Raw genomic sequence first — 135,211 nt, 5'->3', positions numbered from 1 at the left:
CTGCCCTGGCAGAGGCGGACGCAGAGTGCCTTGTGCAAGATCCCGTCTTTCCCTTGAACTGCAGAAAGGAGAGGGTCGGGCAGTCAGGCGCTGCCCACAGGAACTGGCTCCTGGGGGTTGAGCAATAGTCAGGACTGGGGTCTGGCTTTGTGATTCGGGGAGGGGTGGCGGGATAGAGGAGGAGAGGAGAGAAGAGGAGAAGCTGCTGTGCAGACCTCTGTCTATGCCAGCCCTCCGTCTATGCCAGCCAGGGTCACCGATGGCTGGGGCTGGGCAGGGTCAGAGGCTGCAGAGCCTCACCGGTGGTCGCTGTCCCGTCCTCAGCTGGGTTCAGGCCCTCCTCCAGGGTCACTGCCTGCATCCTCTGGGTTCAGCCTTGCCAGGGGTGGAGATGTGTCTCCTCTTGGAAGAAGCCAGGGCCCGCCCCAGCCCCTCTAGTCCTTCCCGCTGGCTGGCATCCCCGCAGTGTGGAGCGTGAAGAACGCAGGCTGGAGCCGGACTTGGTGGCTTTAGGTCACTCCTTACCTCCTGTGTGTGCAATCACAGCCTCTGCAGTCACAGCCCCTGTCTCAGTTCCTGTAAAATGAGAATAATAACCGCCTACAGGGTTACTGGGAGAGTCACATGGATTTCCACAGGCGAAGTGCTTTAGAACAGGGCCTGACACACAACAAACATGCAACACAATTAAACTAGTACTGTTACCCTAGTTAGCAGGACACACTTCAAGAACTCAACACAAGTAACTAGTACTGTTATCCTAGTTAGCAGAACACACAGCAAGCACTCAGCACAATTAGCTAGTACCATTATCCTAGTTAGCAGGACACACAGCAAGCACTCAGCACAATTAGCTAGTACCGTTACATAGTTGTCAGGGGAAGAGACAATGGGCTGTCTGTGGGAGGGAGAATTTTCTCTGCCACCTGGACTCTCCTGCCCAAGTTTGGCCTCCTTAGCACAGCCGGCGCCTCATGCTCACATGACCAGTACTTTGTGTGCACACACATACCTTGAACTCCCTACCATCCTATGGGGGCAAAACAGCAGGTGACATTTTCTGGATATCTGGGGGTGGGGGTGTGCTTTTTCCACGAGTTCAGATCCTCTGAAGGGTGATCCAGGCGAGACAGCTGTGTGAGTCAGGATGGGGTCGGGGTATCAAAGTACTCCCAGAGGCAGGAAGCTGAGTCATGCGGGCGGAGGTAGCAGGAGAGACTGGGAGCCCAGTATTGCCCTCCATCTTCAGGGTCTACTTGGGTTTCCTGCAAGCACTCTGATTTGTTCTCATTCATTGATTTGCCCATATTTACTGTGCAGATAGCATATGGACAGGGAATGTGCGTGGAAATGGGTAGTTAATGGTGAACATAAGGTAGTCCTTCACTTAGAGAGTCAACCACCCAGCCTTGACCTAAGGGTCTAGGGGATGAGGGCCTGAGGTCACATGAAGATTACTGTATAAGGCCTTTCAGCATTATTGGCATATAACTTAATACACAAAAATTCAGCCCATCAGGGTGTCCAGTTCAATGAATTCTGACAACCTCATACATCTTTGTATCAACCCCCATAATCAGAATGTAGGCATGTCTGTCAGCCAAAAAACATCCCGTCATCCCCCTTCAGCCAGTTCCTTCCTCTCCAATCCGGCCTAGCAGCTACTGATCTGACTTCTGTCCCTAGAGCATCCTGCCCCTGCTAGAACATCACACAAACGAAATGACAGTGCATGTCGCCTTTGAGTGTAGCCTTTTTCACTTGTGGTGAGGTATTCAATGAAATACCTCAGAGTGCACCAAAATCGCACTCTCAGGAGTTCATTCATTATGTTGTTGAATAACATCTCGGTGTGCCTGACCCTCAGGTGCTTTATCCATTCACCAGCTGATGAACATGTGAGTTGTTTTCAGTTTGGATCAACTGTGAATAAAGCCATTGAGCACATTTATGTACACACTAGAGGCCTAGTGCACAAAATTCGTGCACAGTTAGGGTCCCTGGGCCTGGCTGGTGATCAGGGTTGATAAGGGCCTTCTGACTGCTGGCTGGGACCTTCATTCCCCCAGCTGCCAGCTGGGGCCTTCCTTCCCCCAGCTTCCAGCTGCTGGCTGCCAACTGGGGCCTTCCTTCATTCCATGCCACCCCCTAGTGGTCAATGCACATCATAGTAAGCGGTCAAACTCCCAGTCAATTGAACTCCCGAGGGGAAAATTTGCACATTAGCCTTTTATAATATAGGACTAAAGGCTCAGTGCACAAAATTCATGCACTGGGAAAGGGAGGATCCCTCAGCCTGGCCTGCAACCTCTCCAATCTGAGACCCCTCGGGGGATAACTGGCAGTAGGACATTCCTCTCACAATCCAGAACTGCTGGCTCCTAACCACTCACCTGCCTTCTTAATTGCCTATAATTGGTTCTGCCTGCCAGCCTGATCATCCCTAACTACTCCCTTGCTAGCTTGATTGCCCCTAACCACCTCTGCCTCGGCCCTGCACCCAGGACCCAGGATTCCTTCCTTCAGCCAACCACAGGCATCCAGGATCCAGGCTTCCCTCCCTCTGGTTATCCATAGGTGCCCAGGCCAACTGCAACCACAGGGGATGGTGGGCAGATGGCTTCACCTGGGCTGCAGCTGCAAGTGCTGGCACCTGGGACCACGGGTGGGCAGCATTTCCATCTCCCTGGGCCACAGCCAGCAGCAGGTGCTGGTGCCTGGACCACAGGCAGGCAACTTCTCTGTCTTCCCTAGGATGCAGCATGGGCAACTTCTCCAGCTGGCTGCAGCCTGGGGTCACAGGGCAGGTGGCTTCTTCATCTCCTGGGCTGCAGCCAGCCTCAGGTACTGGGGTCTAGTTTCTCCATCTCCCCCAGGATATGAAGTGGGTGGACATGGGGTAGGTGGCTTCTGGGGCCTGGGATCACGGGGCAGGTGGCTTCTTGATCTTGCTGGCCACAGCCAGCCTCAAGCACTGGTGCCTGACTTCTCAGACTCCCACAGGCTTGGAGCAGCTGGGCGGGTGGGGCTGCCACCATCTTTTCAGGTTAATTTGCAAACTCACTCCTGACTGGCTGGTGGGCATAGCAGAGGTATGGCCAATTTGCATCTTTCTCTTTTATTAATGTAGGTATTTGATGTGGGTATTTGTTTTCATTTCCCTCAGATAAAATCCTGGCAGTGGGAGTGCTAGGTCATGTGGTGAGTGTGTGTTTAACTTTATGGAAGCATTGCACTATTTTTGCAAAGTGGTTGTACCATTTTTGCATCCTGGTCAAGACTTGACATTGTTGCTGAAACCGGTTTGGCTCAGTGGATAGAATGTCGGTCAAGGGCATGTTCATTGGTTGTGGGCACATCCCCAGAAGGGGGAGTGCAGGAGGCAGCTGGCCGATGTTTCTCTCCCATTTATGTTTCTAGCTCTCTATCCCTCTCCTTCCTCTCTGTAAAAAATTAATAAAATATATTTTAAAAAAAGACGACATTGTCAGGGTGCTTTTTAAGTCATTTTAATAGATTTATGGTGATATAATATCATGGTTTTAATCTGTATTTTCCTTATGCCTAATGATGTTGAACATCTTTCATTGTGTATATCTCCTTTGGCAAACTATTAATTCAAATCTTATGTCCGTTTTTAATTATCATTATTTTTAAGTTGTGAAAATTTTTTATATATTCTGTATATAAGTCATTTGTCAGATTTGTGGTTTGCCAGTATTTTTCCAGCCTCTAGCTTGATGGATCACTTCCAAAGGGTAGAAAATTTAATGTTAATAAAGTCTCATTTATTGATTTTTTTTGTTTGTTTAGAATTTGTGCTTTTTGTGTCCTACTAAGAAAATTTTTCCTACCTAAAAGTCACATTTTCTCCTGTTTTCTGTTAGAAGTTATAGTTTTAGGTTTTATATTTTGGTCAGTGAACCATTTCAAGTTAATTTGCATGTGGTACAAAAAAAGGATTTGTTGTGGTAGTTGTTTTTTAGTTCGTTTGTTTGTTTTGCCTATAGATATCCAATTTACCAGCATAATTTGTTGAGAAGGTTATCTTTTCTCCCTTGAATTTTCTTAGTATCTTTGTCACAAATGGACTGGTGTTCCATTGATCTATGTGTCTATCTTTTCACTAATATATCACCATCTGCATTACTCACTGTAGTTTTATGACAAATCTTTAAATCTTGTGTTGTGGGTAATCCAACTACATTGTTCTTTTTCAAAATGATTTTGAATGTTCTATACATTGCTTTGCCATGTAAATTTTAGAACCAGCTTGTCAATTTCTTCCTCCCCTCCTCACCCCCCCCCACACACACACACACATACACACTGAAAAGAGAGCCTGCTGGATTTTAGTTTGGGATTATTGGGTCTTCAGTGCAGTTTGGGAGGAGGGGGAGACTAGACATCTTGACACCACTGAGTCTTCCAATCCGTGCACACAGCTTAGCTCTTCATGTATTCATTTCTTCTCTGCTTTCTCTCACCAGTGTTCTATAGTTGTCAGCAGACAAATCTTGCACATATTTTGTTACATTTCTACCTAAGTATTTCATGACTTTGCTGTTATTTTAAGTGTTTCTAGATTCCTACACCTTATGCAAAAACAGAACTCAAAACTCCCATAAATCTTACCTAGGCTGGTGTGGCTCAGTTGATTGGAGTATTGTTCTGTACACCAAAAGGTATGATCAGGGGATATAACTAGGTTGTGGGTTTGATCCCCAGTCAGAGCACATATGAGAAGCTACTGATGGATCTTTCTGTTGCTTTGATCTCTCTCTCTCTCTCTCTCTCTCTCTCTCTCTCTCTCTCTCTCTCTCTCCTTCCCTCTTCCCCTCCCTCCCTCCTCTCTCTAAATCTATTTTTAAAATATATTCTCAGATGAGGATTTTTTTTTAAGTCCCATGTATCTTCATTTTACTTTCTCGCCCATTTATGCTCCCTTTTGACCCCTTTTTCTCACTTCCTTTCGACCTGAAGAAAGGGTTCTTTTTCTTACTTTAAACCTTACATCAAAGGGCAGGCACGAATAAATCCTTACTAATTCTTCTCAGCACATACATATCAAATGTCCTCATCTTTTAGCTTGCGCTGATGTGTGGTTCAAGTTCCTGTCCTGCCGGGGCTGACCGGCAGTCCCTGAGCGACAGATGAACAGATTGCTCTGACACACGTTTCTGTGAAAGAGAGCGCTAAGGGACTCTTCTACTTTAGAAGTAAAAAGCAGTCCTGTTCACCTGCCTTCTTAGGCTTTTATTGTCACAACAGCTTGACCTTAAATTAACCTTTAGATACAATTAGCAGGGCAGGTATCCTTGATAAAGTATATGCTTCTAGAAGGTCAGGTCTTTAAAGACTAACCATGGAGATCTAGCAAAACACCCCGGGGGATCGGGCTTGTTTGAAAAATTCAAGGTAGGGGCTGCCACCTTCAGCAGGGTCCCCTCAGAGGCCCCCGACCTTTCAGAGAATCCTCCTGACAGACATGCCAACCACGTCCCGTGCTTCTCCACACTGTTCCTCACATCTGAGCACGAGAATATTTGTGCACCACCCCATCCCAAGCAAGGGTCCTTCCTTTCTCTTTGCTAAATCTGAGTTCCAAGATACCTGCCACCTCTTCCCCTCTGTCATTATATCTGAGCATAATCATTCACCAATGCATGCATTTAACCACGGTGAGTGTGCCAGTCACGGTGCTAAGGAACTCTCTCTCTCGGAGACCCAGTATTCCCAGAAATGATGATGACCACTGCAGAAGCCTCAGAACCAAGAGCTCAACTGGACACGTGAAGTGGTCCTCATGTCTAACTTTGGCTGAAATTTCACAGCTGCCTTTTCAGAATGCCTGGATGTTGCCTGGTAAACCCCCAATGACAGCTGTTGCAAATTGTCATCCTCCTAAGCACGCACTTCTATCCACACCCCTCTTTCTTCCCTAAGAAAATCCATCATAGGTGAACATCCTCACCCTCTTTCAGATCCTCCATTATCCCCTCACCCCCAATCTAGCCAACCTCAGCAGCCAGAGAAGAACCAGAATCTGGTCAGGACCATGGCCAGCACCCATCCTGCGTGAGCCTCAGGAAGGGTGCCGCTGGAGCAGTTGGCATAGGGACCATTCAAACTACCAGGGAGTGCTGTCAGCCCAACCCTGGAAAACCCCTCCATCCCTGCTGAGAGGTGGGCTCGAGAGAGTAATTAGTGGTGTCCACCCACCCTTGGCCACCAACCTCAAATAGCAGAGCTCACAGCTGTCATTTTCTGATGAGCAGCCCTTTAAGACTTTCCCTCTTGATTTTATTTGATCACACCTTCCTGGATCCAAATTCCTGCCGTCAAGCTCCAACCTCTTTCTTACCTCTGACTCCTTGCAGACATGACCTTCTCTCACCCTCTCTCTTTATTTGTGCCGTCACTGTCACTGCCAGTCAAGGCAGTTCCCCATTCTAAGTGAGAACCTGAGCTCTTGTCTGAGGCCAATGAATCCTCTGTTCAAGGCAGGACATCTCTGAGGCAGTGCGTGGTAGAGGCAAGAACCCAGGCAGGAACAAGGCGTCATAGGCACCACAGGGGTGAGACAAAGCGTAGGGACTCTCACCGGCCGCCTGCTTGGGTCAGGACTGGTCCAGATTCTGGTTGGAGGAAATGTCTAACTTGGGGTCACCGTGTGGGGACTAGAAGGCTGAGTGGGACAGAAACTGGAGCTACAGAGTAGGGGTTAGGCACCCAGACTTTGGGTTATTCTGCTATTCACTAGCTCATTGACCTTGGGCAAGTTTCCTAACTCAGTCTCTGGGTGTGTAAAGTTATGGCACACTGTTAAGTGCTCAAAAAAGTAGTTATATTACTTTCTTTCCTCTTAATATATTTTTAAGTCTATCTTCCTCCTACATATCTTCATCCCCAAATTTCATTTCCTTTTCCAAGATGACCTCCTCTCTCTCCTCTCTCCTCTCTTCTCTCTCTTTCTCTCCTTTCTCTCTCTCTCTCTCTCTCTCTCTCTCTCTCTCTCTCTCTCTCTCTCTCTCTCTCTCTCTCTCTCTCTCTCTCTCTCATCCCTAGGAACTTGCTTTCTCACCTACAGCCTCTCGTCCTCTTTAACAACACCCCCCAGCACCTGGGCACAGTCTCACTTGCTCTGAAGACCCCTCACTTGTCTCTGAGTCCCCTTCCATTGCTGTGCTTGCATTACCAAGTACTGTGTTTTGCTCTTCACGCTCTTCAACTGCTCCTTTGAGTCTGCCCCCTAGAAGTTACCCGTGGCCTCCTTCCAGCCCTCCTCTCCCCGGCTTTCCTGCTGCCTGGGACATTCTTGACAACTGTGCTCGCCATCCTCAACTCCTGTCCTGCCCCCGACCCATGCCCTGCCTGCTCAGTCCTGCTCTGCCCCCAGGAGAATCTCCTCTGGACCCCATGACCCAGGCTTCCAGCCCATTGGCTTACCGCTCGGTCCAAGCAGAGGGGAAGGTTGGCGAGTTCAGACAGGGCTGCTCCTCTGTAGCCACAGCTCTTGCAGACGCCCCTCTTCCACAGCTGCAGAGCCACCGTTCTCTCCCTGTTTTTCCAGGTCTGGGTGTTAGCAGCTCTTGTCTTTAGGCATCACCACCTCCTGGTGACTCCCTGTCCTGCCCATGCTCTGTAAAGACCCAGTCAAAACCGATGGGCACTTGGACCCTTCTGTGTATACACCTGTTCCCGGAAGGGGACCTGGCCTCCCATACCTTCCTTGTCGGTATTCATTCTACTCTAGGAGAACAGAAAGTCTGGAGCACTCTTCCCAGGAGAACATTCATTTACTCCACACATCTTTGCCGAACACTCACCATGCCCAGGCACCATGCAGGGTCCTGGAAAGCTCAGTAAACAGAAGAAGTACTTCCTCTTGTCATTGGACCTGGCAGGGGTGTTGTGATTGTAAATCTGTAGCAGCCGGATTCTCAGAAGTCAATAGTGTGGGTTTTAGGAAGTAAAGTGAAAACCTCAAATGCGTCATCAGAGAGAGCTTGGGACATATTTGACCACCTCGGCCAAAAAGGTGCATTCCAGCATCTAATCTGGGTGTGAGTTGGAAATCAGGATGCCCACAAGAGTAGAAATGGGGACCCTGGCTTTGACATCAGAGGTTGTCATGAAGATTGCTCTGCTATGGCAGGGAGCACAGTGTCTTAAAAATGAAAGAGGGCTGTTAGAGAAATGCAGTTTTTCTGAAGAGGAAGAAAACAAATTTCTCCGGGGAGAGGCTGATTCCTGTGCCAGCACCATGTGGACCCCACATGGTGGCACTGTTTCCCCGTAATGCCCGTGCCTGAGTGACCTCACCAGTTCCTTCCCACACCCCATCCACCAGGAAGTAAATCCTGAGGCCAATGTGCGTCATGACCGCCCTTCCAAACAGCCTCTGCCCACAAAACCCTTTTGAAGCTTCTGAGACATCAGCAGGAGCACGGGGGTCATCATTTCTGCCCGGATTGGGGAAGAAAGCAAGAATAGTCCTAGAGACAAACCACTGGCTTCAAGATTGGATCAATTTCCCCAAAAATTGTAAGTAGAGACTTAAAAATTACAATTTAGAAACATCAGACAGTTTTTACAGACCTAGTGTTGACATTGTAAATATCTAGCTCTACCAATGCTTCATTGATTAGATGACATACATCAAGGTTATCAGGAGTCCCTCAGCAGCTGACATGTTCTACCTTCAAGCCACAGGTAGCCAATCACCTGCCACACTGAAAGGGGCACCACTGAGAGGGAGATGATGTTCGTTATAAGAATAACTATGTTAAATGTGTTCAGTGTTTTAAAAATCTTTTTAAAAACTACATTGAATTCATTTTTACTTGAAAAATATATGAAAATTTACTCTTAAAAGGTGAAAGTTGTCCATAAGTCAACCACTTAAAACACACAAGTATTTATTGAGTGCTTACTATGTGCTAGACCTTGTCCTAAACACTCGAAATGCGTTACATCATATGTATAAGGTAATACTGTGGCTAGGATCCAGAGAAATGAAATATCTTTCTCAGGATCAAACAGCCAGTGCCAGGTGGAAGTTAGGTTTAGATCTGGGTAGTCTGGCTCCAGAGCCAATCCTGTCAACAATTTCTTTGAGTGAGATTTCTTCCCCAGGGAAAATTGCTAGTACTGTTTTGCTTTATGTTCATTTAGTTTTTCTTTTTTCCTATGGTCACACACAGAGACACAAACACAAACAAGCTCATGCTAGATATCTTATTTTGTGGGTTGTATTTTTTTCATTTAATATATCCAGGTCATCTTTCCATTTCAACAGAATTAGTTCTATTTCACTTTTGTAATGTCTACATAATATTTCTTTATGTGGATATTGCCTAATATATTTAATCAGCCTCCTATCTCTATTTATATATAGAAAAGTCTAAGCGACCGAATGACTGAACAACTGAATGACGAGTTGACTGGTTGCTATGACACTCACTGACCACCAGGGGGCAGACGCTTAACCAGGAGCTTCCCCCTGGTGGTCAGTGTACTCCCACAGCAGTTGCAGTGGGGCTGGGATGAGTGGAAGCGGCCGGCAGGAGTGGCAGGTGGTGTTGGACAGTCAATTTCCGCCCAATCCCCACAGGCCACACAAAGGACCCCAGTGGTGCACAAATCTGTGCACTGGGCCTCTAGTGTATATATAAAAGCCTAAGCAACTCGCTGACCATTCAGTAGCTATGACACTCACTGACACCAGGAGGCAGATGCTCAATGCAGGAGTGGCAATCACAGGCATGGAAACATGAAACAGACTGATGAATCTCAGAGATAAGGGGAAAGGGGGAGGGGGCAGGAAGAGATTAACCAAAGATCTTACATGCATACTAGTCAACTCTTTTAATATCAATTGACTAGAGGCCCAGATTCGTACACTGGTGGGGTGCCTTGGCTTGGCCTGCAGGGATCAGACTGAAACCGGCTCTCTGATATCTCCCAGGGGTCCTGGGTTGTGAGAGGGCACAGAGCAGGCCAAGGGACCCCATTAGTGCACGGATCTGAGCCTCTAGTTAATAGATATTAAGAGAGTTGACTCCTGCAAATTGTAATAAGCATAACTTATATTTCCTTATGTTCAAATATTTGGAGAAAATATATTAATACCATTGGTTATTTTCTTTCCTTTTTTAAAGACAAGCTTATTGATTTTTAGAGAGAGAGGAAAGGGGAGGGAGAGAGAGAAACATCCATGTGAGACATCAATCAGCTACCTCCTGCATGCCCCCCACCGGGGACTGAACCCGCAACCCAGGCCTGTGCCTGACCAGGAATCAAACTGGTAACTTCCTGGTGCAGGGGGCAATGCTCCGCCAACTGAGCCACACTGGCCAGGGCTGGCATGGCTTATTTTCACATGACATTTATTAGTATCTCTTAAAATGCTAATGTTTTGCGGAGCATTGGGAAGCAAATCGAAATACTTTAAAAGCTGTAATAAGCTTCAGTTTGTGTCAATCACACCCCTTTTGTATCACAAGGCCATGGTCATGCAGCAGAACCACCTGTAGCCAAGTCTCCTGCCCCACATCCCCAGCCCATTCCCACACGCTCAAACATCACAACTCCTGGAAGACAAGACTAAGGTAGCATGCAGCAGTGAGGCAGAGGACCCACACTCTCCAGCCCCAGGCCCAGCGTGTTGATCTCTACATTTTGGCCCGAGGGGATAAGAATTCAGTGGGTGAGCAAAGGATTGATGAGCCAGGAAAATTGGCTCAGGAGATGTGAGGAGATAGCTACCAGATGTTTGCAGCAAGATACATGGGGACTTTGAAAATGTGCCCATCAGTCAGCTTTGTCAAATCTAAATATTTTGCAGTATTGAAAAATGAAGAAAAGAAAAAGAGGAAAAGAGGAAAACTGGTTTGGCTCAGTGGATAGAACGTTTGTCTGTGGACTGAAAGGTCCCAGGTTTGATTCCGGTCAAGGGCATGTACCTTGGTTGCGGGCGCATCCCCCATAAGGGCTGTGTAGGAGGCAGCTAGCCAATGTTCCTCTCTCATCGATGTTTCTAGTTCTCTATCCCTCTCCCTTCCTCTCTGTAAAAAGCCAATAAAATATATTTTAAAAAAAGAAAAAGAGGAAAAAATAGTTCAGATTTGAGGTGTATGTGTGGGGTAGAGAGCTTGTTATCTCTTACATTTTGTTAGATGGAAGTTTACTAGTAAAGCATACTATGTAACAGCAAAATTTACATATAATGCCATGTGTTAGTTTTCTTCTGTTGGCCCTTCTATGTTACATAAATCTCTAAGTGATAGAAACCTAGTGTTTTTATGTGCATTTTTAGCCGGAGGAGGGGGGGGGTGAGCCTTTGAAGTGCCTAAATTCATATATAGAGCTAGATTTTTTTCCTGTGATTTTTTTTTAAAAGAATAGTTTATTGATTTTGAGAGAGAGAGGAAGGGAGAGGGAGAGTAAGATAGAAACATCAATACAAGAGTGGAATATCAATTGGCTGCTTCCTGCATGTCCTTACCAGAGATCAAGGGCTCTGTGGTTATTATTATAAATTCTCAAAATTAGAAAATGTTAGGTTACCTATCTATGAAATATATATATGCTTAACCAACCATCCAACCGTTTGACCTTGCAAACTGTACCTAGGACATCTGCTGACCACCAGGGGGCAGATGCTCAGCACAGGAGCTGTCAATCTGCAGTGACTTGGCAGCTGTGGTTCTCGGGTGACACACCTTGAACCAGAGAGGAGAGAGCCTGATTCCAGGTGTGTCACCTGAGAACCGCCCTGTCACAATCTGGGACTGCTCAGGGGATGTCAGAGAGCTGATTTCGGCCCCATCCCTGAAGGCCAGGCCGAGAGACCCACCTGTGCACAAATCTGTGCACTGGACCTCTAGTTTAAATAAAACATTGCAGACATATCTGAAGCCCCTTACCAGTATACTAGGCATGAATGCATTTGGTTGAGATTTGCATTCCTTTGAACACTAGTGAAGTTGAACATTATGTGCCATTGGTTTTTTAAATTTTATTGTTTGTGAATTTCTTAACTATAACTTGCCAATTAAAAATGGTTTGGCCTTTTAATGATTTATCAATTCTGGCTACTAAACCTTTACCCGTTATATGCATTGCCAATGCCATCTCCCTGTCTGTGCCTCATCCTTCCCTTTATTCCTGGTGTCTTCTTTGTACTCAAGTTTTTCATATGAACAAGAGTCAAATATCTTACATCCCTCCTTTACCGTGTGTGCTTGTGATGCCTTGCTGACAGTCTTCCTGCACCCTGAAGTCATAAAAACGCTTACATTTTTGTCTGAACATTTTATTGTTTGGCAAATGACATTGGGTTTAGAATTGATTTTTGTGTAAGCCATAGGTAGGAATCTCATTTTCTCCCCACCCCCCACTCCCCGGGATAGATAGCTGTGCCCTCTCCCTGGGGCAGGGGAGCAGGAGAAAGCCAAGCTCTCTTATCTGAGGCCACTGGTTCACTGGGAATCTCTCCTCTTGACTCCCAGCTGAGTCAACCACACCCCTACATCCGCTCTGGGATCCTGGAAGCGCCTTTCAGACAAAGCTATGCTGCCCCTTCCCCTCCCAGCACCTTTACCATTCCTCCAGCTGTAGCCATGATTGTTTTGTATTGTCATTCTTTTTTTCATTCATCTATCTACTATGTACATGAGTGGGAACACACACACACACACACACTGCAATGAATCCTTACAGGACCAGAGAGCTAGAAGCATTGTGGCTACTAAAACTTCAGGATCTACCATTCACTAGCTGGGTGACTTTGGGAAGTTACCTAATCTCTCTGTGCCTCAACTTCTCCATCTGTAAAATGGGGGGAAGTACTGATCTAAGAGGGATGCTTAAGCCACTAGAGCAGGTGGAGGGATGCCGCCCATAAGAAGCACTCCATAAATGCTGGCTTATTAGAGGGAGTCTCTGTATCCCCAATCCTGAGCAATGTCTGGCAGTTGGCAGGGACCCATGAGAACTTGTCCAGTGAATACAATTATAGGAGCTCTAGCCTGAGCACATCCTTTGGGTTTTGTTAGTTTGTGAGGAACAGGACCCCTGGGTGGCTACTGAGGCTGCGGCCAGAGCAATGCCAGCAAGAAGCCCATGTCGGGGAGATGGTGGTGAAGAGGGGTTTGTAGACTGCAATACAGACCAAGACAGAGCGCTACCAGGGACCCGGAGCTATGAAGGAACAGAGGTCAGTGAGGTGTAATTAATGCCAATGACCTTTTCAAAGCCCCGTCAGGCAGGTGGGAGAACGGGTACAGCAATGGCCCTACCTCCAGCAGGCAGACCTGGTTGCAGAGGAGGACTCGGTGGGAAGGGCGGTGGGTAGGGCAGCGATGAACTCTGAGGAGCCAAGGTGATGCTCAGAGTATCTGCACCCACCATGCTCTCTGCCTCCCTCACCCCTTGGCCCTCAGGTCTGCATGATCACACTCCCCTGGTCCCTCAGACTGGGACAGACCGCGTCCTCCAGGCCGGGAACCTGGGAGAAGGTGATGTCAGCAGGGATGTCACAAGTGACAGGCACTTAGCCCACCTCATCCAAGAACAGACCTCCTCCTTCCACACCAGCCTGAGGACCTCAAACCCTTCCTCCCTTTCTTCTCTCCCCTCCCTCCCTTTCTGGTCCTCAGGTTCCATCCTGAGGGCAAGGCTGAGGTCTCATCATGACTAAAGGCAAGCAAGGTAGTGATGGAAAATACCCAAACCAGCCACCTGAGCAGGAGGCAGCCAGCTCCCAGTCCTGGGAGACACAGGAGCAGAGACCACCCCTTCTGCCCACAGGGCCTGGACTTCCCGGGGCTCAGGGTCCCCCTTCAGGGCCTGCCTCCAGAGGGCCCTGTGTGCGTGGACTTCAGGGAAGCAGGCGCCAGGCTCACCGCTCTGTCTGCCTGAGACACAGTGGACAGAGGGGTTGTGGTTTCTGGGGAGGGCAGAGGTGCCCTGGGCAGTTCTGATGAAGCTGTGTGGGCCGCAATAGGAAGGGACGCTCCCCTACCTGGCGCCTGGCAAGGCCAAGGCTGAGGGGGACCCCCTGAGGGGTGCGTGAGGATGGATTAGAATCAGGAGGCCAAGAAGGAGGAGAGGAGCTGGCGTGGCAGATAGAACTTTGCAGCCTGGCCTGGAGGGCCTGAGAGGACAGTTAAGGGAGGGGTGCTCATGGGGACGGTCACCCGCAGAGGAACTTTCCTAACCGTCAGGATTTCACAGCCTGGTCAGGGAGGAAGTGAGACCAGAGAGGGAGGCGAAGACTGGGTTACTCAGAAGCACTGGGTCCCAGACCCTCTCCGGTCAGAGGGGAGTGGGCCGGGATCCAGAAACCCCACAGTCTGCCCGCAACCCTCAGACTCAAACCTTCTCTCCTCTGGGTGATGAGGCTTTCCTTCCCTTGCTCCTCCCTCCTCATCTCTGCTCCAGAAAGGGATGGTCTTTGCCAGTTTGGGACGGTCTCGGCCACAAGAAGTCACCCGTCCCTGGTCACCCCTCACTCAGCTGCTCACTTCGGAGTGACTTCTGCCTTCAGATCCCGGGCTCCTCCTGGGCAGCCGGCCAGGTGCAGGGCTCAGTTTTTAGTGATGCTGGCATATTCCACATCCAGAAATGGGTCATGTATGGGCTTCGGGCCAGGGCGGGTATTGATGTAGACGGGGTTCTCCAGGCCTAAGGGCTCCAGGTGGGTGAATGAGGCATAGTGGATGTCCCCAGTGTCCTTGCCAGAGCCTATCTGCTGATCAGAGCCCTGGGAATCAAAGACAGACAGAAGTCCATTGGATGGATTACAGCTGGGAAGTGGTCCGTGGCCCCTGGGTGTCCAGTGCTGAGGATAGGGACGGGGATAAGGTATGGGACAGGGTGTGGATTCTGTAGGAACTCTGGGGATGGCAGAAGGCAACCAGGGCACCATCATGAACATGACTAAGAATGAGGAAGGTGAAGAACCAAGATGCCAGCATAGGCAAGCATGGTACTTGCAGCCTCCCACAACCACATCAAAATTATAACTAACATAGAGAGCAACCATCATTCAGAACCGCCAGAAAGCTGGCTGATGGAAGTCCTACAATCAGAGAAGTAAAGGAGAAAGCACATTGAGACTGGTAGGGGGCAGAGGTGTGGAACAATCTGGTCCAACATACTCGTGTGGCGTGTTTCTAATTGGGAGGGATATCTTGGCTGTGAAGGCTTCTCGTGAGGAGAAGCCTCACACCAAACCCTTCAGCTCATGTTTCCAGTGCAGGGAGGAGAAGTCTCCTTAAATTTGGGCTATAAAAACCAATGGGGATTGTGGCTGAGTGACAAGGAGGCTGCTGGAGTTCCTCTTAAAGAGCCAGTGCATGAACTTCCTCGGATTTGCTCCCTCTGAGCTTCCTCAGTGCTTGGGTAATGGCTTAGGGGGATCCATGAACATACAGAGAGGAACTGGATTGTCTGGCATTGGAGCAAGAACTTGGGAGTGGCTTTCTCCCAGATAGGGGTGCTCACAAGGTTCATGGTTGCTATGCTGAGACCTCCACAGTCACAGAGCTGATTAGCAACCACATCTGAGTCTCCATCTACCTGGTTCACACTCTTTGCTCAGGTGATTCCATGAGACCTTGCCTCATCCAATTTGCAATCTTACTCAAGGTATTTGCAGCACTTTTTACATACAATTGACCTGTCCTGGCTCAGGCTTTCCTCAAACAATCAGTAGCTGGGGTCAGCATGCCCCATATTTATCAATCAGTGGCCCAAGACCAGGCACTAGCAGCAGCTTGCCTTGCTTCACAGCTTGGCCCCTCCTGGCTACTTTCAAGCCCAACACAAGTAGCAGCCATCTGCAGATTACTCTGTAGTTCAGGGAGGATGGCCCCAGGTAGTGACTGATTTTGCACCTCCTGTGAAGCCCCAGAGCCAGTGCACTCGGTGGACAGCTTCAGACCACACCAGATTACCACTCTACACATCCACGAGTGACGCACTCAAGGGGCAGACTCAGTGTCCACCAAAGCCCCACTGAATCAAGTTGTGCTCCACAGGGTGTCTCCTGCACTGTAGCTCTTCTGCTGTAGTCACAGCTGGGCCTGGAAGTCAATTTATCCCAGTGATACCAATAGTAATCAAGGCTCAACGATAACAAGACTATGCACACAGCCCACACAGGGATGCCCGTAGAGTGCCTAGCTCAGATGACTTGGAAAGCTAAGCCACTGGGCCCTATAGGATACCTACTACACAAGGCCACTCTACCAATTCCAGGAGACATACATAGTAGCTCTATCTAATACATAGGACAAACACAGAGAAGCAGCCAAAATGCAGAAACAAAGAAACATGTCACAAAAAAAAGAACAAAAGAAATCTCCAGGAAAAACACACACAAAACAACACTAAATGAAATGAAAGCAAACAAACTACTAGATACAGAGTTCAAAATAATGGTTATAAAGATGCTCAAGGATCTCGTTGACAGCTTCAAGAAGCTTAATGAAAATTTCAAGAATCTAAATGAGAATTTCAAGAACCTTAGTGAGAACATAAAAAATAAAAAAAACATGAAAAAGAACCAGTCAGAAATTAAGCCTACACTAACTAAAATAAATAATAATTTACACGGGTTCAACAATAAAGTAGAGGACACTGAGAATCAAATCAGTGGGTTGGAATATCAAGAAGCAAAAAATATTCAGTCAGAAGAGCAAAAAGAAAAAAGAACCCAAAAATATGCAGGTAGTGTAAGGAGCCTTTGGACAACTTCAGCATGACAATATCCTTAGTATGGGGCTGCTAGAAGGAGAAGAGAGAAAGCAAGATTTTGAAAAACTATCTGAAGAAATAATGACAAAAAACTTCCCCTGGTTGGTGAAAGAAATAGACTTACAAGTCCAGGAAGTGCAGAGTCTTAAATAAGAGGAACCAAAAGAGGCCCACACCAAGACACATCATAATTAAAATGCTAAAGATTAAAGACAAAGAGAATTTTTAAAGCAGATAGTTACCTACAAGGGAGTGCCCATATGACTGTCATCTTATTTCTCAACAGAAACTTTGCAGACAAGAAAAATTCAAAGTGATGAATAGTAAGGACTTACAACCAAGATTACTCTACCAGCAAAGTTGTCATTTAGAATTGAGAGTGAGATAAAGAGCTTCACAGACAAGAAAAAGTTAAAGGAATTAATCACCAACAAACCAGTATTACATGAAATGTGGATGGGTATTCTTTAAGAAGAGGAGAAGGAGGAGTAAGAAGAAGAAATATGAACAAAAAATTGCAATAAATACATATCTGTCAACAACTGAATGTAAAAATCAAAACAAACAAGTAGTCTAATGAACAAAATAAACTGATGAATAAGATAGAACCAGAGCCATGGTATAGTCTCACAAATCTCAGAGGGAAGGGGAGTGGTGGGGAGAGATTAACTAAAAAATGTACATGCGATATGTGTTATCTATGGACACAGACAATAGGGTGGCGAAGGCCTGGGGCAGGGTAGGAACAGGTGGAGGGGAGCATTGGGTGGAAAAAGGGGGACATCTGTAATTCTCTCAACAATACATATATAAAATAAAATAAAAGGATGCACAGAGTGCAGTAAGGTCAGAGGGCTAGCAGCACCATCTCAGTCTCCACCCCAGATCTATTAGCCCAAAGTCTCTGGGTGTTGGACCCAGAGTGGCTGAACCACTGACCATCATGACCTAGCAGATGAGTTGTCATTAAAATATGTCTCCCACAGAAGGAAGGTCAAAAGCTTGGTCAGTCAGCTTCTCCCTCCCTCTCTGAGGAATTTGAATTGGGAAATATGGGAAAAGGACGTGCATAGACAAAGCATTAGGGGCATGACCAGTCACAAGTGAGCTCAGGTTCAGAGTATTATAAATAGAAACTGTAAGTAAACAGAAGCCAGGAAGTTGGAAGAAGAAGAAAGAGGAAGAGGAGAAGGAGGAAATGGAGGAGATGAGGAGTAGGAGGAGGAGGAGGAAGAGAAGGAGGAGGAGGAGGAGGTGGAGAAGGAGGAGGAGGAGGAGTGGCAGCATCTTGGCCGATGTGGCTCATTGATTGAACGTCAACCCATGAACCAAGAGGTCACTAATTCTATTCCTGGTCAGGGTACATGCCCGGGTGTGGGCTCAATCCCCAGTAAAGAACATGCAGGAGACAGCCGATGTTTTTCTCCATCGATGTTTCTGTCTCTCTATCCTTCTCCCTTCTTCTCTCTCTAAGATCAATAAAAACATATTTTTTTTAAAAAGAATAATAATGAAAACAAAGATACCCAGGAAAGCCGAGAATCCCTCTGATGTGCGGGGGGATCCGTCCGAAGCACAGTTTCAGCCTCATGGGTGGAAATGTCATGGATGTGGTGGGCTTTGCCCTCACCTGTGAACAAACAGGTTTAAAGGAGAGACCCCTGCCTGCCTCTCTCCTGGCAATTCAGGTGATGCTGGGGGAACTGGCTGGGCAGAAGGGATCCTGCCTGACGGGGGAGAGGCTGGGCTTGGCTGGGTGGTGCCATCCTGCGGGAGGTCCAGCACCGATCAGTGCCCGAAAGCAGATGTTAGTGCCAAACGAAGGAGCAAGTCTGATTGGCTGCCTGCATCTAATTTGCATCAAACCAGTAAACTTGATCAATTCTAGGTCCAGGGACCCATTGCTGGTATGTGGTTAATAAACACAGCGCGAATGTCCTGTACAAACCAACACAAAACAAGGTAGGAATCATCAAGAGGCACGGGTACAATCATCTTGCACAACATGCCGTAGACTTCACCCGTGCTCAGTGCCAAAACTTAGAACTTGGGAGATTAAAAAGCACTCCCCGTGCTCTTAGGAAGGCGGTGTTTAAATGTGATAGCAACGATTAAAAACACCGTGCCACACCCCAGGAAGGCCTTCGGATCCATTTGTTTTAAAATCCTCAACTACAAAACAGCGATAAAATATCTGGTCTCAATCGGACACTAGAATACCCAGCGCTAGGCAAGTTGGCGCTGGCCTGTGAGCCTGCTTCCTGGTTGGTAACCAGCATAACCCTGTCTCACTGCTCCAGGCTCTTCACATGGCGTGCTCAGGACCGGGCGGCTTTACCTGCCCTGGCTTGGCGCCGCTGCCGGGCTTTGATGGCGAAGTACAGGATCACCAGGAGGGTGAGTGCCAGCAGCAGCGGGAGCACCACCATCGCGCTGAGGATGACCTTCGAGTGGTCTGGGGAGCTGTGGAACGAGGACCAGGTGAGGAGAGAAGGAGCCAGGCTTCTGCGGAAAACTCATCCCTTCCTGTGGTCTGCACGTCTCATCCCATTGCCTGGGAAGCTCGGTTCTCACCACCAGAGGCAGCCTCGACTTGGGCTGCCTGACCCCCGCCCCTGCCTGCACCCCTGCCCTGGGTCTGCTGGAACCTGGCCCCCGGAGCTCAGGGACAAGGGTGGGAGAGGACACGGTGGTGAGATGCTGGCATTCGGGGATTTGGGGGAGGATGTTCCCGGGGCCGAGTGTGCACCGCCTCTAGGTGCTGTGTCCTTCCGTGCCGAGGGTCATGTGGGAGCGGGCTCTATGGAGGGGCGGTGTGCGCGGGTCTGCCTGGCCCAGGGGCCCCTGATCCTGGGCAAGCAGGGACAGTGGGCACCTGCCTGACACAGGGCACACCCTGGCCTCTGCCTGGGTCCTGCACCCACCACCTAGAGGCCAAGTGTCCGCACCTGTCCCACCTCTGGGAGTGTTTCCTTCCTCCTCTGAAAGCAGGGATGCTGACTGTGTCTCCAGGTTTGCTCTGACTGCTTGCTGTCCCCTCTCTGGCCTTTGGGCCCCTGTTTTGGGATCTGTGCTCACCTCTCCGGCAGCTTCCCTCAACTTGGTCCCCGCCCCTCACCCTCAGCCTTGGCTGAGAGGTGCAGTCAGCTCTAGGAGAATACCCGTGTCCTTTGACAAAGAGCTCTGTACTCAATAAGCACCTTCTGACAGTCCCCGTCTTCAGTCAAAGGAAGAAAAGGTGGACTTTCCCACCTCGCAGCAGGCCCCTGGGGCACCCATCTGGGGTGTCAGGTATCAGAGGGCCAGGCAGCAGCTCTGGGGACACTGACTACTCAGCTGCACTGACAGCACCCTTAGTGCCTGCTGTAACACCTAGAGAGGGAACAGGAGTTTGCAGGAGCTCAGGATTTGCAGTGACAGAGGGCGGAGAGAGGGTGGGAGGGCAGAGGTGGGAAGAAAACCAGCCCTCAGGCCAGTCACAGGGCTGGGGGCCTGGGAACCACGCAGCAGAGGTAGAGGAGTCAGGCCATGGGCAGAGGCCACTGCGATGAGCCTTTCCCCGGACCCCATGGCTCTCCTGAACGGAGGAGACGGGCTGGAGCAGGGAAAGGGAAAGGAGCAGGCGAGGCATTGGGTCCTTTGTGTCCCCAGAGGCAAACTTGGCACCGTCTGGAGACATTTTCGGTTGCCTGGGTACCTGGCACAATGGGTGCCCGGGGGAGATGTGCGCTATTACGGGCTGGTGGGTAGAGGCCAGGGATGCACAGGACAACTCCTCACAACAAAGAATTGTCTGGTCCCCAATGTCAATAGTGCCAAAGGGAGCAAACCCTGGAGTACGGGGTGCCGGGAAAGTCAGTGACTCCATTTTGCAGATGAGAAAACTGAGGCTCGAAGAGGTAAAGTGACCTGGAAAAGACCCCATTTCATCCCCTGAGGGCCAGGTGCCATGGGAACATGTAGTTGGAGGTATCCGGCACGGCTGGTGATGGAGGCGGAAGAGGACAGGGAGGGGGACAGTACCTGTCACTGTCACTGACAGGGCTGTTGGTAAAGGTCCCGGTGGTCCCGATGGTCCTGATGGTGGGCTGGGTTGGAGCTGTGAGAGACAACAGTGAGGGGAGCACTCTGTTTGCCCCACACACCAGGGCTCGGCCTCCTAGCCCAGCCCCGGGTGGGAGGAGCCCACACATGGCCTGGACCACACGAGGCCTGAGAAGCTCCACCTGCCCCTCGAAGGCATGCAGGCGGGCATGCCCTCGGGGCAAGCGGTTTTGGAGGAACCGTCACGCTGTCACTTGTATGCTGGCCGAATGCTCCGGTCTCCTCTGTCTCCATTGCTTTTTAACACGTCGGGCACGGTCCACCTGTACTGCCGCCCTCCTCCCCTCCAAACCCTTTTGCCTCCCCTGGATAAATTCCTGCTCGCCCAACCAGGCCCCTGCAGTGTCACCTCCCCTGCGGAGTCCTGCAGGCAGGTCCGTGCTCCTGGCCTTCACCGGCAACCTGGCCTCTCCCTCCGCTGGGCCTCCATCCCACATGCCTCCACTATGCCACCCACCACCTGCATCATAGCCTTTTAGTTATGTCTCAGGGTTCCCTTTCCCTCCCAGGGCCTGGCCCGGTGCCCTACACGGAGTGGGCAGTGAGCCCAGGCTTGGGCAGAGGATGACCGAGCAGCTGATGTGGGTGCGCCAGGCCCCCAGCTGACCACACAGCTGGGCAGGCTCGGCAGTAGGGCAGGGGTCTTCGAAGGTACTGTCTCCCCGTGACCATCACGGGGACATGTAGGGGGGCTTTGCAACTCTGAAGTTTTCAGGAGGCATATGGGGGAGGGGGGACGCTCAGGATTAGGAGGAGCCTCAAGCTTCCCAGGCTGAGGCTGAAGATCACTCAAAAATCTGGGGCCGGTGCAGGGTGGGACCCAGGCCCCTTAAGCCCTCGGGTCCTACAGGTCCCAGCCTCACCCTACAGTCCCCGCCTCCTGTGGCTGTTTCCTGCCTGTCCGCATTCTTTGAGCCCAACACAGTCACCTCAAGGTCAGCCCTTTGAGAGAAGGTCAGAGAGAAGGTCAGGAGAGAAGGCTGGGGGAGGGTGCCCCGGATGGATCGATAAGACAGGCTTGCTCAAGCCCAAGTCGAGTGAGCAACAAGTGTTTGGAGAAGTGTGTGCTGGGGAAGGAAGAACTGCCCCAACCCGGCAGTCCGAGTTCTGGTGCTGGTTCTGCCCATAACCAGCGGCGACCTTGGGAAGGGGCCTGGAGTTCAGCCACGGGGGTTGGGGGCCTGGCTTAGGTCCTTCCCGGCATCCGCCTGCTGCGGTTCAGGGAACCTGGGAAGCACATACAGAGGGAAAGGACTCACCCGGAGATACCACCAGACGGATGGCTCTGAGAGGAGTGACTATGGAAGATTCTAAGATTCCACACCAATACAAACCCGAGTCCTTCTCTCTGAGCACAGCCTTGGTGACGGTGAAGTACCTCTGTTGGGGGTAATCCATGATGACGTATCTCGGGTCTCCAGGCTGGCCCCGGAGCCTGGGGTGGGTGACTAATAAGACACAAGTTTCTGCTGATATTATTCTGCACCAGGTTTTCGTCTTGGAACTTCTCTGGGGTGGGTACTGGCACGTTACGAAGAGTTCCTCCCCTTCCAGTTTCTGCACCTGCTGCTCCCAGGAGCCTGAGAATAAACCCTGGGGTCAGGGAGCCGCTGCTTGTCCCAGAGCTGAGAGGGGCCCCTCCTCAGGAAGTCCTCCATGCACTACACTCAGTGCCCCCACACACACACCTCACCCTCCTCCCCATGCCCCTCACGCCACCTCACTAGCATCCCTCCTCCTCTCCCCCACGCCTCTGCCCTCACCTGAGGCCAGGAGCACCAGCAGGACAAGGGGCAGCAGGCACGTGGCCTCCCAGGCCATGGCCCTCTGCGGGAGCTGGGGAGGCAGCGGCCGCCCTGAGGAGCCGGTGCCAGAGCTGGCGGGTTCAGCAGCCGCTCCTCCTGTCTGGGAAGAAGGGCTGAGGAAGCTAAGACTGCAGGTGGGGAGGGGGGCAGCGAGGAGGGGAGGCCTAGGCCTACGGGGGACCTTCCCCTGCCCCGCTGCCTCTGGGATGGCTGGGGGCTCTCTGGGCCAAGCCTGCCCCCTGCCTCCCTCCCATGGGCATGGGGAAATCGGTGAAAGCCCCGGGAGGAAACGATGGTGAAATAAGAAGCCATTCCTTCCCCCTCTGTCTCCCCTCGGTCCTTCCACTTCCTTCTCCGCCTCAGCTTTCTCCTCGCCACCATGAAAAACAGGGCTGAGGGTGAGTGACAGAGGCAGGGGGACCCTCTGGAAGCCCCAGTGGTCAGAGGCCGCCTGCCCAGATCTGCTGGGAATTGGGGTGTCGTGTGGGGACCGGAGGAGCAGGAGGAGGTGGGGAGTCATTCTCAGAGGAGGAGGTGCAGGGAAGGTCCCTGGCAAGGGTGGGAGAGCAAAGCAGACCTTGTGGGAGGAGGGGGCGGGAAGAAGGTGGGGAAGGAGGGCATGTGGGAAGAATGGGGGTCTCTGCCCTCTGTGTCCCCAGCTCCCCGCTTGCCACTGTCATCACTCCTTAAGCATTTGCTGGAAGGCCATGCTAACCAAGCTCATTTAGAAAATAATTTGTACTTTGCATCCCCGTGACTATTAGTGCCAACAATAACTCCGTGTGGTTCTGGGATGGGGGGGGGGGGGGGGGGGGAGAACCGCTTTGTAAAGTGTGTGACTGTCCACCTCTATGCTCTACACCTGAAAACAACATAAAATCACCCTGAATGCAAGCTGTAACTGAAAATAAAAATTGAACTGTAAAAGAAAAGAATCTGTCAGTAGAGGAGCTACAGGAAAACAATTGTCACGGCTGCTTACAGTCACTAGACAGACAACCAGGTCAGAGAGCCCTGCACACGCGCGGGACAGACTCTCAAGGCAGAGACTAGCGGGGGCGGGGGAGGGGAAGGAGGAGGGGAACCGGGGTGAGGGGGGGGGGGTGTCACGGTGCTGGGACCAGGCCAGGAGGCAAGGGCAGGAGCAACCCTCGGCTACCAGGAAGCTCCAGCCACCCTCTGGGGACAGGCTGCCTGCCCCTTGGGACCTTAGTCCCCTGCGTAGGCTGCCCTGGGAGGGTCGCCTTCCACCCTCACTGCTCCCAGCACTGGGGCGAGTCCTTCAGCCCTGCAGGAGGAGGGGGAGGCTGGCTGAACGGCCACCGACTGCCTGACCCGGAGCGAACCACGGTGTGCAGCATTTGCCAGAGCCGGGAGCCTGGGCTCGCTGGCCAGCCTCACGGTGGCAGGTGGCAGGCCTGCCCGCCGGCTCCTCAGTTCAGACATCTGAACGTGCCAGAGGCGCTGGGGCCTCCCCGTCCATCCTTCCCCGGGCCACCACCAGTCACCTTCCAAGGGGTACCCCGTCTCATCCCATTGCCTGGGAAGCTCGGTTCTCACCGCCTGAGGCAGCCGGGCTTGGGCTGCCTGACACCCGCCCCTGCCTGCACCCCTGCCCTGGGTCTGCTGGGACCTGGTCCCCCGGAGCTCAGGGACAAGGGTGGGAGAGGACGACGGAGGTGAGATGCTGGCATTCGGGGGAGGATGTCCCAGAGGCCTGGCAGCTGGGCGGCCGGGGCCGGGTGTGCACCGCCTCTAGGTGCTGAGTCCTTCCGGGTCGAGGGTCGTGGGGGAGCGGGCTCTATGGAGGGGCAGCGTGCGCGGGTCTGCCTGGCCCAGGGGCCCCTGATCCTGGGCAAGCAGGGACGGTGGCCACCTGCCTGACACAGGGCACACCCACCACCTAGGGACCAAGTCTCCCCCCCCTCCCCCGCCCACCTTCCCTTTCTGCTTACAACCGAGGACAAAACAGAGAAATGGGGTCCAGAAGGCTTTAAAAACATAGAAGATGACACACACTATTAAACTTGAAAAGGACTTGAGGACCAGCAATCACAACGCATGTGCTCAGTTGCATCAAGTTCACATCCCTTCCGTTTTTATTCTGAAAAGTCTTGAGGTAGGAATGAATGTCCCCTTCCAAAGGAGAAGAAAATTGAGGCCCGGGAGGGTTGGTGACGTGTGCAGGGTCCCCCGGGACAGGTGGCAACCCTGGTCCCTGGTCCCGGTCCTGAGGCCTGGGCAGCGCTCTCCGCGGGACAGTCTGGTCTCCTAGGTGACAGGGCCGTCCAGCTGCTGTCAGGCCTCCATGGAGGGGGCTCCCGGGGACCCGTTTCCCCAGGTGACTTAAACTCCCTCCAAGTTGTACAGCAGGCGGTAGCCACCCCTTCCTGGTGGGGAGGACAGATGTCGTGTGTGTGTGTGTGTGTGTGTGTGTGTGTGTGTGTGTGTGTGTGTGTGTGTCAGCACCAGGCCAGCCAGTTCCAGTTGAGCCTCCCCTCTGGCGCCCTCTCCAGGACACAGGGAAGAAATGCCTCCTTCCGATGGTCCCATAGGATCACCCCCAGCCCCCTTCTCTCCCCATTTCCATCTTGGAGTGGCCCCACTAAGGCCCTGGCTGTGTCCGTCTCCTGACCATGACATTTGCTCTCCCACCGGGGGGGCCCCTGTCCCAGGGCCGAGTAGAGATGCCACATCTAGACCCACGTGCTTCTCCAGTCAGTCCAGGCTGCAGACGCCTCTTCAGGGGACAAATGCAGCCGGATGTCCAGCTTTCCCTGCAGGAGGGGCCAGGCATGAGCCAGGAGCCTGTGAGGCAGGGGCACTTGCCTCCTGCCACCTGCCAGCCCCTCATGGGACATGGCAAGCCACTGGGCCAGGCTCCTGGGCTGCATCCACCCCATTGGTCCTGCCCACTGCAGTCCTGGGCTGTGGGAGCTCTGAGCTGTCTCCCTGTGTCACAGTGGCTCCTCTCTCCCCAGGGGAGGACGCCCTGGAAGGAGGGGTGTGTGGGGGGTGGCAGTCCCCCCTCCCTGAGCTGTGGCCCCCTCCTACAGGGGACCCTCCAAGAGCCCAGATCTGGAAGCCAGGTAGGGACTGGGGGAGACAGTCCTGAGTTCAACCTCTGCACCCCAGTCTGGGGTCAGGCTGGTCCTGCCATGAGGGGCTGCTGGTCACAGCTGTCCCAGGAGGGGCTGGCCGGCAGGTGGCAGCGTTGAGCGGGTGGGCCCTGCTGGCTCTCAGGACTTGAGGGAGAAGCAGCCTGGCCATCGGAGGTCGGTCGGAGGGAACATGGCCGCAGGGCCGGGCTGGACAGCTCTGGGGACCCTGCTGCCAGTGGCTCCGGGACCCCCAGCTCTTAGTCACCTTCTCCTCCTCCAGGACAGGCCACTGGACCTCTGGGACTTTCTTCCCCAAGTTCACGGGGAAGCTGGAGGGGAGCAGAGGGCAGCTGAGGACACAAGGTCCTGGTGGGGAGAGAGCAGCTGGCCACCCCGCCCCGCTCCCCTCCGCTGGGTGGCAGGTGTTTGAGGCCTTGGGAGCTGAGGCTCTGTCTGTAAACAGCAACAGGCCGCTGGGCCAGGCTCTGAGCAGATTCCCTCAGGGCTTCCTGGGCTTCCTGCGGAGTCCCCTCCGGGGCCCTCCCCAGGCTCCTGCAGCTGGGCCTGGGCGGGTGAGGTGCAGCCGGGTTAGGGAGGCCTGAGCCCATCCGTGCACAATCCTCACCCCCCAACCTGGCTCCAATCCAGACAGGTCCCCGTCTTCACTTCTGTGACCTCCTGGAGTCCCTCGGGGAAAAGCTCCCCCACTCCGTAAGTGGCCTTAAACCACGCAGGCTTCCACGGAGGCTCCGGCCTTCCAAGCGGGTCCCTCCAGGGCCTGGCAGGGCTCCGGCAAATGCTGTAGCCTGTGAGGATGGAGAGGGATGAGGGGCGGCTCCTGGGCTGGACCCCCCCTCCTGAACCTCCTCCCAGGTCAGCCAGAGTGGGTGCTGCGCTGGCCCCGCCTGCCCACCCTCCTCCCTCACCTGGGGCCTCGCAGCCCTCCTGTGACTCAGGTGAGGACGCACCGGGGGACCCACCACCCTCAGGAGGCCGGGAGGGGGCTGTACTCACTGCCCACGTGTCTCTTCTTCCAGAAGCCATAGACCGCCATCATCACCACAGGCACCGACAGCAAGGACAGCACGCCCGCCAGCACAGTGGGGTTAGCATCCCGGGGCCTGAGGAGACGGGAGGGAGCAGATGTGAGCACCAAGTCCCCCACCCCCTCCCTCATCTCCAGCCACATCTTTACACACCATACACACACAAACACACCACACACACATACACACACACACCACACACACACACACACACACACACACAGATAAACCACACATACCACACATACATACACACACAGCACACCACACACACACAGTGATAAACCACACACACCACACATACATACACACACAGCACACCACACACACACACACACACACACACACACACACACACACAGAGAAACCACACACACATACACACACACATAAATACACCACACCACACACACACACACACACACACAGAGGAGAGGAGTCAGGAGAGGAGAACCCTGACAGCCGGAGAGAAGGCAGTGAGGCAGGGGGGCGGGGGAGAGGGGTGGGTGGGGGAGGGAGGGAGGACGTCCCCAGGTGGAGGGGAGCATCTCTCCTCTTTAGCACTCCTCCTCCATTTCCCTCAATCTGCTCGCGGGTGAGAACAGGACTCTAAGAGAGCCCACTGGTGACAGAGGAGACCAGGGTTCTTACTCTCCTCATAGTACCAGGGGTGCTGGTCCCACCCCGTCCTCTGTGTCAGGGGCCGCAGGGGCTCGGCCTGCATTCCTGGCTGCGTCACTTCCACGTACACACGCCCATTTACTTTTTTCTTTTCTAGCCGGAGAAGTTTCTCTTGCCAGTGGCTCCTCCATGCCACACATGGCCGCAGCCCTCTACCGATGGCCAACAGGAGCGGAATATAAACACATCAGCAGCCTGGCGCCCCGGCGGCTGCTGGACCCGGCGCCCAGAGTCCCCGGTGGGGCCGAGCTCCGCTGCCCACAGAGGCCGCCCTGGCTCAGCACCCTGTAGCCGCCTCCCTCTGCCTCACTTCCCCATGCTCTCCCCCTGTCCTGGTCTCAAAGTCTGCTTCTGGGGAGCCCAAATTAAACCACCCCATTTCCCACTCCCCAAGCCACCTCCTTGCCCTGTCCCCACCCTCTGCATCCACAGAGCCCCGTGCTGACCCCTCCCCCGCCCTCATTCCCCACTGCCCTGCTTTATGTCCTGGGTGCCCCTTCTCTGTATCAGCTCCCAGCCTTCAACAAGCCAGCCCAAACTTCAGCAAGGAGTGGAGGTCGGCTGTGACATGGGCACCGTGAGGTCTGTTCAGGCGCCAAGAAGTGTTGCCATCCCTGGGAGCACGTCACTTGACCCCCTGGCCCATGGGTACCTGATGGGGGGTAATTTGTTGAGGAGCGACCGGCTGGTGTGGCACATTCTCATGGTGGGTGGCATGGGGCGCAGTGGCCCGGCCTTGGTGGAGACGGATGCCGGGGCCGCCGAGGAGGCTCTGGCATGGCTGGGAGACGCAGTCACCGTCTGGGCCGTGATCCTCGTGGGCTTTGGGGTGGAGGGGCTGTAGCCCGACATGGAGCTCAGCCTGATGGTCCCCGAGGCAGTAGAGGGCAAGAGTCTGGTCAAGGTGAGGACTCCGGGTGTGAGCATCCTGACGCTGGTGGTGAAGGGGGCCCCTGGGCCTGAGGTGGGGGCGTGGCCTGTTGTGACGACCACTCCACTCTTGAGGATGCCGGCCAGCTGTGTGCGAGGAGTGTTTCTCTCAGCTGTGGGGACTGAAGGCCAGACAGGGAGGAACGTTAGAGGAGTTAGGGGCTGGAGCTGCGAGCAGATCCTGCAGCCCAGATGGCTGCCTGGATGCCTTGGTGGGGCGTGTCCTGTCTCCCCTCCTGACCTGGGGCCTAGAATCTGCTCTGCTGAGTGACCAGGTGTGTTTCCTCGGAGGGTGATGTGAGGAGGAAGTAGACCCAGTAAAGAAGGAGGAGACTTTTAGTCTCCTCAGCCTCCCCGCCAGGCCTCCGGGGCCCAGAGGACTCGCCTCTCCCCACACGACTCTGTCTTGTCACTTCTGGACCCTCCTTATTTCTGTGGGTCAAAGAGATTCCTCTGCTGTGATGCTGGACAGGGTCTGTCCAGCTGCTCCATCATTGGTGATGGGATCAGAGGTGAGGACAAGGAAGCATTGGGGGCCTAGATTCCAAAGGATGATGCAAGCAGCAGTTCAGACACCTCCCTTGGGGCTTTCTAAAGACATCAGCTGTGCTACCCTCATCCACCAACCCAGTCCCTTCCCCACCCCGTTTTCTAGAGGGAGGTGGGGGAGAAGGGACTTGTAATGCTGCAGTGCAATTCTAGGGGGCAGTGTTGGGTCTTTCTCTTCAGGGAACAAGAAACTTGGAGAGAGATGGCAGGGGATAGAAAGGGCTGCGGCATCCCACAGTTGTGCTTGACAAGGTTCCTGAGGGCCAGGCGGTCAGCACAGAAGATGCCCTTTTTTCTGGGCAAGGAAACCCCGAGCAAGTAGCATTGGTGAGGACAGGCTTAGAGGAGGGGCTGACCTGGAGCCATCTCTCCCACATCATCCTGCTCAGCAGTGGGCAGACCCTCAAAGGACCTGCAAAGAACTCACAGGTAGGTGCCCTGGGAGAGCCAGCATGTGGACACTCACTTCATAAAGGCTCTCAAAGGTTGGGCAGAAAAGGAGTGGCATCCAACACTAACAGGGTCAGTGGAGTCAGCCTTCTTTCCTGCTCCAAGGAGTTGGCAGGGGGGAGACAAGGAAAAGATGACACAGAGGAACCCTCCCTTCCCCCACTTCCAGAGAGGAAGGAGAGAGTTAGACTTCCCCCATTTCAGGTGCCCTGGCCCATGAAGCCTGTCTTCAAAGGGGAGCAGAAGAACGCATATATTGCTAAAAGATTCTGGTTATAATTGGGCTGAGGATTTTTTTATTTGCTAATGACTGAAAAGAAATACATAGCTTCACTCTCCTGAAAGTGTCATTAAGAGATGCCGGTTGAGATTTGACATAGTACAATGGTGGGGGAGGGAGGGAGGGATATGCTGAGAAAAACAAAACTATTTCGTGTTTGTATCCCTATAAATTGAGACTTCAGTAAACTGGTTTCAGCTACTTCCCTGGGTCCAAGTCGGAACTAGAGAGAGGAGGAGTGAGATGGGGCTCCACACCTGAGAGACAGTAGGGTCCCCAGTTCAGACTCAACAGAAGATGGGGATGCAGGTGGGCCAGGGACCAGCGAAGGATGGGTAATGAATTCCATCCTCGTTGGCTACTTTTTCAGGCTCTTTCTCTGGCCCCTCGCCGTCTCCTATGTACAAATGGGGGAGGGCCTTGGGGCTAGGTTCTTGGCCCTCCTTCTTCGTTTTCTACATTCAAGGGCGAGCTTTTATATCTCCTTGAATGTCTAAGAACTTTATTGAGATATAATTTACATCTCATGTAATAAATTCCACTTAGTGTCAATTTCCATGATTTTGGTATACGCACAGTCATGCATGTGGTTATATTTTTGTATAACCACAGGCAATTTTAAAAGTTTCATCATCTCAAAAAGAACCTCCTCACCCTGTAGCCATTATCCCTCAGCCCTAAGCATCCACCAACCTACTTTCTGTCTCTATAGATTCCTCTAATCCCCTTGACTTTAAACTGTCTTTGCAAAGACACTTCCCAGCCTCTCACCTGAGCTTCAGGCAGATACATCACCTGCCTGCTTCATTTCTCCATGTGAGGTTCCGGGAGGTATCTTAATGGTCATGGGACACAATAGAGTGCTTCACTTTTCTCCTCCAAACTAGCTCCCCTACCCAGTAGTCAATCCCGCCATCCACCTTCCTGAGGAAATGGACCAAGGGACCATCCTTCGCTGATCCCTTGGAGTCGTCCTTGATTTTTCACTTTTGCTCACCTCCCACATGAGCAAATCCTATCTTGCCTCAAAAAACGTGCAGGGTGGGCAGGAGTCTGACCATCGTCGATGTGAGCCCCTCCTCTTTTGTCCATCTCCAGGGACCACATCCTACTCCAAGACACTGTCATTTCCAGCCGGGACCCCCACATGCTCTTACCCTCCCCAGTCCCTCCTCCACACAGCAGCCAGCATTGTCTTAAAGACACACACAGCACACCCACTAAGCTCTCCTGTGGCCATTATACTTAGAATAAAACTCAAACTCCCTCATCATGGACTTCAGGGCTTCTGTTTGACTCTCCAGCCTCATTACCCATCATTCTGCCCCACACTCAATATGGTCCTGCCTCTAAGGCGGGCCTGCCTTATACAGCCCTCATGTCTTCTCACCTTGGGGCATTTGCACCTGCACTGCCCCCAAGTAAAGACCTTTGGAGCACCCCCATTTCAACAGTTAGAAAGCTCTCATCATTTAGAGCTCTGCTGGATGCCATCTGCTCAAGGAGGTCAAGGCTGGGACTTCAGCAGCTCCCCCACCACTGAGTTACTTTCTGGTTTATCGCATTCTTTCATTTTCTTAAGAGCTTCTATTGTTATCTGCAATTATTGTCTGATGGTATTCTATTGCCTGTTATCTCCCACAGGGCAGAATTTTTTTTTAATATTTTTAAAATTGATTTCAGAGAGAAAGGGAAAGGAAGAGAGAGGTAGAAACAGCAATGATGAGAGAATCATTAATTGCCTGTCTCCCGCATCCCCCCTTATTGGGGACTGAGTCCGAAACCTGAGCATGTGCCCTGACTGGAAATCGCACAATGATCTCCTGTTTTATAGGTCGATGCTTAACCATTGAGCCATGCCTGCTGAGCGAGTTGTGTCTGTTTTTGCTCATGATTGTATATTCAGAGCCTAGAATAGCAGCCAGCATATAATTAGGATTCAATGAATATACACTAAACTGAACAAAACAAAGCACAGAGAGTCCTGAGTTTGAATCTCTGCCACTAGCTGGCTGTGTTGTCTTAGACAAGGTCAGAGCCACATAGGAATTTTTAGATCTCATTTTCTTTGTCTATAAAATGGTGACAATAATGTTCATGAAGATGTGTGAAAAACTGTGAGAGCCCTACTGTGCAGCATACCCACTGATGGATTGTTATTCTAGGTACAACCGATGTTAGTGCAGGGCAGAGCAAGGGGGACACTCCCACCCTCCCAGTGCCCCAGCAGGCCTGCTCACCTGGAGACACTTCCAGCTGGAATCCCATCAGAGGGTAGAGGGTCCCGGAGCTGTTACGCATGCACCAGTACCGGCCTGAGTCCTGGCGCCTGAGGGCCACCATAGTGATGTTGACCACCTTGGCCTGGGTATCGTCCTGTAGCAGGTAGCGTGGCCCTGGTGCCCAGACCCGGGTAAACCCAGGCTCACACTTCTTCCTCCTGATTTTGCACCAAACCTTGCCCTCCACGTGTTTCTTGCGGTTCTTGTAGGAGCACTGCACAGACAGAGTCTCCCCTTCAAAGTGTTGCACTTTGGAGTACACGTTCTCGGTGGGGACACCTGGGGAGACATGGCATGTTGAGCAAGGCCCAGCAAGGAGAGGGGTGACATCGTGAAACTTGGAGGGAGAGGAGATGGGTATGTCCTGTCTACGTAGGACTCATGGTCCCAGGGAGAAGCAACCCTTCTCTGAGGGAGCTTCCCAGTCTGAGGGGGCAGATACAAGCCTTGCCTTTAGGGAGCCCCCATCAGAGCCCCTTCTTCATGGTATTTTTCCAGTCTGAAGGAAACATGGCAAGCCTCATGTCCAGAGTCTTGTGGGAAAGACCCAGGGTGTATCCTCAATAAGAGACATGCAGATGCAAACACAAGTCATCAGGTTATGACATTCCAGAGCACAATAACTTAAGTAGAAAGAAGATCCAACCTTAAGTTGTAAAAACATTAAGAGTGGTTATTTATTTTATAAACTAGAGGTCCGGTGCACAAATTTGTGCACATTGAAAGGCAATTAATTAGAAGAACTATTTTAATATCTCTATTCGCTCTTTCTCTTTAATAGAAGTGTCAACCAAATTCACAATTAACAATGACAGGTGGAAACACACACATGCAATTGGTGCCAGTGAGAGTTTTACATATATAGATAAACTTGCTTAATTAGATCTGCTTTCTGATTTGACTAAACTTTTTCCAGCCCAGTGAAGTCCTCCAACTTCTCTTTCAGGTAATTGTCAGCAACACAGCAGTAAATATCAACATGAAGCAGATGATTATTGTAGACCATGCAGGGAGAACAAAGGATGAAATGTTTAACTGTAGCAGTGTTTAACTATATTCTGAGCAGTGAGAAAACCTTCATTTTCAAGTTCTATTTTTTACTTCTTTTCAGTCAGGTCAAGTTTCTAAACTTTTTCATCTCCATTTCCTGGCTAATGAAAAGAAAATAGGATTCTACTGAGTCTCTTACCTACCTACTCCAGGACTTCTGTGAGGATCAAATGAGATGAGGCACATGAAAATGCTTCACAGACATTTGGTTAAAGTGCAAAATGTTTGCACCTGGCTATAAAGAAAGTCGTATTCCTGGGCTGAAGAAACTCCAAGGAGGCTAGTCACTAGGGAGAGGAAGCTGGGTATTGCTACATGACGTCATTATCCAGCACCCACAGCCACTATTTTTGGTTTGGCCTGTGGGCGACATTTTGCGCCATGAGGTCTTGGCAGTGTTGGCTGCAATTTGGTGAGTTGTCCCTCTGGGGTGATGGCAGGGCCTGTGTCCCACTTGGGGGAAGCTGAGTGTTGCTTTGTTGGCATCAAGCCCACGGTGCCATTTCTATGTAAATGGCCAGTGGTGTCACAGCAGCTCTTGTGTTGAGCATTTACCCTGTGGTGGTCAGTGCACATCATAGTGACTGGATGGATGGTCAGAGGGACACTTAGCATATTAGCCATATATATATATATATATATATATATATATATATATAGAGAGAGAGAGAGAGAGAGAGAGAGAGAGAGAGATGATATAGATATAGATATAGATATAGATATAGATATAGATATAGATATAGATATAGATATAGATATAGATATAGATAGATAGGTTCACTATAGATATCTTTTAAATAGCAAGGTGTCTTGGTTCATTCTAGGTGGTGTTTAATTTTAAAATATCCTAGCTACATAAAACCAATATAATAAATATACCCCAAAGTGCATAGAGCTCTGGCCAGTGTGGCTCAGTTGTTTGCACATCATCCATGCAACAAGTGGTTGCAACTTCGATTCCCGGTCAGGGCAGATACCAGGGTTATGGGCTTGATCCCCAGTAGGGGACATACAGGAGGCAATTACCGTATTTTTCGGACCATAACACGCACTTTTTTCCCCCCAGAAGTGGGGGGGGAAAGTCCCTGCGTCTTATGGTCCAAATATAGCCTACACATATACTTTAAAAAAAAAAGTTTTTTTACTTGCCCGGCTCTGTGTGGTCTCTGTGTGCTTGCCCGGCTCTAAAATGGTTCTAAATGCTGCTGTTTACTTTACAGGGTTGATTACATGTGTTTATGACTGTGATGTTGGGTTTTAATGCACATAAAATATTTTAGGACACTATTTGTTTCAGAATCTTTTTTCTTCATTTCCCTTCTCTAAAAACTGGTGCGTTTTATGGTCCAGAGCGTCTTATGGTCTGAAAAATACGGTAATCAATGTTTCTCTCTCATTGATGTTTTTTTTTCTTTCTCCCTTCCTCTCTCCCTCAGGTATAAATAAATAAATAAATAAATAAATAAATAAATAAATAAAGCATAGAAACTCCCACCAGAGTGCAAGCCAGAGAATTCTACAGTATCCTCTCTTCACTCCCAGCACGTCACACACTGCACCTAGGGATGAGATGTGGTCTTTATGATCCACGGTCCGGTGGGGAGAGAATAGGTCGAGCCAGGGGACAGGAAAGAGAGCGAGCTGGGGTGGGGTCCCTCCACCCCTCTGCCTGCTGTAAGCTCAGCACTTGCCCCTTAACACCCCCAGAGCCTTCTGCAAAGAAGCACAAATACACAAGTTACTCCCTTGTGTTACACAAGTAGAACAGAACAGAGCACACATTTGGAGTCTAAATACACATGGTTAAAACTCTGATTCTACCACGTGAGCAGATCAGGTTGGTTATGAGAACTATGCCCTAGGACAGTGCCTTGAATACAGTAGGTGCTCAATGAATGCTTCCTTGAGTTGCTCCAGATTTCTCTAGGGCTATGATAACCAAGGGCTGGCACCCAAAGCATCTGCCTCAGTTTCCTCCCCAGCTGCCACAGCGGTTAAGGCTGGGAGTAAGGTAGCACACACCATCCCTGAGCATCACTTTGTCCCATGCAAATTAACACAGTGACCCAACTCAATTATATGGTAGGTGGGAGGTTTGGGGGCCCCAGGCTGGCTCAGCCCAGGAGACACTCTTCTGCCCTGGCAGAAGGGGGCCTTCCTGGGGGAGGTGCCTGGATGGGGTGACCTTGGAAGGGGTCTCCAGGGTACTGGGTTCTTTGGTATCCACCTTCCAGTCCTCTCACAGAGGGTGAGGGGTGGGTTTTGTCAACCCCCTCCATTCCCAGAACTGAGCGGGAAGTGGTAACTTGGTTGCCATGGAAACAAGGGAGGCAGGATTGGGTGAGCGCCCACCTTAAGGAGCATTGGTGCCTGTGGGTGGGGAAGCCCTCAGGGATTGCTTTCCCTCGGGACAGGGGGCAGTGGCATCAGCATTCTGAGAAAAAGCGAGTTCAAAGCACACAGGCATGATGCAATGATTCCCGTAACAGCCAACAAGGCTTTCCTGACCGAGGCCAGGGGCGCGGCTTTCTGAGAGAGGAACTAGAGTGTCCCTGGTCAGAGGTCCCGAGGGAGCCCTGCAGAGCGGGTCTGAGCTCAGCAGACCTGGGGCAGCTCTGCCTGAAGCCAGTATTAGGGTGGAACCTTCTTGTTGGTCTCTAGTAAGGAGCTCCTTAGGCTAGCCCAACCTCCCCCTCTCCTCCTCCAACTCCACACGATAGTATCCAAGGTCATTGGGCAAGAAAAAGCCAGGTGGGAGGGTCCAGCAGAAGGCCGTTCCCCCACCCTGGCGCCCCCACCTTCTCACCTGAGGTGCAGCCCTGGAGCCACAGCAGGAGCAGCAGCAGGAGCAGCGTGGGAGCCATGGCTCCATCCAGCTGCCGGCAGGCACAGGCCAGAGGGGCCGACACCTGGGGCCCAAGATCAGGGTCCCCGGAAGGTGCAGGATAGACCCCTTGGGTCAGCCAGGGGAGAACCTGGGCTTCTCAACGTGAACCTGCCCATTTAGGGAAGTGAGGAAGTCACGGGACCGCTGTGACCAGCAGACCGCAGGAGCCCGCAGAGCCTGGAAGGGCGGGGCCGCAGCTGTTTCCGCCCCTCTTCCTCGAAACTTCAGGCGGCTGTGGCTGCACCACCCAGCCTGGGCCCCCAGCCCAGGGAGGACTCACGCTCTCTGGATTCCATCCTGGAAACTGGTCCAGTAGCCATGCTTCCTATTCTGAGACCAGAGGCTGGTGTGAAGTTTCTAGAACCTCAGGTACAGACTTCCCTGGGACGCTCTGGGCTAACACCCAGGGGTAGGGCTTATGTGGCCAGGCCCAGGCATCAGGCATCTTGGACATCGCATTTTTCACAAACACACACTCAAAGGAGGCTCTTATAAACTCACATTCATTCATTCATCCCTGCTGGATGCTTTCATTCTGGCGTGTTCTCTCTTTCTCTCTCTCTGATTCCTGGCTGGTCAGATCAGAACTGTCACTCCCGCTTACACTTACAAATAACCTACATGCTCAAAAGCAGTCTTATTTTTGTCACGGTTCAAGTGACAGGAAAAAAAATTCTAAAACTCAGAGCCTAAGCTTTGGGTTCAGGGAGGGGCCTCTGTGCCCTCACACGTGGGGGCACATGCACACACACACTCACACATACACACACTCACAATCATATACACACACTCTCACGTACACAGCACGAACACACAAGCAAGCGGCCTTTCCTTTTCGCTACACGTCTCCCTGGCCCTACCCTCCTCTCCAGCTGTCCTGCCCTCCTGCCTACTCACCCACCAGCTCTCAGGAGATTCCTGCTCCCTCTTGCAGGCCTCCTAAAGCAGCCCTCCCCCACCGCCTCCCAGAAGCCACACCCCCTGCCCCTTCTCCCCCAGCTCTGGCCCCAGCCAGCACACAGGCAAGCCCACTCTACTTCCTCCGCCAACCCTATCTCACCGGGACAGCCACCCAGCGCCAGCTATAATGACCCAGCACTTGGCCAAGACCCCGCCCTTCACCTAGTCCCCAGGGCTGAGAATCCAAGCCGCACTGCGGACAGCCAGGCGCTGTGTCATCTGCTCCTTCGGGTGTGCGCCCAGGACGACGCGTGCTCCCCCACTCACCTGTGCCCACGTCCTTCCCCTTGGATGGGGTCAGAGCAGGAAGCCTCCAGTTTGCATGGCCAGACCCAGTCTGGAACTGAGTTTGAGCCTCCAAGTCCCAAACCAAGGAATTTCTCATCTTTGCTGACCCTAAACTTTTAGTCTCTTAACTTACTCGTGGGTTCATTCCTTCATTTGTCTGTGCTAACAGTCTGACCTGCAGTGGTGGTGCCAGGCGTGGGGAAGAGGAAGGGGACCCCGTTCAGCTCCCAGAACACCTGTTGTGCTTTCCTCAGCCGCCCTTCCTTTCAGCATTCTGCCCCAAGCCCACGATCCCCAGATCCCCACTGGGAGGCTATCTCACCTCCCAACACACGCGCTGTCTATCTCCCTCCCTCCTTCCCTCCCTCCGTCCTTTCTTTCCTTCCTTCCTTATTTCCTCCCTCCCTTCCTTCCTTCCTTCCTTCCCTCCATCAGCACAGTCAACACTTCAGGGTGGGATCATTTATCCCTGCTGGGAACCTATGGTTCTGCAGTTGGCATTGCTACAAACCTCTGCCATGTGCCCCTGTGCCCACCCGGAGTGAGGCACTGTGAGAGGTGCCAGCACAGCGGTGTTGAGGAGGGACTAAGAACCCAGACACTCATTCCTGACAGGTGGTGCAAACTGGATTATATGTTCTTTAAGGGAAATTTGGAAAAATCTCTAAAAATGTGTATACTTCATTCAGGCTTTTACTACAAAATAAAATTTTGAAATATATTTTTATTGATTTCAGAGAGAAAGGAAGAGGAGAGAGAGAGAGAGAGAGAGAGAGAACAAAGAGAGTCATTGATTGGCTGCCTCCTGTATGCCCCCTACAGGAGATCAAGCCTGCAACCAGGGCATGTGCCCTGACCTGGAATCGAACCGTGACCTCCTGGTTCATAGTTGATGCTCAACCACTGAGCCACACCAGCTGATCATACAAAATAATTTATACAGCATTATACTTACCTGTTTCTTTCTTCAAGGTGTAGCAAAAGTTGGTTTACTATTGTGAGTATGTAAAACAGAGTTTATTCTTATGTTATTACTAGAGGCCAATATATGAAATTCATGCAAGGATAGCCTTCCTCCCCCGGCTACTGGCCCCAGCTTCCCTCCAGCACCCGGGACCCAGGCTTCCCTCGCAGCACTGGTTCCATCCAGAAGGACGGCCAGTCTAATTAGCATATTACACTTTTATTATTATATACTAGTGGCCCAGTGAACAAAATTCATGCACCTTAAAAAGGAATTAATTAGAGGAAATATTTTAATATTGCTATTTGCCCTTTCTCTATAATAGAAGTGTCAGAGATGAAAGAAAATTAGTAAAATGTGTATGAAAATCTTCCTCCTGTCAGAGTCTGGGGTGCACCACAGGAACCAGGGTCAAATCCCTGCCCACCCGCACACCTTGAAATTGTGCTAGACCCAGACCAGGCCACCTTGGGCAAAATCCAGACCTGGCCAGCCCACCCCCGTTAAGCCCTGGGCGTGAGCACAGCCTCAGGTCCCCCAGTGCACCCTCAGGTCCCCTGGCCCGGTGTCATGGCAGGGGCCACTGCCTGAAGTCCCCCATCAAACTCTGCAGGGCAGAGGATGCAGCCTCAAATCCCTCTCCCCGGCCGGACACCACACAGCCTCAGGGCCCTGCTGATCGCTCCTTAAGGCTTGTTACAGGAGGTCTGTCTGTGGGCGCAGACCTCTGTGACAGCATGGGAGTTACTTTGCATATTACCTTTTTATTATTTATATAGGATGTATTACTTATTGTTTTCCGTACTAACAGGTGTAAACCTACTTTTGCCCCAGCCTGTATTTCCATTATAAAAAATCTCTTTTGCATAGAGTAAAATTCACTCTTTCCGGTTGGAAGTGCTGGGAGATTGGCATATCTGCAGGATGGGTAACCACCACCATAATCAAGATATGGAAACATTCTGCACTCCCTAAAGTTTCCTTGGTAGTCATCCCTTCACCCCTCCCTCAGTTCCCAGCAAACACTGACCTGTTTCGGTTTTTCCCCCTCTATAGTTTGCCCTTTTAAGAACGTTATGAAAATGGATGATACAGCCCTGCCCAGTTGGTTGGAGTGCCATCCCGTGCACTAAAAGTCTGTGGGTTCTGTTCCCAGTCAGGGCACATACCTACTTATCAGGTTTACCCCCTTAGGTTGGGGCAGGTAAAGAGGCAACCAATGATGTATCTCTCTCACACTGATGTCTCTCTCTCTCCCCTGCCTCTCCTTCTCTCCTTCTCTCTAAAATCAATAAAAGCACATCTTCAGGTGAGGATTTTTTTAAAAATGAATATTCTGGACAGCATGCTCAGTGATTAGATCATTGCCCTGCATACTGGAGAGTGGGGGGTTTGAATCTCCATCCAGGTCATGGGCAAAGGCAAGTAGCTGGGTTGCAGGTCCAATCCCCACCCCCATCAGAGGTGCATGTGGGAGGCAACCAGTCAATGTGCCTCTGTCACATCGATGACTATCTATCATCTCCCTCTCCCTCCCTTCACCTTTCTCCCCCTCTCCCCTCTGTTCCACTCTCTCTAAAAGCAACGGAAAAAATATCCTAACTCCTTGAGTGAGGAGTAATTAAAAAAAAAAAGAATACCATATGGCTCCTTTCACGTAGTATAATGCATTTGAGATGTGCGATGGGTGTTTTAGTAGTTCGTTCCTTTTTATTATGAAGTAGGATCCCATTGTATGGATGTACCACAATTTGTTTATTCATACCCCAGTTGAGAGACATTCAGGTTGGTGTCTAACTTTGGATTATTCCAGGTTAAACCACTATAAATATTTTTAACCAGGTCTACATAGGTTTACATTTCACCTGGGTAAATAGCTAGAGTGGAATTACTAGATTGTATGGCTATTATTAAAGTTTGAGTGCTCTTTGTATATTCTTTAATTGAATATGGTTTTTTGCAAATATTTTTTCAAATTTATTGCTTGTCCTTTTATTTATTTTTTTTAATATCATACTCAGTATACTTCAGGAGCATACTTTTAATTTCGATGAAGTTCAATATGTCATTTTTTGACTCATGCTTTTCATGTCATCTATATATATATAAAAGTCTAAGAGACCATTACAATTGAACTATTGGAATGACCGAGTGATTGGTCAGCCAGTCGCTATGACACAAACTGACCACTAAGGGGCAGACACTCAATACAGGAGCTTCCCCCTGGTGATCAGTGTGGTCCCACAGCCAACCACCTGAGGTTCCTCCCCTAGTCAGCCAGCCCCCATCGGCCCCTGGTGCTAAACCATTTGTAGAGACCTGCTTCTGAGTCAGGGTTTCATATGTAGCAGAGAAGCTCCCTCACTGCCATTTATTGAAAGTCAGCCTGTGATCCAAAGGTTTGTCTCAATCCTGTCCTCTCCCTTACCTGAGGGCTGCCCATCCACTGCGGTGGTGGCACTGTGGCGAGGGAAGGAGGAGGGGAGGAGGAGGTGGTTCTTTCTATGCCCAGCGACTCTTGCCTTCTCTCCCGATCCCACCAGAGCCTTCAGGCTGGGCTGGGACATGGAACTAAGGTTTGGTGGCCCCCTTTCCTAGGGGTCCCAAAGGCTGGCTCCCTCCTTGGGATGGGTGGCCAACCTCCCACCGTTCCTCTCCCTGCCTCTGCATGAATTTGTGCACCAGGCCTCTAGTATCTAATAAATCTTTGCTTAACCCACAGTCAGAAATATTTATTTAACAGCCTTACAGAGACATAATTAGCATAATATAAAATTGACTCATTTAAAGTGTACAATTCAGTGGGTTTCAGTATAGTCACTGAGTTGCGCAGCTATCACCACAATCCAAATTTAGAATATTTTGCTGGCGTGGCTCAGTGGTTGAGCATTGATCTATGAACCAGGAGGTCATGGTTCAATTCCTGGTCAGGACACATGCTGGGGTTGCAGGCCCAATCCCAGTGCAGGAGGCAGCTGATCAATGATGCTCTCTCATCACTGATGTTTCTATCTCTCTGTCTCCTTTCCTCTCTGAAATCAATAAAACTATATATTTTAAAAAAATAAATTTACATGTTCACCACCAAAATGAAACTCCATATCCAGTAGCTGTTGCACCCTGTATTGTTTTCCCATTACTGCACACTTAGGGACTTAAAACAAGATAAATTCATTTTTTCACAATTCTGAGGTCAGATGTTTGAAACAGTATCGCTGGGCCAGCATCACAGTGCTGTTGGGGCTGTGGTTATTCTGGAGACTCTAGGGAAGAACCAACTCTTTGCCTCTTCCATCTTACAGAGGGGCAACATTCCTTGGCTTGTGGCTTTGTCACTCCAACCTTCAAGGCTACATCTCCAAACTCTCCCTGCTCCGTCTTCACATCACCATCTCTTCTATGCCTTCAATCCCCCTCAGGCTTTGTCTTATAAGGGAACATGTGATTGCATTCATGCCCAGACTCATAATCTAAAATAATCTCCCCATCTCAAAATCCTTAGCTTAATCTCATCTGCGAAGGCCCATTTAAAAAAAAAAAAAAAAAATATATATATATATATATATATATATATATATATATATATATGTGTGTGTGTGTGTGTGTGTGTGTGTGTGTGTGTGTGTGTGTGTATATATATATATATTATTGATTTCAGAGAGGAAGAGGAAGGGAGAGAGATAGAAACATCAATGATGAGAAAGAATCATTGATCGGCTGCCTTCCTAAGCCCCCTATAGAGGATCCAGCCTGCAACCGGGCATGTGACCTCCTGGTTCATAGGCCAGTGCTCAACCACTGAGCCACACCAGCTCAGCTGCAAAGACCCACTCTTTATTTCACTAGAGTGGAATCTAAAGAACAAAATAAATCAAGTAGAAACAAACTCATAGATACAGAGAGTGGACTGACAGTTGTTGGGGAGAAGGAAGTTGAGGAGATGGGTGGAAAAGCTGAAGGGATTAAGCCGTACAAATTGGTAGTTTCGGAATCACAGAGCTATAATTACAGCATAGGGAATATAGTCAATAATATGGTGATAACTATGGTTGGGGCCAGGTAGGTACTTGAAGCATACGGGGGACAATTCTGTACAGTGCACGATTTTCTAACCACTGTGCTCCACATCTGAAACTAATATAGAATCAAACTGAATGTAAACCATAAGTGGTCTAGTTGGCTTATCGTGTTGTTAAGTCTTCTATCTCATTGTTGATCTTCTGTCTAGGTGTTCTATCAGTTATTAAAAGTGGGGTATTAATTCTCCAATTAATATTGTCTATTTCCCCTTTCATTTTTATTAGTTTTTAATTCATGTATTTTTGGAGGACTGTACATATCTTTGAATCTAAAATGTGTCTCTTGTAAACAGTATATAGTTGGTTCATGTCCTATTTTCCATTCTTCCAATCTCTACTTTTTGATAGGAGAACTCAATACACTTACATTTAATGTAATTACTGATAAAGTAGGCTCTGGGTCTTCCATTTTTCTATTTCTTTTCTACCTGTCTTATGTAATTTTTGCTCCTGTATTCTTCCATTACTATCTTCTCCTGTGTTAAATTGCTACTTATTGGGTACTATGTTGATGCTCTTATTGTTTTTATCCCATTATTAAAAACAAATATTTTTTATTTTTTATATTTTTGTTACTCCTCACCCAAGGATATTTTTCCATTGATCTTTCAGGGAGAGTGGAAAGGATGGGGAGAGACAGAGAGAGAGAAACATTGATGTGAGAGAGACACATCAATTTGTTGCCTCCTGCCCCAATTAGGGCCAGAGATTGAGGTATGAGCCCTTGACCCAAATAGGACCCAGGACCCTTCAATCCACAGAGTCCACAAACTCTTTAGCCCTAGCCAGTTGGACTCATTGGATAGAGCATTGGCCCATGGACTGCAGGGTCCTAGGTTCGATTCCAACCAAGGGCATGTACCTCAGTTGGGGCGCATTGGGGAGGCAACCGTGTCTCTCACATTGCTGTTTCTGTCTCTTCCTCTCCCTTTCACTCTCTCTAAAAATCAATTGAAAAATACCCTCAAGTGAGGATTAATAAAACAAACAAACAAAACAAAACAAACAATTTTTTAATGGTTGTCCTGAGGATTTCATTTATGTTCCACTATAGCTTCATTTCCTCCCCCACTTATTTTTGCTATTAATGACATGTAAGTTGCATCTATTGTATAAACATCATAAGCCCACACAGTTTTATGGTTATTGCTGTATGCAGTTGTCTTTTAATCAAATAGACAGGCATTATAAACAAATAGAATATTTAAGAGTGTCTATTATATTTGCCTATAACTTCATATGGATTCAAGTTACTGTTCTTTCATTTCAGCCCAATCGATTTATTTAGTATTTCTTCATTTAGTCTCCTGGAAAGGAAATCCCTCAGCTCTCTTTTAATTTCACCTTCATTTTAGAGAGATAATTTTTAGTTACAAATCCTCAGTTTACAGTCTCTTCCTGCTGGAATAACAAATTCCTAAGCATAACTGGAATTATTTAACACTCCTTTATTGATTATGAGCAAAATACATAAACCAAAAAAAAAATCAGTAGAGATATAAAATGTTTGAACTAAACTATCAATCAACTTGACTTAATTGACATTTATGCAGTTAATAACTAAAAAATGCATTCTTTTCAAGTACATATTTTATAACATATGCTGGACCACAGTATACAACTCAATAAATTGAAAAATATTGAAGTTAGATAGAGTATGTTCTATGATCATACTGAATTAAATTAAAAATAAAAAGGGATACAGTATTTAAATACTTAAATAATTGGGAATTAATCAACACATTTATCTCCAAATAAACTCAGGGATCAAAGAAGAAATTATGGGAGCAACTAAAATGTATTTTGAACTTAAAAACACTATATGAAAAATTTTAGTTACTAGGTAAAGCTGTCCTTCTACAGAAACATGAAGTTTAAATGCTTATATCAGAAAAACAGGTGTTCTTTTGGGTAGTATGCTAAGTGAAATAAGTCAGAAAGAGAAAGACAAATACAGTATGCTATCACTTATATATGAAATTTTAAAAAGCCAAACTCAGAGAAACAAAGAGTGGCAGTTACCAGGAGGTGGTGGGGAGTGGGGAGATACTGGTCAAAAGGTACAAACTTTCAGTTATAAGATTAACAAATTCTGCGGATATAATATACAGCATGGTTACTATAGCTAATAATACTGTGTCATAAATGAAAGATGATAAAAAGAAATGGCTGCATGTGGTGGGATGAAGGTGCTGGCTAATGCTTGGTGGTGCTCATATTGCAATGTATAAGTGTGTGAAATCAGCAGGACGAACACTCTAAACCTACACGTTATCTGTTAAGTATATCTCAATACAGCTGGGGGAAAGAAGAATAGAAAGGTTTAAAATCAGTGCTCTAAACTTTCACATTAAAACTCTTCAAAAGCAGAACAAATTTTAAATAAAAGTATATAAAAATGAAGTAAAAAATGAGTGGAGATCAATGAAATACAAGTAATAGAGAAAACTAACAAGCTAAAGGTCTTTGAAAAAGTAATACATTTGTTAAACTCTAGCTAGGCTGATTAAGAAAAAAGAAAGAAACAAAAATGATAAAGGGACATTTCTACAGATCCCTACAGCTATTAAAAGAATGTAATGGTATGAAGTTCTTTATGCAGATTAATTTAACAAATGGACTAATTAATTGAAACATACAACTTATCCAAAACTAACACAAAAGAAATTTAAAATCTGGATAACCTCGTATTAATTTTATACAGTTCTTTTTATTCTTTCATATGTTCTTGTGTAATATTTATCTCTATAATCCATTTAGAATTTATTTTAGATTACAATGTGAAGAGAAGATTAAATATAATTTTTTCTAGATAGTTAAATATGCTCCAATTCCATTTGTTAGATAAACACACTAATGTGGCTCTAGCTGGTTTGGCTCAGGGATAGAGCCTCGGCGTGGGGACCAAAGAGTCCCGGGTTTGATTCCGGTCAAGAGCACATACCTTGGTTGCAGGCTCCTCCCTGGCCTGGGCCCTAGTTGGGGCTTGTGCAGGAGGCAACCAATTGATGTGTCTCTTTCACATCCTTGCTTCTCTCTCTCTTCCACTCTTCTTCAAAATCAATGGAAAAAATAACCTCAGGCGAGGATTAACAAAACAAAAACCAATAAACACACTGATGTGGATGGCTCTTTGTGAGATAGGATATGTGCTTTCTACACATTTGGACTGTTTCTGGTTACCCATTCCCTCTTTTCTCCTCTGAGGCTGCCTTAAACTGTGGAATTTATAGAGATTCACTAACCTCCAAAAGCAAAGAGTGCTACATGGGGATGCTGAGAAGCAGTGTGCTGTGCACCCAGCAACGGGTGAAGCAAGCGCAGGAGAAAAGCATGTCACAATTTCTTTTACAAAAATGAAAAGTACAATCATAGGAACAATACCAGAGGTTTTACAAGCATACATTCAAATTCAAGGTTAAATGTCAAATGCATTAGAGTGGTTGCCTCAGAGCCGTAGGCAAGTGGGGAGAGGGACAGGGGATAAAAAACAGAGTGAAGAAAAGAAGCCAAAGCGGTGCCTCACAGACAGGTGATGGCCATGTGCTGAGCAGGAAGGCACAGAACGGGTGTGATCACAACTCCATGCTCTGCGAGGGGTCCTCCCTCCAGCTGGTGCTCAGTAGGCTGCCCTGGGACCACCACGTCCGAGGTTCATGGGGTCTCGAATCGATTCTGAGTGGGCAATGCCAGGCCTGACTGGATGTTAAATGCTCAGAATATGACGCTGGCTTTTCTTGTTTTACGGGTGTGAGTTCCTCAACTTGCTCTTCTCTTTTAGGCTGTGAATTTCCTCATATATAGAGCATAATATGTTCCATCTTTTTTTTTTTTTTTTTAGTTTATTGGGTCAGCAAACTGCGGCTCGCGAGCCACGTGCAGCTCTTTGGCCCCTTGAGTGTGGCTCTTCCACAAAATACCACGGCCTGGGCGAGTCTATTTTGAAGAAGTGGAGTTAGAAGAAGTTTAAGTTTAAAAAATGTGGCTCTCAAAAGAAATTTCAGTCATTGTCCTGTTGATAGTTGGCTCTGTTGACTAATGAGTTTGCCGACCACTGACATAGGCTAATAAAATTTTATAGGTTTCAGCTGTACCACTCTATAATAAGTCATTTGCATATTGTATTCTGTGTTCATCTCCCCACGTTAAGTCACCATTGATCCCCCTTCTTCTACTTTCCCCACCCCCTTTTCCCTCAGGTAATCGCCTTGCTGTTGTTTGTGTCAATGAGGTTTTTTGTTTTTGCTTAATTCTTTCACCTTTTCACCCAGCCCTGCAGCGCCCCTCCTCTCTGACAGCTGTCAATCTGTTCTCTGCATCTGTGACTCTGTTTCTCCTTTGTTTCCTAGTTTATTTTGTTCATGAGATTCCACACTGAGTGAAGTCATACGGTGCTTGTCTGTCACTGACTGGCCTGTTTCCCTCAGCCCGGTGCTCTCCTGGTCCATTATTGTCCCATCTTCTTTGTGGACAAAAAGTTTTGCGGTAATTGTCTTCTGCTCGCTTTGAGCTGCTGAGTCATCTGTTCTTGATGTTTTCATTGCATCTGACTTTCCCCCAGGAATTCCTCAGCTTCTGGTCTGCTGGTTGCAGCCTTTCTTATTTTTGATTTTAGGGTTTATTTTTGAGTCATTTTGATCTCACTTTAAGATGTCCAGAGTGGGAGGAGGAAGGCCGGGATTCCTCAGCCATCTTGCTCAGTTTCCCCCACACATTTCAGTCCAAGGGCTTGGATTTGGGCACAAAAGGAAATGCATAGAGACTAGTAGGCAGTGCAGAGGCCAGAAGAGGAAACTGTGAGGAATCGAGGTGTCCAGCTGAGGTGGGGTGAGAGAGCCCGGGAACCCCTAGAGGAGCCGGGCAGAGGAGCGGGCAGGTTCTGAGCAGGGCTTTGGCCCACAGCGTGGAGGTGTTGAGCAGATGCAGGTAAACCTGCCAGCAGAGTCGGGGAGGTCGGTTTGTGGGAAGATTAGGGCTGGGGAAGCAGACCTCAGGTACTCAGTACCTGGACGAAGGGTTACCATGGTGATCTAGGAGCTGCAGACGTCCCCAACACCTTGGGCTGCACAGTGGTTAGGGCGTCTCTCGGTAGCTGGGCAGGGGAAGGAGAAGGGGAGTGCATCCTGAATCCATGGATGAGGCCAAATGCACCCAAGAGACCTGAGGCCTGGGCTGGGTGGGCTCAATCAGAACTCTCCATCGCTGCTGTCCCCACCGAGTCCTCGTGACCCTGAGAAGGGAGGAAGAGGAGGAAATTAACAAATGAAAGTGAATCTTCTCCCCTCCATCTTTCCCGGCCCTTTCCCTGACATCCAGCCATGCCCCTTCATCCGCTAAAACCTTCTCCCCAACTCTCTGCTTTCTCCTCCTGCCCTCCTCCCTCCTCCGACAGAGAATGAGGCAGAGCCTGGCCTGGGGGCTCTGGGAATGCTTCTGTCTCCAAGGTTTGTTCCATTTGAGTGGGAGCAGTAAGCCGGAATTGTGAGAAATAAGGAACATTTCTATTAGACGCAGTTATAGATTCCCCTGCCTCTGTGATCTCTGGTTCCTGGCCATCTTTCCTGAGACAGAAGCTGTCCCAGCTCCGTTGCCCTGCACCCCAGGCAAACCCCACCCACTCACCCTGCGCCCAGCGCCTGCAGCTCAGGAGGACACACAGGACTGCTAGCACCAGGCCCTTGGCCGCGAAGAGTCCACACAGCACAGCCACCAGGATGCAGGAGGCAGCCCAACCAGGGGCCAGGGGGGCACTTGACTTCCTGGTGGGAGGGGGGAGAGAGAATGGACCTGGGATGGGACGTCAGCTGATCCTACAGCATCCCGGGGCCAGGACCCTGTGGCTGGAGTGGCTGGTATGTATCAGGACCCCCTGGACGGACTGTGCAGGGGCAACGCACCAGGAGAAGGGGACAGGGTTCCCGGGTGTCTCTGAGCCCGTGAGACCGGTCCTAGGAAAGCCAGCAGTCTAGGGTGGAGGAAAAGCCTGGCTCCTGGTGGAGATAGGGATCCCAGCTCAGTGGGTGGGAAGGATACAGCCTGAGGAGTAGGAAGCAACCAACCAGCTCAGCAGGGCTGTGAGGCTGGACCATCAGCAGGAGGCTCTTGAGGCCAGAACAGAGAGGCAGATTTGGGGGGTACGGGGTGTGGGAGAAGGCTCCAGAATCAGGGCAAAGAAGATCAGGTGTGGGACCTACGCAGAGGGAGCCTGGGTCTGTGTTGCTGAGCGGTTGGGGGACAGTTTGGGACCTCTGGGCCTCATCCGCCTGTGATGGCTTGGTTGGTCCCTCCGATGCTTTGGGAATGCTGAGCGCCCCCTCCTCAGTCTGTGGGGCGGCCAGGGAGGGAGGAAGGACTGTGCCCTCCCTCTGCACTTGCATCGCCCTTCCTGTGTGCAGTGTCCGCACTATCCTGGGTGAAAGATGTAAACAGACACTTGGTGGTTGTTTTAATTGCTGTTTCTCTGATTTTTAATAAGTGTGAATATCACTTGGGTGCCTTCTGGATTTCCTCTTCTGTAAACTGCCTGTCATGTGCTTTACCCATTCCCAGGAGGACGCCTGTCTTCCTCTTGTTGCTTAGCAGAGCTCCTTGTGTATTACAGAATGCATTGCCATGGCAGTTGCAGGCATTCTCAGTTCATTTTTCCTGGCTTGTCATCTGCTTAAGAGCTTTTCCCACAGTGATATTCACTGAATAGAATCCTTCAAGCCTGATGGAATCATTTAAATTCTTTTTTCCCCCCCTTATGATTTATGCTTTTGAACTTTGTCTAAGAAATCCTTCCTCATCTCTAGGTCACATCTGCAATTTCTTTGTTCTATTAACTCAATAATTTTATTTTTCATGTGTATATCTTGAATTCATTTAGAGTTCATCTTTGTATTTAGTGTTAAGTAGGGATCATGGTTTTTTGGGGTGTTTTTTTTTTGGTTGATTATTTCATTTTTAATTGATTTTAGAGAAAGGAAGGGAGAGAGAGAGAGAGAGAGAGAGAGAGAGAGAGAGAGAGAGAGAGAGAGAGAGAGAGAGAGAGAGGAGAGAGAGAGGCATTGATATGATAGAGACACATCAATTGGTTGCCTCCCACATGTGCCCCTGATCGAGGCCAAGGATCAAACCCACATGTGCCCCTGATTGAGGCCAAGGATCAAACCTTGCCTGAGTTGAACCCTCAGCCCTTCACTGTGCAAGCTAACTCTGTAACCATTGAGCAACAATCAGCCAGGCAATCATACCTTACTTTGATTAGATTTTCTGTTATTATTTCTAGTGTAGATAAATTACTTTTGGTTTATTGATTTATGTAATTTGATCTTGTATTTAGAAGCCTTGTTGACGTCTCTCGAGAGATTAATGTTTATGGATCCTGCTCATTTTTTTCTAGGTGGATGACACTTCTGTTTAATCTTCTTTCCCCGTACCTGTTTTCCTTTTCCTATACAATAGCTGGGACCTCTACTACTATCTTAAGCATTAATGGTAACTGTGAAAATCCATTATTTGAATTTACACTTTTTCTATTATGTAATATTTACAGTGGTCATGGCTTTACAGTCTTTACCAAGCTATTTCTTATTATTTCTAGTTTATTAAGGGTTTTTTCTTATCATGATAAATGTGTTAAACTTTTCCAAATGCTACTTCTGCACCCATTGGCTTTTTTTCTTGTAGTTGATTAATTTGGTTCTTTCACCGGTAGATTTTCTGAAGTGGAACAATCCTCTTTTGGCCCTGGGACAAACCCCCATAATCATAATACATCCTTTTTAAACACACTCTTGACTTCAGTAGCTGATACTTATTTTCATCTTTTACTCCATGTTAATCAGATAAATTACCCATAATTTAATTTAATTTTCTTCTCCAGTGGCTTTGAGGCTAAGAGAACATTGGCCAATTAAAACGAGCCAGGCAGCTTTTGCTTCATTGTTATTTTCTGCAACATATATTACAGGACCTATAACATATAAACCAAATGGGAGCGTGCTGGTTGGTGAACACGGAGTGCTGAGGTGGTGTCACCGGAGAGGGTGTGGAGGCTGGGCCCGCCCGCGCCCACGGCTCCCTATGCCTTGCTTTCACTGGGCTCTTCCCGAAGTGCATCCTTTAGAATAAACTTTGAAACGAACTTACAGACTTTCCCTGCTAAGACCTCAGGCTGGCCTTTAGAAAAGCAGAAACACTGTGAAAGATTGAAGTAGCCCAAGGCATACACAATGAAACAACTTTTGGTGTTGCATAGGACAAACACGTGATCTTGTAGACATTGGAAAGTCAGGATTTGAAGCAGTTAGGACTGCCTCTGCCAAGTAGACAAACAGGTGCTACTGTTAGCCCCCCGCCAGCAGGGAATACGTATAAGAGAAACAGGGATTGGCAAGTCAACTCAGTGTCTACAACAGGCTGTCCCAAAGGCTCTGTGGAAGCATCGTTTTTCCTGGCCTTTTCAGCAGTCCGTGGATGCCGTGGACCTAAAGCTGCCTGGCTGTTGTACCCTCATGAGAAGCCCAGTGGATGTCAGTGCAAGTAAGAGGCGCTTCAGGAAGTATAGAAGGAAGACTTCAATACAACGTTCTCAAATTATTTATACCGCAAGCCTGGAGATGGCACAGTTCTTACAACACAAGCCCTACGGAGGTTGTTTACACAGAAATATTAAAGAATAACATTAGGAACGAATAAAGAAAGGTACTCAGCACAAGGTAACAGTTTCTTCTGTTAAAGAAAAAGTGTCCCAAAGTGTTAGAAAAGGCACTTAAGCAGCATGTGGGTCCCTCTGTGTTTCCTGAAACACCTATTTCTCCTTTAACGATGGCACAAGGTGCTCCACCCAACGCTTCCTCACAAATAGCAGCCGGGGTTACAAGGGGTGTTCAGAGGAAATCAGATACAACTCCCACAACTTCAGTAGGTAAAGCAAGTGGTGAGTTGTCCCCAGCATTTATGGGGTGTGGGGGCACAGAAAAACCTCCTATAAAAGAAACTGCTGAAGAATGTATTGCCTGATTGTCAGCAACAAACTTAAGTTGCAAAGAATGTTAAAGTAACTGAACAATGAAGGCACTGTAGTGAGATTCTTAAAGATGTGCTTGCAAAGAAGGACTTTTCAGCTCTAGCTGGTTTGGCTCAGTGGATAGAGCGTCAGCCTGAAGACTGAAGGGTCCCAGGTTTGATTCCTTGGTTGTGGGCACATCCCCAGTTGGGGGTGTGCAGGAAGCAGCTAATTGATGTTTCTCTCTCATCGATCTTTCTAACTTTCTATCCCTCTCCTTCCCTGTCTTTAAAAATCAATAAAATACATTTTAAAATATATATATATGTTATTAATTTTTTATAGAGAGGAAAGGAGAGAGATAGAGAGTTAGAAGCATTGATGAGAGAGAAACATCCACCAGCTGCCTCCTGCACACCCCCTATCGGGGATGTGCCTACAACCAATGTACATGCCCTCGATCGGAATCGAACCCAAGACCTTTCAGTCCACAGGTCGACACTCTATCCATTGAGCCAAACCTTTCAGTCCACAGGCCGACGCTCTATCCATTGGCAAAATATATATTAAAAAAAAAAAAAAAGCACTTTCACATGCCTGGCCCTTGATGTTAATGTGTCGAGACTCCATAACTACCATGATATTGTAAAAAAATCCAACAGCTCTTGGAACTATCAAGAGAAAAAAATGGACAACCGAGTGTGTAAGGATGCAAGTGAATCTGCCACAGATGCCAGATTAATGTTTATGAATCGCTTGCTACGGATGCAATCCTCCGGATCATGAGGTAGTGACAATGGCAAGAGTGCTCCAGAGTGTTTCTGAAATGAATTTTCAAAGATCCCAGATGCACGTGCCTGTATGTCACATCAAAACAACACCACGAAATCCCCCGGTGGGGAAGGCGGTGCGATGCTCCCTCTGAAGCGGACTCTTCTGTGAGTCTGAAGGTGCATTTGGTCATCACCTTGCAAAGCTCCAGGAGCAGCTTGGAGCTTTTTGCCAGCACATACAGGTTCTGCCTCACATACCTTTCCATACACTGAAGCAAAGGAATGAGACGTCTGAAATGGAAAAGAACAGGCTAATAGCAGAGATGAAAATCCAAGAGGACAAGTTTAAGCAAATGAAATGAAAGGAAAAGCAATGAGCCAAAGAGAAGACAGCCAGGGTTGGCACTGAACTCTGATGAAGATTATGATACTGAACCTCTGAGCTATGGTGAGAAAAGGCGGTGAAGTCTGGACATAAGCAAACGCCCTGGAGATGAGCTTGGGAAAGCTGTTCATATCATACAATCAATAGAGCTTTCACTGAGTCCTTCCATTCCTGGATGAGGTAGAGACAGGCTTTGAGATCCTGAACACAAAGCTGAGAAAACTGGAAAACAGGTTGCTGTGTGTCTGAGAAAAAGACCATGAAAACCTCGTGGTGAGGAAATAATGATGTCCAAGAACTTCATTCACAGGAAAATACAGGGGTTGGAAAAGTGATGGCTGGATATCAATAATCAGTTCAATTCCAGAAAACATGAACCCAGATCTGAAACAGCTCTGTCCTCTCGGGTTGGAGGTGGCTTTTGACTGAGTGGCACATGGCGGCAGGTCCTCAGAGTCTGAAAGCAGCAGGCTGAGTCAGGGCTCCAAACACAGTGGTGCCCTATCAGGTCGCATCCCTTAACTGCACTTCTGGCTGTGGGGAAATTTTTTTCTTGTAATATTGAGACGTATTTTGAAGAAATGTTTGTTATGTCCACAGGACATATGGCTTGGGTGCCACACTTATTATTTAATTGCATGTTGATGATCTGGCTATTTTCCTTAAGAGATGTAAAATGAAACTTCATACCATATGTACATGACTTGTTGGTTTGTAATCCTATATGATAAAAGCCTAATATGCTAAGTGTCCGGTCGTCCAGCATTTTCTATTGTTTTAGAATGTGTCCACTCCTGGGATTTCCAAGAGTATTCATTCAGGATTTATTTATTTAAAAATCTTTGTAGAATATGTGGCTATTTTCTTCAATTTAATGTTTATTTGTATCTTACATGTTCATCAATCTTGTCAGAAGTAGGCCTACCTTATTAAACTTTTCAAAGAACAAATTATAAGTTTTTTTCATCTCCACGTTTTAAATCCCTTTAGTAGATTTTGGGCCCTCACCATTATTATTTTTCTTCAGGCTTGTTCTGCTGCTCACTTTCCATCTTTTTAAGTTAAGTGCTTAGCTCATCTATTTACATCCTTTTATGTTTCTGACAAAATGTATTTAAAGTTGTTAATTTTACCTCTAAATATTAGTTCTGCCTCATAATTTTTATATGTAATGTTCATACTATCATGATATATTACTATACACTTATTTATATATAACATATCAATAACTATTACTTTGTTTCAGAGCATGCTATTTTAGCTTCAGTTCTATGCATTCTCAATTTTATTGCATTATGTTTGAAGAATTTATTCCATATCATTTTAATTCTTTAGAATTTATTAAAGCTTCTTTTACTTCCTCATACAAAGTCCACTTTTGTAAATGGTCTCTCTGTATCTAAGAATGTTTATTATCCACTTTTATTTACATAGAGTGTTTTATATATGTGTGTACACATGCATATTTATAAATAATATATTTTATTAAATACTCATAATACATTTATAAGTTGAAAACATTTTAAACATTTAAATAGATATTTTAATATTTGAAAATAGTATTTATTTTAAGATATAGTTTATTATATATTATAAATGTATGTTATAATAAATATAACACTTATCAGTATTATATAAATATGTATGATACCCAAAGTTCTGGTTTAGAACTTCAGTTCCTGTTTATTTTTTGCTTCTTTGATCTATATACTCTTTTGAGGGGGATGTGACTCTCCAACTACAGTTATTCACTTTCCTTGCAGGTGTGATAGTGCAGCCTCGTATACTTTATGGCCATACATGTAGGTACATACATACTTATGATGGATCTCTTTTCTTAGTGAGGTGCGCCTCTTATCAGTACTTACAATAAATCTCTGCCTCATAATATTTTTTCTTAAATTCTATCATTTTGTTCAATATTACAATATAACTATTACAGTTTGTTTTGTTTTATATTAGCCAGGTATGTTTTTCTAACTTTTTATTTTTAACCCTTTAAAATCTTTTGGGGTTTTTTTTAGTGTATCTCTTATAGACAAATTTTTTAAAATTCAACTGACAGTTTATTCTTTTTTTTTTTTTACAACTACACGTCATTTTTACAAGAAACTGCACTTCTGTTTCCAATGGCTTCTGTTCCTTTGTGTGATGTCATTCTCTTAAAGTGCAGTTCTCCCAGATGCAGTGCTGTTTTGGCTGGTAAATCCAGTTTTCCCCGGAGTTAGCTATACACCAGTGTGGTCACAGGTGAAGGGAAAGAATGGAAGGGTAAACCTTCTATCTAGGGAGTAATAAAAGTGGAGAGGATAGGCCCCAGAACACATGGGCACCCCTTGGGTACCCACGTTGCTGCTATTCCCATCTTCTAGTCCAGATTAAGCTCTCTGGGAAATACTCCTCTGGTTCCTAACCCACCTGCCTTGGAGTTTGGAGAAGAAAGGAATTAGGGAGCAAATATCCATGGGCAATGTATATTCATCAGTGCTCCGCTGCTTTTGCTGTGCCTCACGTGCCTTCTTCTCCCCCCTCCCCCCCCCCCAGACCCCTCCTCCCTCAGTGCCCCTGTGACCTGGGCTGCTGCAGCCTAATTCTATGAGAGGACATGACAGTCTCAAGGTGCATGACCGCCAGAGTCAAGAGCAGAAATCAAGTTTCCTCTCGCCTGTTTCTTGCTATGGCTCCAGCCACTGTCTGCCCCAGACATACCCACCATTAAACATACCAACACAGCCTCCAGCTCCCAAATTGTTTTAGTTCCATTTGGTCTCATTTCAGAAATCCATGGCTAGCTTTTCCATAGCTCCTCCCAAGTTCATGACCCGTATCGTCCTCCCCATTTCTCTCTCCCCAACTTTGTACCTGAGCCCCTGCGGCTCCTCTGCAGCACCCTGGGCCTCCATCGTCTTGGAAGAATCTTGGGTTTCCTCTTCGTGATTCTGAGGCTGCATGAGCTACCTGGCCATCCCTTCCAGACCCTCCCTCCTGGTGAGACTCCCGACCTACCTGAGTTCAGATCCATTGAGGGAAGGTGGACCAGAGGTCCCCTCTGGAGAAGTGATCCGAACTGGAAGGACATAAAGAAAACCATGGCTGCTCAGGAGACCAGAATATAGCATAGGATTAACCTCCAAACCCTTGGAAGGAAGTTCAGAGGAGACAGTCCCTCAGGGCCCGGTAGGCCAGGGTTAACTGGGGCTTGGGATCATTACAAGCAATTGAAGCCAGGCTGGCACTGGACCCAAGGAGAGGAGTTTCTCCCTGAGCTGGAGGTAAGCAAGGGGCAGAGCTGGGACAAGCAGGTACGAGGTCTTTTAGGACAGACTTGCCTCTCGGGATACCCCACCATCCATGGCTGTCTTCCTGGTCAGATCAGATGGGGCACGTTTTCCTCCCTGGGTCTTAAGCCCTGGATCCAGCTCCCCACCAGCCCAGGCCCAGGGGCTTCACCCCCAGAAGCAGGCCTCCATGGTGCCCCTTCCCTGAGTCTGAGGTTCCCAGGCTACCTGGCCACCCTTTCCTCTCCTTGCACTGAGACCTTTGACCTACCTGTACTTTCCAAGGGCCAGGCGGTGGTCCACGGAGAAGGGGTCAGGGCTAAAGAGACAAGAAAGTAGGCAATGACTTTCCGGAGGCCAGAGACAGAATGGGGTCTGGTCCCAACGCTGTGAGAGGAAGTAGATGACCCAGAGATAGTCCCTCGGGGTCCCTCAGGCCAGGGGTGACTTGTGACTAAGGGCTGTACACCAGAGGTGTTGGTGTGTGTGTAAGAAAAAGAGAGTCATAGAGAGACTCCTGTCCAGTGAGTTCTGAGCATCAGCGGGAGCCAGAATGGGCAGAATGGAACGAAGATGGCAGCCCTTCTCTGGAGACAGGGGGCTCAAGCCCCTTGGGCATCTAGAGCGGTGTTGTGCCCAGGCCCTGGGAGGGAGGGGCCATTTCCTCAAGAAAGGAGCTTACCTGGAGACACCAGCAGGCTGATGTTTCTGGAAATAGTGACCATGTTTCTGGAAGAGTTGTAGATTCCACACCAGTAGGGCCCGGAGTCCTTCTCAGTCAGCTGAGCCATGCTGATGTTGAAGAAACCAGCATCGGGCACGTCCCAGATCACATACCGAGAATCCTGAGTCTGGGGCCCAGAGCTGGTGACTAACCTGGTACAGAAATTTGGAGATGTCTGCCGACACCAGGTTTTCTGCCTGTAGGATCCTCCCTCGGGAAAGTACTGGCATCGCACGGAGAGGGTCTGCCCCGCCACATAATGGAGCTCCTCAGACACAACTTGTCCCCGGGAACCTGGAGAACAAGCCCTCATGTCAGGGTCCTAGCTGGACCCAGCCACCCCTGTCACAGGGTGTGGAAGGACAGAAGGACCAACTTCGGATGCCCACACCCAGAAAATGGTACCCAAAGCCAGCCCTCGGGTCACAGAGCCGCCCTACCCCCTGCCCCAGCTCTCTTCTTTACTTCCTGCGTCTCACCTGAGGCCAGGAACACCAGCAGGACAGGTGGCAGAAGGAGGCATGGGGCTCCCCAGGCCATACTACCCCCAACCTGTGTCTGACCGTGGCAGGCAGAGAGAAAGGGGAGGCCTCTGGGGAGAGGGAACCAGAAGCTGGACCTAATTCTGCCCCAGCTTCCCAGCATCTCCGAAATGGGAGAATTGAGAAAGCCCAGCACCTTTGTTGGGGAAGTGGTTGGCCCGAGAGGGAGGCTCTGTGGGCAAGGGGTGGGGGGAGCAGCCAGGCCTGGTTGGGGGGGCGGGGCACCAGCTGAGGGTCTGTCTCTGGCCTGGAGACCTCAGCTCTGACTCAGTCGCTTCTTTTTGCCTAACTTCTCCCCATCTTTATCTCTCCACACCTACTACCTATCACACTCCTTCATTGTTGCTGGTGGGACCTCTGAGAACGTCCGAGAAGAAACCATGGTGCAAAAGAGGCGGTTCCTCTTTTCTGGCTCTCTGTGCAGCCTGTGAACGGTTGGGGGCCCTTGGTGCCTGACCACAGTCCTGAATCCCTCTGGGGCCCAGGGTGAGACAGGGACCCCACTCCCAGGCCTGGTAGGTCTGTAATGTGCTTTTACTCTAGGAGGTTGGGGAAGGCGGCGTTTCAATTTCAGAAACTGTAAGGATGGCCCCTGAGAAAGGTGGGGTCCAGGGGAGGTGGGAGGGAGGAAAGAGAACCCTAAATGGGGACTCTCAGAGAGGAGGGGATGGGAGGGGAGGAGGCAGTGGGTCAGTTGAGTTGGAGGAGGAGAAGGCAGGGAAGGGGGCTCAACGTCATGTTCATATCTTCAGTTCTCATTCCCTAGTGGTGTTCAATCAATTTAGTGCTGATTAAAGGAATTTGTGAGTGGGTGAAAAGAGGAAACATCTTTTTGTTTTAATAATGTGTATGTAGCTCTAGTCAGTTTGGCTCAGTGGATAGGCATCGGCCTACAGACTGAAGGGTCCCAGGTTCGATTCCAGTCAAGGGCATGTACCTTTGTTGTGATCACATCCCCAGTAGGGGGTGTGCAGGAGGCAGCTGATGAATGTTTCTAACTCTCTATCCCTCTCCCTTCCTCTCTGTTAAAAAAAAAAAAAATCAATAAAATATATTTTTAAAATAAATAAACATTTAAAAATACACAGCTATTTCTTTTTTAAAAAATAATGTGTGTAAAAATGTATGGAGGGAAAAAATGGCCAATGTTGGAACAGCCTGAGCAACAAAATAAAGTGGCGTTGAATTATAACCCAAGAAATAAAATAAATATACACGAGTTTGTACTAATATAAGTAAATGGTTGAATAAATAAGTGGGGAGAATAGGCAGATCTCCCATACAGAAGAATCCCCATAATTTATGTAGACACTTAGCCCTTAAAGAGGGGCAGCATAACTCCCCATCCCTGAAGTCTGGGCTGTCCTTAGTGAATTCCCTCCAAAGAACACGGAGTGGAAGTGGGGGGAAGAGTAGCTTCCAGTGGAAAAACATGGCACCAGTTCAGCCTGGTGACCAAGGGTAAGAACAACAGTGATTATTGTGTTGATAGCATGTACCCTTGCTATGATGTGATAAGAAAGGCAGTTTACTCTATGATCATCCTCCCCCAAACCCTTAACCCTAAAAGAAAAAAACATCAAACAACTCTCAAATGAGGTACATTACAAAATACCTGATCAGTACTCCTCAAAACTGTCCAAGTCATAAAAAATAAGGAAATTCGCCCAGCTGGTGTGGCTCAGTGGTTGAGCATGCAACCAGGAACCAGGGGGTCAAGGTTTGATTCCTGGTCAGGGCAAATGCATGGGTTGTGGGCTCGATTCCCCAGTAGGGGGCATGCAGAAGGTAGCTGGTCAATGATTCTCTTTCATTGGTGTTTCTATCCCTGTCTCCCTCTCCCTTCCTCTCTCTGACATTAAAAAATAAATAAATACTAGTAAATAAAAAGGAAATTCTGAGAAACTGGTTTAGCCATGACGACCAAATGTCACACAGGTATCTGGAACAGAAAAGACATTAGGTAAACGTTAAGGAAATCTGAATGAGGTCTATGTCATGATGGACTGATTGATTGATTATGACAATATGCCATGTTCATGTAAGGTATTACTGATAGTGGAAACTGGGTGTCTGGAAACTCCCTTAATAACCTCGAAACTTTTCTGAAATCTAAACCTATTCTAAAAAATTTTTAAATGTAGACAGACGATTTGTATAAAACCTGTTTGTAAATACTTGATTACTAACAACAACAACAACAACAACAAAAGAAAGTATTATTTAAGAACAGAGTTTGGTCAGGCATAAAAAATATTGATTGGGGGAAGGTCAATGGGGGAAGGTCAATGGGGGGGTAAGGAGACATATATACTAGTATTTGTAATACTTTAAACAATAAAGCAAAGGAGGAGGGGGAGGAGGAGGAGTAGGAGAAAGAGAAGAAGAAGAAGGAAACTGATTGCAGCCCTGTCCAGTTTGGTTCACTGGTTGGAGCATCGGCCTGCCTACCTAAGGGTTGCAGGTTTGATTCCCGATCAAAGGCCCATAAATACCTCACTTACAGGTTCCCCAGCCCTGGTCTGCTCGTACAGGAGACAACCAGTGTCTCCCTCTCTCTATCTGTCCCCCCCCCCCCGCCCCCGCCCCATCTCTTCTACTCCCTCTAGAAATCGATGAAAAAATATATATATATCCTCGGGTGAAGATTAAAAACAAAACAACAAGACAGAACCCAAACTGAGCCATGTAAGGGATGAGCTAGAGAAGGTCCACTGGCCGCACTGCACACGGACTCCAGGTGTGTCTCCGCTGGTGTGGAACTCAGCCGCTTGTTTCCCAGCTGGTTGCACCTCCCTCTGCTTTGCGTGATCAGTCTTCAGAGCACCCTGTTCGGGCAGGGATTGCTCCCTAAAATGAACGGACACTGCCCTCTGCTCAGGAGCCCACCTGTCCCGGAACCTCCTGCCGCACACCTGGGCCCTGGGAGCCCCAGGGAGGAGGGTGGTCACAGGAGACAGGAGGTGGGGAGCTGGAGCTCCTGAGGCCAATGACCAGAAGGTCTGGAGCCCAAGCTGCCAAAGGCACCAGGACGCTGAGGGTTAGAGGGGAACTGGGGGGGAGGGGAACCTGCAGTTACTGCCTGTCTATGACCATGTGACCTCGCATCGAGCTCAGGCGAGTGCTCAGCTACCCTGACCTACCTGGACGTCTTGGCTGGGTCAGAGGCCCCGGCCTGAGCTCAGACCCCACCATCTGTATCCACCCAATGTGCCCAGTCCCCACATGGCCCCACCCTGACTGCCACTGTGATTCTGCCTCAGACTGCACTGGGGCTTGTCCCTCCCCCAGCCTCTGGAATGCCTCCAGGCCCGCTCCCCAGCGAGTCTCACGGTGAGGAGCCACAAGGGGGGCTCCTCAAGAAGTGGGTGCAGAGGACTGGAGGGTGCAGCCACCCCCCTCCACCCTCCCACCCCCGTTACAACCCCCGCCACCACCCCGTCATGGGTGCGCAGCAGGGCCTGGCTGTACCCTAAGGCCCTAATCTTGCGCTGTTTTGTCACTACCCTCTTGTGGACACTCTTTGTTCCTCTCCGGATAGACTGGGAGAGCCAGCACAGCTGCTCTCATTTAGAGTGTGAGCCCTGTCTTGTCCCTGTCTGCGCATGCTCCTCAGTGTGATGGGAGCGAGCTCCAGAGTGCATCCCCAGCCTCTAGCGTTTTTTCCTGTGGAGGCTGAGCTATGGTGAAGGCTGGGGCCTTCCCGGGGTTACACAGAGATGTCATAGCTGATGGGCATTTGAATTCTGCCTTCAGCACTCCTCCAGGCTTTGCCCACTTTGAACTCCCAGCCACCCCAGCTCCCTCAGAGCGTCCCATCATCCATCCTATGGGCCGAACTTGCCCTTGCTGAGGCCCAAGGACAAGGCAGCTGCAGAGGAGACTCCAGGAAAAAGGAAAAAGGACTGAGGCACCAAAATAACCAAGCCCTTTTTCTTTGCTCTTTTAAAAGTGTATTTTTATTGATTTCAGAGAGGACGGGAAAGGGAGAGAGAGAAAAACATCAATGATGAGAGAGAATCATTGGTTGGCTGCCTCCTGCACAGTCTCACTGGGGATCAAGCCCACAAACGGTGCATGTACCCTGACCGGGAATCGAACCGTGACTTCCAGGTTCATAGGTTGACCACTGAGCCACACCGGCCAGGCATCAACCCTTTCTTTGAGAAAGGAATATTTAAAAATCAGAAGGTGATTTTCTCATTTGAGAGGAAAACCTGCTTTCATTAAATGGGAACTACAAGTCGAACTACCCAGGGGTAAAAGTACCACGTGCTCTAAAGTTTTCATCCGTGTTGAGAATCTAAGTTTATCACCAGGAACTGAAAGCTTTGCAAGCTGACCAGGTAATGTGTGAGAATGCCTTCGTGCACTGGCGAAAGGACAACATTCAGAACAGGGCTGCCGAACGCTGGCAGCCTCCTGCTAGGAGAAAGCTCCGCTTCTGACATTGGGGAAGCCAGCGTCCGACAATGTAGGTAAACCCGCCCTGTGTGACTTACGTTTTGGGATGTTTTTAAAGTGTCCTTCCCAATCTGAAGCACAATCATGTTTTGAATATTGTACTTTATTTTTTTTTGTCTGTGTGATTTAGCATTTATTTTATTTTATTTTTATTATGGTCTCACATAATTGTCCTTATTCCCCCATTCCCATCCCAAACCCCTCCCTAGATATGCCCTCCCATCCCCCCTCTCCCTCCCCACCCACACACACACACCTCCGCCTCGTTGTCCATGGCCACTGGCTAGGCCCATATGTATGCACACAAGTCCTTTGGTTGATCTCTTCCCCTTACCCCCATCCTCCCTTACTTTCCCTCTGAGGTTTGCGAGTCTGATCACTGGTTCTCTTTCTCTGGGTCTGTTTGTGTTGTTCATTATTTCCGAATATTGTACTTTAGACAACGTACAGAGATGCGGTTTTGACATTCACAAACACAACATGGAAATCTGCATGCTCTGAGGGGGAGGAGTTTTGTTCAAGTTCACCTCCGTCATCTAGAGCTGCGTCATCTGATAGGGGAGCCCAGGGGTCGGCAAACTCATTAGTCAATAGAGCCAATGATCAACAGGACAACAATTGAAATTTCTTTTGAGAGATGAATTTTTTAAACTTAAACTTCTTCTAACGCCACTTCTTCAAAATAGACTCGCCCAGGGTGTGGTATTTTGTGGAAGAGCCAAAGAGATGCAAGGGGCCAAAGAGACACATGTGGCTCGCGAGCTACAGTTTGCCGACCACTGGGTTAGCCATTAACCTCATGGGCCTATTTACATTATAGTCTATTAAGATTCCTGAGAAGGATTCAGTTCATCTCGGTCAGATGCTCACAGCCTCTTGAGGCGGGTGGCTGCCGTGTTGAATGGGACGATGCGGGACACTGCCGTCTTCCCAGGAAATTCTGTCTGGAGGCTCTGCTTTCTAGATTGTGGTTTCAACACAGCTGGTCGGCTAGCACAGCTTTCAGTTCCTTGTTATAAAGTTATCCTGAGAATGTAGCCTCCTTAAGAATACACCTGGACACTTCGTATATGGAGTAAAGGAATGTTGAAATGAATTGCATGGGGAGACTCACCAGTGTGGAGTTTTCATCCCTCCCACAATAGAGGAAGAAAGACAGAATGTGTATGTCTAACAATTACCTATGATCTGCAGAATCCTATATAATAAAACCCTAATATGCAAATCAACCAAACAGCGGAAGGACTGGTTGCTATGATGCCCACTGCCCCCTGAGAGGGAGGTGACCTGTGGCAGCAATCAGGGGGTGGGGCCAGCCAGCAGGCAGTGCCAGGCTACCAGCCAAGGTGGGTGCCAGCGGGGCGGGGCCCTGATCAACCTGCTCACTGGTCGCCCCACAGATGGCCCTGATTTCTGGCCAGGCCAAGGGGCCCTACCCTAAATATTGGGAACAGTCCCTTAGATTTAAAAATTAAAACCTGGCAAGGCTGCTCTAACACTGAAAAAAAACAGGATGATGCAGCGATGACATGCATGGACTCCGGCTTGCACATTTTGTGGTCAGCCCTGATTCTGACACTTATAACTGTGTGACAAAGCCAATTACTTAACTTCTCTGCTTCAGTTTTTCCACCCATAAGATGGGAAAATGGTACTACTGCCTCAGAAGGATCTTGTTATGTTTTACTTTTATAATCAGGGCAAACAATGTAGCTCCCTTTACAACAGCAAGATGCCTCTCACCGGTATGAAAAGTATGGTCACTGGTTCATGCAGTTGCCTGGATTGCCAGAGGGATGTCCGACTGCCAGTTTAGGCCCAACATTGCCCGAGGGGTCCCAGATTCAGAGAGGACATAGGCCGGGCTGAGGGGACCCCACCCCATGCATGAATTTCATGCACCAGGCCTCCAGTTATAAACTAGTTCTCATTGAATTAGAATCAGAGAACCCAGGAAGAATGCGCTAGAAACAATGCAGTTTTTCATGGGAGTGCACATTTTTCATGGAAAAGTGTGGCTTTGAGAGTCATTCTCAGAAGCACAGAGGGAAATTCGTATAAAGTACATGAATCACTTCTATGTGTTTTCAAGGATCTACACAAATGTAATACATGTATGGAAAGTAGATTAAGAGGACATATGCATTAAATATATTAAGGGGATACCTATGGGGCAATGGATAGGGCGTGTAGCGAGGGGATGGAGGTGAAAAAAATAAAAATAAAATCTATAAAACCAGATGAACGGTGAAGTTTGCCCATGGATGACTATGTGCGTGGACTGGGATGCTGATAGTGGGGAGGCTGTGCATGTGTGGGGACAGGGCTATTTGGGAACTGTACTGTATCCTTCATTTTGCTGGGAACCTAAAACTGCTATAAAAATTAGTCTATTTTTTAAATGAGCTAGAAAATGAAACCTACATAAATTATTATTATTATTATTATTAACCAATGTCATCCCAATAAATTTAATTTAAAAATAATTATAAAAAAATGAACAGGAGAGTGATGCGTCTTGCCCTAGGTTTCACCAGAGAGCCAGAGACGCCCCAGCAGAGTGGGACTGAACAGCAGCAAGGGAACACACACAGGTTCAATTGTGTGCTTCTCTGAGTCCCGGTTATTGTATTTAATTTTATAAAAAGATAGTTTGCGCCAAAACCAGTTTGGCTCAGTGGATAGAGCTTAGGCCTGCAGACTGAAAGGTCCCAGTTTCGATTCCAGTCAAGGGCATGTACTTTGGTTGCGGGCACATCCCCAATAGGGGGTGTGCAAGAGGCAGCTGATGATTCTCTCTCATCGATGTTTCTAACTTTCTATCCCTCTCTCTTACTCTCTGTAAAAAATCAATAAAATATAATTTTTAAAAAAGATAGTTTGCCATTTTCTTGGCCTCTGATTAGTTCAGTGGGCCTCCTTCCTCCCCATTCCCCATGCTTTCTGCTCAGTACCTCCCTCTAAATGAGAAAAGGGCTGGGTGGAGACCTCACGAAAGGAGTTTAGGGAGCCTTTTACTTCCCTGAGAGAGAAGTTTATTGGTTTGTTCATCAGCTCCTGGAAGGGTGACTTTGCTGCTCCCCTGGGTCTGGCTCGCCTGAGGAGTGAGAGAAGCAGACAGCATTTGCCAGTGGTCCATCCATGCCAGTCCCAGCTGCAGTCTCCCGCCCTCCTCTGAAGAAAAGACTGGATTGCCAAGCAGCAAAAACATTCTGGCCCCTCCCAACCCCAGGTCTTTCTGTCCCGGTGAGACCAGCCTATCACCATTCATAGGTTCCCAGGGCTGAGACTGCCTCCTAGGCAAAGAAGTGGGGAAAGTCAGGAGGCAAGCTCTGGGGAACCCCAGGGACATGGCCCCTCTGAGTTCTTGTCTGCAGATACCATCTGGGTCCCCTCATTCATTTCCACCCACTCACCTGAGGCCCTGGCTCTCCGGAGAAGGACAAACAGGACTGAGAACACCAGGCCCTTGTTCAGGACAAATCCGCAGGTCAGAACGATAGCCAGCAGCTGCACCTCAGGAAGGGCAGGGGCAGGCGGCACACCTGGAAGGTCCAAGAACAAGCGTTGGTGTCCCAGGTTTGACCCCCCTGAGTCCGAAAGGGTGGGTGTCTGCCAGGGGGGTTCTTCTCTGAAGCCCAGCCTGCTCCCTGCCTCCTGTCCATCACACTAGCCAAGCAGGGACTTTGAGGCTGGGCCTTACCTTTCCCATAATGCTCTGCAATGGCTCTCACCCTCAAGGGATCTACTGGTCTCCTGCCCCTAATACTTCCTTTCTGCATGCCTCCTGCCCATAGCTCCAGCATGAGCCCTCACTCGCCCATTCAAGGTGTCAGGGAAAGCCCTTTGTGCCCCCACTGCCTGCAGAGCAAAGTGTGCAGGCTGCCGGCGCCCAAGGCTCTCTCGGTCTGAATCCACAGCTAATTCTGCTTTAGCCTTCCCCATATCCTCTCCACTCAGCCAAACTGTCTCCCTGAGCAGCTGACCCTGTGAGTGCATGTCACCACCTGCTCCTGGCATGGTGGCCACCCCCGTTCTGCATGTGTTACTCCTCTGCTACCGTCAAAGCTTCTCTTCCTCTCTGTAATGGTCTCTACACCCCTCCAAGCCCCGAGCCCCAGCAACTCTGTGCATCCCATTCCTTTAACTCCAAGGAAGATTGCTCAAACTCCATTCTCCCCTGGGCCACTTTTTCTAGGTGATGCTCTGTCATCAGGGGTACAAAACACCTTTGTAATCATAGCTCCCCAACCCCAGCTCCTTTCTGCTGTGGCTGGTTGATGGGACTTGTGCTCCCTTGAGGCAGTAACAGTCAAGGCTTGTATGAGGGTGAGGGCTTTGGAAGAGAAATAGAAGTGAAGGTCCTTCTGCTTGTGGGGGCTCAGGACTCCCTCGTCTGCCTGGAGCTGGAGACAGGCCTCCATGCGGTCTAGCCTGGCTCTCTGGAGCCCACCTGTGAGGCCTGAGCGGAGGACCCAGCTAATGATCCCAAAGTGTCATTCTACCTTGCTGTGGCCTCTGGGCAGCGACCCTCATTCAGACACAACTGACACTGAATGCAGGTTACCCTTTAGGGTTTGTTCTCTTTGACACTGGGCCCCTACCAGGTCCAGAAAATGCTTCATGAAGATGGGACTGCATACCCTGAGCCTGCCAGGCTGGCACAACTTGACTGACTTAACCTGACCCTGAAAGGGACCTCCAAAATATTTGGAACAATTTTTCTCCCACAGGCTATGCAACTATGTCCCAAGTTCATTACTATGGGACTGTACTGTATTTGGGGGATAAATATTCACAGAGTCCTACAAGGTCAAAGGTGAAGGCAAGCATTCAATCCCATCCAATCTAAGCCCTAAGGAACAGAGGGGACAGGGAGTGTCCAAGGCCACTCAGAGTAGACCTCAGCAGAGCCAGCACTGGGACCCATGTATTCCTGTGACATTTGCTGCTCTCAATCTTCAGAGTTCTTGTCCAGTGAGCCTGGCCTCATTTTTTTAGCTCTTGGCTCCCAGGTCCACTCAGGCCTTCACCATCAAGTGGCCTGCTCACCAGGCCACAAGTCCTGCTCTCACTTCCGACCCTTCTCCTACCTCCCATACCCACCTTCTCTCCTAAGTTCTCATTTCAGGCCTCTCTTCCGATTGCAGCATTGGGTGGACACATCCATCACCTCCGAATAGCATGACATTATGTAAGTGGCTTTCTGTGGGCATCTGCTGCCATGCCCTCCCCCACCTGGAAACGTGGAGACAAATGCAGAAGTGTTCCCCACAATTCATTTATGCGGGCAGGCCTAACACTGTTCCAGAAAGAAGTCCCCATTCATTTGTGTTAACCTAACTAAAGACGGTGCCTGCCTGCCATCCGCTCCCCAGGCCACCTCATGTTTACCGCAGATGTCCTTTTCAGAGGATTGTGTTCTTGTTTCCCTGGGAGACCAGTGAGTCCTTCAGGCAGGGACAAGCTGTACTAGACTCGGTTTCCTTAGCCACCTCAGCCTAAAGTTTTCTCCAATTACTGAAGAAAAGAAATAGGAAACTGCTAATCCACTGTCTGCTATTTGTGACTTGATGAAAACAATTATGTTTACATTTATCCTGTATTAAACTTGATATCATTCTCATTCAATTATATGGGTTCAGTCATTCACAGTAATTTCCCTCATTGTCTTTATTAAGATTTGCCTTAAAGAACAAGGCAGCTATTCATTGATTGAGTCAAACGTGGTGGGCCCCACGCTGTCTACTGAAGTGGGCAAGCATTGCCAAAGGTGTAATATAAAGCCTATTTCTCTGAAATGAAACACGGAGAACTCCAGAGAACTGGAGCCATTGAATATCACAATGGAGCAAGCCTAGAGGAGGAAAAGTAACATTCTCAAGGTCCCTGAGTAGGTTCTGGGTTGAGGAGGAATGGAAACCAAGTCCGTGCATCTGTTATTATCCTGTGACGGCCTCACTTACCTTTGCAACTAGCAAACCATTTCAGCACTTCCGCGTGTACAGGTACTGAGACCAAATTACTAATTTGCTCTTGTGTAGAGAGGATGTGGAACTGCTTCACCGACTACATAAAGTATTTGTAACCAGTCTCTCAATTCCTGGGCATCACTTGTGGGCTCAGTAGCTTCCCTTCACTCTTGCCTATAGCTCCTTCCTTTTGCTTGGTCAACTCTTTATTTCCAAATATTATTATGAAGTTCAACTCTACCCTGGCCTAATCTATATATACTAGGACCTGGTGCATGAAATTAGTGCATGGGTATTTGTGTGGGGGAATCTCTTAGCCCGACCTGCACCTTCTCCAATCTGGGAACCCTCTGGGGATGTCCTACTGATGTATGGGGAATGGGTGTAAGCAGCAGTCTGGCCTCCCTCTGCAGGAGGCGACCAGGCTGATTACTCTGCTGCTGCAGCCACTGCCGGCCACCACAGCCACCAAGATGTTTTAATCAACACAGACTCCAGTCCCTTCACCATGAAGAAATGACAACTTTCTTTAGGCATTTTCAAGATGTCTCTTTCATAGGATATGACATTTCTTTCTTCCTTCCTTCCTTTTTTTTAATCCTCACTTGAGGATATTTTTCCATTGATTTTTAGAGTGTGGAAGAGAGAGGGAAAGACAGAGAGAAACATCAATGTGAGAGGGATACTTTGATTGGTTGCCTCCTGCATGAGCCCTGATCTGGCCCCTGGCCAGGGAGGAGCCTGCAATCTAGGTTCATGTCCTTGACCAGAATCAAACCCAGCCTGAGGCTCTATCCACTGAGCCAAACCAGTTAGGGCAGGATATGACATTTCTTAGCCCGTCCAGCAGCAGACCTTCATTTTCCCCTCCAGGAGTGAGGTGGAAAGACCCTAGATCACCTTCTTGGGTTCTTATTATTCAAGTGACCAAGAACACTGAGCATGGCATACGGGGAGCTTACCCAACGAGTAGTCAGAAAAAATGTTTCCTCTGCAGTTCACACACAGAGGCAGGACTGCCAGTGCACTGTGGCTGGCAAGCCCTGTTCTCTGTGGGCCTGTGCCATCTGTGGCTTACCTCACTGCACACACATTCCCCTCCCACCCACCTGCATACATAGCCTCCTCCTGAGTGGTTGTGATGTTACGGTGTCCTGGCTCATTTGCATGTTACCACTCTATATCCTATCTAATAAAGAGGGAATATGCTAATTGTCTCGCATGCCCTAGCAAAGATGGCAGCTCCCACATCTAATAAGAAGGGAATATGCTAATTGACTGCCCCACCCTCAAAGATGGCATCACCCACAGCCAATAAGGAGGGAATATGCTAATTGACTGCCCTGTCCTAAAGATGGTGGTGCCCACAGCCAATAAGGAGGGCATGTGCAAATTGGCTGCCATGCCCTCAAAGATGGTAGCACCCACAGCCACAAGATGGCACCTCCCAGTCCTCTTATCCCACCAAGCCAGCAGGTGGGCCTGGCCGCTCTGCCCACCTGCCTCCAGAGTCCCCCAGTCCCCTCAACCCCCCAGCTTCCTAGGGCCAGCCTGAGGCTCAGGTAACCAGGACAGGCCAAGGTTTGCGCTACCAGCAGTAGAGGCAGCAGAGGTGTCATGGGGCATCACCTTCCCCTGATTGCCGGGTTGCCTCTCACCCCTGAGGGCTCCTGGACTATGACAGGGAGCAGGCTGGGCTGAGGGAACCCCCCTCCAGTGCATGAATTTTCACGCACCAGGCCTCTAGTATATATATAAAAGGCTAAGCCACCAGCCACCCAGACTGTAGGTATGACACGCACCAACCACCAGGGGGTAGACACTTAATGCAGGAACTACCAAGCAACAGCAATTTTTCTGGGTGCCCTTTCACACTCCAGGACTGCTTGAAGGATGTCAGACTGTTGGTTTCAGCCTGATCCCTGCAAGGCAGGCTGAGGCACCCCATTCACTCCTATACAGACACTCTTTGAGCCCCTTTGAGCCCTTTGCCCCATGTGGAGGGACTGTGGGAGATTGGCTCCAGGGCATGCCATGTCCATCTCTCCCAGTCCTTCCCCGCCAGCCACCTTCTAATTAATTTCCTTTCAATATGCATGAATCCAGTATTTACATATTGGGATATGCAGGAAGTGGAGAGCAGGGTTCTGTGTGGTGGAGGCCTCTCCAACTCTCTGGTTCAAAAGGAGAAAGTTTATTGGGCAGTTCGGGCAGAAGTATTGGGCCAGGTGGGTAGACGGGCTTTCTGATTGAGGAGGGCCCATGCCTTGCACTCCTTTACATCCCCCAGGCTGTCAGCACAGCAAGGAGGGGTTGTTTAGTGACTTCGCACATTTTCTCAACTTGGAGGTGCCCAGAGGGACCCTCCAGCATCCATTCGTCACCCAGCCCTGCTGGGTCAGGGTCAGCAGCACAGCCTGCTTTCATTTCCTTCCTTCCCCCATTCCTGACTCTAGCACGTACCGGGATCCCATCCCAGTCCTCCTGAAGGAGTGAGAGATCCCTCTCAGTAGGCACCTCCTCTGGGCCACCTCCGTCCCTCACCCTTCCTCTCCTCACCTGAGACCCAGAGCAGCAGCAGCAGCAGCAGCAGCCACCACCGTGGCCGCCCCCAGAGCCCCGTCCTGTCCATTCTATCCTTCAGGTGTTGGCCATCCCAGGGGCTGTAGCCATTGCTGGGGGGTGTTGCCCCATGTGGGTATTGTCCACCTCCTCGGAGAGAGGTAGCTGTTACTGTGCAGTTGAGAAATGCTGAGGGAACTGCAGTGACAGGTACCAGTGCAGGAAAATGCAGAAGGAGGAAAGAGATCACTGTCCTTGTGACACCTTCCTTCCTGCTGTCATTGTGCCACAGCCTATGGGGCAACACCCCGTTCCCCGCCACAGCGAGCCCCGACCGCCATCGGACCTCCCACCTCTGCTCAACTCACTTCCTCAGGGCACCGAGACAGCCTCGTCACCAGGCACCGGCCACTGCCTCCCGAGCCGCTCCGGGACATCCACATCCGGTTACCCTTCAAGGTCCGGTTCACACCTTCCTGATGGCGTGCCTCGTTTAAGCTCACTCCACACCATGCTCCTCAAGTATGAGCATGTGGCTCCATCACTTGGGAAGCCCGGCAAACTTACACACGTGTGGGCTCCACTCCCTAGACCCCGGTTTAGGAAGTCTAGAGCGGGCCCAGCATCTGCACTTGAACAAGCAGCACAGGTGATGGTGAGGCAAGTGGTCCAAATGGATGATGCCTGGCAAAGCTCCTCATGAGGTCAGAGGGGCGCCGAGGCTTTCCGGGTCCTCAGCCTGTGGCTGAGGTGAGCGCTTCCAGGAGTCCCAGTTAGACAGAGGCACGGAGACCACCATTGTAATGCTCCTGGGAGTGACTAACTGCCGTGGATTGAAGGCCCTGGTGCCCCAGGAGCTTTACGCAGATGATCTCACTTAACCCTACCAGCTTCGGAGGATATGTAGTGAATATTTGTCATCTTTTGAGACTCCAGCCCCCAATGCCTCTTCCACTTGGGGGATATGCCCCAATGTGTGGGTCTCACTAGGACGCAAAGCTCCCCTTCTGTTGAGATGGAGGCAGATTCCTCCTGCCATCTCTCCCTGGGCCCTACGGCAAAGGCTTGGAACATGACCTAAGCCTGACCAAACGTATGGTCCTATGATGAAAGATGTGGGGCCAGTTGGAGATAGTGCACGTAGAAAGCCCGTGAACAGTATGGTGGTGGGTTTGAGTGGCTTCCAGTGTGCAGGGGAGGGACTGTAGCATCAATGGCTCGTTCACCACTAGACGACCTCCTGGCTGTTTTCTTCTCTTGGGCTTATCCTGCAGGAAAGGGACTTTTCAATTTTTGTTCCCGCCAACAAAGGATGTGTCCAGGCTTGTTCTGAGGGTGCAGGGATGATGCACACAGTAGACCAATAATGCTCTGTCAGCGATACTCTCTACCAGTTTCACCCTTCCAAGCCTGTCCCATCTTCCCAGTATTGTTCCGGGATGCTGCCTTCTGATTCACTCGGTGTCTCTGCCCCTAAGGGGACTTCTCCCCATGGCATTGTGTCTTCTCTTCACTCCATGGCTTCCAACATCCTTTCCTGGGAGTGTTGGAAAGGACTGCAATGGAAGCATCTGATTCTAGAAGAAAGGAAGGCCCCCGAGGCCAGGAGAGCAGGAGGCTTCTGTGGTGCAGCTCTGCCAGGGTCCGGCCCCAGTGCTCTGGTCCAGGGCAAGGACCAAGGCAGATTTACTAGTAGCAGCTGTGACCTCTGTACCTCATGACCCCACAGGACAGCGAGTGACAGTGAAAAGCATTGGGGCATTTGCAGCTGCCCTTTGTTTACTAAGGCCTGCCCAGCCTCCAGCCAAAGGAGAAGGGGGGTAAGTAAGGAGGTCTCCATACCATGGCTCCTACAAAGCAAACTGCCCGCAAATCCATGGGGGTAAAGCTCCAAAGAGGCAACTGGCTACCAAAGCCACTCAAAAGAGTGCGCCCTCTACTGGATGGGTGGAGAAACCTCATTGTTAAATGCCTGGCACCTTGGCACTTCCTGAAATTAGAAGTTAGCAGAAGTCCAATGAACTTCCTATTCACAGACTTCCCTTCCAGCGTCTGGTGCGAGATATTGCTCAACACTTCAAAACACACCTGCGCTTCCACAGTGAAGCCATTGGTGCTTTGCTTAGGCCAGTGAGGCCGATCTGGGTGGCATTTTTGAAGACACCAACCTACGTGCTATCCATGCCAAACATGTAACAATTATGCCAGGGGACATCAGCCAGCATGCCACATACGTGGAGAACGTGCTTCAGAATCCACTATGATGCAAAACATTTCATTCTTTAAAAAAAAAAATTCTCTTCTTCCTGTTTTTGGTAGTTCTGAACATCAGGGGTTTTTTTTCATGTGGTCAAAGGTATCTAAGTATATGACTGCAAGTTGAAAATAGGGCACAGAAATAAGTATTGACAAGTCTTTCCATTTTCATTTGTGTGTGCTTTTTTTAATTATAAATGTGGGGACATAAAGCATTGATGCAAGTCAAATGTTTCAGTGAACAAATTTCACAAGTTAAACTTTATAACAATATAAATAAACCTGTTAAGTTTTTCTAGACAATGCCAGAATTTGGATTTAAAAAAAAAAAAAAAAAAAAAAAAAAGTAAATTTCTTATTGATGGCAACTAAATGGTATTTGTAACATTTTTATCCAATGGTACATTCCATCCATTCATTATACTCTTCTAACTTAGTTGTCCTACAGGCTAATACATGTTTTTAATGTTGTCTGTCTTCTGTGCTATTCCTGTAACTTTGCTGTTAAAATACATTAAACAAACAAACAAAAAAAGCACTGGATCCGTCTTTATTTAATACAAACCCTAGGCCGCTGGGGAATGGAGGCCCAGGGCACATTAGGGGCTGTATCTTCACTAACACTCAAGGTTGTTAGTGAAATGAGGGGAGTCAGCAGGGCCAGCAAGGTAGACCCTGCGCCTTAGAAATAACCCGTGTTACAGATCAACTCAGTCATTGCCCTCCCCACCCACCCACCCCCTTGCCTCCCATTTCACAGCCTTCTTCTCGAACAACTGCCAGATGGACGTGGATGGAGGTCGCAGGGCATTCTGGGTTCATGGCCCTAGCTGCCAAATGACCTCTGAGTGGCAATCAACAGGAGCGTGAAGACCAGGCTCTTACTGAGGATTCCACACACCACGATGGTGATGATGCTGGTCGTAGAGATCCTGCGGGGAGAGAAGAGGTAACGCTGCTGCTGGCAATGACACTCCTCATCCTTTAGCTTTCCTCCACAAAGCTGCCCTCACCACTATTTATTGGCGGGGCTTCTTCCAGAGCCTCTCCCCACACTGACTGCCTGCCTCTGTGCATTTGGTTAGTCCCATTGCCTAAAAGTGCTGAAGCAGGTGTAGTAGAGAACGGGGGACCAGGAGAGGCAGCGAGGGGAAGGGGCAGGATGAGCAAGCTCCTCTTCCTCCACTGTGATGACTGGAGAGAGTGGGCCCAGAGCCAGGAAGCCTGGTTTCCATTCTCAGCATCAGACCCTGCTTCCAGGAAAGGGCCCTCTCGTCTTTGGCCTCCGTTTCCTCCTCTATCAGCCGAGAGGAACCCAATCCTTATCCAAATCCCATCAGGAATTTTTATAGATTTTTAGCAAAAATGATTCTCAATGTCCTGGGTAACTATCATTCGATCAATAAGAAAGGCATAGAAATGAGTGAGGAGACTTGGCCTGCTTACACTCAGAGACATGGAAATAGGTTACAGCACAAGCGGCCTGCGTGATAAGACACGGAACCAAGGGAGAAAAGGTGGCAGTGAACCACATTGAAATCCAGAGGCAGATCTAATGTTACATAAGAATCCAAAATTTAAATTTAAAGTTGACATTTTTAGATAATTGAAAAGTCACCAGGAAGTAGAATCAAGCACATGGAAGGAATAAAACAACAGTGACTTTAGAATTGGTGTTTCCTACACAAAACTAAAAACCAAATGTACAAACAGGCAAAGTGCCCAACGACATAATGGCTCTAGAAAGTGGGAAGCAAACCTGTGGCCTCCGTCCACCCCCTGGCTGAGAAACGGTCCTGAGTCACCGGAAAGGAGATGTGGCAGGTGGCCTGGTCAAGGTCAGACACCAGTGGTGCTGCAGGCTGGCGGGGCATGGGGTGGGGCCAGCCAGCCCAGGGCCTCTCTGGCCCTCCTCCCTGTGGCCTGCGCCTGGGTGTGAGCCTGCTGCAGAAAGTCCCCAGAGGGCTGCCTGCAGCAACCCCGCCCTCATGTGCCTTATGGGTCACACCGCTCCCTGTCTTTGGAGGGACGTTTGGTATACAGAACAGTGCACACGTTCTATGGTGCACTTCTATTTGAATGAATTATTTAAAGGAAAAGACATCTGCAAAAATATGCCCATCTCAGAGTTTATAGTATGAAAAAGAGGAAACAATCTCAACATCTTAAAACAGGCCAATGGTTACCTCCATTATGGTTTCCCCATTGATACAAAAGTAGACATTTGTTGACATTATAATTAGGAAGACTGGGTAGCACATGAAAGAAGAAGTTTTGCAAGGAAAATTAATGAAAATATTTAGAGCTTTCACTGTGTTAAAACGTGTACAAACAGAAATAAGCATGGGACAACGTAAACTGATGAACAGAAACAGACCCAGAGACAGAGAAGCATGGATCAGACTCTCAAACCTCAGAGGGAGGGTGGGTGTAAGGGGAAGAGATCAACCAAAGGTCTTGTGTGCTTGCATATGGACCTAGCCAATGGCCATGGACAACGGGGGGGGGGGGGGGGGGGGGGGGGGGGGGGGCGGGGGGGGGGCGGCTGTGTGCATATGTAGGGAGGGGTTGGGATGGGAATGGGGGGATAAGGACAATTATGTGAGACCATAATCAATAAAATAAATTAATTTTTTAAAAAAGAAAGAAAGAAGCATGGGAATTCAGCTCAGATGCCACTTCCCCCTCCTCTGGCACCCCAGGAGAGAGGGTGAAATGGGGAGAGGGCAGCCTGGCCAGAGCCTCCTCCCCCTTCTAGCTTCACCCCCTCCACCCTGGGAAGTCCTAGCAGATGGAAGTGACTCAAGTCTGCTCCTGGGCTTCTCCCTCCCCATCCCTCACCCCCACATCCTCTCAGGACCAGGACTGGGAATCAAAGGGTCCAAACCCACCACCCAGCCCCCACGGAGAGACCTGGGCACTGTACTGAGAGCATCCGTCCCGTGTGTGGAGTTGACTCCGGGGCCAGGGGAGGAGAGGCTGGCAGTTGACATGAGCTGAGTCACATGACGGGGCCTGGTACGGGTCATGGTGGTCACAGGAAAAAGAGTAGGAACTGCAAGAAGACACATTAGATGGATGGATGGATTCATAGGGTAAATGGATCTGAGGAGGGAAATAAACTTTGACATTCATGACACAGGTTTCCTTTGGCAAAGTTTTTTTTTGTTTTTTGTTTTGTTTGTTTGTTTGTTTGTTTTTTATGTGTAGGGTCAGCCTGGGCCAGAGACAGGAAAAAAGAAAAGAAGGAAGGGAGGAAGAAAGAGAAGGAGGAAGAAATTTTCTGTTCATGTCCTTGGAAATGCACTTGCCTGCTATTCTTCACCAATCCATATGCCCCCACCTTCTCAAGAATAATCTTCGATTCCTCCAGCTCTCACCATCCCCTCTGCCTTGCACTCACCTATACCTGTGGCATATTGCTTCACACATCATTTTTTATTAATATACTATTGGCCTCGTGCACGGGGATGTCCAACTGACAATTTAGGCCGGATCCCTGTGGGATCTGGGGACACAGAGGGCAGAGACCCCTCTCAGCCGAGACCCTAGCTTTCCTGCTGGCTTGCTAGCCTCCAATTGCCCCCCACTGCCTGCTGCAGTGTCACCTCCTCTGGGGAGTCCTGCAGGCAGGTCCATACTCCTGGCCTTCACTGGCAACCTGGCCCCTCCCTCCGCTGAGCCTCCATCCACTATGCCTCCAACCACCACCTGCATCATAGCCTTTTAGTTATGTCTCAGGGTTCCCTTCCTCTCCCAGGGCATTGCCCAGTGCCCTACATGGAGTGGGCAGTGAGCCCAGGCTTGGGCAGAGGATGACAGAGCAGCTGATGTGGGTTCACCAGACCCCCAGCTGACCATACAGCTGGGCAGACTCGGAAGCAAGGTGGGGGTCTTCGAAGATACTGTTTTGCAACTCTGAAGTTTTCAGGAGGCATATGGGGGAGGGGGGACGCTCAGGATTAGGAGGAGCCTCAAGCTTCCCAGGCTGAGACTGAAGATCATTCAAGGATCAGGGGCCGGTGCAGGGTGGGACCCAGGCCCCCTGAGCCATCAGTCTCACCCCGCAGTCCCCGTCCACCCCTTGTGGCTGTCCCCTGCTTGTCCACATTCCTTGAGCCCAACACAGTCACCTGTGACTGCCTCAAGGTCAGCCCTTCGAGAGAAGGTCAGGAGAGAAGGTCAGGAGGGAAGGCCGGGGGAGGGTACCCCAGATGGACCGATAAGACAGGCTTGCTCAAGGCCAAGTCTACGGGGAGTCGACTGAGTAACAAGTGTTTGGAGAAGTGTGTGCTGGGGAAGGAAGAACTGCCCCAAGCCGGCAGTCTGAGTTCTGGTGCTGGCTCTGCCCATAACCAGCGGCGACCTTGGGAAGGGGCCTGGGGTTCAGCCACGGGGGTTGGGGGCCTGGCTTAGGTCCTTCCCGGCATCCGCCTGCTGCGGTTCAGGGAACCTGGGAAGCACACACAGAGGGAAAGGACTCACCCGGAGATACCAACAGAAGGATGGTTCTGAGAGGAATGACTATGGAAGATTCCAAGGTTCCACACTCATACAAACCCGAGTCCTTCTCTCTGAGCGCAGCCATGGTGACGGTGAAGTACCTCTGTTGGGGGTAATCCATGATGAGGTATCTTGGGTCTCCAGGCTGGCCCCGGAGCCTGGGGTGGGTGACTAATGAGTCACAAGTTCCTGCTGGTATTATTCTGCACCAGGTTTTCGTCTTGGAACTTTTCTGGGGTCGATACTGGCACGTTACGAAGAGTTCCTCCCCTTCCAGTTTCTGCACCTGCTGCTCCCAGGAGCCTGAGAATAAACCCTGGGGTCAGGGAGCCGCTCCTTGTCCCAGAGCTGAGAGGGGCCCCTCCTCAGGAAGTCCTCCATGCACTACACTCAGTGCCCCCCCCACACCTCACCCTCCTCCCCATGCCCCTCTTACCTCCTCACTAGCATCCCTCCTCCTCTCCCCCACGCCTCTACCCTCACCTGAGGCCAGGAGCACCAGCAGGACAAGGGGCAGCAGGCGCGTGGCCTCCCAGGCCATGGCCCTCTGCGGGAGCTGGGGAGGCAGCAGCCGCCCTGAGGAGCCTCTGCGGGAGCTGGCGGGTTCAGCAGCCGCTCCTCCTGTCTGGGAAGAAGGGCTGAGGAAAGCTAAGACTGCAGGTGGGGAGCATGGCAGAGAGGAGGGGAGGCCTGGGCCTACGCGGGACCCTCCCCTGCCCCGCTGCCTCTGGGGTGGCTGGGGCTCTCTGGGCCAAGCCTGCCCACTGCCTCCCTCCCATGGGCGTGGGGAAATCGGTGAAAGACCCAGAAGGAAATGATGTTGAGATAAGAAGCCATTCCTCCTCCCACTGTCTCCCCTCGGTCCTTCCACTTCCTTCTCCGCCTCAGCTTTCTCCTCGCCACCATGAAAGCAGGGCTGAGGGTGAGTGACAGAGGCAGGGGGACCCTCTGGAAGCCCCAGTGGTCAGAGGCCGCCTGCCCAGATCTGCTGGGAATTGGGGTGTCCTGTGGGGACCAGAGGAGCAGGAGGAGGTGGGGAGTCATTCTCAGAGGAGGAGGTGCAGGGAAGGTCCCTGGCAAGGGTGGGAGAGCAAAGCAGACCTTGTGGGAGGAGGGGGCGGGAAGAAGGTGTGGAAGGAGGGCGTGTGGGAAGAATGGGGGTCTCTGCCCTCTGTGTCTCCAGCTCCCCGCTTGCCACTGTCATCGCTCCTTAAGCATTTGCTGGAAGGCCATGCTAACCAAGCTCATTTAGAAAATAATTTGTACTTTGCATCCCCGTGACTATTAGTGCCAACAACAACTCCGTGTGGTTCTGGGGTGGGGGTGGGGGCCTCTTTGTAAAGTGTGTAAATCTATGCTCTACACCTGAAAGCAACACAAAATCACCCTGAATGCAAACTAACTGAAAATAAAAATCTGTACTATTAAGAGGATAATATGCAAATTGGTCAGGACACTCTCCCAGTAACAATGGAACAGCAGGCTGCATGGGGAACCAGGCCAGCAGACAGGGGCAGTGAGGGTGACCAGGCTGGCAGACAGGGGCAGTAAGGGGCAACCAGGCCAGCAAAGGGGCAGTTGTGGGTGACCAAGCTGGCAGGGGGGGGAGGACAGTTAAGGGTTTCCAGGCCAGCAGAGGGGGCAGTTAAGGGTGACCAGGCTGGCAGGGGGGCAGTTGGGGGTGACCAGGCCAGCGGGGGGACCAGGCCAGTGGGGGGGGGGCAGTTAGGGGTGACCAGGCCAGTCAGAAGGGCAATTAGGGGCAATCAGGCAGGCAGTCAGGTGAACAGTTAGGATCCAGCAGTCCCAGATTGTGAGAGGGATGTCCTAGGGGACCCAGATTGAAGAGAATGCAGACTGGGCTGAGGGGATTCCCCCACCATGCATGAATTTAATGCACTGGGCCTCTCGTATAAAAGAAAAGAATCTTGTCAAAACCAGTTTGGCTCAGTGGATAGAGCATCGATCTGCAGACTGAAAGGTCCCAGGTTCAATTCTGGTCAAGGGCATGTACATTGGTTGCGGGCATATCCCCAGTAGGGGGTGTGCAGGAGGCAGCTGGTCAATGTTCCTCTCTCATCGACGTTTCTAACTCTCTATCCCTCTACCTTCTTCTCTGTGGAAAATCAATAAAATATATTTTTTTTTAAAGAAAGAAAGAAAAGAAAAGAATCTATCATTAGAGGAGTTGCAGGAAAACAATTGTAATGGCTGCTTACACTGACTTGTCAGATTATTATGATCTCTGAACAACACACACACACACACACACACACACACACACACACACACACAGTGGCCAGATTATGGCCACCTGACATTTGTAGTCACATTAGCCATACACTGCATCCTGGGATATGGAAGCCAAAGGCCTGTTAGAACACCTTTGCTGTCTGCAGTTACCAAGATAAACCATCTCCAATTCATACAGGAACACAAGGATTGGACAGTCTAGCATTGGAAAAAAGGCATGTGGTCTGATGAATCATGTTTCCAGTTGCATTATGCAGGTGGCAGAGTGAGAATTTTGTAGAAACAGCATGAAAGCATGCACCCCACATGCATGAGTACAACCCTTCAAACCGGTGGGGGCAGTATTATTGTTTGAGGCATGTTTTCCTGGCATGATTTGGGCCCTTGAATTCATCTAAATAGCACAACACACTTAAATAAATTTGCTGATCATGTTCATCCTATCATGTTGATGGCGTATCCCAGTGGAGATGGCTTCTTCCAACAAGACAATGTGACATGCCATGGTGCTCATATTGTGCAGGAGTGGTTTCAAGAACATGAGGGAGATCTTACCTTGCTTGAGTGACCCCAAAATCACCAGATCTCAATCCAATTGAGCATTTGTGGGATGAAGTTAAAAGAGCCATCAGGCAGCTGGTTCCACAACCATCAAATCTCACAGAACTGGACATGCTATTCATCAGGCATGGTGTCAGATTCCTCGCATCACCTTTCCACATCTCTTGGAGTCAATGCCAAGAAGAATCACTGCAGTATTGAAGGCAAAAGGTGACCCAATGGAGAACTGATGGGCTGGTCATAATAATCTGACCACTCAGTGTATGTTAGAGGCCCGGTGTGTGAATTCATGCATGGGTGGGGTCTGGCCAGCCTGGCCAGGGGGAGGGGATATGGGCGGTTGGCCAGCCTGCCTGCTGGTCAAGCACCTGGTTGAGGGCACAATTTGCATATTAACCTTTTATTATATAGGATATGCACTGAGTGGCCAGATTATTTGCGTTCAAATATCATCGTAATCTGGCCACTCAGTGTATATTGGACTTAAACACTATGTAACCTATCTTTACATTAAGCACACAAACGCACGCACTCCTGCAGCAGGTTATGAACGTGTCCAGGTGTTTGGTAAGAAGCTTGATGACTTCTTGGATCTCTACCTCCCAAACAAGCTTGAGAGCCACCAAGAGCGTAGCACGCACTGGGATATGGCACCGCGCACTCGGAGGGGCCTTGGAATCTGCTTTGTAAACAAATGTTCCAGGAGCCCCGGAGGCAGGAGCCCCGGAGTTGGAGAAATGCTGCACTAAAGTGTTCTGCTTCTCCTAGGCAACACTCAGAATGTCACCGCCCTTGTCCCTTCGTGAACAGGGACAGCACTGGACCTGCTGGCCCGCAGGTCCCAGACAGGCAATCTCAGAAAGCAAACACCGCGTGTCCTGTGGTTACTGCGCTGAGCTGCTCGGCCCCCTGAGGGAGGAAAACAGATGCCCCGAGATGAACAGTTGCTGGGAGGAGGGCTTCTCAGGAGACAAGACTTCCCTGTGCGCTTCTTCTAATGGCCTCAGATCGGGGGGTGAGAGGGCGTCTCTGGGGTCAGTGCCATCCTCCTGAGGCTGCAGCCAGAGCATTGAGTGCACTGCTCTCAGGTTGATGAGGAAGTCCTTGTATGGTGGCCGTGTGATCAGGACGGGAGGGCTGGGGGACTGCACCTCAGCACTCAGCCTTCTTTTTCCCACAGCAGCGGGGGAAAGTCATGCTGATGGTAGGAATGTGTTTTCCTAACACGCGCTGGATTGTGTGCTGGAAGGTGTGCTTGTTCTTGGGGAAATGAGATATGAAATTAGCCTTGGCCATTGCTGCATTGGAGAAGGAGGACCATCATTTTTCCCCACTGATGGGGGACCCTTCCCCCTTTAGAGCCAAAAGAGGTAAGAAATTGGCAAGCCCTGATTTAAATCTGGTGGATTTTGCCAGACATAGGTGGGCCTGGACTCCCACTGCATGGGTGAACATGGGAGCTGAAGGGGACTGTCAGGGGCAGACCTAGAGAGGAAGAGGAATGCCCATACGGGAGAGATCTTGTCCTGCCACCGTCCCTGCCCCTGGTGTGATTCCAGGGAAAGTGGCATGTGGAGGCATCAGAGGAAGAGCTCCTGGCTGTTCTCTTCTCTGTGGGCTTAGCCTTCAGGAAAGGGACTCCTTCATTTTGTTCCCGCCAACAAGGGAGGACTTTCTACTCTTGTGGCCTCATTCTAGCCACTCTGCTCTCCTCCCCAGGCTTGTTCTGAGGGCGCAGGGATGATGCACACAATAGACCAATGATGCTCTGTCAGCAATACTCTCTACCAGTCTCACCCTTGGAAGCCTGTCTCATCCTTTCAGTATTGTCCTGGGATGCTGCCTTCTGGTTCACACGGTGTCTCTGCCCCTAAAGGGACTTCTCCATGTGGCGTCATGTCTTCCCCTCATTCCATGGCTTCCAACACCCGTTCCTGGGAGTGTGGGAAAGGACTGCAATGGAAGGGAGGGACCCAAGCATCTGATTCTAGAAGAAAGGAAGGCCCCGAGGCCAGGAGAACAGGAGGCTTCTGTGGTGCAGCTCAGTGCAGTGGTCCAGGGCAAGAACCAAGGCAGATTTACTAGTAGCAGCTGTGGCTTCTGTACCTCATGACCCCACGGGACAGTGAGTGACAGTGAAAAGCATTGGGGCGTTCACAGCTGCCTTTTGCTCTCTAAGCCCTGCGCAGCCTCAGGCAGAAGGAGAAGAGGGGTAAGTAACTAGGTCTCCATACCATGGCTCCAACAAAGCAGACTGCCCGCAAATCCATGGGGGTAAAGCACCAAAGAGGCAACTGGCTACCAAAGCCACTCAAAAGAGTGCGCCCTCTACTGGATGGGTGGAGAAACCTCATTGTTACATGCCTGGCACCTTAGCACTTTCTGAAATTAGAAGTTAGCAGAAGTCCAATGAACTTCCTATTCACAGACTTCCCTTCCAGTGTCTGGTGTGAGAAATTGCTCAGGACTTCAAAACACACCTGCGCTTCCAAAGTGCGGCAATTGGTGCTTTGCTTAGGCCAGTGAGGCCGATCTGGGTGGCATTTTTGAAGACACCAACCTACGTGCTATCCATGCCAAACATGTAACAATTATGCCAGGGGACATCAGCCAGCATGCCGCATACGTGGAGAACGTGCTTCAGAATCCACTATGATGCAAAACATTTCATTCTTTAAAAAAAAAATTCTCTTCTTCCTGTTTTTGGTAGTTCTGAACATCAGGGTTTTTTTTTTCATGGGGTCAAAGGTACCTAAGTATATGACTGCAAGTTGAAAATAGGGCACAGAAATAAGTATTGACAAGTCTTTCCATTTTCATTTGTGTATGCATTTCTTTATTATAAATGTGGGGACATAAAGCATTGATGCAAGTCAAATGTTTCAGTGAACAAATTCCACAAGTTAAACTTTATAATAATATAAATAAACCTGTTAAGTTTTTCTAGACAATGCCAGCATTTGGGGGGGGGAAAAAAGTAAATTTCTTATTGATGGCAACTAAATGGTATTTGTAACATTTTTATCCAATGGTACATTCCATCCATTCATTATACTCTTCTAACTTAATTGTTCTACAGGCTAATACATGTTTTTAATGTTGTCTGTCTTCTGTGCTATTCCTGTAACTGCTGTTAAAATACATTAAACAAACAAACAAAAAAAGCACTGGATCCATCTTTATTTAATGCAAACCCTAGGCCACTGGGGAATGGAGGCCCAGGGCACATTAGGGGCTGTATCTTCACTAACACTCAAGGTTGTTAGTGAAATGAGGTGAGTCAGCAGGGCCAGCAAGGTGGACCCTGACCCTTAGAAATAACCTGTGTTACAGATCAACTCAGTCATTGCCTCCCCACCCACCCACCCCCTTGCCTCCCGTTTCACAGCCTTCTTCTCGCACAACTGCCAGATGGACGTGGATGGAGGTCGCGGGGCATTCTGGGTTCATGGCCCTAGCTGCCAAATGACCTCTGAGTGGCGATCAACAGGAGCGTGAAGACCAGGCTCTTACTGAGGATTCCACACACCACGATGGTGATGATGCTGGTCGTAGAGATCCTTCGGGGAGAGAAGAGGTAACGCTGCTGTTGGCAATGACACTCCTCATCCTTGAGCTTTCCTCCACAAAGCTGCCCTCACCACTATTTATCAGTGGGGCTTCTTCCAGAGCCTCTCCCCACACTGACTGCCTGCCTCTGTGCATTTGGTTAGTCCCATTGCCTAAAACTGCCAAAGAAAGTGTAGTAGAGAACAGGGGGCCAGGAGAGGCAGCAAGGGGAAGGGGCAGGATGAGCAAGCTCCTCTTCCTCCACTGTGATGACTGGAGAGAGTGGGCCCAGAGCCAGGAAGCCTGGTTTCCATTCTCAGCATCAGGACCTGCTTCCGGGAAAGGGCCCTCACCTCTTGGGCCTGCGTTTCCTCCTCTATCAGCCGAGAGGAACCCAATCCTTATCCAAATCCCATCAGGAATTTTTATAGATTTTTAGCAAAAATGATTCTCAATATCCTAGGTAATTGTCATTCAATCGATAGGAAAAGCATAGAAATGAGTGAGGAGACTTGGCCTGCCTACACTCAGAGACATGAAAATAGGTTACAGCACAAGCGGCCCGCTTGATAAGACACGGAACCAAGGGAGAAAAGGTGGCAGTGAAACACATTGAAATCCAGAGGCAGATCTAATGTTACATAAGAATCCAAAATTTAAATTTAAAGTTGACATTTTTAGATAATTGAAAAGTCACCAGGAAGTAGAATCAAGCACATGGAAGGAATAAAACAACAGTGACTTTAGAATTGGCTTTTGCCTACACAAAACTAAAAACCAAATGTACAAACAGGCAAAGTGCCCAACGACATAATGGCTCTAGAAAGTGGGAAGCAAACCTGTGGCCTCCGTCCACCCCCTGGCTGAGAAACTGTCCTGAGTCACCGGAAAGGAGATGTGCCAGGTGGCCTGGTCAAGGTCAGACACCAGTGGTGCTGCAGGCTGGCGGGGCATGGGGTGGGGCCAGCCAGCCCAGGGCCTCTCTGGCCCTCCTCCCTGTGGCCTGCACCTGGGTGTGAGCCTGCTGCAGAAAGTCCCCAGAGGGCTGCCTGCAGCAACCCCGCCCTCATGTGCCTTATGGGTCACACCGCTCCCTGTCTTTGGAGGGACGTTTGGTATACGGAGCAGTGCACACGTTCTATGGTTCCTCACTGCACTTCTGTTTGAATAAATGATTTAAAGGAAAAGACATCTGCAAAAATATGCCCATCTCAGAGTTTATAGTATGAAAAAGAGGAAACAATTTCAACATCTAAAAACAGGCCAAGGATTACCTAAGTTATGGTTTCCCCATGGATACAAAAGTAGACATTCATTGAAATTATAATTAGGAAGACTAGGTAGCACATGAAAGAAGAGTTTTAGCACAGAAAATTAATGAAAATATTTAGAACTATCACTGTGTTAAAACGTGTACAAACAGAAATAAGCATGGGAATTTAGCAAAGATGCCACTTCGCCCTCCTCTGGCACCCCAGGAGAGAGGGTGAACTGGGGAGATGGCAGCCTGGCCAGAGCCTACTCCCCCCTCCAGCTCCACCCCCTGCGCCCTGGGAAGTCCTAGCAGATGGAAGTGACTCAAGTCTGCTCCTGGGCTTCTCCCTCCCCATCCCTCACCCCCCACATCCTCTCAGGACCAGGACTGGGAATCAAAGGGTCCAAACCCACCACCCAGCCCCCACGGAGAGACCTGGGGGTGTCCGTCTTGTGTGTGGGGTTGACTCCGAGGCTGGCAGTTGACATGGGCTGAGTCACAGGACGGGTGCTGGCTCGGGTCCTGCCCTGGGTCGTGGTGGTCACAGGAGGAAGGGTGGTCACAGGAGGAAGAGTGGAACTCTGAGCCAGATTCTGGATAGAATCAACGTGTGAGGCAGGATCTGTGAGAAAACACATTGGATGTATGGATGGGTCATAGGGTAAATGGATCTGAGGAGGGAAATGAACTTTGACATTCATGATACAAGGTTTCCTTTGGCTAAGATTTTTTTTTCTTTTTCTTTTTCTTTTTCTTTTTCTTTTTTTTTTTTTTTTTTTTTTATGAAAGAGAAGGAGGGAGGAATTTTCTGTTCATGTCCTTGGAAATGCCCTTGCCTGCTATTCTTCACCAATCCATATGCCCCACCTTCTCAAGAATAATCCTCGATTCCTCCAGCTCTCACCATCCCCTCTGCCTTGCACTCACCTATACCTGTGGCATATTGCTTAACCAGTCATTTTTTATTAACATATTGCATAGGTTACCTAGGAACTTGAACCTGTCTCTCTTTCCTCTGCCTTTCTGAATTCATCAGACCAACATCTATTGCAGACCTACTCTATGTCCCGCACTGCATTAATCATACTATAATACATTATTTGCTGGGGATACAGACCTAAGCTGGGCATAGGCTCCTCCCTCAATGTGCTCAGAGAGAAATAAGGGGGACAGATAAGTTAGAGGTGTTTTCTGTGAACGGGGATACAAAGTGAGCTCGGGAGCCTTGCTACTCCATTTGGGAGCCATGGGCCACAGCATCAGCATCATCTCTAAGCAAATCAGAGATACTGAATCTAGGTCCCACCCTAGGCTCATCAAATCCATCTGTATTTGAAATATTTGAAAGATCCCAGGTAATCTGTGCCCACAGGGAGGTCTAAGAAGCACTGCTTTGTAAGCACATAGGAGGGCCATCAAATGCACCTTTGGGAAGGCGAGAGCAGGTCCCAGAGGCCTCCTGACTATATCCATTCTACCTAGAACCCTGCAAAATAAGACAAAATTATCCCAGGTCTACCATTCACCTCTCACTGTACCCCTTTTCCTATAAGAGCACCCCACATCAGACTCTGCAGCCCAAGAGGACTCATACATAGAAACCCTTTCTCACTATTGGACCAAATGCCTCTCGGGGACCTCAAATGACAGACCTGGAGCTTCTGGGAGAAAGACAGGCTGCTGGAAACCCTGGGCCACAGCCCTGCCCCCACCCACCCCGGCTCTCCCGCTTCACCTCCCAGCCCAGGCCACTCACCCCTTGTCACCACCAGGCGTATGGGCTGGTGCAGCGGGATGGGGGCTTTGGGAGGCTGGTAGATCACACACCGATACAGTCCCGAGTCCTCCAGGCGCAGGTCGGACATGTGAATGTACATTATGCCCTCCCTGGGCATGTCGTCTAGGATGTACCTGCCCATCTGGACTTTGGAGTTCATTCCTGAGGTCAACTCTGTATTGACTAATGTCTGGATCTCCCCTCTGTCTCCCAGCCTCTGCCATGCCTTCCGGTAGTAGAGGTATTTGTTCACACTGACAGGACATTTCTCCATCAGGTGCGTCCCCTCGGTCAGCGTACGCTTGGTCTCTGATGTGGGCGCACCTTGGAGTTCTGTAAGCAGGGAAGCAGAGGTGGCTCTGTACATTTTCCTCTTTGGAAAGAAAGAGAGATACCACCTCTTCTTCTTGTCCAACCACCCATTTTTTTTTTCAGACAAGATCCTTATGGTCTCCAGGAAAGAGGCAACTTTCACTGTGAGTAGTTTTTGTTTCATTGCTTGTTTTTAATAACACCGGCTAGACTGCACATGGTTCTTGCAAATTGTTTTTTATAAATGAGTGGAGGCCTGAAGCAAAAAATTCATGCAAAGGCTTTGGCCCCTGCCCCTGCCCGCTGCTATAGCAGCCGGGAAGTGGGTCGGGGGTCTCTGCCTCTGCCGCCTCTGCCTCAAACCCCCTCCCCCCGCCCAGGCTGTGGCTTTGTCCAGAAGGAAGAAAGTCCAGAAGGACGTCCAGTCTGATTAGCATATTACACTTTTATGATTATAGTTTGGTTTTGAAAGGAAGAAAGTACCAGATTAGAGACAGAACATGAGACGTGTGCTAAGACCATGCATGACGAGGGCATGATGGGAAGGAAAGATTATAGAGAAAGGCACACAGAGTGGGGAGTGGATGCGTGGACACTATACTAGCAGAGATCAACTCCTCCCAACAGCTGGAGGCACTTCATCTGAGTCAGGAAAAGAGATCAGTTCAAGACACTATTGAATAAACAGCGAGGAAACCATCTTGAGGAGTGGCGGACACAGATCTCTGACTCCCTGGTATTCCAAAGCACCTCCGTCTCAGGGGTCCAATCCTATGTGGCTTTACTCCTGGGGCTGCCCACATTCTCAAGGATGGAACATGACACAGGCTTAGCCAATCAAAGAACCTCATCGCTCTGGTCACTCTCATCGGTTTAAGAATGGGCACAGGACTGGGGCTGAGCCAACTAGAATTCTCCCTGAGACTACCACTGTAACTGTTGAGAAGAATGCTCTTTCTCGCTAAAGTTGATAGGTCAGTGGGATATGGAACTTCAATTGCTGTATTTCTACCGAGGGCACTTTTGCCTTCCTGGGGGCATTGGGCAATACCTGGAGACATTTTGGTAAGGGCCAGAGAAATTGCTAAACATCCTACAATGCACAAAACTGTCCCGTGAATAAAGAACCATCCTACCCAAAATGTCAATAATACCAAGGTTGAGATCCCTTGGGTTATACCGACACCAGTTCCAATCAGCAGGCCCAGCCCAAGTATGAACGGATGCCTAGTGACTCTACTTCCCAGAAGCTAGAAGGAGCTTTTCGATAACCCCAAGCCTTCCCCACAGGACACGGCAAGTACACAACCCTCCACCCTCGCTCTTGTCCCAGTTCTCCTTTTGAAAAACACGAAAGGCACCGGTTCATGAAAGCCAACCTCCATCTGCCCACCTGGATTATCACCCCCGATGCTGCTAAATTTGCGCAGTCAGAGCCAGCCCGACAAAACTGTTGGTCCCCTGTCACTTAGGCAGTCAGAGCTCCTGGAGCTTTCAGAGAAAAGGAAAACCTTTCTCATGGTGGGATCACCCAGGGCTCCTGGCAGGGGCCTCACCCACTCCCTCCTCTTCCTCACCTTACCTAGGATGAAGGACGTCCACAGCAGCCCCCAGAACCTGGCCTTCCTCATCCTTCATGGGCACCAACTCCAACTGCCGCCGTGGCCCCTGGGACAGCTACTAGGTGACACTCTGACCTAATGGCTTCTGAAAGTTGCACAACAGGATATGATACTGCTGCTGGGAAGCCCTGTGTCTGTAGTTGTTTCTGTCACTGGTTGCCTCAGCTCCAGACGTCAAAGACAATGCACAAATCCAGAACCAGGGCTCCGTCTTTTTTTTAATTATTATTACTGATTTTTTTATAGAGAGGAAGGGAGAGGAATAGAGAGTTAGAAACGTCGATGAGAAAGACACCGATTCAGCTGCCTCCTGCACACCTCCTACTGGGGATGTGCCCGCAATCAAGGAACCTGCCCTTGACCAGAATGGAACCTGAGATCCTTCAGTCTGAAGGCAGATGCTGTATCCACTGAGCCAAACCCGTTAGGGCAGGGCTCCCCTCTTAACTGAGCTTATCCAAATCCTGGCTTCCTGTTCTCTGGGAATAATGACAATGACCTTTCCAACTCTCTCATGAAAGTGTCATGAGAATAATATTTTTGTGTAAACAAAAATTAGCTGTGAACATTATCAGAGGACTAGAGAGCCCCCTTGCTCTCTGAGGCCCACTCTCCATCCCCTCCAGTCAGCAGAAGTGAGAGAGGGCCAGGCACACTGCCAACCAGTTGAGTATTGAGACCATATTGCTAGGAGCTTTGTGAGGACTAAATGAGGTCCATAGAGAAAGTGCTCAGTGAGGTGCCTCACACACAGAGTGTCTACGTCCTGTCCCTACTCACCCCAACCTGTTTCCCTTGGCTTTTTCTGAGATGAGGCCCACCCTCCCTCACCACTAGGATGGGCCATGCCAGGTACTTGCTCTCAGCATTCTGTATCAAACATGGCCATGGTATAGAAACACGTTGAGAGGATATAGCCACCATCGAACAAGAATAGACTTAGATTTCAGAAAGTAAGAAAGAAAGGAAACAGGGTGCTCTGTTATTATAGCACAGTGATAGAAAAAGGAGGGAAAACTCGGTAGGTTCCATTTAGAAGCAATAGACCACAGCTTTGATGGTGTGAAAAGTCTAATGAGTAGTGCTGAGAACCAAGATCAACAGTAATTAATATAAATGTGAGAAGTCTGGGTCAGAGGCTGAATTGGGCTCTTTGATATTCACAGGGTGAATATTTGCATTTTATTACCTACAGCTGACTCAATGGCCTAAGCAAACTCCCCAACCTGATAATCTGACTGTTTACTAAATGTGACCATTGATATGTCTGTTTGCATTCCTAAAAGCAATTGTATTGTATATTCTAGTAAATAAAAGCAGACCTGAACAGAAACTCAGTGAAACTTGGCTACTACAGCTAAGCTTTCCCTGGCTTCCCCCATAATTTCCAAATTTATTTTTCTTGTCTTGTGTATTAATTTGTGTCAGCCCTTTCTCCGAGCCTTTGAATCCGAGGCCATGCTGGCCATGGCTTCAAATAGAGAGAAGATCCACATCAAAAATACTTCCAAATGTAAAATGAATACAGACATTTTGAAGAGCTCAGAAGTGTAGTGAAGGACAAGTCATAGAAATCCAGCCTACAAATAATCTAGAAATAAGAGATGTTCTTTTCTCTTTCTTAAATTTTTAAAAATTGATTTCAGAGAGGAAGGGAGAGGGACAGAGATAGAAACATCAATGATTAGAGAGAATCATTGATCTACTGCTTCCTGCATCCTCCTATTGGGGATAGAACCCACAACCTGAGCATGTACCCTGACAGGGAATATAACTGTGACCTCCTGGTTCATACATAGGTCAACGCTCAACTACTGAGCCACACCTGGATGAAATGAGAGATGTTCTTGAAGTATAACATAGAATAATGGGACATAAATGAGGACAAAATGTATATATTTTTAAAAACTTTCAGTACACCATGGCAACTCTAGATAACAATGTTTGAAAGTTGCTAAGATCTATCCAGCTTGTGTGGCTCAGTGGTTGAGCATCAACCTATGAACCAGGGGTCACCGTTCCATTCCCAGTCAGGGCATATGCCCCAGTTCCAGATTTAATACCCAAAGGGGGGCATGCTGAAGGCAGCCAATCAATGATTCTCTCTCATCATGGATGTTTCTATCTCTCTCTACTCTCTCTTCCTCTATGAAATCACTATATATATTTGAAAAAAATATTTAAAGATATTTATTGCTCTAGTATTGTATTTTTCTAAAGTTTATTAATAATCTTATAAAATATGACTAGATCATGATCAATAATCAACTCAGTTATAGTAATAATTATTATAGAAATATTATACTTGAAAAAAATCTACCAAAATATCCAAGTAGAATGTTAACACCGATTTTCAATTTTAGATGGATTACAAAAACCAATTAATATAGACACCAATTACTTATATAATAAACACACAATTTTCATTTTTATATGAATTACAAAAGACAATTTATGTAGACATCATTTATACAAGGACAACTTTTAAATTTTTTATAAAATAATTATAGCAGAAACCATTAGCCTTATATTAAAGAATTGCCATTCCAAGAAATATTCAAGGTGATGAATAGTAAGAACCTACAGCCAAAGATAATCTATCTGGCAAAGCTATCACTCAGAATCAAAGGTCAGATAAAGAGCTTCACTAATAAAAAAAAAAGCTAAAGGAGTTCATCAACACCAAACCAGAATTATATGAATTGCTGAAGGGGGTTCTTTCAGAAGAGAAAGTAAATAAAGATAAAAATTATGAACAACAAATACGTAACTATCAACAAGTGAATCTAAAAACCAAGGAAATTTTTTTAAAAATCTGATGAACAATATTAACTGTTGAATATAATAGAATCAGAGGTATGGAAGGGGAGTGAACTGACGATTCTTGGGGAAAAGGGGAGAGGGGGATGTGGGAAGGGACTGAACATAAACTGTGCACCTATGGATGAGGACAATGGGGAGTGGGGAAAGGGCAGAGGGTGGGGTGGGAACCTGGTGGAGGAGAGCAATGGGGGGGGGGAAGGAACATTTGTAATAATATGAACAATAAATATTTATTTTAAAAATAATAAAATAAAATAATAATTTAAAAAATTTTTTAAAAGCTAACTATCTAAAACAAAAATAATGAAAATATGTTGTATTTGTGTATATGTAAAGACAAAACACATGACATTAACAAATACATTAGATAATCAACTGTAGTAATGTACACAATGGAATATTACTCAGAAATAAAAATTAATGAACTATTGCTTCATGTAACAACATACAGGGATTTTTAAAATTCTAATTAGGCCTGTGGAGATCAGGCTGAAACCAGCTCTCTGACATCCCCTGAGGGGTCCCAGATTGTGAGAGGACTCAGGCTAGGCTAAGGGACCTCACTGGTACACAAATCCATGCACTGGGCCTCTAGTTATGAAAAATGTTGCTATGAACATTCATATGCAAATTTTTGGATGAACACCTGTTTTCAGTTGTCTTAGGTATATAACTACCGTGTTTCCCCGAAAATAAGACATCCTCCAAAAATAAGACCTACTTACAGGTTTCCTTCTGAGTGAAATATAAGGCATCTCCCTGAAAATAAGGCCCCCCTAGGCTAAACATGAGAGATTTGGTCCACTGATTTTGAAAGAAATGGAGTCACAAGAAATCCACCAGGAAATTCAGGAATTGGATTGTTATGATGATGTTCCAGAAGATGATGACATGATTGTCATTGAATAAATGAGTAAATTCTTGATACTGTAGGATTCACAGTTTTTCTGGTTTGTGTTGACAACTACTGTACTACCATACTATATACAGGTAATAAATTTCCTTTATTTTCATTTAACAAAAAAACAAAAAAACAAAAGAAAAAGAAAAAAATTCTACAGTAACTGCACTATTATCAAATAGAAGGAACACAAGGTCACTTTTTAAACAAAAATAGTTTTAAAAATCAGTTATAAATTTCCAAACTCAGTCTTTTGCTGTTTTTTTTTTTTCTTTTTTGTTGGTTTTTTTATTTGTTTTTTGTCCCAAAGGAAAAGCAGAACCCTCAGGTCTCTAAACTCACCACTAGAGGGAGCAAGTTACCTGCTTTATCTTTGGATGAGCTTCTGTCACTTCATATGTCCTAAACAAGTTGGGGTGTGGGGTGTGGCATTCTAAGAGGCCATTAGTTTTTAGACTCCTTATCCTCACCCCTTAGATACTCGAAAGGTTATATCTTTCATCCTACTAATATCTTTCACACTAAAGTAATTTTAGCCTAGAATAAATTTTGAATTTTATAGCAGTTGTTATTTTTCAAAGAGGATCTACCCATGGAAGCACAAGGTTGCCTTTGGGTCCAGCTGACTTTTGGTTTATGTTCTAGGAAGGTCCCAGGGACAAGAGGATCCTCTATAAGTGAGTGTATGCCTAGTTCTGATTCAATTAGAATTAGTTGGCTAAATATAACAAAAACCAGAGTGGCTTAAGCAAAGTAGTAGTTTATTACCTCTCACTGAAAGAGTTCAGAGATTGGCATTTCAGGGCTGGTATGGCTCATCGTCGGGACTTGCTTCCTATTTCCCATCCCACCATCCCAGTTCATGGCTTCCAACTTCTGTCATCGTGTGGCCAGAATGACTGCTGGAGCGCCGGCCATCACACTGGTGTTCCAGGCAGCTAGAGAGCTTTTTCATAGACACTACCTTAGCTTCAGTGGTCCTCACCTCCGCCCTGGGGTATCCGGGCTTATTGTCCCTCTCCCCGTGGCTCGATGGATTGTTCTACAGAGGATAACGGCTTTTTCCCACTTCCTTTCTCCAGGCTCTCATGGGGGTGAACACTCCTCTGTGTCACCTCGGGAATTTTGTGCTGTGGTGCAGCCTGCATTGACCTTTGACAATTTGTAAAAATCTTAGTTGAATGGTTCACGACAACTTGCTTGGCATTCTGCGTCTCTTCCTTTCTGTGAAGAGGTGAGCTGGTGCTCATATCGCACGTGCACTTGGATTTTAGCTCCCTTGGTTGCCTTATAACACATGTGTCAAACACAAGGCCCGCGGGCCAAATCCGTCCCGCCAGGCCTTGCAATGTGGCCCGCACCGCGCTGTCATCACTGCACTCCGCTGCGTTTCCATCACAATGACAGTTTATGACTGTTCAGTAAACCATTCGGCCCGCGATTTAGGCTGGATTTTAGATTTTGGCCCCTTCTCTGATTGAGTTCGACACCCCTACATAAGTTCAACTCTCTTGTAGGTTCAGGAAAAGTTTGGCTGGCTTTTTTTTCTCTTGGTCAGATGAGAGCAGAACTCACTTGAGCTTTCAAAATCCTAGGCATGAACTGAATGTGAGAGGCCATGGGTAAAGAATGGCTGAGAATTTTTCAGGACAATGAAAAGTCATTAAAGCCACAAATGCAGGTTATCAGAAGCCCACCAACAGAAAGAGAAAGAAACCCTCGTCTCAAACATCTTGAAAAGAAATTGCAGAACAGACAGGAAGCAGCCATCACTTACTGAAGATCATTAAACAGCAGACTTTTCAACTGCAACAGGGCAACCTGGAAGGTAGTAGAATAATATCACCAAAATGCTTAGGAAAATTAACTGTTAGCCTAAAATGGTAAACCCAACAAAACTCTTAATAGTGAGATCTGTGTTCCTTATGATTAGGCTCAGCTCTAAAGAGTAGAAAAACTATGAGTAACAGCGCTTACCGTAGCTGGAAGTTTATTTCCATCTTGAGTGAAACCCAGAGCTAGACTGTCTAAGGGGTGGGTGGGTCTGTGCTCCACAAAGCTCTCTGTCTCGGGCTTCCTCCAGCTCAGTATGCTGCCATCACCCAATTGTTCTTATGTTCACAATCCAAGATAACGCTCACAACTTTAAAATCCTTTTTCTTAGATACTCAACTTCACTAGCTATTAGGAAACAGCAAATCAAAACTTACAATGAGATACCACCTCACGCGTGTGGTAGGTATTAGAATGGCTATTATCAATAAGACAGGCAATAACAGGTGCTGGAGAGGTTGTGGAGAGAAAAGAACCCTCATTCTCTACTGGTGGGAGTGTGAACATGAGGGAAAACAGTACGCAGGCTCCTCAAAAACTTAAGAATAGAGTTACCATATGACCCAGCAACCCCTCTGCTCGGTATCTAATGGAAAAACTTGAAAACATCTATTCACAGAGATATGTGCACCCCATATTCATTGCAGCATTATTCACAGTGGCCAAGACATGGAAACAACCAAAGGGTCTTCAATAGATGATCAGAAGAAGATGTGGTATAGATACAATGGAACACTACTCAGCCATAACAAAGGATGAAATACTGCATTTGCAACAACATGAATATCAAGTTGAGTGAAATAAGTCAGAAAAAGCTAAGAATCACGATTTCACTCATATGTGGGATATAAAACTGAAAGCAACAAGTGAACAAACAAGAAAAACAAACAAAAGCTCATATACACAGACGACAGTATGGTGGTTTCCAGAGGGAATGGCAGAGGGAGGTAGTAAAGGATAAAGGGGGTCTATTATATGCTGACAGAAGATTTGACTTGATTGGTGGACACACAACAGGTGCAGCCCTAGCTGGTTTGGCTCAGTGGATAGAGCATCAGTCTGCAGACTGAAGGATCCCAGGTTCATTTCCAGTCAAAGGCACATGCCTTGGTTGCAGGTTTGACCCCCAGTAGGGGACATGCAGGAGGCAGCCAATCAATAATTCTCTCTCATCATTGACGTTTCTACCTCTCTTTCCCTCTCCCTCTGAAATCAATAAAGATATAGCTTTTCTTTTAAATAATTATAATAACAGGTGCAAAAATGGTCCCTTTCCTTTCATGAAAATGATGGTCGAGCCACATGCTGCCCTTGGGCCCCTTGAGTGTGGCTCTTCCACAAAATACCACGGCCTGGGTGAGTCTATTTTGAAGAAGTGGCGTTAGAAGAAGTTTAAGTTTAAAAACTTTGGCTCTCAAAAGAAATGTCAATCGTTGTACTGTTACTATTTGGCTCTGTTGACTAATGAGTTTGCCGCAACTTAAAAATAAAAATCCAAACACATCGTTATCACGGGATCTGGGGAGGGAGAGGCAACCCCAGGCCCAAAAGAATCTTCAAAGTGCACATAGTTCCGGATTTCTACCACTTAGACCAGGAAGGGAAAAACAGAGTCAGTCTGCCCTTGACCTGTCTGTGGCCCACACGGCACTGACTCCAGCCCCACGAAGAACCAAAGCCACAAGGCTAGGAGCCCGTCCATCTATGACCGCAGGCCCAGGGGCCTGCACCCAACGTGCTGACGCCCCAGTGAGGACGGCAGACGGGACACACCCTTACTTTTGCTCTCCGCTGCAGCCCACAGAATGGGAACAACGCGGGGATGAGGAGAACTAGAAGATAAAAGAGAGAGAAAATGGAGGGGCTGAAAAGGATACAAACAAGTGGGAAATGACTTAGCAGAACTGAGAAAACCCGCTCCTTCATGGGAACTGAGGAAAGCAGGGATGAGAGGAATTTAGTCTGCAGGATGTCCAGCGGAGGCAGCGGAGGGGCCATGGAGGACATATCCCAGAAATAAGAGTGAGAGAGAGAGGAGGGAGAGAGGGAGAAAGAATGGAAACAGCAGAGAAATGAAAGACATAAATAAATAATAAACAGACAGACAGCTAGTCTAAGAGGTTCATGTCTGAATAAGAGAAGTTCTAGAAAGATGGAACAGAGAAAACAGAGAGGGGGAAGCCATCCGTGAACTAACTGCAGGAATTTTCCTGTGAATTTCTAGGTGGGAAAGCTTGCTCAGTGTGCGGAGCAAATGGGTGGGGACAGACCTCGCTGTGGCCTTCCTGGACGCGGCAATGGAGAGGACACCAATAAAGTGGAAGTAACAGGTCGCATGTCACACGGCTGTCACAGTGGCTTCAGACTTTTTTTGTGGTTTTTTTGTTGTTGTTTTGTTAATCTTCCCTGGAGGAAATGTTTCCCATTGATTTTGAGAGAAGGAGGGAAGGAGGAGGGAAGGAAGGATGAGAGATGAGCAGCAATGTGAGATACACATTGCGCGGTTAGGTTGCCTCCCACATGCACCCCAGCAACTGAACCTGCAGCCCAGGTACGTGCCCTTGGTTGAGAATTGAACCCATGACCCTGGGGTTCATGGACCAACAACACAGGCCAGAATGGCTTCTGACTTTCCAACAATGGCAGAAGCTTAAAGGAACCAGAACAGCGCCTTCCAAAGCCTGAGGACAAGTGATTTCCAACTCAAAATGCTGCGTCCATCCAACTGCTGGTGTCGGGGTGAACAGAGACCGTGTGAGGCGCACATGGCTTTGGATTGTGTTTTCCATCCCCCTTTCTCCAGGCATTGCTGGGGGATGTGTTCCACCAGCACAAAGAAGTAAACAAAGGGAAGAGGCCCCGGAGGAGTGCTGTGCAGCAGGGACGGGGACAGCGGGCCCACGCGGGACAACAGGAGGCGGCAGGAGTGGCTTCTTTTTTTAAGTGGCAGAGGAATGGGCAGCCAGCCTCTTTCTTCTAGTCTGGGAGCAGCGCATTGTACACGAAATCCCTGGTGGAGACGGGTGTGTTGCCTTCAAATTCAGGAACAAGACTGAATACGCATTGTCTCTGCTCGTCATCACTGTCGTGAAAAGCCAAGGCAATGCCTAAGACAGGCAAAAAGGGAGCAAGCGAGGATCTGGAGGCGGCGCTCAAACTAACAGGGTTTGCAGGTGGTAAGATTCTCTCTGTACAAATTCCAAAAACACATGCAACGAGTCATTGGAAATAGGATCATTGTCAAGTCACCAAATATAAGGTCAAAACTCAATTACGTTTCTAGGCGCTAGCAACAATTACAAACAAGTTTAGTTTACCTTTAACACAGAATTACGGCCAGGGTTTGAGCTTATCTGTAGTTGGGCTGGTTTCTGATTGCCTCTGTGCTTTTGTGTGGTGTGTTTTTGTAGGTTTTCATTTCTCTTGAGGGAATAAAATTTATTTTTTAATTCTTTATTGTTGAAAGTTTTACATTGCTTCTGTGTTTTTATTAATCCCCAATTGAAGATATGTTTCCACTGATTTTTAGAGCGAGTGAAAGGGAGAGGGAGAGACAGAGAGAGAAAAACATTGATGTGCTAGAAATCCATCCATTGGTGCCTCCCACACGGCCCCCCGACCAGGACTGAGGATGGAGCCTGCAACCAAGACATGTGCCCTTGACTGGAAAGGAACTGCAGGCCCTCCAGTCTGCAGGCTGATGCTCTAGCCACATGAGCAAACCAGCTAGGGCTAACTTTGTGTTTTTAAACCACAGCTTTGTCATTTTTTTTATTTTTTTTTACTTCACCTCAGTGAATCGAAGTGAATTTTCAATCTATATTTTTACAGAAATATAGGTTCTTTGGCTTGTCTTTATAAAATTAGGACAATTTAATTAGGCGGAAAGTTACTGAATCAAAATATCTTCATCTCTCACCCCCCACCCCCTTCTCAAGAGAGGCTAATTTGTTGTCCTCTAAGGGTTAGTGCAGCAGCAGAAAACGTTGAAGCCACTGAAATGAAGATTCCTGTTTTATTAAGGCCTCTGGAGGGAACCCCTCCCGCTGCTGTGGAAGCACTTGGTGGCTGGAGAGGCCGTGAGAGTGAGGGCCACCCTCGGAGGACAGCGCCCTGCGTGTCTGCTGGGCCTGGGCCCACAGCGCCAGAGAGAAGTAGACTCTTGTCCTCCTGTTGCTGAAGTCACCCAGCCACTCCCCATAGGATACAGACCTCTCCCCTGGCTCCATCTGGGATGCAGTCAGTTCCTTCCATCAGCGCACCCTCCATCAGCGCACACAGTTTTCTTCCCTCCAAAGGCGTTTCCTCCTCTGCCACCCAGTCATTCAGTCTTTTCTCACGCCTCTGGCCTGCCCTTCAGGAATGACACGGATGCGTTTGCTGCCTCCTTACTCCTCACTGTTTTGTAGATCAATTTTAACCTAAATTACTCTTCTCTCTGCATTCTGGGAGATTTTCTAAAGTTGTTGTTCATGCCAAGGATTACTTACCACAGCAGCAACTGGGACTCAAGCATATTAGCAGTTAGGCTCAGGCCCTCTCCCTATGCTAGATAGAATGTTAGAAGACTCACTTCCAGGGCGGGGGTGGGGATGGGGATGACCAGTTCATGAGAAAAGAACTACAGATAGTGAGAGCTGGGTGTCCTTCAAAAGCACAGAGGCTCTCGCCTGATGGCTCTAGATCACTGGTTCTCGGCTGCAGGTGATTTTCCCTCTTGAAGAACTTGGTCAATGTCTAGAGAAATTTTGGGCTGTCATAGCTGAGGGGGAGGGGCTGATGGCATAGCAGGTAGAAGCCAGGGTGCTGCTACAGGTTCTACAAAGCACAGGACACCCCACCGCAGAGAATCGTCTGGCTCAAAGCGTCACTAGTGCCAAAGCTGAGAAACCTTAGAGCAAAATTGGACATTCAGCAAACCACACACACACACACACACACACACACACATACACATTTCTATTACTTTTATGCTGCATTCTTTCTTCTCTAATTTTTCCTCTTTAAAAAAAAAAATGTGCATAGCCTTATTCACACCAGCCAACAAGTTGGAAACAGCCCCAATGCCATCATGGTGGAATGGATTAGTAAATTGCTCCTGCCTTTTAATTCATCACCACATTGCCCCCTGGAAGAGGCCATCAATTACATCCTTCCCAGGAGTCCTCAGAATCCCTGTACCCCACACACACCTCCGCAGCTCGGAATATGATTATCATTTATTTTCATCTTCTTCGAACTGATGGGCCGAGCGAGGGGTCTCACTTCATTTCACATCTCTTTGGTTATCAGCCATTTTGAACACGTGCTCATTCATATTATTTGTTCTTTATTCTGTAATGAATTGCTTGTTCATATCCTCTACCCTTTTTGAAATGTTTGCCTGGTTTTACTATTAAAAAAAAAAAAAAAAAAAAAGGAGATCTTTATGTACCAGAGCTTTCATCTGCCAGTTAGGATGGAAATGTTTTTCCCACATTGCCATATCCTAAATTTATGCCATTTTTAGAAATATCGAGTGTTACGTGTTTATATGGTATGAACTAATGGTAGTTTCTTTAATGGGAGAAAGAGGAACCAAAGCTGACCACCTGCGGATTTGTGGGCTGACAGGAAACAGGAATCGGAAGAGGAGAGAGGAGGGGAAGGAAGAGTAGAAGGGAGGGGAGGGGAGAGGAGGAGCATGTAGCGGAGGAGGCCTGCCAGATGGGTTTGGTCCTGGGGGGGACCTAAGTGGGGAGGGGGGAGAAGGGCAGCCCAGATGCCCAGGAAGAGTCCCGCAGGTGGTGGCCCATGCTCTAGGGCACATGTGTCAAACACAAGGCCCGCGGGCCAAATCCGTCCCGCCAGGCCTTGCAATGTGGCCCGCACCGCGCTGTCATCACTGCACTCCGCTGCGTTTCCATCACAATGACAGTGTATGACTGTTCAGTAAACCATTCGGCCCGCGATTTAGGCTGGATTTTAGATTTTGGCCCCTTCTCTGATTGAGTTCGACACCGCTAGTCTAGGGACATGGACTTGGAGAAGGCAGTCTGGGGGTCCTCAGGTTTGGGGGTGGAGGGGGCACCACAGCAGTGGATCCAGGTGCTGGGAAGTGTCTTCCAGCAGCAGAGGGATGGCCCTGGATCTCAGTGGAGCAGGAAGGGGGAGGGGGGTGCCCCTGGGCCCTGGGGTCTTGCCCTGACCAGGAGTTGAACCCTGACCTCCTGGTTCACGGGTCGATGCTCAACCACTGAGCGGGCACGGCCCGGCAGCGGTGATGTGCTGTCACTGACTGCGCCGCGCCTTCTCTTCCCACCCCAGTCCTTCCTGCTGCTTATGCTCTCTCCTCCTCACCAGGTGCCGCCACCCTCCTCTTCACACCACCCCCTTCCCCTGGGACCACAGGGAACCAAGCCCCGGGATGGAGCCCTGGAGGGTGAGACTCTGCCCCTCCCGGGGACAGGGGCCCCTCAGCAGGGATTCCTGGGTGTGCAGTTGGGTCTCTGATGGAGGCGATGAAGACCTGTAAGTGTGTGTGTGTGTCCGTGTGTCCGTGTGCACACTGAGGGTTAGTTATGGAAGCCACTCGGGACCAGCCGCAAAATATTGATTTATCTAAGGTCAATAAAAAAAATTTTTTTAAATAAAGAAAACTTGAAGGTCCATGTTCACAGTGGTTTGTAACTACCAAATGAGTGTGCAGAGACAGACAGAAGACTAAGTGGGTGTACCCTATGGCTGATGCAATGCAACCTGGGTGGTCCCTGGCCTCTCCTGTCCTTAGCCCTTCCCCCAGGAGAGACACTCCCCCTGCTCCGCGGCCCCCAGCCCGGCTGGCCCAGGCCCCACTGGCCAGGGATCTACAGGTCAGGAGCACGCAGAGAGCTGTCAGCATCGGACCCTGGTCATGAGAAGTCCGGGCAACAGACGCACCAGAAAGCCGTAAGCTGGCAGCCTGAGAGGGAGGAAGAGGGGGTCCCCACTGAGGGAGAGGGAGCGAGGACCCAGGGTGCCTGCTTATGGGCCAGACGCACCCTGGGCTCCTTGGGTGAGCCCCAGGCGCCTCCTGGGACAGGACCACAGGGCCTGGGCACCCAGGTCGGGGGAGAGGTTCACAGGAAAATAGAAGGGAGCAGAGTTGTCATTTCTCTGGGCGACGCTGTCAGAGGGGCCCCAGCACGGAGCTCCAAAGGCTAGGGGCAGAGGCCTTTGGATCCCAAGGGAAGAGCAGGGGAGAGAGCCACCAGATCTGCAATAAACAAAGCTGGGTGGGGAGCCCCCCAGAGGAGCCCGGAGAATCCCTGGCCCAGGAGACGGGGGCCTGGGTCCCCTCCTACGGGGCCTGAAGCAGCCGGGTGACTAGGGCAGGCCTCGTCGCTCTCCCACGAGCCAGCGCGGAGGGGGCTGTAGGGTGGGCACGTTACTCCTCCTCTCCCGTCAATGCTGGGGTAACCGCCAAAGGCCTTCCCTTCACGTTTCCTCCCTTGGTCTTCCTGCGTGGGGACCCAGCCTCCAGAGGTTTCTACCAGCCCAGGAACACGTTCAGGGACAAGGTCTTAGAGCTGAGTGGGTCTGAGCTGCTTCTCTCCCAACATCTCCTACCACTCCCCATCCCCAGCACACACAAACACACACACACACACACACACACACTCACACACTTACACACTCACACACTTACACACTCACACACACACACTCACACACACACTCTCACATACACACACACTCACACACACATTCACTCACACACACACACATTCACACACACACTCACACACACATTCACACACACACTCTCACATACACACACTCACACACACATTCACTCACACACACACACTTACACACACTCACACACACACATTTACGCACACTCTCACATACACACACACTAACACACACACACATTCACACACACATACACACTCACATGCACTCACACACACTCACACACACACTCACACACACACATACACTCTCACACACACATACACACTCATATGCACTCACTCACTCACACACACACTGACACATACACACACTCACACACATTCACACACACTCTCACATACACATTCACTCACTGACACACACACTTACACACACTCACACATACACACACACACTCACACACATACACTCACACACATACACACTTACATGCACACACTCGCTCACTCACATGATCAAGCTCATCGGGAGGGATTGTGTCGGGGCCCTTGTGATCCTCCACACGCCTTCTAGAGCTCAGCCTAATTCTGGGTCCTCCAGGGGCCACAGACAGGAAGTACAGCCCACCTTACCGGGCAGACCCTGCATGGACATCCTGGATACCCGCTGGAGTTCCTCATCCCCTCCACCCCTCTCCCGTCCCCCGCTGGTGTCTGATCACCTGGACAGCTGGCCGGCCACCGTGGCGGGGGCGGGCCTTCCGGAACGAGGGAAACATTGTGGGAACCCAGGAGCGGCCGGCCTGTGCTGAAACCAGTCCACAGCTACCAACAGAGCACCCCAAGTGTCTTCCACCCCCTCAGGGAGCCTTCCTTCTGTGGCGTGTGTGCTCACTCCCTGGCCTCTCCTTCAGAAACACGCCGCTGCCTTTCCTTCTGGGTCGTCTTCCATCTCTGAGGTCAGCAACGTCCGGTGCCTGTGGGCGGGCCGTGCAATCTCTGCTGCAGTTACTCATCTCTGCCATCCCGCAGGCAGGACCGCTTCCACACACAACACGCAAATGCAGAAGCAGACCTGAGTAGCTTTGTTTACAAATTCAGCCAGTGGGGCGGGTTCGGCTCAAGGGCTGTAGTTCCCAATCCTTGTCCTGAAAGGAGGCAGCAAACAAAGAAAGAGTTAGAGCCCTGCTGGTGTGGCTCAGTGGTTGAGCATCAACCTATGAACCAGGGAATCATGGTTCAATCCGGGTCAGGGATTGTGGGCTCAATACCCAGCAGGCGGCATGCAGGAGGAAGCCAATCAATGATTCCATCTCATCATTGATGTTTCTCTATCTTTCCCTCTCCCTTCCTCTCTCTAAAATCAATAAAAATATATTTTTTAAAAAGAAAGAAAGAAAGAGTTAGATGTAGGGTCATGAGAAAGCATTGTCAGCACTGGATGGGGCTCAGGGGGACATGTCAGGAAGGCAACTGTGCCCAATGCCAGTGGGAACGAGTCTTAGACCACATGAGGATGTACTGGGGAATAAAAACAGTTGATAAACTCCCGAAAGCAGTTTGGCTCAGTGGATAGAGCGTCAACCTGTGGACTGAAGGGTCCCGGGTTCGATTCTGGTCAAGCACATGTGCCTTGGTTGCAGACACATCCTCAATAGGGGGTGTGCAAGAGGCAGCTGGTGGATGATTCTCTCTCATCAATGTTTCTAACTCTCTATCCCTCTCTCTTCCTCTCTGTAAAAAAAAAATCAATAAAATACATATTTTTTAAAAACAGTTGATAAACTGATATGCTTAAACATATTAAGATACTATTTGGGTTTGAGGATAGAGCTTACAGATGAATTAGTGATGGTGCATGGAATATGACCCAAGTAAAACATTAAATAACTAATAACTTCATGGGAAATAAAAAGTTGTAGCAAAGGAAAATGTAATCATATTAAGCTATATGATTGGTCTGTGAAAAATATATACACAGTCATGAAATATAAAATTTGAGAATTTTACTGGTGCCCGACCAGCATCGCTCAGTGGTTGAATGTCACCCTATGAACCAGGAGGTCAGGGTTTGATTTCTGATCGAGGCACATTGGGGGGGAGAAGGGGGTGCAGGAGGCAGCTGATCAATGATTCTCTCTTCCTCTTCCTTCTTTTCTGAAATCAATAAAAATATATTTTTTAAAAAGAGTTTTACTGGTAACTAGATTTGACTCTGGATAATAAAGGCAGGGGAAGGGGCAGGCATGAGAGTGATGGGCAAGAAAAGCACTCTCGCCTCCACAGCGTGCATTTAACGGCTAACACCCAAACTGTGCAACAGGAAAGCATCGCTGTAAGAATAAACCCGAAAATGCTTCACGTGGGTTCCCCAGGGAGAAAGGGGTTTGGGGTGTAGAGTGTTGGAGCACAGACCCTCTACATTCTTATTAATATGAGTTTTGTAACCTATACTTCTTGAAGATACACATATGCATTGTTCCGATGAAAATTTAAAAGGAAATAATACTGCAACAGCCATTGTACCTTCTTTCAACACCTAGACTGAGCGTTGTTGAGACAAAGATGATTCTTTTTCAAAATGGGTTTTGATTAATCTCAACCCACTGACTTTCAGAAAGGTGGTATCCATTATTTTTGCCTCGCAGAATATGTAATTGCCTTTTCCCTAAAATTTCAAGAGTTTCACCAAGGAGAGTCTTCAGTTCCTTCTTCTGATCCCCAATGCTTTTCAACCCTGGTTCCCATCATTTGTTTTAACTCTTGTCAATCTGGTGAGAAGAGTGGTGTTGCATTTATTTTAATTATATCCCTTTGAATATATTTTATTAACACTGTTCATTTGTATTTCTACTTTGGAAAATTACCTGCGCGTAGCCTTTGCCCCTTTTTCTGATGAAATATTCATTTTGCCTTATTAATATTTATTTTTCTATGAAGTCTAATAACCCTTTATCTGCTAAGTGGGGAAGAAACGTTCATTCATAATTGTGATTTGCTTTTAAATGTTATCATGTCTTTTTACAATGTCCTGGTTTAATTTGCATATAGTTATAACCTACCACTTTTCCCTGTGCAGTTTCTGGCTTTGGGATCATGATTTGAAAGCTGTCCTTCACCAAAAAATTACATGTATTTTATTCTTATTTTCTTTTGAAACGTTTCTGTACAGCTATGTCACATCCACACACACACACACACACATACACATATATATAATCCAAAGCCAAGCAGATTTGAGGGTGTGGATGTTGGTTATGAGTGATGACAGACATTAATGGGGAGATACCATGAAGCAGGCACTTCTATAAATGTTCAGAAGGCCTTGCTCATTTATTCCCAGGATGATCCTAGTGGGGATCCACTACCATATATTCGAGAAAGGAGGAAACTAAGGCTTTTAGAAGTGTAGTAATTTGTTCAGACATTTCAGAATCCCCAAGAGGCAGGGTCGGAACCCAGAATAGGGTGTGTGCCTCCAGGGCCCAATCCTTCACAGCAAGACTTTACAACTTAGACGCCTTGAAATCTGAAATCGAGTAGATGTGAGTCTGCTGTACCTCTAGAGTACACCCCTCCCTCCCAGTGGGACACAGGAGATGAGCATTTGCCACGCCTGTCTTGCTGTCTAACTTTTATTTTTAAAATGAGGGGACCCTTTTAGGACAAATAAACATTGGAGGTGTTGTACCTCCTATAAAAGATCTATACAGTGCAGCAAGACGTGTTTTTCAAAAATGAAAAGAATCTAGAATGCCTTGACTTTTAATAATGGCTAATATTTATTAAGCGCCAAGTTGTTCGGTACATCACTGCATTCAATCCATGCAATGTTTTGGTGAGATATACACTGTCTTCCCCACATTTTTATTGATTTCAGAGAGAAAGGAAGAGGGAGAGATAGAAACATCAATAATGAGAGAGAATCATTGATCGTCTGCTTCCTGCACATCTGCAACCCAGGCGTGTGCCCTTGACCAGAATCAAACCTGGGACCTTCAATCCGCAGGCTGACTCTCTGTCCACTGAACCACACAGGCTAGGGGCTGTTTTCATCGTTTTGCAGGTGATGGAGTTGAGCTGCAAGTCTGCCTGACTCCATAGGTGTACTCAGTGGCTCGGTGCATGGGCCTTGGTGAGCTGGAGTAAATGAATGTGCTTTAGCCGCCCTGGCCCCGGAGCCCCCAGGATGAGCACCTGGAGGCAGCCCCACCTTGGCCCCCAAAACAGCAATGACAGGGCGTTTGTGGCAGACCATCCTCCTCTTCCCACTCGGGGACTGAACAGAGCTGGGTGGTCCTGCCGGGACCTGGACGAGGCCGGCTCAGGTCATAGGTGTGTGAGGATCTTGGGAGATTTCTCGGGGCTTGGGGCAGGGCTGGCAATGTCCTCTGCCCACTGTGGGATCCTCTCTGCAGGTGCAGCCAGGGCAGACACTGGCCATGCCCTGAGCCCCCGTGGGGGCTCCAGTCCTGCCCACGTTTCCTGGCCACAAGTTTGTCTAAAGTCCCTCCTTGCTGGCTTACCTCCTGAGCAGTGAGTCCTCACAGACCCCCGGTGCTTTTGTTCAGTTTGTACCTTCTTCACAGACTCTCAGACAAGCCCCTCAGCTCTGCAGGGCACAGGGAAACCACCCTGCCATCTGCTCCGGGGGCTGTCACCACCCCCTCCAGTGCTGGCCTCATGGGCCGCAGACTAAGGGGTTGTCTGTGTGTTGCTCATGTCCCGCACTCTACCTCCCTTACCAGTGAAAATATTTTCTAACGTAATATGATGATCAAAATATGGTCACCCGAGAGGTCAAGGCAAGGCACAGATGGGGACAGACTCTGGGCCACATGTGGGTGCAGCGCTTTGGGGTTCCTAGGCTAAGACCAGAGTGATCAATTCAAACCCAGAGAACCCAAAAGAGCCGGGCTGTGGTGCCGAGAACCAATCCAGCACGTAATAATTCCAAGAGTTTCACCAAAAGGTGGGTGAAGCTTGGGGGGCTCCACAGGGTTGAGTCACATGTAGTTTACCTGTTGGAAATGGCTAAGGCATTTCCCCCAAACCTGAATATCATTGTTAGCTGCCAGACAACTCAGGGCACTTTATTGCCTCCTGTTCCCCAAACTGACAATGCTTCTGTATTCTACCCTTTGATACTGTATCCTTTGAAGTGTGTATCTCCACCTTGCCTTGGGACAAATGATGTGAATAAAAGCAGGGTCCTGAGTGAAGAAGGAGAGTCTTCAGTTCCTTTAGCTGAAGTTCTTCTGATTGCCAATGCTTTTCAAAAATCTTTCATCTTTGGACTCCTTCTTAATCATCTACGCGCAGCCCCTTTCTCCAGAATGCTGAACCCTTCGTAAGGCTGGGGAAAGAACCCCAACAGTTATGGTGCCCTAACGAGGGCCACCAACACTGTGGAAGGAGGAGGGCCTGGGAGGCAGGGGTGTTGCTGATCACAAGGATTGTTGGGGAAGTCAGACGGAGAACTTAGTTTGCTTGTGACCCTGTGCACTTGGTGAGGGTGCAAAATTTTAATATCAGGAAGGTCCCTTGAAAGCCACCTAGCCAAATGTCGTGAGTGCCAAGACAGCAACACCATGGAGAGGCTCAGCTAAGCTCCCCACAGGGGCTGCCAGGACAAGCAATGGCGATGGGCGTCTCTGTACGGGCCCGTGGGTGCCCTGTGTGAGTGTTTCCCAGGTACCAGCACTGAACCTGGAAGTGGCATCAGCAAGTCAAACGACACACACACGAAACCTTACAGGTTTCTTCTGGTTCGCCTTCCTTTTGCTGAACCTGTGCTAGCACCTGCTTCCCCACATCCTCACCAGCTGGCCGTGAGCAGTCTTTTGGAATATCTGTCACGTTAATGAATTAAAATGTTATCGCAATGTGCTTTAGTTTGTCGATGCCTGGTTAGTAAGAAGGTGCAGTGTCTTTGTAAATATCTCTGAGGGTACTTATTGCAGTTATGTAAAGTTTCTCTCCCATTCCATGAATTATTGCCATCAATTCTGAATTCCGGTGTTCTATGTGCTCGTGTTAACTCTTTACCATCATGCCATTAATTTTCCTCAAACGCATGGGCTATTTGATTGACAAAGAGTGTTAACAAACAACGGAATCATGGGCATATTCTCCTGCTTATAGTTTGGGCTGTTGAGCTTTCTGCTTCTGACATACTAATTTTTCTGACCTTCATTTTTTATTGAAATATATCTGACATGTAACATCGTGTAAGTTTAAGGTGTGCAACACGTGACTTGGGTACATTTCTATATTGTAATACGATTGCCATTGTAGCAGTAATTAGCATCTCTGGCACATTCTATAATTATCATTTCTGTTTAGCGGTCTGGATAGTGAAGTTCTAGACTCTTAGCAAGTGTGGTACAATACTGTCCACCTCACTGTGCTGGGCATTGGGTCTCTATGGCTTATTCTGAACTTGTTGCACCTTTCTACTGTGAAAGAAAAAAGCCACATGCTAACCTGACAAGCTCAGGGAAGGCCTGCGTGGCAGTCTTGCAAACCCAGAGACCTAAGATAACCACAAAAGATGGTTTGAAAATTAAATATCTAACAGGTTATAGTAAGTAGTCATGTCCCAGATATTTTCCCAGACAAAGATCAACTTCGATCTTTTTACTGAGCCCATTTGCCTTTTTGCCTCTAAGATAACATATCTGTGAGATGTCTGGGTAACTTGTAACTTCCCTTTTTCCGGAGCCCCTGGGGAACAACCAAATGTGGTGGGCGCCAGGACAGATGCCTCAAATTCCTTCTTTATCATGTTAATTGTTCCTGCACTCGCCTGAGTACACCTCCATCATTTTACTTTTTATTCAATCCCAGGAGTTTCCCACCACTTTGCTTTCTCCCGCCTCCTTACTCCATCACCAATGAATTTCATGTAACCCACCTATGTCCCTCCTTTGATTTCAGTGTATAAATACAGAAATGAAACCCGCCATTCTTTGGAGCATTATCTCAATCCACTGAGGTTCTGCTTCCCGGCAATTGTCGACAGTTTTGGCTCAAATAAACTCATTAAAAAATTCTTGACAGGTTTCAATGGTTTTTTTCGTTAACACTACCTTAAACACCTTCCTATTCCCCTCCCTGATATTAATTTCTAAGAAATCAAACCCTCCCTGTGTTGATGGTCACTTCTCTCATTTAACTTGGATTTAACTTCTTTTTAAATTTGTTTTCTGCCTTTTACAAAGATTGGGGGCAGGGAGGGAGAAATGCCAGCAGGCCCTGGTCCTTTCTCACCCCGCAGGCTAGGATGCACAGCCACCAACATCCAAGCACAGGCGGAAACACACTCCACCTGCCTTTTCAAGACAGTGTGGTTCTCGCTGGGTTTGCAGAGGCGAATGTGAGCTGGAGGTGGCAGAGAGGGGACAGCACACCGGGCCTGGTCTTGAGGAGGACAGGATGAATTCCCTGTGGAGTGGCAGTCCCAGCGGGCTTCTGAAAGGGGGTGTGGAAGGTCAGAATTGCCCGCAGGAGTAAACAGGAGCCCTCTGCAGAACCCCCGAGAGGAAGAGGCTGAGGGTGGGGAGGGGATATTCGAGGCCAGACACACCAGATGTGGGTGTGAGGTGGAGCAGCCTGAATGGAGAGGATGAGACGGATGGAAGCTAGGGAAGGCAGGCAGAGGAAACCAGAGCTGATGGAGGGAACGGGACACCTGGGTGTTTATGAACCGGAAGCAGGAGGAGATCTGGAGGAGGAGGGTTCTAAGGTTGAGGGGGGAGAAGCTGACTTGGGTTCCATTCCCACTGATCGGGGCCCTGGACCAGATGTGCAGCAAGGGTTCCCTAGGGGGTGGGTTCGCCTGGGGCCACCACAGTCATGGCCTCAGGGTCTGGAGGCATCTTTCAGAGGCACGATCAGCCTCTCCTTCACATAGGGTGGCAGTGGTCACGGAGGGGTGACGGCAGTGGTGGGAGGGGTGGCAGGCATCGCTGCTGGGGTCTGGGCTGAGCTGGGGCCATCAGAAACCTCCATGCTGCCCCCAGAGCATTCCTGGGGCCCAGGGCGGGGGGAGGGGGGGAGGGGAAAGGGGGGCGGGGGGGTGGGGGGGGAGTCATAACTCGCAGTGGAGGCACTGTCTGGCCCTCTACTCCCCGGGCTGCCCCCGGTCCAGGTCTCAGTCTCTCCCTGTGGCTGACTTCCTCCAGGGTGAGCAGGTTGATTGTCCGGAAGGAGTGGATGGGGTGTGCATGTCTATGTGACTGTGGGTACACTGGGCGAAGGGCCTAGTGTCGGAAGGTTAGGGTATTGGTGGCTCAGAAGAACCAAATGAATAGACAGAGATGGGCAGAGTTAAGGGATATTCAAACCCGTAACTACTCTGGTTTTCAGAGCCCACCTCTGTGCCTGCTGCCTCCCCCTCTGGCTGACACAGCTGTCCCAGCTTCCTGCCCCTGCCATCCACCTCCTTATTGGTTTGGCCCGTGTTAGCCTTTGAGTTTGACATGCTTGCTGTTGTTGATATAGTGGTTTTGCACTTTACCCATAATGCTTTGTTGTTTCCTCAGTCATAACTAAACAAAAAGTTAGAAGCAAGATAGAACGTGTGCTTATTAATTGCCAGTATTTACACTTTGAGCAAATACCCTGTATATCCACAGTTAAAGATTTTAATGTGGCAAATGAGCATTCTTCTTGCTTACTAACTTACCTAATCTGAGTGACATTAATGACACCATAACTCTTAGGAGGAATGTATACAGAAACTGTTCTGATGTGCTGTTTTAATAACACTCATAGGAGAAAACTGATCTCACAGAGTTATGCTGACAGAAATACAAGAAGGAATTTTAAAGCAATTTCAACATGCATGATCCTCTTTTGACAAAAGAACATTCAAAACATTTTATCAAATTATTAATTTTTATGAGTACTTTTGGAGACATACAATATCAAGACCCACCTATTTTGGTAATAATTGTTGATAAATTAAGAACAAGTCATAACAACTTATATAAACAATTCTTCCCAGCTTCTAACATTTGCTTTTGCCCTTCAATTTTATTGACCATTGGAAAACATGTTGCATTCTTTCCTTGCATAGAAATGCTAACATCGAGGCTCTAATATAAACAAGTCTCACTGTGCAGCTCACATCTCTGCTACACTGGTCTCCATCTTGCCAAAACATTAGTTCTTTCCGTAGATCAAACGTTCTCCACAGAACTTTCCCTTGAGTAATCGCTGCAAACTGGCTTGTAAAAGCAACTGCTTATGGCGTTTCCATATGATCACATAATAAAGAGGATGATTTCAAATCCAACACATTCATCTCTGTATGATTCGTAATTTTCCATATCGGTAAGCACTCTGTTCAGTTCAGCCAATATTTCTTTCATAGCAAGACGTTCTCCATGAAGGAGCAGTCCCCAGACTCCCTGGTCTGAAGGCCTAGTCCCGAATGTCTGCTCAGAGCAGCTGCAGCCATCAGAACGTGCTCCCGCGTAAAACTTACAGCCCAGACCACTTGTGGATAACACAGCTCTTCCTGGTTTTACACAACCAGAGTTAGTTGTGTTTTTGTCAATGAAGCTAAAAGATGCAGAGGCATTCCTACATTTCATCATGTTCAAAGTACACATACAGCGTCTGCCTGCAGACTGAAAGGTTCGATTCTGGTCAAGGGCACATACCTGGGATGCAGGCTAGATCCCTGGCCCCAGTACCGGCCCATGTGGAAGAAGACCAATTGATGTGTCTCTCTCACATCGATATTTCTCTCCCCCACCCCCCACTCCTTTCTACTCTCTAAAAAATAGCAATGGAAAAATATTCTCAGGTCCTGTCCGGTTTGACTCAGTGGATAGAGCATCGGCCTGTGGACTGAATGGGCATGTACCTTGGTTGCAGGCACATCCCCAGTAGGGAGTGTGCAAGAGGCAACTGAATTGATGTTACTCTCTCATTGGTGTTTATCTCCCTCTCCCTCTCCCTTCCTCTCTGTAAAAAAATCAATAAAATATATTTTTAAAAATATCCTCAGGTGAGGATTAACAACAACCAAAGTGCATCTAGAAAAGGAATAGCTGTTAGCAATATATATACATTTCTCAAGTTACCATGAAAAATTCCTTGCCAGCTTTCTCTTTCCAGGACTTCCACACCATTAGCCAATTCCCAAATACATCAGGCTAAGAGGCCATGGAAAATGACACTTAGGCTTTCTTCTTTGCCACAAATTACCCCAGCCTTGTGAAGCCAAAGGCACTGCTACAGTCTTCCCATCATGTTTTGGCAATTATAGACCTGTTTTTACTCTTGCAGCACCATGTGCTACTTCATAAGAAGCCCACGGAACACTGGAGTATATGTGTGAAATACCGACCATGCTCAAGCTTTTTAACTCAGTACTCTTTTATTTCCAAAAGAGAGTTATGCACTTGTTTTTATGGCTTTTGGTATGTAAACACCCCTTGTTTCTATGCTGTGTTTGCCTCTCAGCAATAGCTCATGGGGCTTGACCTCACCATTATTTACAACTACAAGACACATCCTATGAGTGTCATCATTTCCGAGAGCTGCCATAACAAAAGACCACAAATGTTGTGGCCGAAAACAACACAGGGTCTGACCTCACCGTCCTATGGATCCGAATTTCAGTGGGGCCTCACCGGACTAAACCCAGGCGTTGGCAGGCCATCTCCCTTTCTGGATGCTTAGGGAGAATTCATTTTTTGCTCATTGAAGTCTCAGGCAGAATTCAGCTCCTTGTAGCTATAGGGCCAAGGTCCGGTTTTCTTTTTCTTATCCTCACCTAAGGGTGTGTGTGTGTGTGTGTGTGTGTTTTATTGATTTTTAGAAAGAGAGGAAGAGAGAGAGAGACACATTGGCGTGAGAGAGAAACATCATTAAAAACATTGATCAGTTGCCTTCCATATGCACCTTGACCAAAACCTAGGATGTGTCCTGACTTGGAATCGAATCCACAACCCTTTGCCAACTGAGCCACCAGGCCAGGGCCCGAGGTCCTGTTTTCTTGCTGAGCTTCCCCAGCTGCTAGAGCAGTGCTTCCCAACCCTTTTGGCCATGCCCCACTTACGCATCTCTAAAATCCTGATGCCCACCCCCCAACCCATGACATATAAAAAGTGAATTCCTATTCACATGGAAAGAGCCTAAAAGGCCATTGACTTGGTCTAAACAAGCTTCCAAACAACATGGTATCCATGAAAGAGAAAAAGAAAAGAACAAAAGGACTGGAAGAACTGAGGAAGAAATCACTAAGAAATTGTTTAAAATAATAATAATAATAATAATAATAATATGAAGTGATATGAAAAAAAATAGCAAATGAAGTTTCAAAACATATAATAGAGAACCAAAATGCATAGTTATATCACAATATATATTTATATACTGTGTGTGAGGCTCCTAGAACCATAAGAAATGCAAAAAAATTCACTGTTAATAACTCATTCTCCAATTGCCCCCCTTAAAAATCAAGTTGCCCCCCTGCAGGGTGTGTGCCCCACGTTGGGAACCACTATTCTAGCGTCTCCCATATCCTTGGCTCTGGCCCCTGGCTCCACCTGCACCTCTGTCTGACTGGAGCTGGGAAGCATCACTTCCAGATGCTGGTGATCCGATTGGCCTCGCCCACACGCTGTCTCCATCTCCAGGTCTGTAACCTTCGTCACATCCGAAAAGTCCCTTTGCCGCAAGGTGACATATTCACAGGCTCCTGGGACTCAGAGGTGGACATTGCGGAGAGGCTATTATTTTACCTATCACAAGGAGGAAACACACTTTCATTTTTTACACTTAAAAAAAATATATATATATATATATATATGTGTGTGTGTGTGTGTGTGTGTGTGTGTGTGTGTGTGTGTGAAACTATATATATATAATTTCAGAGAGGAAAGGAAAGGGAGAGAGAGATAGAAACATCAATGATTAGAGAAAAATCATTGATTGGCTGTCTCCTCCACACCCCTCACTGGAGATCCAGCCTGCAACCTGCACACGTGCCCTGACCAGGAATCGAACCATGACATCCTGGTTCATAGGTCAATGCTCAACTACTGAACCATGCCAGCTGGGCAGAGAATACATCCTATATAATAAAGGCCTAATGTGCAAATCCACTGAACAGTGGAATGACTTGTGGAATGACTAGTTGCTATGATGCACACTGACCACCAGGGGGCAGATGCTCAACACAGGAGTTGCCCCCAGCACGCAGGCCCCAGGCCAGCCAAGGCTAGTGCCAGGGCCCCCTCTCTTGATTGCCCTGCTGATCACCCCACAGATTGGCCCTGATCGCGGACCAGGCCTAGAAACCCTACCCATGCATGAATTTTGTGCCCCAGGCCTCTAGTTTTTATATAAAACCAGTACAAATCTTTGGAATAATTTCAGAAGGAAACATTTCTTTGGAATCAATTCCACTGTCATCACTTGGCTTATCACTGCTATGTTCAGAAAAGATATGTCTTTTCCTGACAAAAAGTTCATGACTTTTCTTTTGCTGTCGTTGATGTCTGTGAATTAGTACTTGAATTAGCTAATCCCCACTCTAAATTAGCTAATCATGTTGAACTCTAAATTTACCAAAAAAAAAAACAGGTTGGATTGGAAAAATAAATGACTGTAAAACTAACAAATCATAAAAATAACTTTTCCAGGTGTTTCTACACTTTTGGGTTATAGTTGACTAAGTAACCTTAAAGTAGTGTCACGTGCTGGAAAACAGCCCTACTGTGTGTGGCTAGGACAAAGCTTGCTCCGTGTGCAGCGCTCCATGACATCTGACAGCGCCCAGCTGGTCCGCATCCAGTTCAACTAAACAAAACGAGTTCACTAATCACCTGCTGACATTGGACCTTGAGGCAATGTCAAATTGATGTGAAAGTTTCTAAATCCTTATTCCCAGTTTCTCTATTGCCTTGTTATAGGCAGTCACAATCTGCGGGCCAGCATCTGCCCATAGCTCAGGACTAGAACTTCCCCAAGTGTCCCAAGGACCTCCTCCAGGCTGGCCACGTGGGTGGCTCCTGGTCTTCATTCAGAGGGGCTCTCGGGGGACAGGATACTGTCCACATGCCCATGGCCTGGGGCTCTTTCCAGGGGAGACCTCCCAGGGGCATCTCCCAGCTCTTGCCCCTCCCTTTCCCCAGCATTAGGAGACACTGCTCCCCTCACGGCCCCAGGGAGGAGCACAGACCTAGCTGAGGACACTGAGTCCTCACCTCCCATCACAGTCTTAGAGCCACACTTCTTTCCCTCCTGGGACTGCCACCTGCCCCCAGCAGTCATTTCCCTTCTTTAGTCTTTATTCTCAAAAGCCTTCACCATGGGCTCTGAGCACAGGTGGGTCTGGGTCTTACTGGGCAGGCAAAGTGGTGGGAGTGGTGGGCAGGCAGCTCACCAAGTCTCAGCATCAAGAGGTGTCGGGAGGTACTTACCCACGCCTTGAGGGGGTGAGTAAACAGCGATGGCCGGCCCTGCTCCACCACAGAAGGAAGGGAAGGGACTGGGCTGTGGGAGCAGCCCCTGGAATTCCCGGGAGGGATCTCATTCCCCAACAGCCCCTGGCGGGCGTGTGAGACAGAGCATGGATGTCAGAGGTGAGAGTGGCCTAAAGACTAGGGAGGGCTGTGAGAAGACATAGAAAGGCTTGGAGGGAGGCCCAGGCCTCCAGACTCCTCTGGAGTGCTCCCCCTGGATCCAGTGATACCCCACAGACACCAGATAGAGCCTGGGCCTGGGGCTGTCTAGTCCTGAGCCAGGAGACTTCACAGCCACAACCTAGCCCCAAATTAGTTCTCCCCTAAGCTGATGGGCTGCTGTTCCCAGCCCACCCCACCCCCCACCCCCCAATTCCCTGTTTAGCTTTTCTGCCCACTAACCAAGGCCCCTTCTCTTTCCCAGCAGCCTCTCCTGCTGGGCTCCCCAGGACCAGGCTCATCACAGGCCCAGAGCTGTGCGCCCCCCACTGGGACAGCCAGAGGCCCCCAGAGCTTCCTCTACCCCTTCACAGTGAGTCCAGGGGGCCTCATCCATGCAGGCCTGGCTCAGGAGCAGACGGACAGAGCCTAACACCCGGCCCAGTCCCCTCCCTTCTGTCCCTCTGTCCCAGGAAACAAAACTCCACTCCCTACTCCAGCCTCCCTCCGGTGCCTGGCCCCGTGCCCTGCGGACTCCTCCTAGCCAGGAGCCTGTGCTGTCAGTCCTTCTGGTCCGGTGAGTGGGGTATGGGTTGAATATGGGGGAAAAATGAGGCAGAAAACTGCTCTGTCCCTGGCCAGAGGGGGCTCAGTCAGAGCCCACAGGAGCAGGAAAACTGTTGTTGGCAGGCTGTCCAAATTAATCTGCCCTGAGTCCAGGCGCCTTTCCTGTTCAGTACAGGCCTGCCTGTGTCACTGCCCTGTACAGGAAGTCCCTCTCACCACCTGCCCTTCCAGGAACACCTAGAGAGAGAGAGAGAGAGAGAGAGAGAGAGAGAGAGAGAGAGAGAGAGAGAGAGAGAGAGAGAGAGAGGGAGAGGGAGAATATGTTACACAGGAGGTAGAGTCGCAGCTCGTGGGAGAAGGGAACACAGCAGAAAAACGTAGAAGGGCTGGTGAAAGATGCAGGGACCACAAATGAGTGAAGAGGATCTAGAAAGAGTCAGCAAGCCCAGGGCAGCAGAGAGCACTTGCTGGAGGAGGAGGGACTAGGGCATTGGGAGCAGGCTGGCTGGAGGGGGCAGGACCAGGGCATTGGGGAGCAGGCTGGCTGGAGGAGGTACAAGGGAGAGGGTAATGGGGTCAAAGTGGATTGGGTCATTTCATTCATTTCTCCCCCACTCCCACCTCAGGACCTGAGGAATTGACATGTGTGCCCAGCTTAGCCCAGACCCCAGGCCCCTGGGGTGTTTCCTGCTGAGCCTGCAGATCCAAGAAGGATGGCCAGTCTCCCCAACCTCCAGGAACCTCCCTGACCAGTGAACTCTGCATTCCCTGGGAAGAAAAGCATGAAGCCTCTCAGAACACCCTTGGCTGCCCTCACGCATGCTGAGGTCTTGGCAGCCCTGGCCTCCTCCAGTCCAGGCCACTGCCTGCTCACAGGCACGGGGCCCCTGGGCCAGCACCGCCCAGGGGACAAATATGTGGACTCAAACTCGGAGGATGAAACCCTCCCCCACACTGCGGTGCTGGGAGGGGGCCCTTTGGGAGGGGCATGGGATTCGTGCCCTTTTAAAATAGACCCCAGGGAGCAGCCCAGCTCCTGTCCCTGTGAGGACAAGAGGCAAAAAGACAGCCGGGATGGGCCGGGAAGAGCCCTTGCCACATCCGGCTGCCAGCACCTTGGTCTTGGACATCCAAGCTGCAGAACTGTGGGAAAAACTGTCATGAACTTTTTGTCAGGAAAAGACATATCTTTTCTGAACGTAGCAGTAATAAGCCAAGTGATGACAGTGGAATTGATTCCAAAGAAATGTTTCCTTCTAAATTATTCCCAAGATCTGTACTGGTTTTATATAAAAACTAGAAGCCTGGGGCACAAAATTCATGCATGGGTAGGATCCCTAGGCCTGGCCCTCGATCAGGGCTGATCTGTGGGGAAACCAGCGGGGCAATCAGGGGACAGGGGAGGGCACTGGCACTCGCCTTGGCTGGCCTGAGGCCTGCAGGCTGGGGGCAGCTCCTGCATTGAGCATCTGCCCCCTGGTAGTCAGTGCATATCATAGCGACTGGTCATTCTGCAGGTCATCCCACTGTTCAGTCTATTTGCATATTAGGCCTTTATTTTGTATATAGGATGTATTCTCTGCCCAGCTGGCATGGTTCAGTAGTTGAGCATCGACCCATGAACCAGAAGATCATGATTTGATTCCTGGTCAGGGCACATGCCCAGGTTGCAGGCTGGATCCCCAGTGAGTGGTGTGGAGGAGAAAGCCAATCAATGATTTTCTCATCATTTATGTTTCTATCTCTCTCTCTCTTTCCTTTCCTCTCTGAAATAAAGAATGTGTGTGTGTGTGTGTGTGTGTGTGTGTGTGTGTGTGTGTGTATATTTATTTATTTATTTATTTATTTAATGTAAAAAATGAAAGTGTGTTTCCTCCTTGTGATAGGTAAATAGCCTCTCCGCAATGCCCACCTCTGAGTCCCAGGAGCCTGTGAATATGTCACCTTGTGGCAAAGGGACTTTTCGGATGTGACGAAGGTTACAGACCTGGAGATGGAGACAGCGTGTGGGCGAGGCCAATCGGCTCACCAGCATCTGGAAGCAGAGGGTGCTTCCCAGCTCCAGTCAGACAGAGGTGCAGGTGGAGCCAGGGGCCAGAGCCAAGGATGTGGGAGACTCTAGAACAGTGATCCCAATATGGACTGAGAAACACTTCCCTTTCTTCTCTGACAGCTCAGTTTCTCCAAAAATGGCTCCTCATCGGTTCTCCTGGGTATAAGGCAGGATGCCAGGGTTCCTGGCACCAACCATAGCAGAGGGGCCCCACTGCCCAGTGCCTGCTCGCACTCATTCACTCACCCCCATGCCTGCTTGCACTCACTCACCCCCCTCTGCCTGCTCGCACTCACTCACTCACCCACCCCTCTGCCTGCTCACACTCACTCACCCACCCCCAACTGTCTGCTTGCACTCATTCACTCCCTCTGCCTGCTTACACTCACCCCCTTTGTCTGCTTGCACTCACTCACCCCCCTCTGCCTGTTTGCACTCACCCCTCCTAGTGTCTGCTTGCACTCATTCACTCCCTCTGCCTGCTTTCACTCACTCACCCCCTCTGCCTGCTTACACTCACTCACCCCCTTTGTCTGCTTGCACTCACCCTTTGTCTGCTTGCACTCACTCACCCCCCTTTGTCTGCTTGCACTCACTCACCCCCCTTTGTCTGCTTGCACTCACTCACCCCCCTCTACCTGCTTGCACTCACTCACTCACCCCCCTCTACCTGCTTGCACTCACTCACTCAACCCCCTCTGCCTGCTTGCACTCACTCACTCACCCGCCTCTGCCTGCTTGCACTCACTCACTCACCCCCTCTGCCTACTTGCACTCACTCACCCCACCCCTCTGCCTGTTTGCACTCACTCACTCACCCCCCTCTGCCTACTTGCACTCACTCACCCCCACCCCTCTGCCTGTTTGCACTCACTCTTCCCCACCCTTTTGCTTTCACTCACTCACCCCTCCTAGTGCCTGCTTGCACTTACTACCCCCCCTCAATGTAACACACTCTCCTCCAGTCATGCCTCCTCTGATTCACCCTCATCAAAGACTAAGCTCAAGTGTTCTCAGAGCACAGGCAGGTCCAGGGAGGGAGGCAGGCTCAGAGAAGCGGAGTGTGGGGGCTGGTGCTGCTGACTCTGCTCCAGGGGACAGCGCACAAAGATTTAGGGTTTCTCGGAGCGTGGGACCGGGGGCTAAGTGAATGAATTTACTAATATAAGGTCCTATTGAGATAGGATTCTGGGTGAGAGAGAGGACCTGGGAACACGGCATGGTGGAGGGACTGGCGTGAACTGGAATAATGCAGAGGCTGGTCTGGGGTCTCCGTGCTGGCCCTGGGGTGGAGGGGGAGCGAGGAGTCTGTGCAGCAGCAAGTGGAGATGTGGGCCTCGCACGCCCACCCTGTGGTGGGTGCTGGGAGGGGTGGTTGGTGGAGCGCCCAGGGTTCCCTCTCCTCCTACCATGGAGGCCTGGACACTGCGGGCTGGGTAACAGCTGGATGACTGAATGGACCATGGGAAAGCGGGGGCGGGAGGAATAAGACGGGTGGTTTTTATGTAGAGCCCCAGAAAGCCTGGCATTGAGGTCAGGGTGTCTCAGAAGGCAGATGGAAGCGGGGCCTGGGAATCTGGAAATAAGCTGAAATTCTGTTTAAGAAGCAGCTGACGCCGAGGTTCTCTGTCTCCTGAGACTGAGTGGGTTAGCTGCCCTCATCCTTTCTCTTTGGGCTCCTTCGCTGCCCTGCAGGGAACTTAGCTTAGTCTTTGATGAGGGTGAATCAGAGGAGGCATGACTGGAGGAGAGTGTGTTACATTGGTGGCGGGGAGGGTAGTGAGTGCAAGCAGAGACTAGGAGGGGTGAGTGAGTGCAAGCAGACAGAAGGGTGGGGGTGAGGATTCTAGTATATTGTTTCCTAAGTTCCTTCCAGCTCTGAAGCTATTCCTAGGAGATCAACTTCTCTACCTTGTCCTCTGTTTTCCCCATCATCACCGTTTCCTACTCTCAGTTCCCTCACTGGGTACCACTGTAGGCGGCCCCTCGAGGCTCCTACAGGCAGCTCTGACCCCAGCTCTCCTCTCCCCACTCTCCTCTGCCCAATAGCCTCCCTGCACAGCCAATTCTCTGCCCCTCTCCCTCAGCACCCAGATGACCTCCCTGTTACTGGCCCACCAGCTAGACCTGGGTGTAGGGCTTATGGGTCAAATGGGGCTCAGGACTGTGGTGGAGATCAGAGTGAATCTTGACTTTGTCAGCTATCTTTAGCCCGTCTTTCATGAGGAGAGGGCTCGCCAGGCCCCAGGAAACAGGAGACGGTGTGCAGAGAAGAGCAAGAGCAGGCATCCTTGACCAGTTTCCTCCCTGGACTTCTGAGCTTCTCCCCTGTCTGCTCTCTCACGGGATGGGGGAAGATGGGAGCTAGGCACTGGGAGCCAAGACCAGCTCCATCTCCTGTGACTGCCTTGTGGGGGCAGAGCTGAGGCCTCTCAGGGCCCAGAGGCCTTCCATGCACCTGGGGGCGGGGCTTTCCTGGCTCCACTTAGCTACTCTATTCCCAGGAAGCCATCACCCACTCCTCCCACTTTCTCACAGCAGGCCCTGTCCTCAGCGCCCCCTTCTCAAGGGTGCGGGGAGCCCTGAGGAATCTTGCCCATTTCCCAGGGACCACATCATTTCCTCAGCCCCTCACCTGACCCAGGAGCTCCAGGAGAGGGGCAGATTGGCTGGGAGGACCTCTCCTCCTGCTGGTGCTGTAACAGCCCCTCCCCCAGGCCTGCAGTCCCCAGATTTGCGTTGGGGAAGAGGACCAAGAAGAGGGTGGAGGACAGAAGGAGCTCTGACCTGAGACCTTGCATTCCAGGCTCCTGTCCTAGGCAGAAGGGCAAATTTCTGGACCTGCCAGTCACCAGACCCAGGCACAAAGCCAGGAGACTATGTCTTCCTCTCCCGTGTGACCCTGGGTCCTGCTGGAAGCCAGTTCCAGCATGTCATAATTGCAAGAGTTTCATTGAAAGGTTGATGAAACTTGGGGACCCAACAAGGGCTGAGTCACATCTGTTATTGTCTGTTGAGAATGGCTGAAGATATTTCCCCAAACCTGAAAAAATATTTGATTAAATGGATTGTTTGCCGCCAGACAGCTCAGGGCATCTTAATCTACATGTTATTGCCTCCTACTGGCCAAACACCTGAACAGCCGAAGGCAATTCCCCAATCTGACAATGCTTCTATAGATGAAACCCTACTTTTTGAAGTGTGTATCTCCACCTTGCCTTAGAACAATTTGTGTTAATAAAAAGCAAGGGGTCCTGAGACAAGAGAACTTGGTTTCTTCAGCCAGAATCTTCTGACCCCCCCAATGCTTTTCAAAATTATCTTTCATCTCTGGACTCTTACTTCAGTTACACACAGCCTTTCTCCAGATTGTTGAACCCCTTCTTAATGCCAGAACAAGAACCCTGGCAGGGTCCTGCTTCACTGTCACCCTAACTGGGCTCCCCAGGCAAACAGCTCCCCACTCAGAAGCCGGGAGAAAGAGACTGATGGATTTCTACTTAAAGAACCAATTCTTCATGTGATATAGGATATGATACACCATTACAGCATAGAAAAAAATAATATATGTTATACAAAGATTCACACCTGGAACAATAAGAAAAGGGTAACAATAAGAAAAGTCAGCCAAAACAGGTTTGGCTCAGTGGATAGAGCATCGGCCTTCAGACTGAAGGGTCCCGGGTTTGATTCCGGTCAAGGGCATGCACCTTGGTTGCGGGCACATCCCCAGTAGGGGGTGTGCAAGAGGCAGCTGATGGATGATTCTTCTCTCATTGATGTTTCTAACTCTCTATCCCTCTCCCTTCCTCTCTGTAAAATAATCGATAAAATATATATATATTTTTTAAAGTCAATAAGAAAAGGGTAAGAACTCAACAGAAGAAAATCATAGAAACTGCAAAGTCCAAAGAAGCACTGTGGAAAAAATCATACACGGCGGAGAGGGTCCATGGGAGAATGCAAATGAAAACAATGGGAGGGATCATTTTTCATCCATTAAATTAATAAAAATGTGAAAGGTTGGTCATTCCAGTGGCAACTAGGTTGTGAGAAGACTGGCAGCCTCCAGCTGTTGGCAGTAGTGCATCCTTTTAAGAAATCAGTTTGTTTAGATTTGTCAAAATATGCAATGTGCACCGGCTTCCTGCAAACAATTCAATCCTTTCTGGTGTCTACGTGAGGAAATATAATTGCAGGTGCACAAAGAGGTATAGAAGGCCTACTTGTCTCAACGTTTTACATACTCAGGAAACTTAGAAATCTGTTCCCATCACTGGCCATGAATAGGGAAGGAACCACAGTCCTGCCTCGGATGCTGGGGACGGTTCCAGAGCCCGCAACAAAGCAGCTGTCCCAGTAAAGAGAGTCACACGAGCTTGTGGTTTCCCTGTGCACACACAGTTATGCTGCACAATTCTGCAGTCTGCGCGTGTGCCCCGGCTTGTGTCCAGGCTCCCGCTCAGCGGAGCAGGTGAGGAGAGGGCGCAGGTTTTCAAAGGCTTTGGGCTGGAGTAGAGAGGTTACCATCTAAATGTTTCTGTCTCAGGCTCCGGCCGGTGTGGCTCAGTGGTAAAGCATCATCTGAGCACTGAGGGTTGAGCGTTCGATTCCTGGTCAAGGGCATGTGTCTGGGTTGCAGGATTGTTCCCCAGGGGACACGTGGGAGAGGCAACCAATCCGTGTGTCTCTCTTACATTTATGTTTCTCTCTCTCTCTCTCTCTCTCTCTCTCTCTCTCTCTCTCTCTCTCTCTCTCTCTCTCTATCTCTAACTCTATCTCTTCTTCCCTCCTTCCCTTCCATTCTCTTTGAAAAACAGTAAGAGAAAATATATATATGGATAATAAGACAAGCTACAGACTGGTAGAAAATATTTGCAAACCCTGTATCTGACAAAGGACTCATATCTCCAATATATAAAGAACTCTCAAAACTCAACAGTGAAGCCCGAGCTGGTTTGGCTCAGTGGATAAAGTGTCAACTGAAAGGTCCCCGAATTCCATTCTGGTTAAGGACACATGCCTGGGTGGCAGGCTCAACTCCCAGTAGGGAGCATGCAGGAGGCAGTGGATAAGTTATTCTCTCTCATCTTTTATATTTCTATCTCTCTCTCCTTCCCCCTTCCTCTATGAAATCAATAAAAATATATATTTTTAAAATCTCCAGTGAAAAATAATAATTCAACTCAAAAGTCGGCAAAAGACACGAGCAAACATTTCATCACACGAGCAAACAATGGCAACTAAGCACATGAAAAATGTTCAACATCACTAGCCATCAGAGAATGTAAATTAAGACCACGATGAGCTATTAGTACACACCTATCAGAACAGCCAACATTAAAAATAGTGACAAAACCAAATGCTGATGAGGATGCAGAGAAACAGGGTTTCTCAACCATTGCTGATGGGGCATGGCCAGTGTGCTCATTGGTTAGACTCTAACCATTAGAGCATCAGCCCAAGGACGTAAGAGTCTCAGGTTCAATTCCCAGTCAAGGGCATGAAACTGGATTGCAGGTTTGATTCTGGCCCCAGTCGGGCCTCGTTCAGGAGGCAACAATGTGTGTTCAATCTGTGTCTCTCTCACATGGATGTTTCTCTCCACCGCCCTCTCTCTCTGCACCCCATTCTTCCACTCCCTGTATAAATCAATGAAAAAATATATTCTTGTGTGAGGATTAAAAAACAAAAACAAAAAAAACATTGCTGGTGGGAATATAAATGCTAAGCCATTCTGGAAAAACAATTTATTTAACTAAAGATATATTTGTCATAGAAACAATTGCACTCTTAGACATTTATCCTAGAGAAATAAAAAGTTATTTCTACATTAAAAACCTATACATGACTGTTCATGGCAATTTCATTTTTGTTGTTGTTAATCCTCACCCAAGGATATTTTTCCATTGATTTTTCTTTTTAAAGAGAGTGGAAGGGAGGGAAGGAGTAGGAGGGGAGAGGAGAGAGACATCAGTGGTCGTCTCCTGCACACACCCTACCTGGATGGGGAACTTGCAGCCCAGGTACTTGTCCTTGACCAAGAATTGAACCAAAACCCTTTGGTTTTGGGCTGGGGGGTGGGGGGGAATAGAAATAAGTCCTGGGGTGGGATAACACTGTAACCACTGAGAAACATCAGCCAGGGCTTTTTTAAAAAGATATATATTCTTATTGATTTCAGAAAGGAGTGGAGTAGTAAAGAGAAATAGAAACATTAATAAAGAGAATTATTGACTGGTTGCCTCCTGGCGCCCCTTACTGGGGATTGAGCCCACAACCCAGGCATGTGTCCTGACTGGAAATGTAGCCTTGATCTCCTGGTTCATGGGTTGATGCTCAACCACTGAGCCACACAGGCTGGGCTTGGCTCCATTTTTAATCCTCAAAAACTGGAAACAACCCGGATGTCCCTCAACGGACGAACGGTTAAACAAACTGTGGTACACCGAGGATGCTACTCAGCAATAAAAAGGAGGGAACGATTGATGCATGCAACAACTTGGATGAATCTCAATATATTTTTTCGGGGGGGGGGGGGACTAAAAAAAGGCATTCTCAAGAAGTCACATACCATATAATTCTATTATATAACATTCTCAAAACGAAAAAATTATAAAAATTATAAAATTATAAAAAGGGAAACACATCAGAGAATGTGGCCGGGTGAGGATGCGGGGGCGCTGTGGCTGTAAAGTAGAAGCATGAGGGAGATCTTAGGGGGGATGGGATACTAACTCATTCTTGATCTTGAGTGCAATCTTGGCTACAAGAGCCAACACTTGCCGGCAGGGACCTCCTGCTTCTCTGTACTCACATCCTATGGGCCTATAAGTATTTAAAAGTGTAAAAGGCTGTAGAGTCGTGTTGTGTCTTACTTCTCAGCTAAACTGTGAGCCCTTCACGCCCCAGCCTGAGGTGGGAAGGGGCCTCCCGCTCCTCACACGGCCATGCTCATGGTAGGCTCTTATCAAAGGCTTGTTCATGGTAACGATCCTGGTGTCATGTGGACACAGCTCTGGAATGTTCCGCAGCCAGACCTTTAAAAAATGCACCATCTCTCTCCCAGGAAACCAGTCTGGCCTCTGGGAAGGACCCTTCTTTGTCCAGGGAGGAAAGGTGAGAAGACCGGGAGGCTGGCGGTGGCAGCCACATGTTAGCCCACTAGGGGGCAGCAGAGGATGGAGAACCATTCCCAGCTCCGCGCTGGCAGCCTGTCCCACCCAGGAGTCCTCTACTCACACAAAGGGCTGCAAGTGCAAAACCAGTTTGAACAGTCCCCGTGTCTGGGAAGGAGAGAAGCCCTCCTCCCAAGCAGGGGTCTCCGACCTGAGGAGTGAAGAACAGGAAGCACTGAGGTGGGCTGTGTAAGTCATCCCATGCCTTCCCTCTTCCATGCCATCTGGGGCTGCAGGAGCTCCCGCTCAGTACTTCACACTCAGGAATGAGGTTTCTCCACCAGCCTGAACCTCGGGGAGGAGACAGAAACCCCTGACAAACCTCCTCATCCCCCCCACCCACACACACACACTCACCCCCCCCCCACACACACACACACACACACCCTCCGCGGAGCATGCAGCATGCAGGACAGACCAGAGTGGAACGCATCTCAACCTGCAGACCATGGGCCCGTGTGAAATGGGCTCAAATGGGATGAGGAGAAAGAATCTTGAAACATTCCCAGGGACAAATCTGAAAGCTTAGCGCTGAAAACTATTTCTAGATGAGTCTTCAGGGCCTAAAGGAGACAGAACTTCCTAGAATGGAAGCCAGTGTTTCCCTCTCCAAGAGAGAGTGTGAGAGGAAATCACTCTGCCTCTTACTCGCTCTGTGTTCTTGGACGAAATGCACTGACTCCCTTGGCCCCAACTTCCTCGTCTGTCTAATGAGGGAAATGGTTGTGCTCCCTCCCGCAGTCACGCTGATGGTTAAAGCAAGTGAAGGGCCTGGCACAGCTGTATCTGGCACCTGGCACCTGGCACCTGGCAAGCCATCAGTAAGCCTGTTCCTGCGCCCCCTACCTTCCTTGGTTGGGTTCTGCATCTTGTGCCGACTGGGCTGCAGTACCTTCCTTGGCCTCTGGTGGGCGTTGTGGGATCACGATGCCAGCTGAGCCAGCAACCAGATTTAATCTGGGGGAAAGAATTGGAAGCAACAGATTTGGAGAGAAACTGGGTCTTCCCTTTTGGAGTCTTCTTGCCCTCTCTGTCTCCGACACTCGGAAAAGGCGCAGGAAGTGGAAACGCCTGAGATCCCCAGGCTAGGGGTACAGGAGTCCTCCTCCTCAGCCCTGGTTCCTGAGCTGGCAACGTCAGAGAGCCTTCCCAGTGCCCCATTCTGACACCTGCCTGAAAGTCTGACCGCTCCTCTCCTGCGCCTGCTGGGCCAGTCCTGCTACGCATGCTTATTTGACACTGGGCTGGGACACATTGGAGATCCCGGTTAAGAAACTCACAAACCACCCTGGCCGATTTGGCTCAGTGGATAGAGCATCAGCCTATGGACTAAAGAGTCCCAGGTTTGATCCCAGTCAAGGGCATGTTGGGGCAGTGGGGCACATCCCAGTAGGAAGTGTGCAGGAGGCAGCTGATGGATGTTCTCATTGATGTTTCTAACTCTCTATCCCTCTCCCTTCCTCTCTGTAAAATATCAATAAAATATATATTTTTTTAAACACTCTCCAGTGGCTTCCCAATCACACCTAACACATGATCCAAAAACCCCCACCACCAAAACTGGGCTGACTTCCATTTACCGCCTTCCTCCCCTCTCCCCTCCCTGTCAGGCTGCGTCCCAGGCTCCCCTGGCATCTCCACCACGGACCTCCAGCTCCCTCTGCCTGGGGCTCCTCCCTCCAGAAGTCTGCGCGGCTCATTCCCTCACTTCATTCTGCCTCCTCCCGGAGAGGCCCTCTAAGCGGCTTAACCTCCCTCCCACGCACAGGGCTAAACGTCACACTGTGTGTCTGCGTTTCCGGGTGAGTGTCTCTGTCCTGGGAGAGTGTGGCTGCCCCAGGGCCAGGCCAGTGTCTCCCGTTTCCCTGTCGCTCAGTCGGAAGCTCCCTAAGTATTTGCTGGACGCATACAGGACTTAACCTACAAAACGCAGAGACTGGGGAAGGGCGTGATGGTGGCAGGTCCTTGCGCATGTAATTCGGTACATCACCGGGCGCTGATTGATTTTGTGCCCACGACTGGGGGCGTTAGGCATCGTCTCTTTATTCACTGTCACAAAGAGAAAGTGGTGGGAAATACATCCGACCCGGGCCCAAAATGCGGGCCGCAGGCGCTATCCATCGCTTCCCGCACTTCCCCTTCCAGGAGCCGCAGGCAGCCCTGGTGCGGCGCAGAGCAAAGCGCCCGGGCCCCTCTGCACGCCCGCCCCCCCTCCTCCCCTGCCCGCTGCGCCTGGCGTCTCCAAGGAGCCGAGACGCGGAGAAGTGCCCCTGTCCTCCTCCATCCCCATTCTCATCCTCATCCCCAGCCCCAGCCCTAGCCCGGGCCGCCGCGGCACCGGTTTGCCCCCCCCCCCCCCCCCCGGGCGCCCAGCAATCGGGGACTTGTGCCCCGAGTTCGGCCTCGGCGGTTCGCGGCTGGAGTCACAGGACGCGCGGAGGGAAGCGCCGGCCTGAAGCACCGCGTTTCGCTGCAGAAGGTGAGGGACGAAAGGGGCCCAGGCCCGCGGGAGTGGGTGCTGGCGAGCCCGGGGAGGGGCTCCGTGGGGAGACGACGCCCGCGGAGGGGAACTTCGCAGCAGGAGAGGATCGGAGGGCAGCCCGCTCCTGCACGGCGCGGGAGGGGGCTCCTCCGCGATCCCCGCGGCTGTGAACACCGGTAACAAGTGTACAAATCCGTGTGCAACTGGCGTGTGCGCATGGGCACCTACATGCTCCTGGCCAGGCCAGATGCAAGGATCCTGGCTGTTCACACAAAGAATCACAGACGGGGAGCGAGTACATGGGAGTGGGGCCCGTGCGGGGAGCCGGGAGGATTCCGGGAGCGATCCCGTCCGGGTGTGGGGCGCCGCGGCTCGGCCTGGGGACCCCCAGGGCGCGGAGCGCGATGAGGGCGAGCGCCAGGCCCCGCTGCTCGCCTGTTCGCCGCGCAGAACTGTCCCCCTCCCTCCTCCCTCCGCTGCCTCTCGGGGCGGTCCCCGGGGACGGTCTCTCACATCCATTCTCCTTTCCTCCTTGATTTATGCCGCGGAGTGGAACGACCTTCCCTGACCTCATTTCCATGAGGCGCGGGCACGCCGGAGCCGCGGCGCACATTCCGGGCCGGCGCGCCCCGCGCTCACTCACCGCCCGGCCGGGCCGGACCCGCGGTCCCTCCGCCGCCGCCGCTCCGGGCCCGGCAGGGCTGCGGCCGCGCACAGCACTGAGCCTCATTAGCATCTTGCTTTGAATATCATTTGCATTTTATTCATTTCACGTCAAAACGCTCAGAACTCTTCCCAGCCCGCACCTCTCCCCAGAGCCCAAGAGTCGTGGGCCTCCGGCTCCAGCCTCTTCCCGGTGGGCCTCCCGCGAGCTGGCTGCTCGCACCCCCACTCCCCGTCGCGTGGCCCCAACTCCAATAACCTTCCACACCCCTCCCCACGACAGCCCGCCGTCTCCCGAACAAATTCCATACCCCCCTCCCCATAAGGGTTTATGTGAACGGTCTCCTTTAGTCCTCACCACAACCCAAAGAACTAACCACTGCGCTGTACCCATTGGAGAATCGGGGAAACTGAGTCACAAAGCCTACTTGCTGAAGGTCATGGAGGAAGCTATAATAATTGCTTTTTTTTTTTTTAATAAAAGGAAGCAGAACTGAAATCCCAGGCCGCTGGGCGCCTAAGCGCAAAACTTAACCATTTCGCCGCCCCTCCTCGCTCACGGTCAAAACTAAGGTAACAGCGACCGGAGAAAGTGTGCTTTCCTGCGGGGAAGAAAGCCGTTCCCGACCCCGCCGCGCCCCTTCCCCCCGCCCGGCCGGCCGTGGGGGAGCCCGGGCGCATTCCCTCCCGTCGGGCCGACCCCAGCCCTGACCCCGGCCCGGCGAGGGCCCGGCGGGTCCGGCCGCCGCGCTCCGGGGTCGCCTGTCGGCGCGGGCTGGTTAAGAAAAATAAACAGCGTTCCAAATGGAGGCGCTTTCTTTCATGCCGGGCCCCGCCGCCCGCCAGCGAAATGCAAACAGCGGGGGCCGGCCCGGGCCGCGGGGGGGAGGGCCGCGCCGCGTAACCTGAGCCGCCGCGCCGGCTCCCCGCGCTCTGGCCTCCGCCTGCCCCTTCGCCCCTGACCCCGCCGGCGGCGCGCCCGGCCCGCGCCCGCCTTCCCCGGCGGCCCCCCTCCCACCGGCCCCGACCCCCGCGCGCCGCCCCGGGCTCTCCAAACGGCCCTCCCCCGGCGCTCGGCTCCGGCCCATGCCGACCCGCACCCGGGCAGCGGCCCCCTCCAGTCCCTCTTCCTCGCGGCCGCATGGCTCCGGTAGCAGCGTTCCCGGGGAGGCCGCGCGCCGGGCCTTGGTCCTGGGATCATTAAACACCAAGAGAGGGGGAAAAAAAAAAAAAATGCCGTGGGGTGTCAGAAACCCGCCTAGCTAACTATGTCCAGTGCGTGACTGGGTTGGGGTCTGTCTACTCTCAGATCTAGGCCGCCGCGGGCCCGGCGAAGCTGGAGGGGCAGCGCCTGCTACAGCGGGTGCTCAGCCCGGAGGACCCACCCAGGGAGCCCAGTTTGTCTGTCGGAGCCAGGTTTCCCCCAGGTTCTTGGGCTGGAAAAGCCTGCGCACCGGGCCGCCAGGGGGAGCCGAGGGACGCTTGAGGATGACCCGCTCGCATCCAAGTACCGCTTGGAGGACACGCGCCTGGGCGTGAAGTCCACACGCGGCAGAACTTGGTTTTTATGGCTGCGCGCATGCCCTCAGGGATGGCGGTGGCCGCGTGCGGCTGGGTCGAGGAGGCGTCTGTCTGGATCAGTCCCCGCCGGGCCGGGCCGGGACGCGGAAGGAATCCCGCCCCGCGCACCGTGGCTTCTCCGACTCGCCCGGGAGGTCGCCGCGCCTCCGGCTGGACGGCCTCGCGGGTCAGAGTGATCCAGGGGTTCGCCGGGCATCATCCTCTGGGGACACGAGGCGGCTCCCCTCCAGGCCCCCCTCAGAGGGCCGGGGCGTTCGGGCCTGAAGGGCAGGGGCGGCGCGGTGGCGCACCCGCTTCCTCCGAATTCTTTCATTGCAAAGCCGGGCAGCGCCAGGGGCGGAGGGCTCGCAGGGGGGTTGCCCGAGAACGCTTCCACCTGCTTCGTAGGACCAGTGAAGCCGGCGCCCCACGGGCTTCTGGCTCCCTCTGCCCCCGGTGCCTTTGGGCAGGACCGGCTGTCGGTCTGTCTGTCTTCGTTGCTTCGTGCCTGCATCCCCTTCCGGGCGGCCAGGCAGCTCCGGGAGCGCATTCGCGAGCCACACACCCGCCCGCCTCTCCCAGTCGGAGGGCGACTGATGGGCTGCAGCTGTTCACACACCTCTCGAGCTCCGGGTCTCGATCTCCCCCGGGTCCCGGACCCGAGCAGCCACCAGGACGCGTTCAGTGCGCGGGGACTGCCCGCGGGCCCCACCTTCCACCCGCACACACGTACACCCCGCACTGGAGATCCCGTCTCACACTTTCGTACCCGGCGAAATGCAAAACCGAGAAATCCCTTCTTTCCTCGAGGATTCCCCATCTGGATTTCGAATGGGTATTTTCCCCCGTTGTAGTAACAGGGGAAGCAGAGTTTGCTCAGAGTGTAAGGGAGGGAGGGGGGTCGGCATGAACAGCACCCGCCACCCCTCCCAGGCTTCCTAAGTCGGTTCCTTTCTCCCCGCGGAAGCCGAGCCATTCGGCCGCCAAGCAAATGGGTTCCTTCGAAAAGGGGGTCCCTTTGGAGACGGGCGACCAGCCTGCGGGGCCCGAAGCCGTGCGTCTTCCCCGGCATCGCTCCCCCGGCCCGGCCCGGAGACGCGCCTGGAGAGAGCCCCCAGGGATCAGGGTTGAAAGCCCAGCTCCGAGTTCCCGGGCAGCTTCTGACAGGTCAGCCCCCCGCTATCTCCCCCCACCACCACCACCCCCGCCCCGCCGCCCGCCGCCCCTCCTCCCGCACCCCGACCCCGGGGCGCAGACGCGGCTGACAGTTAAATTGCGCGGAGCGGGCCGAGGGGGGAAAGGGACCGCGTCGCGAGCGGCCCCGCAGACAAAGCGTCTCCCCGCGCCGAGCCGGGCGCAGCCGCGCGCAGACCTGTCAGCGCGTCTCCCGCGTTCGGGAGAGAGTTTGCAAAGTCATAATTATATCTCTTAACCTGTCTTGCTCTCTGCAGAAGAAGGTCCCATTATATTGAAATGAGATTATTAGCCATCAAATACTTTCTTTCTTGGGAGGTTTTTTTCTTTTCTTTTTTTTAATTCAGATACCTTAACAACTTGCCAATGCATTTTGATCAGATCTCCTTGGCGCTCCAGCCCGGGCGCGGGAGCCGGGGCGGGAAGGCAGGTGGCTGGGGAGGGAAGACGGGGTGCCCAAAGGGTTGGCAAAGGAAGCAACCCCCCTCTTTTTATCCTTCTCTTAGGTCTCACGGACCCGGTGGGGACTGGGAGGCCTACGGAGGGGGTGTGAAATAAGGGAAGTTGGCTTGAACGAGCCATTTCTCTCAAAATGAAGCTTCATGTCAGGCGGGAGGATGTGGACTGTGGACGGAGACCAGGAGGCGGAAGTTGGAGGGCCCCGACGCCGGGGTGGGTCTGAGGCACCAGGTGAGGCCCCAGTCCAGAGCTGGCAGTCCCGTGGGCCTGGCTGTTTCCGCTGGAGGTTGGCTCAAGGCTCCCTCCCGGTTCCTGGTGGATGGAATTTCAGTGCGTAATAAATGGGGGTTAGCACTACGCCCAAGGTCTGTCTGGTTTTACCCAGGATTGTGAGCCCCTTGAGGGGGAAGCCCATCTTGTTTCCAGACCTTGGAACTCCTATCCCTACTGCCAGCAGATCGCCTCCTCCTCTTCTCCCCTCCACCCCCCATCTTTCCCCTGGACTGAGGGGAGGGGGGTGTGAGGTAGAAGATTTTCCAGACTCTAATTGTAAAGCTACTCACTTTGACTTCCCCTGGTGGGAGGAGCGGCCAGGCTTGTGTTTTCCTTGGCTTCAGCCCAAACTCAAGGAAAATGTAGGGAGCAAGACAGCTCCCCAGTCCCACCTCCCCCACACACACTCAGCTCTCCGGCTTTATGTAGTCCTGGTGGGTCTGATCTGGACCAAGCTCACCTTCCAGATGAGCACCTCTCTTCAGGTATTCAGAAAGCAAAATGGGGGCTCAGCACCCAGAAACTTGGCTTCCAGGCCAAGCTATCACCCTGTCACCTTGCACCGGAGCCTCCGTTTCTCCCGGTGCATAATGAAAGCCTTGGACTTGAGATCTGTACAAGCCCTCTCATATCTGACATTATTCTCCTATAAAGAAGGTTTCTTGAATAGGCATGGTCATCTGGAAGATTCCAAGGAGGCCATATGCCCCGCCCCCTTCCCCTTCTCCCATCTTTTCAGAAAAGCAGTCGGGGGAGGAGGCAGTGGAGCATTTTATTTAAAAGCTTCCAAATACAAAAGCTGGGGGTGGGGGGTGGGGGGCTGCTAGGCAGTGTCCACCTAAGCTGAAGCATGCTCGCCTGTGACCCAGCAGTTCCACAGGCAGGCATTACCCCAACAGAAATGGGAACTGTGTCCTCCGAGAACACGTGCTATGCTCACAGCGGAGCTCTGCACAGGAGTCCCAGGCCAGAACCTACCCGATGTCCATTAACAGTAGAACAGATAAAGGAGCTGTGGCAGAGCCACCCAACAGAATGTTACAGAGGCGAGAGAGAGCGTGAACTGTCGCTGCAGGCAGCAGCATGAGTGATGCTCACAGTGTCGGGCAAGGGCAACCAGACACCAAGAACTACACACTCCCTGGTTCCATTGAGTAAAAGTCCCAAAACAAGCAAAATGAATTCATATCGTTAGAAGGTGAGACGGTGGCTTCTTCAAGAGAGGGGACGGGAAGGGAGGGAGGTTTCTGGGCCCAGGGTGATCTTCTGATTCTTAATCTGGTTATGCAAGTGTGTTCAGTTTGTGAAAATTCATGAGACATGCACCTACATTACATGCATTTTGTGGATATCTATATATAAAAGCCAAGCAACTGTAATGCCTGAACGACTGGAACAACCAGATGCCCACTGTGACCTGCCAACCAACCAGACTAATGGGAAGCAGCCCTTTCTCCCAGTAGGCCTGGCCCCTAATTGCAGCCCCCCCCCCAATTGGGGGCAGGGCTGGCCAGCCAACCACCCATGGCTTCTCCCCAGCACTGGCCCTGCCCAATCAGCCCCTGTCAAGGGGGAAGGGGCAGTCAGACCCCACCTTTGCACTAATTTGTGCACCAGGCCTCTAGTATATTATATTTAACCCTCCACTTGAAAATTCCTTCTCCCCAGTTCTCAATTTCATGCACAGACTCACACGTTCTAATGTCCCGAGCTCAATGTTGGCAGGAAATCAATAACTAAAGTCAGATTTGGTCCTCCGGCCCTTTACTCAGCACCACTGATCATCCATAAATGTACTGAGTTCCTGCCCTTTAAGGGTTTGCGGTTGGGTTTGGGAGGAAACAATTGAGGAAACATCCAGTGGGCCAGTGGGTGGTTTGTGAGCCTGTGCGCCAGACGGCCTGGATTTGAATCCCAGATCCACCACTTGGCAGCTGTGTGACCTCAGACAGGCAACTTCACCTCTCTGGGTTCAAGTATCTGAAACATGGAGAGGACCACACAGGTATTTCCTCACAGGCTGTTGTGAACATTGCATCAGATCACCTGTGCAACAGCGTGGGCCACTCAGCGTTTAGAGGAAGGTGAGCATGAGAGGCAGGAGGGCCTGCCGAGGGGGGAGACAATGTGAGCTGGGAGAGGCTGATGGGAAAGGGGCTTTAGGAAGACCATGGGAGCCATGGTTCTCAGCCAGAGGCTGCTGCCAGCCAGGGGACACTTGGCTATGTCTGGAGACATTTCTGGTTGTCACAACTCGGGCTGGGCTGGCGGTGCTGCTACCATCTAGTAGGTGGAGGTCAGAGATGTTGCTAATTGTCCTACAATGCACAGGGCAGCCCCACAAGCAAAGAACTATTCAGTCCAAAATGTCAGTGGCGCCAAGGTTAAAAAACTTTGATCTGGAGGACAGCGAGGATTTGGCGGCAATGGCAAGGCTCTCCAGGAGAGAGGGCGGTGAGTTCTGAAGTCCTGATATGAACTGAGGGTGGGTGGCATTGGGGGGTGCCTGGAGGAGTCCCTGTTTCAGTCTTCATATCTCGAGCTGCAAGCTCCTCGTTCACCTCCAATTTCAGAACTTACTAAGGGTTAGAAGGCTCATCCTGGACCTGGATTTTTTAAAAAATTTTATCTTCATTGATCTCAGAGAGGAAAGGAGAGGGAGAGAGAGGGAGAGAAACATCAATGATCAGAATCATTGATCTGCCGTCTCCTGCACGCCCCCTACTGGGGATCGAGCCCACAACCCAGGCATGTGGCCTTGACCAGACTAAACATGGGACCCCTCAGTCCCCAGGCTGATGCTCTATCCACTGCAAAACCGGCTAGGGCTGGACCTGGATTTTTGCTGCTCTCAAGAGACACTTGGATAAAGCAGAGCGGATTCTCATGCAAAGCTGACATGGAATTTTCACTTTCTTTCACAACAGACACAGTCAAAATAAAACATAAGGGGGAATAAAAACCATTTTATCTGTGCATTCGGAATCACACACACGTTACCTTTACAGTTCAGTTTACTAAACAGAAATCATTTGGGTGTGGAGGTTTGCGAGGCCACGTGCATCATGTCTGCCTTGAAACCACAACAGAGGGGATCCCCAGGGTCTCAGGGTTCAGAGGGAGAGGGACCTGTCCGCCTCGAAGTAGTGCAGCTGCGAATGCAGACTGCCCTGGGGCTCTGTTCTTGACGCCCAGCATCAAGGGGAGAAAGGGTGACAGATATTGATTAAATAATTGAGAAGGGGAAAATATGACACTTGTTCAAAGTCAAAAGGAAAGTTGGCACTGAACTTCGGAAGTGTCCAAGAGAATTATGTGATTCTCCAGGGTATAATTCTAGGCCCTAAAACCATGCTTCATAGCCAGGGGGTTCTGGAAAAGAGGGATTTAACATTGATTGACCTAAAAATGTCTTTCCTGAAGCAATTGCTATATGCCGGGCACTGTTCTAAACACTAGGGCTGCAGCGGTGAACAGCAGAGCAAAGCAAACCCTGGTGGGGCATATACTATATATATAGGGAGGAGGAGGATAAATAAAACAATGTAGCCCTAACCGGTTTGGGTCAGTGGACAGAGCGTCGGCCTGCAGACTCAAGGGTCCCAGGTTTGATTCTGGTCAAGGGCATGTACCTTGGTTGCAGGCACATTCCCAGTAGGGGGTGTGCAGGAGGCAGCTGATCTATGTTTCTCTCTCATTGATGTTTCTAACGCTCTCTCCCTCTCCCTTCCTCTCTGTAAAAAATCAATAAAATATATATATTTTAAAAACAACAATGTATAATGTTATACCAGACATTAAGTTGGGCATCTATTATGGGATGATTATTCCTTATAAATCTCCTCAATGTCATAAGAAACTAAGATAGAAATTCCTTCCCCCAATTTAAGATGGAGAAACTGGGGTTCAATGAAGGTA

The 135,211-nt window shown here is 49.6% G+C and overlaps 6 protein-coding genes, 1 long non-coding RNA gene and 2 pseudogenes across 8 annotated transcripts in view; 3 read left to right on the top strand and 6 right to left on the bottom strand.

The window, feature by feature from the left end:
• TREM2 (triggering receptor expressed on myeloid cells 2) overlaps nt 1-664 on the bottom strand; it is a 5,227-nt gene extending 4,563 nt beyond the window's left edge. Inside the window, exons 1-2 of one of the 2 annotated variants that reach the window (XM_036413776.2) lie at nt 526-664; nt 1-58 (exon numbers count right to left, since the gene is read on the bottom strand). The exon at nt 1-58 is cut by the window's left edge and continues 46 nt beyond it. The gene's annotated coding sequence lies outside the window, so the exon portion shown is untranslated. The other variant, XM_036413775.2, reaches the window with a different exon arrangement.
• A 13,607-nt stretch (nt 665-14,271) lies between these two features.
• On the bottom strand, nt 14,272-22,772 carry LOC118705261 (trem-like transcript 4 protein). The gene is made up of 6 exons (XM_036413769.2): nt 22,635-22,772; nt 22,131-22,451; nt 20,791-20,866; nt 19,106-19,230; nt 18,294-18,397; nt 14,272-14,770 (listed from the first exon to the last, which is right to left on the bottom strand). The coding sequence occupies exons 1-6, from the start codon at nt 22,690-22,692 to the stop codon at nt 14,594-14,596; spliced, it is 861 nt and encodes a 286-aa protein (XP_036269662.2). The 5' UTR covers nt 22,693-22,772; the 3' UTR covers nt 14,272-14,593.
• Nucleotides 22,773-24,682: 1,910 nt separating this feature from the next.
• Nucleotides 24,683-36,441, bottom strand: TREML2 (triggering receptor expressed on myeloid cells like 2). Its single transcript, XM_036413768.2, has 5 exons — nt 35,852-36,441; nt 31,954-32,274; nt 28,157-28,556; nt 26,792-26,898; nt 24,683-26,583 (listed from the first exon to the last, which is right to left on the bottom strand). The coding sequence occupies exons 1-5, from the start codon at nt 35,907-35,909 to the stop codon at nt 26,399-26,401; spliced, it is 1,071 nt and encodes a 356-aa protein (XP_036269661.1). The 5' UTR covers nt 35,910-36,441; the 3' UTR covers nt 24,683-26,398.
• On the top strand, nt 24,886-40,531 carry LOC118705273. The gene is made up of 3 exons (XR_004983651.1): nt 24,886-24,897; nt 25,896-25,898; nt 40,422-40,531. It is a non-coding gene; the product is annotated as an uncharacterized LOC118705273 (long non-coding RNA).
• A 6,878-nt stretch (nt 40,532-47,409) lies between these two features.
• On the bottom strand, nt 47,410-56,999 carry TREML4 (triggering receptor expressed on myeloid cells like 4). Its single transcript, XM_036415149.2, has 6 exons — nt 56,855-56,999; nt 56,334-56,669; nt 55,923-55,970; nt 55,380-55,440; nt 47,846-47,982; nt 47,410-47,453 (listed from the first exon to the last, which is right to left on the bottom strand). Exons 1-6 carry the CDS (start codon nt 56,913-56,915, stop codon nt 47,410-47,412), a joined length of 687 nt encoding a protein of 228 aa, XP_036271042.1. The 5' UTR covers nt 56,916-56,999.
• A 14,713-nt stretch (nt 57,000-71,712) lies between these two features.
• LOC118706015 lies at nt 71,713-72,560 on the top strand (annotated as a pseudogene).
• Nucleotides 72,511-88,106, bottom strand: TREM1 (triggering receptor expressed on myeloid cells 1). Its single transcript, XM_036413774.2, has 5 exons — nt 87,964-88,106; nt 86,049-86,402; nt 84,753-84,914; nt 75,085-75,121; nt 72,511-73,103 (listed from the first exon to the last, which is right to left on the bottom strand). The coding sequence occupies exons 1-5, from the start codon at nt 88,010-88,012 to the stop codon at nt 72,998-73,000; spliced, it is 708 nt and encodes a 235-aa protein (XP_036269667.1). The 5' UTR covers nt 88,013-88,106; the 3' UTR covers nt 72,511-72,997.
• LOC118705270 (natural cytotoxicity triggering receptor 2-like) lies at nt 76,430-77,533 on the bottom strand. Its single transcript, XM_036413783.2, has 2 exons — nt 77,158-77,533; nt 76,430-76,977 (listed from the first exon to the last, which is right to left on the bottom strand). Exons 1-2 carry the CDS (start codon nt 77,213-77,215, stop codon nt 76,616-76,618), a joined length of 420 nt encoding a protein of 139 aa, XP_036269676.1. The 5' UTR covers nt 77,216-77,533; the 3' UTR covers nt 76,430-76,615.
• On the top strand, nt 81,724-82,391 carry LOC123651372 (annotated as a pseudogene).
• Nucleotides 88,107-135,211: the final 47,105 nt, after the last annotated feature.

The sequence above is a fragment of the Pipistrellus kuhlii genome, unplaced genomic scaffold (genome assembly GCF_014108245.1).
Source record: "Pipistrellus kuhlii isolate mPipKuh1 unplaced genomic scaffold, mPipKuh1.p scaffold_m20_p_5, whole genome shotgun sequence".
Taxonomy (NCBI): domain Eukaryota; kingdom Metazoa; phylum Chordata; class Mammalia; order Chiroptera; family Vespertilionidae; genus Pipistrellus; species Pipistrellus kuhlii.
The sequence above is the reverse complement of the archived record's forward strand: the minus strand, read 5'-3'. Positions and strand labels throughout refer to the sequence as shown.

Excerpts from the sequence above, each read along its gene's own strand:
- LOC118705261 (XM_036413769.2), bottom strand. The coding sequence starts at position 22,692 with ATGGCCTGGGAGGCCACGTGCCTGCTGCCCCTTGTCCTGCTGGTGCTC. Across the intron at positions 19,231-20,790 it reads CCTGTCAGTGACAGTGACAG|CTCCCCAGACCACTCGAAGG; the intron begins GTACTGTCCCCC and ends CTCGTTCCACAG. Across the intron at positions 18,398-19,105 it reads GCGGCGCCAAGCCAGGGCAG|GTGAGGGCAAAGCCCACCAC; the intron begins GTAAAGCCGCCC and ends GTTTGTTCACAG.
- TREML2 (XM_036413768.2), bottom strand. The coding sequence starts at position 35,909 with ATGGCTCCCACGCTGCTCCTGCTGCTGCTCCTGCTGTGGCTCCAGGGC. Across the intron at positions 28,557-31,953 it reads CCAGCTGGAAGTGTCTCCAG|TCCCCACAGCTGAGAGAAAC; the intron begins GTGAGCAGGCCT and ends TCTGGCCTTCAG. Across the intron at positions 26,584-26,791 it reads GAAGAAGAGACACGTGGGCA|GCTACAGCATTTGCCGGAGC; the intron begins GTGAGTACAGCC and ends CCATCCTCACAG.
- TREML4 (XM_036415149.2), bottom strand. The coding sequence starts at position 56,915 with ATGGCCTGGGGAGCCCCATGCCTCCTTCTGCCACCTGTCCTGCTGGTG. Across the intron at positions 56,670-56,854 it reads GCTGGTGTTCCTGGCCTCAG|GTTCCCGGGGACAAGTTGTG; the intron begins GTGAGACGCAGG and ends CTTGTTCTCCAG. Across the intron at positions 47,454-47,845 it reads CTGCAGGCGCTGGGCGCAGG|GGTCACGAGGACTCGGTGGG; the intron begins GTGAGTGGGTGG and ends CTCCCTTCTCAG.
- LOC118705270 (XM_036413783.2), bottom strand. The coding sequence starts at position 77,215 with ATGGCCTGGGAGGCCACGCGCCTGCTGCCCCTTGTCCTGCTGGTGCTC. Across the intron at positions 76,978-77,157 it reads GCTGGTGCTCCTGGCCTCAG|GCTCCTGGGAGCAGCAGGTG; the intron begins GTGAGGGTAGAG and ends GTTTATTCTCAG.
- TREM1 (XM_036413774.2), bottom strand. The coding sequence starts at position 88,012 with ATGAGGAAGGCCAGGTTCTGGGGGCTGCTGTGGACGTCCTTCATCCTA. Across the intron at positions 84,915-86,048 it reads ACGCCTGGTGGTGACAAGGG|ATCCTGCCTCACACGTTGAT; the intron begins GTGAGTGGCCTG and ends GTTTTCTCACAG. Across the intron at positions 75,122-84,752 it reads TGCCAGCCTCGGAGTCAACC|CCACACACGGGACGGATGCT; the intron begins CCACACACAAGA and ends CCGGAGTCAACT.